Raw genomic sequence first — 144179 nt, forward strand, 5'->3', positions numbered from 1 at the left:
TGGAGAGTTCAGTGAAGAAAAACATGGCGGACGAGTAAAAGCTCTTCTTGATGCATTTTTGCAAAGAGAGATATTTTCCCCCTAGAAAATATGCAGAATATGCGCTTCATGGCGGCCAAACTGCATAGAGTATAAATGTTACAAAAATTCTGTTAGCCTGGTTCCTCACATCAATTTTCCACTTCAATTGTTTTCACCACAAAGTGCATCTATATTCATGAACCCTTTGTAAAATGGATATAAAATGTAAAAGAAAAAAAGCTAATGCACCATCCTTATTAGATTGTATAAATCATCTTAGTTCAAAAAGTTAACCATTTTTCTTTGAAACCACACTTCTTGGCATTACAACTTACACCACTGAAAATTCTGTTTATTTCCTTTTTGCTGGTCAAACACTGCTGTGGGATGGCATCCCATTCTTCCACTATGACAGGTTGCGTTGGCACAAACAGCAAGCCCCACAACAACTCACTGCCAACTTTGGCAAGCTTATTATGCATCCAACACAAACCTGCATCTTACCCTACAGTTGCATGTTTAGGTGCTAATTATTTAAAACAATTAGTGCTTTTAAATAATATTTTCTGGTCATAATGGCAAAAATAATTAAAAGTTTTTTTAAGTGTGACTACCCTGTGGTGGTCTTCGAACTTCCTTGAAGTTAATAAAGTAAATAATAACTTATTTACTTTATTAGTAAATCATTTCAAGTGTTCCAGTTGAGTGAAAACAACAAGCTGTGTCACCACAACTTTAAAGAAGGAAAACAAAAGGGGGGCAAACGAAGGATATTTCTTGACTCCAGCTGTTCAGACATAGCCAGAAACCTCTCCTGAAGTCGCTGCATCGTAGTTTCCATCTGAAGAGACAGAAGAAGTAAAAACCTGCCCTTGAAATACAAAGTTAAACATGTTTAACTGAAACTGAAGTTAAGGAATGTTTTCAGAAGATTTATGAGTTCCGGTGAGCAACTTACCGCCTCTGTCATCTCTTGTGCAGCTTTACAGTCTGTTTTGGACATTTTATTTTCTCCAAGCCGCACAGTCGCGTTTTAACTCAACTGAAACGAGTCAATGTGTAAGCATTTAGCTAAACGGAGAGGGTAGCACGACGTTAGAAATGGGTTTCGCCCCTGTAAGGTTGGCAGTGGCTCCCTTAACTTTGCGGCATATCAGCTGGAGCGACTACAACTCTGACTTCCGTTTGTTGCTATCACTACTTCAAAATAAAAGTTGTTCCCTTATTTAAATAATCTGTTTAACCGAAAGCGGACTCCATTTAATGGTCCGAGCTCAACGGACGGATATCATTTTTACGACGTCGTTTTAGGGCCATTTAAAAAAATAAAAAACACCCATTTGTGAGGACGAAAATCCCTAGTTGAAATCGGAAGGTCAATGAGATGATAAAGAAAACAGTATAAGACAAATCTCTGTGTTTCTACTTTTGTAATGTCTGCAAAGTTATATAGGGTTCTAAAACGTTTTAGAATACAGTGTTTTTTTAAAATAATTTCCAAACGATCCATATAAATATATATATATATATATATATATATATATATATATATATATATATATATATACTAAAAGTTTGGACACACCTTTTAATTCAATGAGTTTCCTTTATTTTCATGAGTATTGACATTGTAGATTCACACTGAAGGCATCAAAGCTATGAATAACACATGTGGAAATATGCACTAAACAAAAAAGTGTAAAACAACTGAAAATACCCCTTATATTCTAGTTTCTTCAAAGTAGCAACCTTTTGCTGTGATTACTGCTTTGTACACAGTCTGCATTTTCTTGATGAGCTTCAAGAGGTAGTCACCTGAAATGGTTTTCACTTCATAGGTGTGCCCTGTCAGGTTAATAAGTGGGATTTCTTGCCTTATAAGTAGTCATGAAAATAAAGAAAACCCATTGAATTAGAAGGTGTGTCCAAACTTTTGGTCTGTACTGTATATATATATATATATATATATATATATATATATATATATATATATAATAATAATAAAATTCCCTTCTCACCCACCGCGGGTGGTTCTTATCCTCTGAGCTCGGGTCCTCTACCAGAGGCCTGGGAGCTTGAGGGTTCTGCGCAGTATCTTGGCTGTGCCAAGGACTGCACATTTCTGGACTGAGATGTCTGATGTTGTTCCTGGGATCTGTTGTAGCCATTGGTCCAGTTTGGGGGTGACTGCCCCGAGGGCCCCGATGACCACAGGCACCACTGTGGTCTTCACCTTCCAGGCCCTCTCCAGTTCCTCCCTGAGGCCCTGGTATTTCTCTAGTTTCTCGTGCTCCTTTTTCCTGATGTTGCAGTCGCTTGGTATTGCTACATCTATCACAACGGCTTTCCTCTGTTGTTTATCCACTACGACAATGTCTGGTTGGTTCGCCATTACCATTTTGTCTGTCTGGATCTGGAAGTCCCACAGGATCTTAGCTCTGGCGTTCTCCGCCACCTTTGGGGGTGTTTCCCACTTTGATCTCGGGGTTTCCAGTCCATATTCTGATGTTGGAACACTGAGCTACTAGTTGTTTAGCGCTTAGTGTTGACTGGGGATGTCGAAGTAACCATTCCTTCACCAGTCTTTGCATGTAACCTCTCTGATTAGGGTTACTTGAGTAGTAGCATTCCAACAGATCCACATTTTCATCTCTCGCCCATTTCCGTCTTGTTCCAGTAGCCCATTTGTCATCAAGGTGCTCTGGTTCCCCAACACCTGACGCAGACCTTGTTTGGCCGGGCGACGTCTGAGCCGGCATGTTATGCATTTTTGTGTCTCTCATGGTATGAGGTAGGCAGTAGCTTGAAGGGTCTTGCCTAAGGACCCAGACTGGATTCGAACCCTGCCCTCTCGGGTGATATACTGATGCCTTATCTATTGAGCTATCCAGCCAGCTATATAATATATATATATATATATATATTAATTTGAACAAATAATTATTTTTTGCCTTTATTTTGAAGTTAGATGTTCTCTCATTTCCCGTTTCATATAGTTTGAGTCTTCCTGGTTTGACTTTGACATCCACAGTGATTTGTGTACATGGGGGACAAAAAAAATGCATTTTATTAACTGTTTGTGAACCGATGCAGTGAGATAGATCAGGTCATGGGGGCTTTTTAAAAAATGTATTTATTTATGTCTTGATCCGTCAGAGCTGTAAAAACTGCTCCTCTCTGTCACTTTGGTTTTTATATAAGACTTTGCCCTCCTTACTCTCACAGATCAAATGTAGTGAACAGACTGCAAACAGGGTTATGTAATTTTCGTTAAACCCTATAAAGCTTCATAATCCAGACTTTGCGTGTCTTTCATCTCCGTTGCTCAATGGGATGAATTTATAATGAGAACCTAAAATAGAAAGAGCAGTGGAAGTGTACTGGAGCTCTGAGTATAAATCGAGACGACATGATATGACGAAGAACTACAAAGGAACTAAAATAAACCCTGAAAGATGAATTATTGACGTTACCTCTGCGTTCCATGCTCTTCAATAAAATATTTCTGGTTCTGCTGCAGGGCTGCATAAAAAGTTTCAGGAGACCCAAGGTGAATTCAGGGGTCCTACCTAAATATTTGGTTTCCTTGCCATCAAAATTTGTGCCTATAAGTAACACCACCAATATTTAACCATTTTTTGTTATTATTACTATTAATTAAAATAAACAGAAATCTGTTTTTAAGAAATTTAAGTTTTCAAGACCTGTGGAAAATGACCTGTTTTAAGAGAAGCATACACTGTCTGTTGCTGTTTTAAAAAACCTGGTGGGCAACAAATCAAAGCAGCGTGTTATGGATTTCAGAGTTTCTACATGGCAGCAAATCATGAGGTGTCTTAATTTATTCCTCACCAGAAACTGTATTCTTTTTACTACATTTGACTCTGTGGTGGCATCAGACTTCTTTTATGGTGTTGTCTGTTGGAGCATCTAAGGTGCACAAAGGAGCGTTACCATAGATTCTTGATTCTTCCTTCCAGCAGATGTTGTTTTTTCTTATGTTGTGATAAATTTGCCTTTGCTGTACACATGAATTTCCCCAATGTGGGGCAAATCTATTCTAAGAAAGGCACGTAATTATTATAAGAATTTTTTTTCGCATGTTTTTTTCTTTATTGAAGGACTTGTCAGACAACAAGGCAGCAATACAAATAAGTATTCAAATACAGATAAGAAATTAGAGGCATGGGTGCAAAACCACAAAGGAAAAGAATGAAAACAACAAATAAATAAAAAAAACTAAAAACACGCTTTCGGGGCACAAAACAACTAAATTATGTTCTACAACAATGTTGAAAAATTTATTAGCTTTAAGATTCACCATTGCTTTAAAGACTTTTACATAGCATAGAAACACTCTGAAGAAAAACACAAAACATAGGCGACATTTTCTTCGGTGGTAATGCTTACCTAAGCTTTTTTTTGCCAATCGCCAATAAAAAATAAGGTAGAAGACCTTTTCCAGCATTTTTATAATGAGATAGAAGTTCTTTTCTTTTCACAGCGAGAAAAGCGCATCATCAATTTGGCGAGTGAACCATCTTGACTGAGTTCACCATCTTCGTTCGAGTTTGTGACGTTTCAGGAAGTGCAGAAAGAAGGAATAAACTGACTAACCGGTTGAGCTGCACAGCGGAGGAATGCTCGCTATGTCAATGCTGTACTTTTCTCTTTTTTACAGTTAATTTTTAAGATTATTTCACTGGGTTTTTAAAAACCTAGGTTTATCATCATAATTATTTAAATACCGTAACTCTGACTGACCTCTTGCTAGCATCAATACGACAACAAATCACTCCGCTAATCAGATCCTCGCTGATTTCCAATGCTGTAACACAACCTTCCGGTTTATCATATCGATGTCGTGGCAGTAGAGGTTCCATTGTTTGTACATCCTGTGCGAAAGAGCAACCACAACACGGATGTTACTCCTCGCGCACACTCCCGAGGCATCATCATCATCATCATCATCATCATCACCAACAACTGTCAGCCCCTAGGAGCTTTGCCAGCCGGCTGGCTTCACTTCAGAACCGCAACTGAACATGGAGGATGAGGTGTTCCAGCATGTTGTGTCCGTGTTCAGCTCGCTGGTGTCGTGGGTCGCCGCGGGTGCCATCATGTTCGGCGGGGTGGTGCCCTACATCCCGCAGTACAGAGACATCCACCGGACCCAGAACGCGGAGGGCTTCTCCACCTACGTGTGCCTGGTGCTGCTGGTGGCCAACATCCTGAGAATCCTGTTCAGGTACGGCTGGGTCCTCCACAGATCTGTGGTCATGTTTTCTGCCTGTTGAACCTTTTTTACTCTCAAAACTTCAGTATCAAATGGAAGGGAATTATTATTATTATTATTATTAGAAATTCGTTTCTATTTGTGTTTTTCTATTTCCTAAAAAAAAGTTTGAATGTTTTTTATTTTCAATTATTTAATTTCATGCATTTAAGTTTAGCCCAAAATCTGAAAAGTGTGGTGTTCATTTACATATAAGCCCAAACTCTGAAAAGTGTGGCCTGCATTTATGCTGAATTCAAAATCTGAAAAGTGTGAAATGCTTTTATGTTTAGTCCAAAATCTGAAAAGAGCAGACATAACACCAGGCGTCCCCTACCATGGGAACAGTTTAGATCAAGGCATACATGTGTACTAGAATGGCCCAGTCAAAGTCTAGACCTAAATCCAGTTGATCATACAATACCCTAAAACAATACACAGAAATCCAGGGATGTAATGTGACGAAATGTAAGAGACAAATTTAGGTCACTGTGTGCTTCATCTTCTCTTCTCCATTTTTCCTTTCCAGATTCGGTCGCTATTACGATGATGCGCTGCTGTGGCAGAGCATCATCATGATCTGCACCATGCTGGTCATGCTCAACCTGTGCACCAACGTCCGTATGGCCGCCGAACTCAGCACCAAGAGGCGCTCCTTCTTAGGTCAGAGGCATTTAGATAACTCAAATACTGTGTGTGTGAGAGAGAAAAAGAAACTGGAACCCAAAGAGAAGGTTCTTCAAATGGATTATAGGCATTCAGAGAGGAAACAAACCTTTACAACAAACCTCAATGCCAAGCATTACACTGGCGCTATTACACTTCTGCAACAACCAGTCGACATTTAATCCTCCATGTTGTCCTAAAGGTGTGTGAAAGTTATGGCTGCATATTAGAGACATTGTGGGGGTGGGGGTTGTAAATTTCCACCAAAAAAAAAAGAAAAAAAACTCAGAACAAAAACTTGGAAATTTCTGAGCTCGAGAAGTCAAAAAGTTGCTAGAAAATCCCCCCAGAAATTTTCTTGAAAAAAATATAGAAATTTCTGAGGTTCAGAAGTCAAAAACTTTCAAATTTGGGAGACTCAACCTTTGAGTTTCAAAGGTTGAAAATTTCAACAAAAGAAATTTCTAGAAAATTTCTGAGAATAATCTCAAAATTTCTAAGTTTTTTTCTAACAATTTGTTAACTTTTGAAAATCAGAAATTTCCAAGATTTTCCTAGAAAATCTCAGATTAATCTAAGTTTCTGAGTTTACTTGGTGGAAATGTACTCCTTTTTTTTTTTGCTGTCTACAATTGTCCTAACACGCTGTCGTAGACAGTTACTCAAGACGTATAGAAAACAGAATTTCATATTTTGCTCCTTTTCAACCACAAATTCCAGAGTCTTTAGTTCTGTTTGTGTTGAATTTTTTCTAATAGCAATAAACCCTAAATTCCCTTCAGCAGTGATCAGCTTCACTATTTCTGCTCAAGAAAAGCATCACCACACTACACTGTGATGCTGCCACTACCATGTTTCACCATGTGTGAAGTTTTCAGGCCGATGTTCGGTGTTAGGTTTCCACCATACATACCATCATTTTTACCAATTTAGGGATTAAAAAAACTTTAACTTTGTTGCGTTTGCTATCCCTACCTGGCTAACTGCTAGCAACACCTCACATGGCTTTCTTCTTCACACTCTACCATTAAGGCCGTAGAAACGTTCCCTTAAATTTGTGATTTTAAGGCAACAAAATGTGGAAAAGTTCAAAGAGAATTAAAAGCTTTTGCTACACATCCTGATGTAAAAAATTACTTGGTGACAAAATAACTAAGGCACTCTGACTTTGTCCTGGTAAATAGAGATAAAAGGCCATAAATCTCCCAGTTGTAACAGGACATAATAGGAGCTGCCTTGAGTTTGTCTGATAAGAACTGCCGCCTATTTACATTCAGCCTTATCTACATTCAACCTCTCATATTACATTCAATAGTGTCTGACTATTAGACACTATTATGTGTCTTATAGTAACTCTACCTTACTTTTAGCTTACTTTCAAAGGGCCTCTCGGTGACACACGCAACTTAACGATCTTGGACATATGTCCACCATTAGACAATCTTTAAATTGATGGCGTTATTCTGCTCTTCTAGAACCATAATCACTTCAGATCAGTTATAAACGGGCAGCTTATCAGAACAGCTTCACATCGATATGCATTGCATCTGGATATGATTTACAATTGCAGGATGAAACAGTATTTTGAACTTTTTAACAGTCTTGGTCATAGTGTGATGCGTCTGTAAAAAGGTCACATTTCGGAGCCTTTTTGTTCCTACAGAAGTTCAGATAAACTGTATGACTACATCTAACCGTGTATTTTACACATTTGACAGCCTTGTTGGTTTTTGCAGAGATTTTTTTTATTGATACCTCCAACTTCATTGTGTGCTCCAGTTGGTTTCTTCAAGTTGGGTCCATTACACCAACAGATAAATGGTACCTTCTACTCAATGTGGCTCAGATGAACCTGAAATACCATATGTAATAACAAAAATGCTAGCTTTTCTTTGTTCAGATAAATCTATTTTCATAAATGGCCAGTGCATAAAATTAAAAATATTTTATTTCATGAAGACTTTCCTTATGGTCCAGACCATCAAACTGCCAAAACAATTGCTTCCATGCAGGTAGTCACACTTGCTCAATAATCAAGTGTTGTAATTAGTAGCACCTAGTTGGTAACTAAAGTCACCCTTGAGGAATGGCAACTTTTTTATCTGTAATCCTTTAGAGTTTTAGTTTTCTACAGACAGAAATCTTTGTTTGTTCTTCACTTGACTGTGTGTTCCAGTTGATTTCTCCAATGTCGGGTCCTTTCCTACGAGCACCTAGCAGTGTGGCTGGACTCGGCTCTGCTCTACTTTACACAGTTTGGGCGGTTTCCCGTTAGAGTTGAGTAACGACTCCCGTGGGTGTCGTCGTCCTTTAGTCGGCGGCGAAAAGTAGCTCAATGTGGTCCATACGCAACAAAAACACGACAAAACAACGGCGGGAGCTATGTCGAACCTTCTGCTCAGTCTGAGTTTTGTCAGACTTGGTCGCTTTTGGAAGTTGTTGGGTTATTGCATCTTTCACAACATTTCTAAAATATGCTTAGTGTTTAGGTTCATTTCTGAACCTGAAGGCCCCAGACTTGCATCTTTGTGACCCCACGTGGGTCGCTGACCCCAACTACTGATCTAGAAAGATTCAGTGATTACTTGTATAATTGGAAAAAGACATTGGTCATAAATTAGGAACACTAATCTTCACCCTGTGTGTACACAGAGTTCACATAGTTATATACTTGGAGAACCAGTTCAGCACAAATGTTACAGGCATTGTATGGCTTCTGTCTTTCTTAAATCCTCTAAAAGCAACAAGGGTGTCCTTTGCTTTTGCACTGCTTTTCTGTTGGTCCCTCATCTTTGCTTTGAAAATAGTGAAAAGGTGGCATGTGGCATGTTTGATGACTTTATACTTGTAAGGTTGTGTTTAAAAATTTAAGTAAGTTTATTCTTTTCTTAACGTGTGAGTTTCTGATTTAAAGGAAAACAATGTTGCCTTTTTTTTCCCCAACACATCATCACAATAATTAATGCTACTTGTTTTGTGTTTTTAATTCCAGGAAGTTACAGTTAACAAAAAAACACTGATAAAATCTCAAGTCAAATTTGCGTACAAGACCGACTGCATTGAGTTTACAGCATTGACACAATGTCTTAAAAAAAAAAAAAAAAAGTCATATAAGCAGGAAAGGTTGACCCGATAGGTTAGGCTGCAAATAATAACAGGATGTCGCATTTTCAATTTAATGAAACAAAGCGAAACCAAATACGTTTTAACTTTGTTTTGTGAAATTTAGTGTCAACACCCAAAAATGCTACAACATCGTACCCGGTTTGGACTCCACTCGGGCAGGGCTAAAACGTAGTCGAGCAGCCGGGAGCTCCGCTGGTCATCTGTTAGTGTTGATGTAAAGACGCACAGAAAACCAAGCTGTTTCTTCTTCTTGTCCCTCTCTTTCCGTTTTGCCCTTAGTGACAGACAGTAAGGACGAGGAGGTCAGAATCCCTAAGAGGCTCTTTCTGGGTACGTACCTTGAAACGTCCGTTGTAGTTCATCCACCTCCTCTCTGTCTCCACCCCCCCCCCCCCCACTCCTCCACCTCCATGTTTCTCATGCATGACGGCAACCCGGCTAACACTCACCGCTCCCCTTCCCCTCGACTAACAGCAACTCTCTCACCTGCTTGGAGTTGCGTCTGTTTCCTGCGACGGACAATTATGGCCATTGTAGATTGAGGGAAAAAACCCCAAAAAAACAAAGAATAAATTTCCGCCAAAAAAACTCACAAATCTTGAGATTAACCTCTGAAGTTTTCTAGAAAAGACGAGAAAAGCTCAGAGATTTTCAGATCAATCTCACAAATGTTCTAGAAAAAAAACTTTGAAAGTTTTTGACTTTTTGGGAACTTTCAGAGTTTCAAAAGTTGAAAATTTGCGACTGTTCAAACTTAGAAATATCCAAGATTTTTTGTTGAATATTTGGGAATTTTCTTGCTGGAAATTTACTCATTTTTGTTTTTCTTCCTATCTACAATGGCCGTAAAACGTTGTCGTAGTTTCCGGCTTTGAACGGTGGAAGATGCTCGCGCATGTCCACCACTGCTGCTGCGTCACTGCATGTTACTGTATACGCCTTCGTTGCAGTGAAATTATTCTTAAACCAGCTGTGTGGGATTTGCATGTTCTGTTCATGTCAGTATTTCACATGGATTCACAATAGAATTTGATGCAGAAACGCAAGCGTAGACTGTAGGCTTTGCTGCATGTTTATCTTGTCATGATCCGCTAGGTGAATGTGACGCACATTCTTTCTAAAAACTGTTGTGTTTTTTTGTAAGCTTAACTTCTGACATGCTTTGAACTACACAGAGTTTCAGCGTAATTAGTCTGTGGGACGGGATTCGAAACATTTAGCCTGCCCTGAAAGAAATGCAATGAAATCTATAGATCTATGAGATTAGAGGGTGATTTTGTGAATAAAGTACAGGTATGTCTCTACAGTGGCTTAGGAAGTATGTGTACCTCTACCTTTTTCTACATTAAGTCTTTTGCAATTAGCAGAAATCGACAATTTGTTTCATTCTAATGCATAATTGTGAGTTTATTGCAAATTTTCCACAAAAACATTGGGGTTAAGTGACCGCCACCTCCAAGTACGTCATTTATTAATTGGTTAATCCAAAAAAAAAAATCAACAGATCGGCCCTACGCTGTATTGATTTTAGCTGAAGCAGAAAGAGCTGAGCTTTTACAAACAACGAAGCGTACACTAATGGAATGTTGTTATTGAATATTTTCTTATTGTACTTAGTTTATTTGCATCTTCTACTATACTTCTGATATTGTATAAAAGTTAGTTTACTACTGGGAAAGCAAAGTCTGATCATGCAGAACATACGTCCCCAAAAACACATAAAATTCATAAAACTGATCTCTAAGGAAGGAAAAGTTTAAGGTTTCATGTGTTGGGCTGTGCCTTTCAAACATTTGATCTGCAGTCTAGCAATTTCTTGTATGTTTGTTTATTATTATTATTACTATTAATTATTAGATTAAGCATTTTTAAAGATGAGGCTATTGTGCAGCTTCTGCGCTGTGCTCCCAGATATGAACACTAGATGGCGGTAGGAAACAGTAAACAATTAGATTCCATACCCAGAAAAGTCCCAGCGCTCAGTGAACCCCGGTGTAAAACCAAGCAGATTTGGTGTCACAGCTGTTTTATACTCCTTCCGTTGGATTATATATATATATATATATTTTTTTTTTTCATGTAAATCAGAAAAAACAGCAGAGTTTTTTCATCTCTGCTGTAATTCACTGCCTTCAGGGCCCTGGTATGGTCCTTCTTGCTTAGTCTGCCTTCACATCAGGGGTAGCGTTGTTTGGCCGGTGGTTTCAGCCATCGATTAGCTTGCTCTGCCGAGCATCATTAGACCTGCTGGACATCATGTACTTGGAGTACAGCGTTGCACCTGTCCATTGATCTACTCTCACGCAGAGAAATCAAGCTTTAGAGACCACGAATCGATGGCATAAAGTTCAAAAGGAAGGTCTGCGCTAAACTAGCCAGCTCTGGCTTCCCGCAGTCTTGTTGATGATATAGCCATCTTTGATCTCCAGACCTCACTTGTTTGTTCTCATAACAGTGTCATTGTCACACCGGGCCACTCCATCTAACAGCTGGACATTTGTACTTTGAGAGAAAAACACAATCACTAACAATTTGACTTCTTTAGACGGCCAAAAAAAACATCTTTGTAAGAGATACGACTGACTGAACGACTTTCTCAAGAAAGCCAGCGGTATTTTGGTTTTTAATCTCTCCTCTCTTGAAATGGTCCGACAACGGCTCGGTTCGGTAGGATTTATGTGGAAAACCGCCTGCCGCAGTCCTTTATAAGGAGATTAAAAGATCTGATCGTTCAGCGGTATCGGAAACGGCAGCGTTGGTGATCAGTCACGTGCAGGTAAAGGGATTTGGGGGGGAAAAGATGAGATGAAATATCTCTTAGGAAAAAAAAAGTTATGAAATTGTCACTGGCAAACTCTCCAATTGTTTGAGTGGTGAAAAGTTAGGACCTTAAGGCAAAAAGTGATTGGATTTTTTTTTTTTCAGGATCTCCAGCAGTATAAAAAATGAATTAGTGTCAGCGAGCAAACCATAAGGCAAGGCTGCACTGTGGAAACTATACTGGCTCTACATTGTTTGCCCATGTTGTCCCACTGAGCTGCAACTCAAATATTTCTAAACCTCATTCTTATTGGGATTTTTTTAGATTGCTGTGATGGATATTATGTTGTTTTTGTGGATTGGATCACTACGAATCTGTCTGAAGAGAAAATATATTTCATTAAGTCACCTAAAAAGGTGAAAATCATATTTAGATTGATTATATGCTACACAGATTCATATTTTGGATGTTTATTTCCATTATCGTTGATAAAAATCCAAACTTCAAATTAAACTCAAATTAAAAAATTCTGTATTTATCCCAAAAGGAAATCAAATTAAATATTCAGCTTAAATTCTGATTCTTTGATAATTGTAAATAAATGTAAAAAATAACAAGCGAATACATTTTTTATTATAAATACATTAGAAATAATATTCTACCCATCCAAAATCGGGTCGTGGGTCTGACTCCGGCCACCCTACGTGAACGAATTTTATTTCAGGGCCGCTTGTCTCCGGGATCTCATTTTTTCAGCCATGAAATTAAATCACATTTAAATAGAGCTTTTCATCCGTTTGCTGCTGAATTGCAGCCACAGTTGATTTTCAGTAAAATATTTTTTGTTGCGATCCAGCTGCACTTTTAAGCTGGTTTTATAGTTGAACCGGGCGCAAGAGGGCACGTGCCAAACACGACGTCATCGCCCGGGCGCATTGGCCTCGGACGGTGCTCTTGCAGAGCAGGTTCACCTGCACTGCCATTTATATAAACCCTCTATTAGTCTATTGTTATCCCTAACCCTTAATGGAAACTTAATTCGCACCGTACCTCTACTAGTAAAGCGCAGTGGATTTTCATTAAAAAAAAGTGGGGACTGGGAATAGGTCCATAAATGACCTCGATTTATTGGTAAAAACTGTGAAAGTGGTTCTCAATATGTAGTTTACACAAGTACACACACACAAATTAGAGCAAAAATAGTCCCCGCTGTGTTTCTATCAACATATAGTACATTGTTCCAGGTGAGTCTAACTTTAACACATGACATCCCAGCTGAGGCCTGTAGAGTCTACAGTACAATTTATCTCTCAGGCTTTGGTCTAACTTTTCCAATTGCCAGTGATGAAGTTAACACACCTGTGATGAAGTCTGAGAAGTAGATGTAATCACATTTGCTGAATGATAGTTTTTCTTTCACACTCTGGATTTGATATTTTTGATTTACCATTTACCATTTATTTGTTTGGTCTGCCATCAAACCTTTCCTGATTGTGTCCTCACAAGTATGACATAAACCTTCACCCAATCCTATCAAATAAAGATTGAATAAAGATGTAAAGACGCAGCTCTTAGATTTTTACACAGATTCACCATGAAAAGTATCAACCTAATGACATCACAGCGGCGCAGGACATGGGGAGACTTTCATTACCTTTAGTCTGGGGAAAAAATGTCTGGGCTCATTTTTTCCCCACATAGTTCTGCTACAGTCACACCAGCCTTAGCCTTAGCGGCTGAGAATAGGTCACCTCACCCTGTAGGTGCAGTTATTCTTTCATTAAAGGGCTGGTGGGGATCTAACCCTTCCACAGACATGAGGATTATTATACATAGGAGTTGCACTCATTTGAGCTGTTCCAACAGTCTCTCATAATAATCTTCTGGCTCTTACGTTTCCTCTTGTGTGACGGGAAGCCATCATTTCAACCCACCAGAGGCTTGTTGAGAAACAAGTAACTGAAATCCCGAACTTGGACCTAGCTGACACAACTCTCACAGCCTCGTGGGACTTTAAACCTCTGAAGCTGACCGACCGCAGGGAGGCGGTTTACTGTTCCACTCCGTTGTCTTCCCCGAATATGGCAGCCGTAGATGCCGTTACCATGCAGTGCGAGGACGAAAGAAGAGGAGCGTCGATCTGGACACTCTGGTGCACAGCAAGAGAGGGTTTTACGGCGAGGTGAACCACTGTGATAAACATCACTTAGGAGTCAGTGTGAAATAATGACACACTGTTTTTAGTCAAAAAGCTTTTTAGGTTAGCTTGTGCCCAGTTCCCAAAACTGATATGTTGCTATATAGCCCAAGGATTTCCTGTGTCATCTTCTTTTTTTTTCTACTAATGTTTTTCAGAATTGTCAGATAAAGTTGCAGCATGAAGGAAAAACATGCTGCACAGTGGCTATGTTCTTTTTATTAGTTATATGTGGGGGAGTACAAAGGAAAGCCCTACAGATAAAACTTGTGTGGTCTGTAATTAGTTCTCACATAAAGAGGAGCTAGAAATATAATTAAAAAGTTGAGTGAATGATTTCCCAAAAACCTCCAGTGAATGTAATGGGAAAACTTCTTTGATGTGTTCTGCTTAGGTGATGATAAACAATATTCAGTTCATTTTAACAAGATGGGACAAGGTTTTACAAATTACAAACAGTGTTTTACAAAAATCTGTATTCAGTATGAAATATTCTAGTCCATATTTTTTTGGTGTCTAATTCTTAGATTGTCCTAGTGCCAAAACAGCATTAAAATTCTCCCTTTATGTATTTTCACAAATGCAATTAAAGTTCCATAAATCTCATGCTGTTTTTAAAGATGTGTTCTGGGTTTGTAGAACAATCCAGTTCAGGTTTTAGCTATCTTAACACTGTTAGCAGTTAGCTTCTCTAAATTGTTCATATTTTATCTTGTGTGTCTGGTAGCGAAAAATACAATCTGTCTTGTTGGGGAAACAAAAACTGTTTTGACGCACCTCCTGTTGTACCTAGTTGACTTACTAACATTCCTATTCAAGTCAATGAGCAAGTTAGCAAAGCCAATTGAAGTCAGTGTTTTGACACTTCCTGGCTAAGTAAATATCTACACATTCCAATTATGTGGCAGAATATCGCATGGCATACCTCTGCTACTTTTTAGCAGAGTTGCTATCTTTAACTCGCAATTTTATTTTTAATACGTCAAGCTAGTTTTATGGCTAGTTTGTTGGTGATGTATAAGCTGTTTTTTTTACAGTCTGACTCAATTCTTCCACAACTGCTGCTAGCTTACTTGCCAAGAGGCTAGCAAAGCAAAACAATACAAACATCTAAGTGGAGTTTTTTCCCCCCACTGCAGCTGTAAAGTACACGTCAATTAGGTGCCACAGTATGATCTGACTTGAAGGTCCTAGATGATGTATTATCTTTTGTCAGTAGGATTTTTCAGAATGCCTTTAGCGCCCAGATTGGCTCTAAACACAACTCAATGATAGCCCCCCACTGTGCTGGACTGTTATCAGGCTGCACCAGCATAGTGGTAAGCTGGCTTACCCTGCCGTTCTCTGGCTCTGCCGCAAACATGGCTCCACGACCACGTCAAGCATGTGTACCTGCAGGATAAACAGTGGTTAGCATACATTACACAGCCCACAGAGGATTTTTGATGGCATTTCGAACAGTTACTGTCCCCAGTGCCCCCTCGTTCAACTGCCTGTTGTTCTCCATGTTTGCCTTATGTTGCATATTTCATTTGCTTGTAAGATTTTGCTTTGTGAATAGCATGTGGCAGCTTGACAGGAGGATGCGACCTGGTTTGGATGGCTCCTTGAGATTCATTCGATTAAATTTATGGGATTTGTTTAGCCCGTCTTTCATAGAGGAACAATATGATTGGCTCAGTTTTTGTAAGGCCACTTTTTCTTCAGCTCATGCATGGCTGCCATGCGTATTCATTTAGAAATGCCACCTGAATGTCAAAATCACTCAGCAATAATTCTTGAAAGAAAAAAGAAAGATTTCCCTCCTCATGTCCTCAAGTCTTATAAACATTTATTGGGTGGGGTTTATTTGATTTTATTAGGATTTGATTGATAGGTTTATTCCGTTGAAGTGTTTTATTTTAGTAGATACGCTAAGACAAACAGCAGCTGCTGTTCTGCTGTTTTCATTGTGTTTTTATTGGATGGATGTCACTGGAGATGTGTACAGCGAGCCTGCATGGCACGCTTTCTGCAGAGGTTTCTTTTACTGCATAAGATAAACTTCATTTCAACTTTTACTAGACTCTTCTTCTCTATTATGTTTGTGGACTAAACAAATTCTTTAAAATACATTCGGTGCAGCAGTGCTCTTTTGCTTACAGCCATCATTTTATTTTTAATGTTAACCTTATTGACTCTTGGTAACGTAAAGCCAGCCTTTACAGTCTTCCAGCATAAGCCGCGTCTGCTTTCCTGTGAAGACGACGCACACAAGAAACGATGAGTCAGATAAGAGACAATGCGCTCCCACAAATGTTTTTACAACATTTAATCTTCCTTAAAACCACTGTAAAACAAACATTGCTGTCCTAAAAGAACGTTAAAGGGAACAACAAAGATTTGCTGCGGTGACATGTCGTTTGTGTGTTTGTGGGATGGGGGTGGTCTGAGTATAAAAAGAGGTTTGTGGGAGTCATGTGAAAATCCTCAGCTTGGTTGTGAATATTGGGTAACATTCTAACAGGGAAATTGGAGCATTCATCTGATTAAATGACTTGCTTTTACAACTATTCCTGTGTCAGTGTTAACCTACCACCCTCACAGGTAACACCACACTTCTGAGTGAGGCTGACTACTAGTTCAACTGCAATACTTTACTGCTATAATTCTTTAAAACTATCAAAATATTTGGAGCACAGATATCTACAATTAATTAATCTCAAATTTTTTGTAACATTAACCCTCCTGTTATGTTCCGGGTCAAATTGACCCGTTTTAAAATTTACAAATTAAAAAAAAAAAATAGAAGCATTTTTTTTTTTGCATGAAACGTTTTCTATTTGTCTTAATAGGTGCACTCTAGACATAAGTTGAAAATTTATTCATGTTACACATTTGTACCAAACCCTAGGTCTACTTTTTACATCGATACTGTTCGGGTCAATTTGACCCGGCAGTCAGGTTAAAGTGCAAAAAAAGATTTTAAAATGTCCAATTCTATATGTTTCCTTGCAGTTATGAACCATATTTCACCACACACACACTCACACACAAACACACGCAACCACACACACACAAGCCCACTTTCTCACTATTCTCTTTACTTCACTAGGAAACTGCGAGAAAGCAGGTGTTCACACAACCTTTGACGGGAATCTTTTCTGTTCCTGTGGACAAACTCCACCCACTCTGAGTGACACTCAGCAGAAGTGGATGAAAACATAAATACTCTCTGCATGACTCATTTATCTTGATTTTAATCAGCGGGTCAATTTGACCCAGAACAGTATGTGTGTCTCAAGTTCAATTATAAAGATCACCCTTTGGTAAAAAAAAAAAAGTATAATATAAAATAATTTACCAAAGGTCAACTTCAAGGAAATTATTGTTTTTTTGTGTCTAGGTTTTTTTCAGTGGACATTAAAAATCTAAATTCCATTTTTTATGTCCAAATGAGTAAATGAGCAGGTTGTCGTCATTGATCCTTAATTTGTGAGAAATAATAAAACATCATTGCACAAATATTGATTGAAATGGTTAGTATTGGAGTTAATAATCAGATACAAAAATGTTTTGGAGGAATTTTTTGGTTTCTGACACTATTGCATGATTAAACACTCCCTGGGTCAAATTGACCCACGAACATTTTTGCTGTACCCTAGAAACGAACATAACAGGAGGGTTAAGGGAATAATGTCTTCTCTAGTGTGACAACTAGTGGCTGCATTCGAGAGAGCAGTCGTCTTAATTCAAAAAAAGCTTTTTACCATATTTATTATAACAGTCGCCATGTTGTGACGGTAAAGTATGCAGTAGATAGATTAGGACCTTCCCGAATGGCTCTTAATAACTTTGGCTGATTCTAAGAGGATAAAAAACAACTAGTACTTTCAAATATAGTTTTAAAAACAAATGCAGCTTTTAGCAGTTTACAGTTTTTTCTTTGAATAATTTAGTTGAATTTCCACAACAGGATGACACTACAAGTACCAATAACATTTTGAAAAAAATTGGTTTTCCTTTGCCAATATCAACATCCCATGTAAGAATTCTATCTATCTTGTTTTGCTAACATCTTTTGTTTTTCTGCATATTAAAACCTTAAAATAGAAATAAAATGGTGGTTCTTTAAAAATAACATTTCCTGTAGTAGATCAAACATAAAAAATGTTTATCAAAAGGTCATGTAACACTTGTGGCTCTAAATAGATTTTATGTATCTGGACTGGGGGCAAATATGGTTCTTTGAATTGTAAAGATTGCAGATCCCTGGTCAAAAGCAACCAATCAGAGCCTGGATGAGCATCTTAGTGCTGTTGATCAACCTTATGTATGCTGCTCAATGTGCTAATGGTGTAAAAGAAACAAAAAAGTTTATCCACCATTTTCAGTGGTTATGCTAACTAGCGTTGGCGATTGGCTATGTTGTGAGGAACCAGCTGTAGCTTGAGCAAGCGGGAGAGGGTGAGCACAAGCGTGATTGACAGCGCTAAAACCCACCTCCTCGATCTGATCGGTTGTTTTTGACTGAATGTTGTATTTCTGCAGTTGGCACTGGGAGAAGGCAAAGGAGCTTGATTTTTATTTCTTTATTTTTTAATTATACTCTCAGGACATAATGATAATTTGAACAAATATGTAAAAAAAACATTTTTTAAAAATAAAAGTTAAAATCTGCAGTTTTAATAAAGAAATAAAACAATGATAGCTAATGGGTCAAATAGTTTTAACCGTAACCTTGCTTAACACCCCATCAATACCAAGTTATCTTTTTTCTTTTGATCTCCCTCTTGACTTTCTGACTGTCTGTGTGCGCGTAGACTTTGACTGGACCTACTTCTGGTCCTGGAGTCGCTTCGTGGACTACCTTCAGTGCGTGCTGGCCTTCACGCTGGTGGCGGCCTACATCACCTACCTCTTCCTGGACTCGGTGCTGTTCGTGGAGACCCTCGGCTTCCTGGCGGTGTTCACCGAGGCAATGCTGGGAACGCCGCAGCTCTACTGCAACTACCAGAACAAATCCACAGATGGCATGAGGTAGGGACTCAAAAAAAAAAAAAAATCAATACACAACTCAGTTTTGAAATGTAGGATAGGAAATAAAAGCTGTGTGGCGTGGAGAAAAATGGAAAGCATTTCTATGTCACATGGCTTGTTACAGTTCCACAATGCTTTCTTAGAGCAAACAAATCACAATGTAAGTGTTTTTTCCCTTTTTCTGTTAGAATTTTTTTATGATGAGCTGAAACTGTGGACATTTCAGTTTAAAAAGAAGGTATCCTGGAAGAAGAAACGTAGCGTGAGGGATAACCGTCTTCCTGTGGCGATGTAAAGAGCTCGTGAATAAATTTGTGTCAGCGTTTAGTCTGAGGCGTCTGAGATTGTCGGACGCTGATTTCTTGTTCCCGTTTGAAAGATTTACTCCATCAAAATCCCAAAACCCCACACTGGGAAGTCAGAGCACCAAAAGTGAACAGTGAGATTCAAACCTTTGCTTTTTCTTCCCAGGTTTTGGCAGATATTTGTTGTTGTGTGGACTAAATCCTCCTCAGCATTGCTTATAACCAGTTTTTTTGCTAATCCGTGGAGAGATGGAAGTATGGACAGACGAAGAGATGCTTTTTTTTCTGCTGGAGGTGTTCTGCTGATCCACAGTTCTTTTTAAAGCATCCCTAAGGTGGTTATTAGATTTCTGTCCGGCAATATGCGGGCAGCTTTTGTAGGATAGAAATTTTTATGGTGGAGGTCATCAGCCAAACTTGTTTAAACAAACGCTCAAACGTCTTTCTCGATTCTCTAATTCAAAGTATTTTAAACTTTGGGACAAAATGATCAAAACAGGCAAAAAAATAAACTTAAATTATTAAAAAATACCTGTTAAATGATAAACCAAACTTGTAGTGTTTTAATTTAAGAAATAATGCTTTGATGGGCTTCACTGCCCGTTTGACACCTCAAAAAACAAACACACCGCTGACTTCACCACCGCTTCTGTACTTCGACTAAAAACCCCACAATTCATCACGATCACTGTCACATGACCAACCTCTTAAACATCAAGCCACATCACACATACAAATATGCTTGGATGTGCTTGATGTGGCTTCAAAATGAGCTGAGGATCAAAAACAAGTGATTACTAGTGATTACTCTGTCTAGTAATCTAATGATTACTAGACAGAGGAATGCAGACATTTTTGCTGCTTCCATGCCTTTATCTCCCGTAAACTGTAGGAGGAGAGAATAATGAGGTCGCAGATACATTGCTACCCCAACAGCTGAGTATCATCAGCCTAGCAATGAAATTACGTCCCATAGCTGCTTATAAAGGTGCCATATATAAATGAAAAAGAAGCAGTACCAGAACTGATCCTTGGGGCACTCCACAGGAGACAACATGGGTCAGTGATCTGGTATGTCCAATGGAGACAAGTTCACATCTGATCATCAGGTATGACTGGAACCCAATAGGGAAGTGACACTTTTGAATTTTTGGAAAGGGTTGAATTTTCTCCTACTTACTTGTTTTGCCCTATTAAATTGCGCCAAATTGCAACTAATCATTTTTTTACTTTAACTATAAATAACCCCATTGGCTTCAAAAAACATATCAAGTATGGTATTTAGTATTTTTCTTAGCATCAAGTTTGAATTTTTAGCATTGTGACAACCCTGGTAGAAAACAATTAGCGATGATCACAGGTCTTGATTTCTTGACAGGCACGGGACAGAAGACTATTTGACTGTCATTGGATTTTTCTTCCAATGTTCAGAGTTGCAGGCCAATCTGAGGCACAACTAAACAACATCAGCTCTGTCTGTGATTACTGATGAAGTCATCCGGCTGATGAGAAAATGTTTTATTTATGAATACAACTTCCAGTACCGGCAGCTCTTTGGGGTTTTGTGCTGTCACTCCCACTGAGCAGTGCCTTGCTAATGAGTATATTGTCTTTCAATTGATCATTAACACCGACGCGTGTTATTGAGCTTAGTGGAGCCTGGTGATCTAGAAGTAAGACAGGGAACCCTTACGATTTGGCAGGCTTTTGTAAATTGGACCTCTTAATGGTATTCCCTAAGACTAATGCTTCATTTAGGCTTCTTAAGTTTCAGGCTGTAATTAGCTGCTTTGATGTACCCTTGATTTTATTTATTATTTTTTAAAAGCATGTGGGTATATTTGTACAATCTACAGTAATGACTCCTGGAGACGTTTGAAACTTTGAATGTGGCGCACTTTCAAATCATCGGTGAAAACTCATTATAATTATCGGATTCAAAGACTGTTATTAAACCCAATCTGATTTAAATGTTGAGTTTAAATCAGATTGAAATTGACTTGATCAAAGAGACGATGTTTGAACTTCCCTATGAGCTCACTGCCCTAATGAAAAGCTTTCTTTTTTTTTTTTTTGCTCTACATGAATGCCTCGCGCCCTTTTCCCGCCTCTCTGCTGGTTGGCTTTCAGGATCAGACGGATTACTGGGCTCCAGCAGGGCTGCCTGTCCACTTAATGGGCCACGACGGCTCCCACGTTGGGCCTATCCATGCTCTCTCTGTCCTCAGCCTGATTTTTCGTCTTCGTCTTGCATCTACAGCGCCCAGCAAAGCCCTCTGAAATCTGCTCATCCTTGGTTTCTCAAACTCCAAAAACTGTAGCTGTTATATACAATCTGAAATGAAAATATTAGTCTCTTAGCTCATCTATAGCACACAGTGCAGTCGCAGCCCCAGGCCTGGCAGGCCTAGATCTGGGTGCCGGTGGCACCGTAATAGTGTTCTAAAAACAAATGTTCTGCGACTCGCCCTGAGAAACTGAAAACTATTCCTGCAGACATGAATTTGTCGATGTTCCGCTAATTAAAAAAAAAAAACTACACACACACAATATATTGCAATTACGGTGTTTCCATTAAATAAGAAATACAGTTAAAATCATGTCAATAAGTCATTAAGAAACATTCCACGCCATGATCTGCCTACCACTTCCTGTTGTTGTCTTCGTCTTTGTTGCCGGTAGTAACAGCCGGTTGTTCATCACTTGAGTCGTGTGATTGCTTTGAAAATCTAAGTGCATGCAACATTTTTCTTCTCATACTTTCTTAGTTACAAAATTGACTTTGTAATGTTTTTTTTAATCTTTTCTTTTTTGAAATAAACGCGTCACAATTTACTATTTCAATCAATTGTTAAGCCTTCCAGCCATGAAAAGCCCATCTAGAAAAAAAAAAACATCAATGAGATGATCCAAATCTCACACAAAAACCTCAAACATTACTTAGGTTAATTAAAAGACCTTTTTTATATCGAACAAATGGTTGAAATGAAAGCAATCAAACAAAACAAATAATCTCTCTGGTGCATTGGTACTTTAAAGCCATTGTTGTGTTGAAAGGGTAAACATACAATCATTTGTACAATTCATCATTTCAACTGTTTATGTGAAAGTTATATTGATTTGAGAAGTCTTTTTATGTTTATTGTTTTTATTAAAGTAGGATTTAGTAAAGGGGAAATAATATGCAGAATGTTTCTGAATTGTGGCGTCACACACTGAATACCAAATCCAGACAACTTTATGAGCCAAAAAGAAGCCAATGTTAGCGATTCATTCTGATTTTATAAGGTCAATATTTTTAATGATTTGTTCAGCAAGGAGGTAAAGTCAGGAGAAAGGTGAATAGAGACTTAAAGGACTGACATTATCAAAGTATGTAAAAAGAGTGTATGGTCGTCCTTCAATTAGCCAGAGAGGTGACTGACTATTTGGGACAAAAATTGTCATTTAAAAATCAAGACTGCTGTTCAGAAAGAGCAGGAGTTTCTTAAAGAGACGGCGGCCCAATTTCAAGGCGTTAAATTATGAAGTGAAATTTCTTTTTTGGTCATATTTGATATATATACAGCATTTTTATAACAACTATAATAACATGGATACTTGATTATAAATGTCACTGTGTGCCTGGAAAATACATAATACTGCCTCCTTAACTAGGATATGTCAGCATGCATATATGAAAGTAGCTTTAAGGTTTAAAGAGACTTCAAGGTTTCCCCCAGAAAATTTGCTAAGCCCGGTGGTTGGGTGCTAGGGCAGTCATTCATTGTGTTTTTGATTCAAAAAATGTTTTTGATTGACAGGAAATTTTAAAATATCACTTGATGATGCATTATTGAAAGACTGGAGGATTAATACCTGAACACCAACTATAAAGTCTTAAAAAATGCAAACATTTTAAAAAGACTTAAATAATTAAGCAACGCTTAGTCTGGTGGGGGCACTGGTGGCCCGCCAGGCTTATAGCACACTGGGGGAAATTCTGGACTTAAACTTTTTCAATCAGAAAACTTCCTTTGGAAATTACTTGAAAGGCAGGTTGTGATTTATCGGTTTCAAATCTCCAATGTTTTTAGCATTTCTATTTTTTTTTTTAAATAGGATAATATTAACTCTTTAAGCCTTTATGCATTATTACTGTCATCGTTATGTTCTGCATGGCCCAATTCAAGACAACTTAAAACGATCCTGTGAAAGCCGCCCAGCTAGAGGCCTGAAGTAGAGTGCTTGTTATACTCTGTTCCCCGCTGTTCTCTCCTTCCAGCCATCAGCTGCTGCAGCCGCACAAGGCGTACTGCAGGACACTGTCATTTCCACTTCTGTTTGTTGTTTGTGTGCGCGCAACCTGTTGAGTCTGACAGGCTGTTGCTAGGTTACTTTACCTCGCCATTATGTTCCAAGCGTCTGAGAAAGAATGTGAAAAAACCTACAAAGCGAGGATGTTTTTACCTTCCTATTACATATCCTTTTTATTATTTAAAGGTTAGAACAGTAGTTGGGAGTTAAGACTAGGCTTGTTTTGCGTTCCAGCTACGATGAAGGTAGATTAGTTCAAAGCAAGAGGTGAGTTCCAAAGAAATAATAAGCAGGTTGAGTTTTTGAGCAAAAGTGCAGATGGATTTGTGCAGAAGCAAAACAGAAATGTGAGGAAAGCGAAACAAAAATGACAAGAATAAATCATTTTTCTCTTCGCTGTCCTTATGCAGGAAATGAATGATATAAGTAAGTTTCAATATGTCACTTTCTTAATAAAAACAGATGGACAGTTCTAAAAATAAGATTGGTTTCACATCCAAGTACCGGACAATCACCCATAATTAAGAAAATTGGGGCCGGTTTACCCCTGAAATAAATCGTTCCTAAGTCATAATTGCAAGATCAGACCGTTGTCATGGTTTAATCTGTGGAATGAGAGATTGTTTTGGGTCAACTTGTAATGACAAAGGCATTTTAGAAATGTGACACACGAGTGTGCATATGCAAGCAAATGTCAGATTTGGAAGGTTTGATGTCGCTACCCTGGAGAGACATTTCACGTGTTCATCATCGTTCCAGTGTTTGTATCTTTTTGGAAGCTTTTCCACTTTCCCGGTGGAAGGGAATGAAGTCCAGGGAGGACAGGAGTAAGAATGACTTATGCTGGACGTCGGCAGTGTGTACACGCTCTGGTGCTTCGCCATAACACCTTGTCAGACAGTCAACAAACAGAGCTGTTTTTAATCATGAAATATGAGTTTGTTTCAGGTGGGAGGGTGATGGGTCCTGCTCTGTCCCTGGAGCTTGGCGCCGGAGGCATTTGGTATTTATCTGAAATTAATTCACAAGCCACAGGTTCTCTGTTCTTCTCAATGTTTGACAACGGTGACTTCTCTGTTACCGTAACGGGTCCTTAGAGGTTTGCAGTGATGCCACTCATGCATTGTGTATGTGGGGACAGCATCTATACTCTGGTAACCCCCAGGGCTGTTACCCCAGTCTCCTTTCATTGTTTGGATGGTTCTGTTTGTCTCAGTTCAGTCTCCTGCTGAATAAGACTGAGGTAGACTTCAACTACAGTCTGGATCTTTCTACCTGTGCAGTCTGTGCTTAGTTGCTATGTGTTTCTAATTTGGTCATTGCTGGCCTTTCTTCTTAGCTAAAGCTAACTTTCAACTGATAGCAGTTTGACATGCATATACAATTGAAACATATGTCTTGTTAGCTGGCAGAATGAATGGAATGTTTGCTGAGTTCATTGAATAACCTCAACTTCTCACTATGATAATGGTGCAGAACGGTGTTTAGCTAGTTAGTTAGTCTCTACATATTTGTTAAAACTGTCACAGTGTCGTGGGGCGTGCTGTGGTGGCGTAGGGGATAGCGCGACCCACGTTTGGAGGCCTTGAGTCCTCGACGCGGCCGTCACGGGTTCGATTCCCGGACCCGGCAACATTTGCCGCATGAAAAAAAAAAAAAAAAAAAAAACTTGTTGTGACAGTATGTTATGAGACAGATGATCTATGAAAACGTGGATCTCCTCCAACTCCTCCCCGAGCTGCTATTGCCGTCTGGAGAAATGCACCGACCAGAATCAACCAATCAGAGCCAGGAGGAGGGTCTTAGCGCTGTCAATCAGCCTCATGTACCTTCTGCTAAATGTACTAATGGTTAAGAAACAACTCACTGTTTATCTGTAGTCATCAGTGGTCACACTAAGTACTCAACAGGATCTGCTAGCTGCAGTGTAGCAGGGGGGAGTGGAGTGGAGTGGGGATGAGCAGCGTCACAGGAGATTGTGACTGACAGCACTAAGACCTCTGAGCTCTGATTGGTTGTTTCTGATTGGTTGTTACATAATGCAGTTAGAGCTGCATTATTTAACATTTCTGACCTTTTTTTTTTTTTTTTACATATAGTTAACATTATCATTATGTTGTGACAGTATAACATAAGACTGATAATCAGCACATACATGAGGTTGATTGACAGCGCTAAGACCCTCCTCCTGGCTCTGATTGGTTGTTTTTGACCAGGTGCATTTCTTCATGGTAATAGAAGCTCAAGGAGATACAATTTTTTCATAGACTATCTGTCTCCTAATATAATATCGCTACATGGAAGTAATTTTAACAAATGAGAAAAAAAAACATATTTGTGTAAAAGTTACATCCTGCAGCTTTAATCAGTTTTTAATGCATGAACTACTTTCCCTATGCCTGGCTCTTTATCCCTTGTTACTCAATTAAAAGAAATCCTTTCTGACCGAGTTGGAGAACTTAATGATCATGCATTATTCAACAAAGTAAAATACAATATAAGAGCTCAGTGGTGCCACTCAGCTTTTTTGTAACATGCTCCTTTGCTTACAGCAATTATCAAAATCTTAATTAGCAATTAATTTTGAGCTCCTAATAAGTTCCCTTAAGGCCGCGCCCAAACACCGGCTTTTTTTGTCATGAGGGATGAACAGCGTTCAGGAGTTGTCATCAGTCTCTTGAAGCTCAGGAGTGCACATAAAGCCAAAGCGAGACTATCTGAGCCAGCGCTCCAGTAAATATTTGTGAAGGCTGATGTTTTATGGGCGACAATAGGTCAGGTGGAGGGTTGCTTGTACGGCTTTGCTGGGATGTGGTCATGTTTTCAAGCTGCTGCTATAATTACCTGGTCCCGACACACCGAGATGGGCCATAAATAAAACACGACCCACACTGGCACACGAACACAACACGGAGAGCCAGCCGGGACGTCCAGCGAGCCAGCCGCAGCCTTATAAGGACCACGGTGTTGAGCCGCATCCCAGGTTTACCAGATAACAGAGCCAGAGCCTTATTTAGGCCCGCAGGCTGCTCTCCTCCACACACAGCAATGTACTGCAATAGATGTGAATTGACTGGCATTGCTGTCGGCCAGTAGCTCCCACTCCCTGCTTTCCAACCAAATGACCCGGTCTGCGGCGAAGCCCTGCAGTTCTGCGCGAAGAAACTCTTCAGATAATCTGTCCAACCCATCATCCCTCCATCTGTTCTGATCACTCATGGCTCTGACGGATGAAAGGGAAAGTTGCTTCTGTTCCTTCGGGGGTGAAAGTCCAGCTGGGCGAAGCAGCAACAAAGTCCAAAGTCATTTGCGAGGGAAGGAGAAAACACAGCCATGTGATAACAAGTCGCAGCTGTGATTGTTTCATATTTCAGAACAAAAATTAATCTCGTAACTCGCCTAAATTATTAAAGATTGGCGACAAATATTCCGGTCTCTTTTTTTTTCTAGCGGCCTGTTCCCTGTTTAATATGCACAAGAAAAGTTCCAGCTTCAATGTGCTTGAACTGTTGCTGCTGTTAAAGCTACAGAGGACTAGCATGAAAGGATGTCACTTAAACTCTACAACTGGAAATGGGATTTGTCAGCAATTTGCTACTTCTTCAGCCAACATATTTTGCTTACAGGGTCAGTATGATGTATTTTCCTGGTACATAGTGCCATTTTATCAAATAATCAAGTAACTTGAAATTGGGCCTCTGCCTCTTTAAGAAACCCCTGCTCTTTCTGAAACTCCGACTTCAGGAAGTCAACCCAACATGGCTCCTCTATTAACCCTTTCACAACGTTTTTACCAGCGTTACACTGAGAAGTAGCTCGTATAGTGATCTCTGCACATGTTCACTTTCACCAATTTTTGCTAGTTGTTCCTGGCTAGTCTGAAGGAGCTGAGTGGGGAAATCATGGGGGAGGGCTGTTCTGTGAAACTGCAGCTCCGACAACGCTCAGTCCCACGCAGGCGTTTTGCACAGCTGAATGGTTGCCATGGAGATTAAAGGATTTCTTTAACATGCATGAAAGAATCAAAGCAACACTCCAGGTGTGTTTTTGATGAGGGAATAACATTATAACATGATGTAAAGGTCAAAAAAGCCGATTTTACATTATACTGCCCCTTTAAAAAGCTACCCGACACCCTCCACTAAAAGTCCTAGCACTCTCTCTGTTAATACTAGTATTTTACGCATCAAAAAAATTTTAAAAATCTAATCCCAAGTACAAAAGTAATTCACTTTAATTGATAATTGTCAGGTCTAAATACCTATTAGAGACAATTTAAACAAATACAGGAAAGACAAGAGAGTTAGATTCTGTTATACTCGCGAGGAGAGCAGACAGAGATGTGCTTTTAGTCACAAATCTCCAACCACTCTGCCAGACATCTGTCTGTTCCTCTCTTTTATTGATCTTTAGGAACCCTGCCACAAGGGGCGCTGCAACTCTAAAAGGGTGGAGTCAAAGCATTCATCACATGGTTGCAGCACTAAATAACATTCACTTCTAGACACATGTTATCTATACTCTAAATCTTTCTTTCTCCAGGCACGGCGTTGAATAAGACACGTTGCATAGCTTCAAAGCAACGGCTTTGTATCACAAAGAAGCACAGAGCAGAGTTTATTGTCAGGCATGTAAAACTCTGCTGGGAGCAATTAACACCTCTGTCTTGTAGGAAATCCTGCAGGGCAATAGCTGCTGAGAGTAGCTGTCACCCCTATTTCCCAGGGAAGTCTCAGGATAGAATCAAAGTTATTTAACACACAGAAACATTATCTAAATGTAACTACAAGGCTACATGATACAACAAATATTTGATAATTACTAATACAATTTACCTAACAATAATGCAGAAAACATGTAACACCATTGATTGAGATTGCAACAAAAAGTAACTATAGAAGTCTTTGGTTTTACAGTGGGTGGTGTTGAGCCACCCAGCAACGACAACATACCACTCACAAAATATTTCACTCACCAGATGTCAGACGGGAAACTGCGCAAAACCTCTCGAGACCAAACAGGCATGGCCGACGAGGAAGAAGAAACGATGATGGTTTGTGGAAAAGAGAAAAAAAAAAAAACACCAGCGTCCGCCGAACGTCCCGGTGCACCGTGCGTGCTGTATTTCTGTCTCCTCGCTTTCCGACTGGCTAAACGTCACATTAAACGGGCTGCATTCTCCTTCGTTTTTTGGAAAGACCACACACACTGCAATTTTGGGCCAAGACAACTCACCAAATATTAGATCTGACCAGTCCCGATGTGCTTCTGAGAAGACTATATCACTCCTAGCACACCACACACAGAAGATCTCATAAGATTATCTTTAGAGCCACCACAATAATCGGAGGGAGAAGGGAAAATCGTTTCAAAAATCTACATAAATATCTTGATGTGTGAATTAGACATAAGTCGGCCTCTGAGCATAATACAGAACATAATGTGGCAAATAAGTAGCCAGACATGAATTGATCAAATGCCAAACCAAACAGCAGGTACACGACGCCATAACTGAGAGAGCAGGCACTAGGGAGCAGTGGGTGGGGGGATGTAGGTGCTGTTTCCACGGAGCTAACAAGCTCCATACCGAGAGACGGGAGCATGAGGGAGGTAGCTTAGGTAGGCAGAGGGAAAGAAAGAAGAAAAAGCAAGCAGGAATGAAGAGGCGGGTTGAATGGATGGAAGGGAAGGGAGACATGCTGTGGAGAGTAGGCTCATGATGAAAGGCCAGGCAAAAAAAAACAACAACTCCAGGATAGATTGCCAGTGAGAAAAGAGTTGGAGAGAAATGAGTGAGTCTGAAGAAAGTGGCAAGATTGGCAGAGGCAGACGGTTGGGGTTACAGTCAGTCCAACTGTGAGGAGAGACGCTAGATTACTTCTTATCCCTCCTCCGGATATGCTAAGAAGCTTATAGGAAGGCAGGGAATTTCCTGACACAAAGCTTACCTTTTTTATTATTATTATTATCATCAGCAGTGGTTGGGATCAGAACTTCCCTCCTGACTTATTTATTTCAGGGCTTTCTGTTAGACCAGTGGTTCTTAACCTGGGTTCGATCGAACCCCAGGGGTTCGATGAGTCGGTCTCAGGGGTTCGGCGGAGCGTCTGCCGCGGAGGTAAAGACACACTTGTGTAAAGTCGTGATGACACGCCCCGCTTGGCCATCACTTGCTGCAGAGGATCATGTTACATTGCTCGGCCAATCAGTACTGCGGGAAATTTAGTGCGCGCAGTATCAGCGGCTGTTGTAGTTGTATGTCGCGTGGTTTCTTTCTTAATATTTTAATCTATACTAAATATGTCGAGCAAAAAAAGAAGAAAATGAACAGACTTTGCTCTGAAGATGCACTTGCTAAGGTGAAGCCACGCCTATCTGAACTGGTCTCCCAAAAACAACAGCAGAAGTCACACTGATTTGCAGGTATGTCATTTGTGCAATACTTTATTCTGGCCCAAAAAAGTATTTTGTGGATTCAAAACAACAAAAAACAAATTACATTTAAAATAAAAACAATTAAGTTATTAAAAAAAATGTAATTCTTTGAAAAAAATCCAAATTTATTTTTAATTAGTAAAATAGTAAAAAAATATTTTTGGGGGCTGAAATTCTTTTATGGGGCCGAAATATTTTTGGGGGGCCAGAATAAAGTAATACTGTAACTTGCTGTGAGTTCATGGTTTTGTTCTTTGAGCAAAGGTGACGTTCATGCACGGCTCATTTTGTGCACCAGCAAAAAAACATATACCCATGTCTTGAATTTGGAAAAAATATATATTTTATTTATCACTAAAGAAGGGTTCGGTGACTGCGCATATGAAACTGATGGGTTCGGTACCTCAAAAAAGGTTAAGAACCACTGTGTTAGACAATTAAAGGAAATCAGGGCAACACAGAAATTTTTGTGACTTTGTGTACAATCTGATCAAAGGTTTTGACCTTACTACAGGATTTAATGTTCATTTGCAACATTCAGGAAACAGCTGAAGAAAAAACCCCTGCTGTCTGACCACATGAGTTTTCACAGGACTTTCAAGGCCAACGTACTAAATTTTGTATAAAACGGACCAAACAGCAGCGGTGTGAATGCATCCCAAAATTGATCATCTAGGGTGGATTCACGCCAGCCCTGTTTATCCATCCATCCATCCATCCATCCATCTTCTTCCGCTTATCCGGGGTCGGGTTGCGGGGGTAGCAGCTTCAGAAGGGAGGCCCAGACTTCCCTCTCCCCGGCCACTTCTTCCAGCTCTTCCGGGGGAATCCCGAGGCGTTCCCAGGCCAGCCGAGAGACATAGTCCCTCCAGCGTGTCCTGGGTCTTCCCCGGGGCCTCCTCCTGGTGGGACGTGCCCGGAACACCTCACCAGGGAGGTGTCCAGGAGGCATCCTGACCAGATGCCCGAGCCACCTCAACTGGCTCCTCTCGATGTGAAGGAGCAGCGGCTCTACTCTGAGTCCCTCCCGGATGACTGAGCTACTCACCCTATCTCTAAGGGAGAGCCCAGCCACCCTACGGAGAAAACCCATTTCGGCCGCTTGTATCCGCGATCTCGTTCTTTCGGTCATGACCCAAAGCTCATGACCATAGATGAGGGTGGGAACGTAGATCGACCGGTAAATCGAGAGCTTCGCTTTTTGGCTCAGCTCTCTCTTCACCACGACGGACCGGTACAGCGCCCGCTTAACGGCAGACGCTGCGCCAATCCTCCTGTCGACCTCCCGCTCCCTTCTTCCCCCATTCTTGAACAAGATCCCGAGATACTTGAACTCCTCCACCTGGGGCAGGACACCCCCCTTGACCCGGAGAAGGCACTCTACCCTTTTCCGGCTCAAGACCATGGCCTCGGATTTGGAGGCACTGATCCCCATCCCAGCCGCTTCACACTCGGCTGCGAACCGCTCCAGCGAGAGCTGCAGATCACGACCTGATGAAGCCAGAAGGACCACATCGTCTGCAAAAAGCAGAGATGAGATCCTAAGGCCACCAACACTCCCCTCAACACCTTGGCTGCGCCTAGAAATTCTGTCCATGAAAGTGATGAACAGAATCGGTGACAAAGGGCAGCCCTGGCAGAGTCCAACTCTCACCGGGAACGAGCCCGACTTACTGCCGGCACTGCGGACCAGACTCTGACACCGGTCATACAGGGACCTGACAGCCCGTATCAAAGGGCCCGGTACCCCATACTCCCGGAGAACCCCCCACAGGGCTCCCCGAGGGACACGGTCGAACGCCTTCACTAAGTCCACAAAACACATGTAGACTGGTTGGGCGAACTCCCATGCACCCTCCAGGACCCTGCCGAGGGTGTAGAGCTGGTCCAGTGTTCCACGACCAGGACGAAAATCACACTGCTCTTCCTGAATCCGAGGTTCGCCTATCCGACGGACCCTCCTCTCCAGGACCCCTGAATAGACCTTGCCAGGGAGGCTTAAGAGTGTGACCCCTCTATAATTGGAGCACACCCTCCGGTCCCCCTTTTTGAACAGGGGGACCACCACCCCAGTCTGCCAATCCAGGGGAACTGCCCCCGATGTCCATGCGATATTGCAGAGTCGCGTAAGCCAACACAACCCTACAACATCCAGAGCCTTAAGGAACTCCGGGCAGATCTCGTCCACCCCCGGGGCCCTGCCACCGAGGAGCTTTTTAACCACCTCGGCGACCTCGTCCCCAGAGATTGGAGAGCCCAACCCAGAGTCCCCAGGCTCAGCTTCCTCAATGGAAGGCATGTTGGTGGGATTGAGGAGGTCTTCGAAGTACTCTGCCCACCGGCCCACAACGTCCCAAGTAGAGGTCAGCAGCACACCATCCCCACTATAAACAGTGTTGGTGCTGCACTGCTTCCCCGCCCTGAGACACCGGATGGTGGACCAGAATCGCCTCGAAGCCGTACGGGAGTCTTTCTCCATGGGCTCTCCAAACTCCTCCTACGCCCGAATTTTTGCCTCAGCAACCACCCGAGCCGCATGTCGCTTCGCCCGCCGGTACCCATCAGCTGCTTCCGGAGTCCCACAGGCCAAAAAGGCCCGATAGGACTCCTTCTTCAGCCTGACGGCATCCTTCACCAAAGGTGTCCACCAACGGGTTCGAGGGTTGCCGCCGCGACAGGCACCGACAACCTTGCGGCCACAGCTCCGATCGGCCGCCTCGACAATGGAGGCACGGAACATGGTCCACTCAGACTCCATGTCCCCCACCTCCCCCGGGACGTGTTCGAAGTTTTGCCAGAGATGGGAGTTAAAGCTCCGTCTCACAGGGGATTCCGCCAGACGTTCCCAGCAGACCCTCACAACACGTTTGCGCCTGCCAGGTCTGATCGGCTTCCTCCCCCACCACCGGAGCCAACTCACCACCAGGTAGTGGTCAGTGGACAGCTCCACACCTCTCTTCACCCGAGTGTCCAAGACATACGGCCACAGATCCAATGAAACGATGGCAAAGTCGATCATCGAACTGCGGCCTAGGGTGTCCTGGTGCCAAGTCCACATATGGACACCCTTATGCTTGAACATGGTGTTCGTTATGGACAATCCATGACGAGCACAGAAGTCCAACAACAGAACACCGCTCGAGTTCAGATCAGGCGGACCGTTCCTCCCAACCATGCCCCTCCAGGTCTCACTGTCATTGCCCACGTGAGCGTTGAAGTCCCCCAGCAGTTTAGCTGTTTAGTCTGCTTTAATCAAGCTAGTTTATTTGTCTAGAACAGTGGTGGGGAATCCCAGTGCTAGTGGTCCGGTGTCCTGCATCTCTTAGATGTCTCCCTGATTCAGCACACTTCAACCAAATGGCTGAATCACTGCCTAAGTGAAGTTAAGTTCTCCAAAGTCCTGCTATTGACCTCACTATTTGAGTCAGGTGTGTTGAAGTAGAGACACAACTAAAAGTTGCAGAACACTGCCTCTCGAGGCCTGGAGTTGCCCAACCCTGGTCTAGAAAGTGCTGTTCATTTTGGGACGTGTGAACGCGTAATCGAACTCTGATCCGGACCAAAAAAGTCAAACTCTGTTCTGCCTATAAACCACAAACCCACCAGAGTTGACTGACTTTCTGGAAATGTGAATCACGAAGGTCTACCAATACATTAAGTTTGCGGGACAAGAGAATACACAATGTTGGGTTCAAAATAAAGTTACTGGATGGCATTTTAGAAAGATGTTTGCAAAACTTTGTCAAGTAATCATAAAATAATCCAGTCCAGGTTCTTCTAAAACAAAAAACAAAACTGTGAAATGGATCTTTATTGCAGCTCAAAATGAAACTGTAAAACAAATGCGAACAAGATGCCTCTAACAGTCTCTAAGACTGAAAACAGGGTAACTCGGGAACTTCTTCCTTTTTGTACAGCATTATCTGAGCCCAGCAGGATCTATTGACGTTTTCTTTGGATTTGGTCAACATAATCTCCATTTATCCGCCTGATGGTTCTTTAAGTAAGTTTCCACAGGTTGGAAAGCGACAGGAGCTTAGGAATTGTGGAGTCGGGTAATTGTTTAAACCTTTAATCGGTGCTGGTACTGAGAGGGGATCTGTCAGGCTCTGTCTGATTCAACTCAGTAGGGGACATTGATTGAGCGACCACGCTGTGCGCTCACTCCGCAGTAATCACCCGCTGCAATTTGTAACCTCAAGAAAGTGAGAGATGCTACAAGCAGAGGAGACAAACGACACAATCAGCCGCGGGGAGGTGCTGAGCTGGAGGGCCGATATCGAGGCTAAATTAGGTTTCTAATCACTGGACACGAGTTTTAGCCAAGAGTATACGTCAAGTTGTAGTTTAATCACAGCTCTCTCTGCCGGGCTACCCAGGCTCTCCGGAGACTCAGGAGTCTGAGGCAGATATCTTTGGATCTGAGCAAATAAAGCTGGATCACGGGGGGATAAACCAAGCCATTAAATTCCCACTCTGTGACACAAAAAGTGTCCCAGCAAAGCTCATTCAAATAGCGCTGACCAAGCAAAGCGACAGGGCCCGGGCGAAGAGCTTTGAAATGCCTCAGCGTGAGTTCGTATTGTCGCAGGCAGGTTGCTTTAGGAAACACATCTGAGGACCGCAGACAATGATGACTTAGTCCTGCCTTTGTCAGCATGCAGCCATGACTCAAACTGAAGTGTCTTTTCAAAGCACTTTAGACAAACAGCGGAACACAAGTGAGTTCAGCAGAACTTTCAGATTGGTTCTGCAATATCTAGAGCTCACTTCCACAGAAAGTCCATTAAATGTGTCCTTCTGTCGGCACAATATGGTGAAATTTAGATCAAATGTCCAAAATACTTTGTTCAAATACAATAGCATTGCAGCACCAGAGCTCTTATGTACTCAGTCTTCAAAGCTACTGTCTTTAAAGAGAATTATAAGTGACTGTATTCACCAAATCCTCAGTGACCAGTTTATCTCTCAAGTCCTGCAGTCATGTTCAAACATGTTTTGTTTTACAAAACTAGATATTGCAGTACTTTTGTAGTTTCTGCGATACATAAGAGAACCACTAAAACAGGGCATGCTGAAGAATAAAAATGTAACATCACAGTTGCTGGTTGCTGTTTATACCGTTATTGACACCAGCTTTTTTACTCTTCTTCACTGGCACCATTTCTCTCTCCGCATCAATAGACCCCATTGCATTTCTGATGGGGAATACTGTAGTAGACGCTTGCATGAACTCTGTCCCACCAAATTACACGACTGTTCTGTTCTTCTGTAACAGTAAAAGTTTGTATTTTGCCTATAAACATGACCTCCAGTTGCGTACATGGCTGTCAGTGTGTACTGAAAGCTCCTTTATGAGCTTTATAGTCACAAATGTGCCACAGGATGTGGAGCTAATAGCCAACCAGAGCTCTGAGTATTACAATCATTATTTCAATTTCCTATCGTTTTTACTTTGCTCCAGTTGCTATTTCCTTCATGGCTGAACTAATAACTTTCCTCTGACCACCCATTCTCACTGTAATAAGCATTCATTCTCTGTTGCTAAATTGAATTTGGACAAAACGAATCGAACACCGTAGAAAAACCTGAACAGGAAAATAAACTCAGCTAGGGTTTCATTAAAAAGAAAAATGGAAAAAAAAATATTTTGCGGGTGAAATTAAAACTGTTTTACCAAACATTTTTGTTCTGAAGTCAAAAGCAAATATTTGCAAGTGAACTACTTGGTGAATAATTTTATATTACACAATGCATGGTGAAAAAATATTCATAGTTTATAGTTGTAAACTGTGCATGATTATGAAGTGGAAGGACACTAACATTTAACATTTTAGCTAGTGAGAGTTTCTGCTTTAATAATAAATTTTTTCACCTCCGCGTCTAAGTTCTTTCACATTTTAGAACAGGACGTTAAGAGGGAAACAACTTTTGGAACACATCCTGCAGGCTAATCATAGTCAGTAGATTAAAAACCTGCTTTTAAATGGGCAGTATTATGTAAACACAAGTTTTTTGAGCTTTCCATCATGTTATAATGTTATTCACTCTTGAATAACATACCTGGAGTGTTGCTTTGATTCTTTTATGCACTTTTAAGAAATCCTTTAATCTCCATGGCAACCATTCAGTTGTAGAACTGCTGATTATACGAGCTACTTCTCAGTGTAAAGCGGGTAAAAACATTGTTAAACGCCGCTAAACAAAGAGGAGCGATATTGTGATGACTTCCTGAAGGCGGAGTTTCAGAAAGAGCAAGAGCTTCTTAAAGAGACAGAGGCCCAATTTCAAGGCATTAGATTAAAAAGTCAAACTTCTTTTAAGTAATAATTGATGTATACAGCAACTGAATGTACTTTATTGTGCTTTATTGTCAGCTCTTTTAGATGAAGGATTTCTACTACAATACCTGCCATATTTGACCACACCTTCTCTTTGTCTTCCCTTTAAGCATCAAGATGGTGCTGATGTGGACCAGCGGCGACACCTTCAAAACAGGCTACTTTCTTCTCACGGAGGCCCCCATGCAGTTCTGGACGTGCGGATTGCTGCAGGTTTTTGTGGACGTCGCCATCCTGTTCCAGGTCTACTACTACAGCCGCTACCCGCAGAAACCCGTGTCCCACACCGTCTCCCACACCACCAGTGCCAAAGCTCTCTGAGGTGTTGCCACGTGTCCCAAGGAAACTCCGAAAGGCGAGCGGCGAGGAAGGAGGGGGGGGACGCCCAAAAACACGCACCAAAGGAGTTGCTGCTTCTGCACCTCGGCGGTCGCAGCAATACCTTGAGGAACGCTCAACAATCATGAAGACTTCTTTCTTTCCCGGCACTGAAAATGCACGCATCGTGCAATCGCACCCCACTCAACAAATCAGCATGTGGAGGATTTTTTTTTTTAAATTCTATATGCGTATATTTTTTGTTGCAAGAGCAAAAATGCAACATATGAGAATTATAGATATGTTCGGAGCTCAGAGGAAGGTGGATGAGTTTTTGGCGTCCACACATACTGATGAATGTTGCACGGAACCTCTGCCTTAAGACTCGTAATCAAACACGGCTCAACGCATTGCCAGCAATCCGAGTGGTGTGTTCAAAACCCGTAGAAATCCACGTTACTGAATGTGCAAACAGGCATGTCTGGTCTAGTTGGACAGAAGTTCAAAATCATTGTTTTGTTTTCTTTTGGGTTTTTTTTTTTTTTTTACATAAGACCACATCAGGAAGGAATTCTCTGAGAATTTTTTCTCTGACTCTCCAGCAACACTGGCCTGAAAATGCATTTAGAAAAAATAATATTAGTGGCCTTGAGACAAGAAGACTCAAGAGATAAGACAAGAAGAGATAAGAAACTCAAGTTCCCTATGGCAACATATGTTTTCTATCTGCCGTTGATAAAAAATTTTCTATGATTGTTATTTTTATTATTACTCTGATGCCACAGATTTCAGCCTAAGCTTTGCTTTTTTTTCCTCCACTCGACTGCTGGGTTGTGTCATCAGAAGCTGGGCTGATTCATTGAAGCACATGGGTTTTATAATTTGGGTTACTGATATTGTGTTCATTGTTGATGCTAAAAAGTGTCTTGTATATGTAAAAAAAAAAAATAAAAAATACAGCGCAGTTTTAGGACGCCCTCCTAACAGAGCTGGTCAGATTTTCTGCATATTCAGACTTTGTTCCCGATTCATTGCTGTGGACCGATTGCAAAAATGTAACCAAATTAATGTATTATTTAATAATCCACATGTGACATTGTCCATATTTTCTGGGTGATACGATGTATCTCTGTTTCTTCTGTTCTATTTCTTCCCCTCAAATTTAAATCTTTCAAATCGTCAAACAAATTTTAATACAAAACTTCCAAGATTTAATTTATGAAAAGGACAAAAAGTGACCAGACCAGCCTGGTTCTGTGTGAAAATGACATGAACACCAGCCGGACCCATGTCCGATTGGTCCTTATGTAGAACCTGCTTGACAACATGAAGTAGGCTAAAAGATCTCAAAAATCATATTTGAAATCAAATCGGAATAAATGTAATTATATTTATCAGGTTGGAAACAAACCCCTTTAGAAGTTTGTTTTCAGATTTTACACTAGAGTACACAGGTACAAAACACAACAAGTCCACCTCTGAAAGGTTTTAGGGTGGTGTAGTCAAAGTCTTGACTTCAAGATGCCATTATATGACAGGCATTTCATGCTCTTAGACCCTCCTAAGTGACCGTATTGATTGTACAAAGAGTGGGTTAAAAATTCTCTGTAGTAAAATACTTATTTCCAGTTACTGATTGTTTACATTTTCACATGGGGTCAGTTTGGTTTGGATATCATTTTTCGTTGTTGTGTCGCCTTTTGCATTCATTTTTATTTGGTTGTGTTTAGTTGCGTGTTTGATAAACTGAAACAAAAGCCAAAAACAGAAGAAATCTGTAAATGGACAAATCCTTAATGCCACAGACCGTTTTTTTTTTTTTTTAAGTATTGCAAAATTTCATTCGCACTGAATTATTTAATCCAGTTCAGGTCTTTCTCAGCATTCAGTTACCCTGGGAATTTAGATTGACAAATCTTAAACGGACAAAACCCCTTTTGTCAATTTAAGAACTGTTGTTCTTTTCTTTCCTGGATTCATTTGTAATTTCTCTTTTACAAACTTTGCGTTCTGTATTACTCTGTCCTAAAAGCCATGTAACAGACTGAAAGCGCTTTGTTTTGAAAACGGTGTTGTGCAAGTCTAAATGTGAGAAAACGAACCGCATATTTTGTTGTGTACAGACTGGGTCCAGTCAAATGAAAGGTATAAAATTCAAACTGTGCTATTGTGTCAGAATGGGGTATGTTACTCTGGCCATTGTGTCACTGACTTTATTTTTATTTTTTTTACTGTTTTCCCCAATATTATTATATTATCAACCAAGTATTTGGTCTTGAAAGGTTAACGCTGAGAACCTTAAGAGATCAAACTGTGTTTTCTGCCTGATCAACTAGAAAAGTAGGTTCGGCTGCTGTCAGTTGAGTCGCTCCATGTATTTTGTATTAAAACCTGAGGGAATCTTCATCGGCGCAGACAGAGAATCTGCATAAAGTCTTATGAGATTAGGTAATTTTTATATTAGGTCATTGGTGCAGTTTGTAATTTTTCAGCTCGTCCTCTTTCATTTCTGTTGCTCACAGCATCAACAACTAAGGGATAATTAGAACTACATTTTCTCACCTAGCTGTTAGCCATTGCCTGTGCATCAGCGCCCAAAATATCTCCTCAATGTGAGCTAGCCTTTAGGAGTAATGGCTAGCTCACCTCAAACATGGATGTTGGGGTGATGTCAAGCTGACACCATTTTCAGTTGTAATTTTGAAAGCCAATTGGATTTGCCAAGTTTTAAAAATAAAGGTTTACAAAGCCTACTGACCAAACCTGCTGCTTTAGTCAATGCAAGTTGAAAATGGTGTGTTTATCAGCATTTTCTACATACAATGAGAGGTTAAAAAATAATAAGCATTTTGTTACCAAAGCTGTAGCTATGATATGATATTGGATTTTGAAGTTGGGGCTTGTTAGAAAACTTTGACTCCTCACACTCATGACTTGAAGAGACATTCCAGTTGATATTCTACAACCTGGAACTTGGAAATTCAAAATCTACCAACTTATTGGACGGGTTTGACATTCCGAAGGTAATAGAACCACGATTAAAAATACCACTATCTCAGTAATAACACAAATCTAAAGCAACAATGTGTAGTATGATTTCACTGCTGTTATTAAAACAGCCTTCCAACAAGCTCAGTTTGCCAACTTTAGTTTTAAAATGCCATCGTCTTACCAAAGTGTTTTTCTTTGCAACTTGAAATACTTCCTAACAGTTTTTTGTTGTTGTTGTTTGGTTTGTAAATGAACTAAGTTAAGCGTAGAAAACCATTTTCCCAGTTGGCTGGCCAACAATGCTTAGCAACAGGTCAATACTGCATGTTCCACTTTTTTGTGGCATTTCATGGACAATAAACAGCAGAAATAACAACAATAAGAAAAATGTGGTTGATTTCAACATAATTTTTTACTGGATGAAGTCTGTTTACACAGCACTCTTCTAGTAAAGACATTATGTAGCTGTTTCTCTAACCAGCTAGCAACATATTGGCTACTTTCTGTCTTACAGTTCTGCCTTTGTGCTCTGAAGTTGGATTTATTTCTTTATCTTTTTGAGGTACAAGGCAGAAATACAATTAGAATTAAAACTGAAAAAAAGCTTGACTAGCAGCTTTAAGTTTGCTTTCCAAGCCTACTGACCAAACCTGCTCAATGCAGTAAAATGCAGTGAAGATGGCTGATGCTAAGCTATTTATTAGCGCTTCTGTTCCTTATGTGTTTTAACTCTCAAATAAAGAGACAAACATTATTCATTACCGTACAGCTAGTAGTAGTTTTCAATACAACAATTAGCACATCCCTTGTTTTCTTACTAGCTAGATTAATTTTTTCTAATTAGAAAAACTGGTTTTCTAGTAGAAGCTAGCTTTTAGCCTTAGTAGCTAGGAGCTAGTAAGAAAACAACAGAATACTTCTAACTTGGGAGACATGTCTAATCAAGCTAACGTCTTAGCTAGAAAATTGGCATTGGCTTTGTAGCTCTGTTAGCATAACTGCGCTTTAGTAACCTGCTGTAAAGATTGATGACTTTGTCCTTTTTTGATGTTGATACATATTACATCGTAACAGATCTTGCAGAAGATGACTTTATTCATAGCGTAAATTTCACAGGAATAAAAAAAAATATTGAAAAGCAAAGTGGTTAAAATCATAATTATATAAACATTAGTATGAAAAGAAGAATTCTTTCGGATTAAAAAGCGTATTAATAAAAAAATAATATGGCCTGTTGGCAGATTAGAGCTACCACTCTCCAGCTTTATAGTGGCATGTTAATGATTATAAGGGCACAAAGGAGTATGACTCCTGTAATACTGCTTGGCAATGATAACATCACATTGGTCATGTTAGGCTACAGAGATTCAGATTCCATGTTTCAAAAATACAATTATTTATGATAAATGATTACCAAAGCTTGAGTTGTTATAAAATGTAACTATTTTTGTATTATGTCAACCTTCAATATGTTCAACAAAAACTTCATGTTTTCCTCTGTCAGTGAACAGCACTATTGCTTACTTCAAATCTATTATATCCTCCTCCATGGCTCCATAGTGCAGCATATTGCTGTGCTCATCGTTGGCCAAATGAAAATAATTTCCTTTTTAGGGACTGACTGGAGAGCACTGATTTTAAGTTTGTATTTTGGAGGAGGAGCACAGGCTGTCAGGCCTTCAGTGAGACCTGATTCTGTCCTCTTTTGCAGCAGAAACGTCTCTTTGTTTCCACACGGACCGGCAAAACGCTGCTCTGAATATTTTTAGGAGGTAGAAGAAGAAAAAAGAAAAAAAATAGATCCTCCTTGAGTGACTCTGTGGCAAGAGCTGAAGTGTACATTTTGTTTACGACTATTTTATTACATGCTTTTTGTACTATCTTTTAATGCCAATGTAAAGCGGTGAACGGCTGTTATTTAAAGTCTGTTGTCTGGATCAGATCAAGTTGAGCTCAGAGTGGGACTGTTTTTGACTGTTTCAATGCATCACCTTTTTTCTGTTTTCTCTCTAAACCTAGAAACCATTGGCTTTTTTTTCTTTTTCTTTTTGTATGTACCAAAAATATCAGTACCAACTGTTTGTTTTTATTGATCCTCCTTGCTTCGTTTTTCCATGAAACTCTCGGTCCAGTTCGACGGCTCACGGACACTCTGGGCTGTTTACAGAGTGTTATCAAATGCATTACCACCCAATAAAGAAGACACTGCTGAACCTTGACTTTATTTTTTCCCCTCAACATGACGGAGATGCTTTTATTGTTTGTTTGTTTGTTTTCTACCAGACATGCACAGTTACTCTGGGAACCATCAGCTGTCAAAGGTCGGAAGGAGCCCACCAGCTTTGGGCATCTGAAGCAGTGAGCAGCACAGAGATTAAAACGAACACAGCGGAGACGATAACAGGAAAATAACACAGCAGACATAAAAGGGTTTTGAAAGGACGTTTTCCAAATAGAGAGACAATTTTTTCATATACTGAATTCTTTTCAAAACTTTCAGGGCTCCATTTACCGAGATGCATTGGCTCTTTATGCGAGCACACATTAACTACTCAGTCTGAGTTGGTTGTTGACTCCATTATTCTGTCAGTTATTTAATGTAAAAAAAACAACAAAAAAAGAAGTGTCAGTCAAAAACTGTCTATGACTGACAAAAGTGGAGGAGAAACTAAATTACAGGCTGAGGGGAAAATTCATAAAAAAATGTAATTCATAAAATAGTTCTGATCTATCTGCTCTTCAGTGCCATGTTTGTGATAAAAAAACACCTCTTCTGTCCCATTACTAATTTGTAGAGCTGAAACGATTAACCCAACTGTGATTAATCGCTATATTTTGATTATTGAATTCATTGTCAACTAATATAATCGATTAATCGTTTGTGACAAAGCGTTTTTTGCCTTATTTAAAACAGAAATTGAGTTATTTATTGGTGTCGTTTAATTTATTTCTAGTGTTGCTTAAAAAAAGTTGAGTGGTTAATTGAAAAATCAGTAGAATGTCAAAAGACATTATTTGATTAATCATCAAAATAATTACTAAAGAGAACATTAGCTACAGTTCTACTGTTTTGTCTTTTTTTTTTTTTTGCCCCCTGATTCTTAAAAGGATGCTTTGTTTTTTGGAAACTTTGTGTTGTTTCTCTTGTTTGTTTTTTTGGATTGGTTTTCTCTCAGGCTGTCAGCTGGCAGCTTTTATTTACTGAAGTCATAAAATCACTATTCCTTACAGTGGAGGTCGAGTAGGAAATGGAAATTACTTTAAATCTCCGTCTGTCAGAGCAGCAGGTACAAACTGGACCTGCACACGGTCGGTATAAACGGTCTCCTGACGTTTGGCTCTTTCTTTCTCAATCAGTTACAAAATGACCTGAACCCCTTTGTGAGGTGTTTCTCAAATGAGGTGGTTCTGATGTTAACTCTGACTTGGATTGCTTCAGATATTTAAGACTCAGCCTGGGTCCATGTGGTTGAATTATTTAGAAGCTGCATGTGAGAGTTTGCTCCGATGTTCACATGCCACCAACATCCTGTCAGGAGAAAATGAACAACCCAATCCTGGAAGTACACAAGATTTTCTTATTTTCTATTTTAATAAGTATAATTCATTATTCTCCTTCCACTTCAACCACTTTGTGTTGGTCTGTCACATAAAATCCTAATCGAATTTATTGAAGTAAGGGTGCACTGATCGCAGTTTTCTGGAAAACCGCTGATTACCAATCTTTAAAAACCTGACCTGCTGGTACCACTTTTTGTCTGAAATGTTGCTAACTATAAAGAAAGTCACTGAGTTGGTAGCAGTGGAGTGACTATTGTTAACTGCTAATGTCCAGACATGACCTGGTGGGCCGGTCTGTCAGTCAAACCTCTCTCACTGGAGAGCAGAAGAAGACAGTGGTTGATTTTTAGACCTTTGCTGAGGTAGAAAAGATCGGCTTCACATGTATCTGTCGATCACCGATCTCCCAAAGTTAGGTAAATTAGCCCCGATAAATTGTCGGGCCGATAAATCGGTGCACTCCTCGTATGAAGACCTTCATGGGACAGGATTAGCAAGAAAATATATTTAATAAACCAGACGCTCTGAAAACGTCTTCAAACGACTCGGACCACGTAGCCCCGTGTTTATGTAGCTTAATAAAACGAAAACTTTTTATCTGCTACATCTGTGATGCCGGATGATCAAATTTACTCCCGGCAACTTTTCACATGAAACGCTGCGACCGCAGAGACTCTTTATGAGACAGCAGCGATTTGCTGGTAGCAAATGAGAGGAATTCACTGGACCCCGTTCGGTGCCCTGGTGAACAGGAGTTCACCAGGATGAGGACATCCCCGTCGTCCTCTGAACTGTTGAGACGTTTCTGACAGAACGGAGCACGGAGGTCTCCCTCTGCTTGGAAAGTCGTGCAATAATCCTGTCGCTGTTATTTTTTATGACTTATAAAAATCCAGGAGACAGAATTTATTCATTATTGATGACATTCGCTTTAAAAGAAGCATGAAGCTTGTGCCGATTTCAGAAGCTCATAATGGAGAAGTACGGCGCGTAATCTCCTGACAGTTTGAGTGCATCCTTGTGTATAATACATTGCTAAATCAAAGCCCCATTCACACAGGAATGTGTTTATTATAGTCTTTATTACATTTTCCAATAGAAGAAAAAAAAAAAAAACGCACACAACTGTTCCTCAGGCTGGTGGATTTATGATGCAAACTGCAAATTCATTTCAGTTTAATGTTCGTTCCAACACCTCCTCATCAGCTTAAAACGTTTCATGTTGTACAGAACAGTTTCTGGAGGGTAATGTGTTCAAGCTATTTTCTCTTTGGTCCTGCATTTAATCCAGAGATTCAGTCTGCAAGTGCAACATGTTGGGGGTTTTGTTCCCCCCCCCTCCCCCCCCAACAGCCTGCAAAGTGGTGCTTTGGACGGTTTCACCATCAACAGTTTTTGGAGAGCTTTCGATTCTGTTATGCATTCGCTCGAAGTTGAAGACGCTGGAGAACGAGATTTATGTGAAGATTCTGGGAATTACTTTGAATCTTTGAGATCGTTTTAGAGAGTAGAGCACTTTGATTCACAGGCTGCAGTATAAACTGTCAGCCGCTTGCAAAGCAAAACATTTACAAGACAAGATTTTGTTTGTCTGACTGATGTCATTTATGTACTTATAAAAATCTAATATAGATAAAACCTCACCTATAAACGGGTTAAAAACATAAAGAAAAGTTACCATAATAGAAAAGCTATATTATTATTATTGCTATTATTGTTATTATTATTTTATTATTTATTATTATTATTATCGGGGGAGGAAATCAAAGATTTAGACAAATGAGTTTTCTGGTCTCAACCAGGAAAGAGCACCCCTGGTGGGCAGGACAGTTACTGCAAGACAAGAGGTGAAGTTTGTTTTTTTTAGTGGGTTGTCAGCAGATCAGAAGTAGTCAGTATGTTACTCTTTTACCATAATAACTTTGATAAAATACAATTCATTTTCTGTCTTTTCTATGTGAATGCCAAGGTTTTACCACTAATGTCACTGTTTGATTAAATTATTTTGTTGTGATCTGTTGTCTCACAGTAAGTAAGTGTGAATTATGTCTGGTGTCCCAAGTTGCGTTTGCATGATCCACCTGTTCAGGTGTGGGTTCAAAAACAAAGCGTCAAGAAAAATCCAAACTATCCCTCTGAGGGAATCAACAAATAAATATTTCTTATAAACAGATCTGTAAGTCATTGCTGTTCAAATTCAAGTAAATATTAAAGAGAATTATTTATATCTATTTTTGGTGAACTTTGATATTTTCTATGTAGCCCATCTGATGCAGAATTGGACAAAAAGGATCAATGAAAGTCATAGCTGATAATATCATGTCTTCTTAGTCTAAAAACGAGTTACCAGGAAGAATCTGTTGAGATAGAGGTTTTTTCTTCCTTTCGGTTGTTTTCTCCCATTGTAAAAATGTCTGCATTACAACAGGTTGTCTAGTCCACCGCTCTGTTTTATTTAAATGAGTAAATGAGTAAAAATTGTGTAAAACAAAAACCTATTGGTGAGCATTTCCAAAATGCTGCAAAATTAGCTGTTTATATTATACGTTAGCATGTTGTTAAAGGGTATCGCATTCTTAAAATATTTATGCTGCTGCTTTTTTTTTTTTTTAAAGGAAGATACCTCTATTTGTTTTTATTACCATCCCATAATTTCTAGTGCTCTACTTGCTATCTGCTGGACAGCTAAACCCATGCGACATAAAAATTGTAATGAGCAAAATCTAGACTCTCTGTGTTCATCCAAGTGCAGCCCAGACTTTTGGTCACAAAATGGTGGCTGTGTACCAGCAGGGACAATGTTACTCCGAATCAACCGGTGGCAACAAACAAACAGCAGTTACAGCAAAAACAGTCGAATATTAAGCCCTTTGAACTTCATGTTTGAGATCTGATTATGCTAAATTAAAAAGTAGTAGGTGGGTTTATACTCATGTCTTCAAAGAATATTTGTGCTCTTAGTGCGAACAGTCTAAACTTTCATTATATTAAATTTGATCTTCCTTCAGCCATACTCAAATTTGTTTAGACGTCATACTTTAAACCCATTCTGGAAGATGCTAACAGCTCCTCTGATATTTAGCTAGGTGCTACCATGCTATGAAATATTTTGTTGTGAATTTTGTACCAGTAGAGGAAACTAGTTAGTTGTTAGGTCAGAGCTCAGTGCAGTTTTCTCCACATGAAAACAATATTGTACCAAGAAGGTTTGACATGCCATAGAGGAGCAGCAACGTGGCTAATCAATGTTAGCATAAATATTCTCAGTGATGTAACAGGGTTTGGTGAAACATGAAATAGGCACAAGTTGATTTAGAGGAAATGTGCTGGATACATTAAACATCATGCAGCTGGAGAGGTAAAAACCTGGAATAAAGTCCCATCAAGTTTTCAGCTTAGCTTTGAGTTTTTTAAGGGTTACCACCGCTCAACTGTAAGGCCACTGTTATTTTAACTCTAAAACTGAACAATGTTGAAATTAAATTAGGCACACAGATGAACAACTTCAGGCTGAGTTTTACGGTCTGACAGTAAGTTTATCGGAAAGGTCAGAATTTGTTATTTTTTTTGCAATTTCACGAAATCCAGTTTTCCAAAAATAAAAGTTTTCCCTTTCATAAAAAAAAAAGTCGACTACCTGCAATATATAGATGGTTAAAAACATGATGAAAAAAGTCTACTTGATTTTAAAATTATAACAACAAACTGCACTGTATTTTATTGGAGTTTTAAGAGACGGAGGACGAACACAAACAGGTGCAAAATTGGGAAGCTGTAGGAAGTTTAAACCTCTGGAAAGAGGAGCATTGATTGTAATCACCCCCCTTCAACAGACTGAGATCTTCAGGTTTTTAGTGATGCTCTCAAACCTCAACAGCTGGATTTAAAGTAAAATTAAAGCAAGCAGAAACCGACTCGGGTTTACCAAGTAGATGATTTCTAAAAGCGTCTAGAAGCTGCATTTTATTCAGGAGCGTCAAAATGAAGAGAACGCAATAGGACTTACACTTATTTATGTAGAATTTTCCTTCTGCTTATTAATAATGCACTACATTTTGTGTGTCGGTCACATAAAATCCCCAAAAAATGCATCACAGTTTGCATTTTGTAACGAGCTTACAGAGTAAAGTTCAAGGGGTGTAAATATTTTTGGAAACTCTTAACTGTATTTTTTTAAATGATTATTTTAATACACACCCTCACACTGATTAATGTAATAAAATATCATTTGGTTTATCTGTCGAGTCTCAATTTTGAAAATGTCACGTTTGCAGATTTGTCTGCTTGGTGGTTGGGATGTAATTAACTCATTCAGTCAGAACTTTATGAGAACACTGCAGTGGATCTGACCTCATTTCTGTGCCTAATAAACAATGGCTGTTTTAGCTACGATGTATTTAAGGGAACAGGAAAGTGGCATATTTAAAAAGGGTCTGCATGAGGTTCAGTCATCCCATCGTTCTCTATAATAAATTAAATTTTTTAACACCACTTTTCAGATGTAAATTGTGTTTCTTTGTTTTACGTGCGCATGATTTATTCCAACCTCGCCTCTAACAACTGGTTTAGTCAAAGACCAAAATGAAAATGTGAAGTCGAAACCAGATATTTACATGCACTCTATGTATGACATCAAATCAAACAAAATATTTCTATTTTCTCTATGCCAGAATTATGAGAGGATTGTTTTAGACAATCATTTTCTTTAAAGCTGCCTCTCCATACTTCATATTTGGTATAATTTTTTTCTTTGAAAGCTTCCCTCTTTTTCCCAAATGTCCTGAATATGGCCAAACATACAGAAAATTTAAGAAGACATTGGAATGTCTTATTCCAATGTCTTCGTCTATTTGGACATAGACCAAATACGAAGGTCTATGTCGATTTCATTGCATTTGTAGACTTTTTTTTTTTTTTTTGGCTTCTTCCATGTCAACTGGTCAGAATCTTTCCCTTTGCCTTTGGTGTCGATACACATTTAGCAGCAAAACACATGAATCTCTGGTATACATCCATCCATAAGTGTGTATCCAGGTAACTCAAATGGGTTACAATCAGATGGCATTATCATCTAAGGCTTTCTAATACTGTTCAAAGGATGTTAGTGGAGATTTCAGTAATTCTAACTCAGTGGTTCCCAAACTTTTTCTTGTCAGGGCGCCCCAAACAGCGTTAGCTTCTAGGTGGTGAACCTCTATAAGCTAACGCTACAGGAAATGCTACAAAATATTTAAAGAAGCATCACCTTTTAGAATGTTTTTTCTCACATTTATTCTTCATAACAGGGTGTTTCTTCTGTCTAGGTTTTATTCAGAATCTACTAGACTACCAGTCTGGTAGATTCTGAATCTACCAGACTGGTAGCTTTGTCAAGCTGCTTAAGGACCAAAGCAGCTTGACAAATTTGACTGGCAGCAAATCAGAAAGATACACATGGAAAATAACATTTCAATAAAATATTTTAATTTATATTTTATAATAACAAAAAACTATGTTATGGTTTTAAAAAAGTGATTAAAAATTTTATTTTAAAAAAATAGATTTTTTTTTTTTTCAGTTTCGGTTTTCTGAAGATTCTCAGCCGCCACCTGGTGGCCCCCACTTTAAACAACACTCTGCCAACTGACATAAAACTGGAAACGTTTGTCTAAGAAATAGATGTATGTACATATCTGGTTTCTGCTGTATGCATCTTCACATAATGCACGACTGACAAATGAGCAAACACCTTCATTTCAGAATAAAAACACCGTGTGCGTTTCAGTCCAGGTTCTGAAGAACAGAATGTGATGCTGTGGTGTTAGATTCCCTTTTCACAAGCTTCCCGGCCATCAGTCTTATGTTGCTAAAGGTGTTTCATCTATCATATTGTGCTGTTTCTGAAATGTTGAAGTAAGATTTGTGCAAAGAAAAAAAAAGATTTCTGGCGACCCGCAGATATAATCTGATGCACAGGGACGTCCTGCAGTCAAAGCAGGGAAATCTCCCCCTTCTCTTCAGCTTGTCGTCTTTGAATTCTCATGACGGGTGTCACAGCTTCCACAGAATAGTCACTCAACCGTCGGCGTCTAAGTGTTCATGGACGCTCTAATCTCGGCTGCCCTCTGAGCAGCCATGGACTTCCTCCTGTGCGCCGCCGCCGCAGTGGCCTCCGCCATGCCACGGTAGCTGTCCGTCTCCTGCGAGTCCTCGCTGTTCTGCGACTTGGTGCTGTCCTGCGAGTCGGGCTTCTGCCTCAGAGCCCGGTTCTGCTCCTCTTTCAGCTCCACGTAGGAGCGGGAGAAGGTGTGAAAGATGGAGGTGACGGGGAAGGCCATGAGCAGGATGCCGCTCAGGATGCTGCTGAGCGCCACCACCTGCCCTGGGATGCTCCTGGGGACCATGTCGCCGTAGCCGACGGTGGTCATGGAGATGACGGCCCACCAGTAGCTGCCGGGGATGCTGGTGAACTCCTGTTTGGCGCCCATCTCGCTCTCGGCGAGGAACACCAGCGGCGCGAAGAGGGCCATGGCCACGCAGAGGAAGAGCAGCAGCAGGCCGAACTCGCGCGTGCACCTCTTCACCGTCAGGCCCAGCGTCTGCAGGCCCAGCGAGTGGCGGGCCAGCCTCATCACGTAGAAGATCCGCAGGGCCCGCAGGACCCGGAGGACCAAGCCCACCTTCTCCAGATAGTTGTTCCCCGAGCCCGCGGGCTTGTCCCCCACAGACAGAGAGTCCACGATCAGGGTGATGTAGTAGGGGAGGATGGCCACCACGTCGATGACGTTGAGCGGCGTGCGCAGGAACGTGCACTTGCTCTGAGTCTGAATGAAGCGCAGCAGGAACTCCAGGGAGAACCAGGCGACGCAGACCGTTTCCAGGACGAAGATGTTGTAGCACCTCTGGAAGCACTCACCCTGCAGACGGAGAGAGCAAAAGAAGACCAATGTTAGGGTTCGACGTAAGGACGTACACCGCTTTGCTAAAGTAGAGAGAAGAAACAGAAGAAAGTAGGCTGGTCCAAGAACAGACTAATGGTAAATGGGCTATACTTGAATGGGCACTTTATCAATCCAGAGGACTCCAAAGCACTTCACTCGTTCACGCACACATTCCCATGCAGATGGCTGTTAGCTACCATAAATAACACATTTCCTAAAGCAGACATTATTCAAAAATGAGACGTTGTCTTTTTCAATAGAAAAAGTTTTTTTTTGTTTTTTTTTTACTGAAATGAAGGGAAAATGGCTCTTTGGACTGTAACAGTTCCAGACCCTTGACATAACATGACAAGAGTCATGTTATGTTATTTGCTATATTACTATATTATTTCCTTCTAAATTCACCAACAAGTGGTACAACAATAAATTCTTTCCATTGTCATCTGTAAAGGACAAATTTAGAGAATGCGACATATTTCATAGCAGAAGCCAGATTTAAACGCCTCCACAGTTTTCTGCTGGTGTTCATGATGCTGTTAGTTCACTAATGTGCTCTAACAACCTATGAGGCCTTCCCAGTACAGATGGATTTGTACAGACAGGTGTTCTTATTAAGAAAGTGACTTCTAAAAACGAGCTGCTAAACTGGATTTTATTTAAGGGGAGTGCAGTAAAGAACATGCCACTTTTTTTTTATTTTCCTTTAGAAAAACCTGACCATGTACAGTACAGACCAAACGTTTGGACACAACTGTGTGTCCAAACGTTTGGACACAACTGTGTGTCCAAACTTTTGGTCTGTACTCAGTTCAGACCAAAAGTTTGGACACACCTTCTCATTGAATTCAATGAGAAAGTGTGTCCAGACATTTGGTCTGTACTGTATATTCCTTTGTGCTCTATCACATAATCCACATCAGATACACTTCCCGGTTGCACCATGACAAACGGGGGAAAAGGAACCACAAGGCGTTTCCAAGCTTTTGATCCGATTCTTGAATTCATTCGTAGACAAAGAAGATTAGACGTCGCAACAAAGACGGGGAGCCGGTTCTCTCGTGCACAACAAAACGCGACGCAGAAGGTGCTGAAAGATTCATGAAATGTAAAAGCAAAAGGCTTTGATTGCCAAGTCTTGAAACCCGGCCTGACCCAGACATCAAAACCCGGGTGATCAAGAGGTGAGAGCTGGGAAAGGTGTAAGATGTGCAGATGTTGGAAGTTAACTGTCAAATGAGGACAAGCACTGCTTCCCCCCGCCCCCTTAACGCTCTCTCCTCTTTGCAGCGACTGACACAGACGGCAACAAGATGGAAATAATAGAATAGAATAGAATTCAACTTTATTGTCATTGCACTGTCACAAGTACAAGCAACGAGATGTAGTTTGCATCTATCCAGAAGTGCTCTACGAGATATGTATGTATGGACATACATAGTATGTCCATACATACTATGTATGTATGGACATACATACATAGTCCATACATACTATGGACTATGTAATATGGTTACATAGTCCATATTACTGTAATATGTAATATGTATGGTTATAGCAAAGAGATAAACATAGATATTGTGTATAAATATAAATATGGGAGCTATATGCACAGATTATACAGAATATACAGAATATACAAGAATGTTAGGGAATGGATTATATATGTATATAATATAATACAAGATAAATAATGGCAGATAAAATTTACAGGTTGTATGTGTGTGTGAAGAAAACAGTCCGTGATGTGTGTGTGTGTGTGAGGATAGTCCATGTGTTATTGTTGTATGAGAGGATAATAAAATAAAGTTCAGTTATTGATTTCTGTCCAGTTTAATCTTTCGGGCTGATACCGATATATTAAAAAAATGACTAATATCGGCCGATAGCGATGCTAGCGTGCATGCCTACGATGTGGTATTATGGCTATGCTGAGAAAAATAAAAAATAAAAATTAGAAGAATATAGTCTACTACTTTCTTCTCTAAATATTATGACTTTATTCACATATTAGTTTGACTTTATTTTTGTAATTTAATGACTTTATTCTCATCATTTTGTTTTCTTTTATCTTTTAGTAAGAAGTGTGGCACCTATGAAGGAACAGATGCTTCCAGGGACTTACTTTTTGGGGGAGGACAAAAAAACAACAAAAAAACATTAGCCACTGACAAACTCAAGATGGTCGTCCAGTAAAGTGTATTTTTGCACAAAATTTGCCAATATTTATCACAGCTGACTCCTTCTAGTGTCAAATCATACACAATTGGAACCACAGAAATCATATTTACTAATAAGTTTTCGATTGTTCTAGATGGCTTGTACTTGTGACAGTGCAATGACAATAAAGTTGAATTCTATTCTATTCTATTCTATGGCGACTGTGGTTGTCATGGACAATTTATTTTTTGAGCTAAAATCGCCAGTTAGATGAACTGGTGGTGTTTGCTGCGTATCATGAGCCGTAGAAATCACATAGATTTTCTTGATCTTGTGCTTCCCTTTTGGTGGACTTTTTTTTTTTTAAATACAGAATATACAGTATGTGTGCAGTGAAATTGGCTGTGGTTGCTGCTGGTGGTGGGCACAGAATAGTTGGTGCGGCTAAGAGGAGCTGGCCTCAGACAAACAGGAGGTCAATTCAAGTTAAAAAAAGAGATAGAAACAAAAATACTTGCTTTCTGAAAAATGAGTAGTTTAAACAAAACGTGTGGCACCCATTTAGGTTCTTTCACTGAAATATTTAATTATCTGCTGCACTATATTGGTTTAAACCAACACATCAACGCAATTGGTTTGCACAAAACAGCGTACCAACATCAATTCTTGCACATAAACCGTTTTCTCATGAACTTGCTCAGTCAGCCTCATGCAGTTTTCAAAAGCAGACACTCAGCTCAGCATATGGCATGTGTTCCTTTTTCTCTTTTTTTGCCCCCAGAGACCTGGAACTTGCAAAACCCATTAAGGAGCATGTAAATGAGTGATCGGCAGAGCCAGAGCTGCAGTTTTCTCCTGCAGTCACAGCGGCGGCAATAAACTACTTAAGTGACAAGTTCGCACCAAAAGTAAGACGAGGCAGTAATTGAGTTGAATTTAGAGAAATGAGGGAGTAGCAGCTCTAATAAAACATGGCACAGGCTAATTTATCAAACGGCGGATATTCCGCCTCAACCGAAAACGTCCAGGTTTCAATATTTGGATGGATATTAGCTGGAATCGTCCGACTGGAGGAGGTAATTTCACGCCCTCACTTGTAGTCTTAGGAAGTCTGCCTAATGTTGCTTCTGACACAAGATGGACGAAAACACAATAAAATGTGGCACTTTTCATTCAGCCTGGATACATTAGCATCACACTCCCACTTTTCTTTGAAAACTTAATGGCCTTTCAAGCCAAAATTGTCGACTGCAGGCGCAGAAATAACATATTTAATTGAGATCTGCATCGCATTAAGTTTTGGCAATTGAATCGCGGCTGTCGCGCGTCGAGCTGAGTGCAGAACAGTGGCAGTAAACGCCGGCGACTTTGTGAACGTTTCCTTCTGCTTTTCCTGCCGACATTGTTCAGCTGTCAAACGAGGCAGCCCTGATGATATGGAGCATCCGTCTTTGTGTTCTCTACACCCGTTAACAGTCTGAATCCTGTCCCAGCAGGTGATGTACGCCCTGGACAGGCAGTCGGTCCATCACAAAGCTAACACAAACCCTTCACTGGTAAGGGCAATCAGGAGGAAGCAACCAGGCCAACAGGCAACAAGAATCCCTGGAAGAAAGTCACTAATGTAGAGATCAAGCAGAGAGGCTTTGGCAGAGATCTGAACCCTTGACCCACAGCAGACTTCACAGAGAAAGCTACAATGCCAAGATGTCAGTATCTGGTAAAACGAAGAAATGTTAGAAACCTGAAAGGCCTTCCACCGTGTTAGCCACGTGGTTCTGTGGGTGGCAGAAAAATCTCAAAAGAGGGTTAGTCCTTCAAATGTACAATTATATAAAAATACTTATTTTCTCTCACTGGCTGACAAATTTGATCTTCTAAGTGCCAGGAAGATGAAAGAGAGAAAGATAAGATGATTTTTAAAATTCATTTTCCCTTTAGAGTTTGTTTGTTTCCAGATCCTCTCCATTTAAAAAAATAACAAAAAATAAAAACTATTTCTAAACACCATACTTTCACAAGTCACTGTATGCCGTCAGCGTTTGCTTCCCTTTCATTACACAGCGCAGACAAAAGAAACTGCGACTTCTGCAGAGACGCTCATGGATGTCCCTGAATAAATGCACACTGTTGAGTCATAAACACGGGTTGCACAGAGGAGTCAAGGTGCAGGCTTTTAAACGTCTGAGCCGGTGATGGAACATCCCCACTGCGGCTGTAAAGGTTGCACGAAAGCTGAAAAGCAACTTTAGCAAAACATGGAAATAGTTCTCTCCAGATGTAGACCCTACATTAGAGCTAAAAGATGTGCAAACCCTGAACTTGGAAAACAGATTTGACGGGAATTCAAGCAACAAACTCTCACTCCAAAAGTCAACAGATAACGTTGCCTCCGAGGCCAGAGAGTCTATATTTAGATGCTTGACTGTAAATCAGAAAGGTCCTGCACAGTGACACCACATCACAGAAGGCAGAGCATTTTATCACCCATTAGTCAGCTTTACCACAGACTATCTACTGGCCAAAATCCACACTTGAATTAAAATGACCAGTCCTGTGCAGCTGCTGGCAGGCTGCAGGCTCGGCTCTCTCGTGTACAAATGTGGGGAAGCTCTGTTACTACGAGGTTAAAAGCAAACGATCTGCTTTATTCGGAGGGAATGTTCTGCCAAATTGGATCAGAAATCTCAAAACAAAAAGCAATCTTTGTTCACGCTCCCGCTACTGAGAAACATTTGGACACCTTACAAATTCCAAAAACTCCAGCAACATAAATACACTCTCTCTCTCTCTCAAAAAAAAGTTAAACACCCAGAAGGAGGAGTGTAATTTGGATATTATTTGGTGAAAAACATGCAGTAATTCATGCAAGAGGAGACATGACCAAGCAATCACAATCAGAATCAATCTTCTACAGAAGCACGACGACTTTCGTTTCAGTGCAGCCCTTCCTCGGAAAACAGAAACAATCAACATGAGACGTGTCGACAGGTGCCTCTCTTCATCTCACCCCACAAGTTTACTATCGACTTTAGGTCTGGTGGTTGAATGTTTGTTTGCTGAATTATTTCCATGTTGAAATATACAATCAGACTGAAAGAACCACTTTTGAATGTTGCTTTCTGAGCCCCCCGCAGCACAGATCCACCACCATCCTTGACAGAGTCCTTTTTCATTTGTTCTATGATTTGGTGTCACACCAAATCATAGAAATCTCAGTATTAGTCCCACATAAAACACATAGGGGCTGATCTGCTGTTCACTGACCGAAATTAAACTGAAGGTCGAGCAAAATTATGCAAAGGAAGATTTTTGCCCTAGTTAAAGTCCGAACCCAAATCAGATGTTGTTGCGTGACCTTAATGAAACAATTCTTGCTCGAAACCCTTCAGGGTGGCTGAGTAAAAGAGACGGATTTAAATTAGTTTGATGATCTGAGACATTTAAGTGTGACAAACAAGGAAATACATAAGAAGTCACAACATATCAGGTTTTATTAGTGGGATGTAAATATCACAAAGAAGTGCTCAGATTGCAATAAATTATTATTATGTAAATGATATGCTATATGGGTTCTATGACTACAATAAACCCAAAGCCGGCCGACAGTAACACTGTTAGTCGAACTGTTTGCTGAGGGAGGTATTAATCGTATTTATTTATCATTTATTGTGATACGTTTCTTATAAGAGTTTTGATTTATTTGTCACATAAAATTCCAATGAATGACGTTTAAAACTCCTCTAAAACTGTGTAATTTATCAGGATTTTGCTGTTTTCTACACTGTTTGTTCAATGAAAGCATGAATAGTTACCAATAAGATTGAAAATACGGTTACCATGGGCAGGTTAGTGATACCAGTCTGTGATCACATTACAAGTAGGAATGTTTTTCAGAGGAATGCCTTTGAAAAACATTCCAGGTATTTGTGTCTGTGGGGCTATAATTGTTGTGCCACATAGTCACAGTCATAAAGTTACCTAAAAATATTTGTTATTGTCACATTTATCGTTATCACAACAGTATTGCCAAATATTGTGATACAACTTGAAGTCCATATCCCTCACCCCTACTGTTTTCCTATTCATTTTAAATCATGTTGTCAATAAGAAACATTCATCAACGAAAATATCCCCTTTCTGGCATATTTTCCAAGTATAGGCAACATTTGCACCTTTTCTATACACTGCCTGCAAATGTTGACTAATAAGCCATTTAAATAACATTTCAATAGCTTCATGTGGCGTTTAAAGCTAAATAATTCAAATTTAAGGTCCATCCTCTATCCACATGCTGCCATTTCAGATCCAAAATAATACAAGTCTGGCGCCGAAACAAGTTCAAGTTCTGAACGAATTCCCCGGTCTTCACACTCCGAGCAGTATGCTTCACACTTCCTCTGTTACCGGCCGTCCTCCAGGGAATCTGTCTGTTTGTAACACAAACGCAACTCGTAGCGTCCCCGCCTTTCATCCACTCTGACCGGAGTATTTGTTTTTGTTGGGTTTTTTTGTTTTCTGGCTGAGTGCGTTCCCCCTCGCTCCCTTTAGTATGCACATTTACCACAGAGGATCAAATTAAAAACGCGCAATGGAGGGACTCTGACCCCGTCACGATGGAAGACAAGCGTGGAAAACAAACAGTCCAGGAAGGGAAACGCCCCTTTCTCCGATTCAACAAGTGGCGAGCTGTTTGTGACTTTGGCACACCCATGCTTTTAATGGATCTTTATGTTTATTCACCCCATTGAGCTTCGCTGAGTGTGTGTGTCTGTGGGCGTGCGTGTGTGTGTGTGTGTATTTGCTCAGGCCCTCAGATTGAGTTTTCACTTTCCACTGCTCTTCCAGGAACAGTCTTAATAAGCTTTTTCACAAATCAAATCTCAGGCCAGAAGGATTTTATGACTGCGTACAAACAAACAAATAAACAAAAAAAACCAACCAAAACATTTTTGGCTGCTTGTTTCTTACTCCTTTTGTGACGAACAACCAAAGCTCAGAACAACACTGGAGGATTTTGAATGCAAAAAAATATACTTGGAGGATGAAAAGTATAAATAAGCTTGTTTGTTATTGATCACTGTTTCCAGCATAAGTTACAACACAAAGAAATGTCTCGTTAAAGTAAAGTAGGGCTGCAACTAACGATTATTTTAGTCATCAATTAATCAATCCCTTGATGTGACAATTAATCAATTAATTGGATTTTTAAAAATTGGCACATTCTGCAAAATTTTCACTTAACCACATTAGCCTTTTTAATATAAAATATTAGAAATACATTCAAAGATGCAAGTGAACAAATAATTCAATTCCTTTTTTCAAAAAAGGAAAATGAACATTTTATTGTGTAAAATGCAATTACAGCATTCCTTCGTGAACCTTTCATCATTTATAGTAAAGGATGTATCTGCAGCTAAGAAATACTTAACATCAAAACGGGAAAAGCTCTGCTTTTTCTGACCGACTTAACGTCAATACAGCGTAGGCAGGATAATCTGTTGATTATTTTTCGATCAACCGATCAATAATTAGACAGCATAACGTAATTAATAAAGAGATTTTTTTTTTTAAATGAAATTTGAACCAGGTGAAACTAAACCTATACCACTTGAGGAGTTCTGGGTAGAACAAGCTCAGAGAAGAAAACACTTTACATTTGTTTATCTCAAATGCAAAATGTTTACTTTTTTTGTACAGTTTTAGCTTAATTGCTGCTCTGACTGTGTTGTTCTTTCAGCAGATGGCCTCTTTTTTTAAGTCTGTATAGTCCAAGTAATGATTAATCGGTTGCTTAATTAGTTGTCGATTATTTCAGTAATCGATCAATCACCCAGTTTCTTTATGACTTTGTCTGATAAAGTAACTTAACCCTTGAAAATGGCCAACTGGACCACCATGCAGGACCCTGTTCTGAACCAGCTAGATGTTTATTGGGCATCAAAACCAAACATAGCATTCAGCATTCAGATTCTATGCACCACAAATCTGGAACAAACTTCCAGAAAACTGCAAAGCAGCTGAAACGCGGAGTGTCTTTACATCTAGACTAAAAACCTGCCTGTTAAGAGCTTCTTTTGAAACATATTCATCAGTCTGATGTCTTTGTATTTTTGTGTTTTTATGATGTAAAGCATCTTGAAATGCCTTGTTACTTAAAGTTGCTCTACAAATAAACTTTGATTTGATTTGATTTTGTTTTCTCTTTCCGACATCTAACTCTTAGATCGGTTTTCATTCAGATTTCCCAGTTTAAAATCTGATCACAAACTCATAACTGCTGCCGGCGCGTCAGGGAACAAACACTGCATATTTATTTCCTTCGTAAGCTGAGCTGTGGATGCCAATCCGGGTGGGATGTGAACAACATGACACGAAGAGTGGAATATTTTCATTTGTCTGTTTTTAGTTTTGACTGACAACCTGACCAACTGCACTTTCAGTGTGTTCTGGCGAGAGGCCCTGCCGTGCTGCACTGGGAAAATGTGTCACCATGTAACAAACATCAGCGCTCATTTAATCTGCTACATCTCCCTGACACAGAAGCCATCTGTATATTGTGACAGTCGGTTGTGAGGATACGTTTTTTTTTATAACCTCATCTCTATTCCTCCACAACCTATAAACAACTTTCATGTCACTGAGTGCACAGTTTGAGATTATTGCTGGTAACCAGGTTGGCTGAAGAGCTGCAGGCAGAAATTGAGAAGCTGGATGATACGAAAGCATCTGCTCACACTGCAGAAACACGACGTCTTACCAAGAGTTTTTGGTTTCTAGTTTCTAGTTCAAATATCTGGAATAGACTTGAAATCAGACAAAACTAACTTACAAGCAACTTTTCAGGACAACATAGGAGCTTGTTTATGGCAATTTCTTTAAGGGGCAGTATTATGTGTTTTCCAGGTACAATCAAGTAACTGTTACCTTCAGTTGTTAAATAAAAATCTATATGATATATATATATATATATATATATATATATATATATATATATATATATATATATATATATATATATATATAAATATATATATATAATATGACTTAAAAGAATTTTGACTTTGTAATTTAACACTTTGAAATTGGGTCACTGTCTATTTAAGAAGCTTCTGCTCATTCTGAAACTCCTGATAACTTCAGGAAGTCATCACAACATGGTTCCTCTATTAACCCTTTAACAACGTTTTTAATCAGCACTGCACTGAGAAGTAGCTCCTATAATGAGATCAGCTGATTCACAGTTCCACCAGGTGTTTGTTAATTTCCACTGACTAGCAGTGGTGGGAAGTAACGAAGTACAAGTACTTCCTTACTGTACTTAAGTACAATTTTCATGTATCTGTACTTTACTTAAGTAGATTTAATCATGGATACTTTCTACTTTTACTCCACTACATTTTACAGTAGTTGTCATTGAATTCAATGAGAAGGTGTGTCCAAACTTTTGGTCTGAACTGAGTACAGACCAAAAGTTTGGACACACAGTTGTGTCCAAACTTTTGGTCTGTACTGTATTTGTCTGTGTATTTGTACTTTTTCTTAAGTACATTGTTTGAGTACTTTCTCCATCACTGCTGACTAGTCTGGAGGAGATGATTGGGGGAGTCAAAGGAGAGAATGAAAGAATTCAAAACAACAGTCCAGGTATGTTTTTGACAAGCAAATAACATAACATGATACAAAGATCAAAAAAGATAATTTTACATGATACTGCCCCTTTAATATTGATGGAAAAGTTCTCGATATAAATGAATTAATCTGTCCATGGAACAAGATGCTTTAACTTACAAGGGGAAAAAGTCTTGTTACTTGGACAGATTATTGTACTTATAAGTACTAAGTAATTATTTAATTACAGAAGCTCCTATATTTTGCTTAAAAGTTGCTTGTAAGACATTTGTCTTATTTTAAGTGTATTCATGATATCTGCACTATGTTTTTGCAATGCAATGCTCTTATTGTAATAAGTAAATTTACATCTACCGTGTTTCCCCAAGCTGTTAACCTACTGTATGTTTAATATGATCTCACACTGACTAAATATTAATGTGTCGTCCGTCATTTCCGCTCTTCTCCCCCCACAAGGCAAAACCAAATATGTTTTGGTTTGGCTCAGTTCCTCAATTGTTTTGATTTTCAATTTGTAAAGCAATTACTCAGACTGAACTCATATCCAGTAATAACAGAATTTGGATTGCACTGCCATAATCTTTTTCAATGTTTTTAAATGTGTGGAACCAAGCCCAGCGACGTCACAAGTAAATTAGTTTTTCATCGCCTGAAACACTAAAAATCATGTCTTGGCTCTGCATCGCAAAGCGAACACTGCCACTTTACTAATAGGATGTAAATCTCACTTGATATTTATGAGGGTTGATTCTGTCCTAGAACAACAAATGAAATCTTGATTAAAATTATATTTCCTCTTTACACCCTAAATAGTGGCTCACTTTATGTTAGTTTTAAGCTAATTACATCCCCTGTAATATCACCTACTTGGACCTACAGGGTGAATGATATGCACTTCAAGTTTTATCAAAATATTTATTATGATAAGGAGAAAAGTGATGATAGCTGCTATTTATTACCTCTTTTTTAGGTAACTGTTTTGCTGTGACTGAATGATATGACACACCGATCCCACAAACACAAATCCTGCTCTTGAAAAACATATATGTAATACGGTTCTTTAGCTCTACAGTAACATAAAGAAGTGTGATTTGTGTCACTAAGCAGCACACGGTAACTGTATTTAATCATATTTTCAAATTCCATGACATGTATTCATACTTTTATTGAATAAACAGTGAAAATAAAACGGTAAAGCCAACAATGCGGACAATTTTAAGGGATTTTAAACATCATTAATTGGAATTTATTGTGACAATAGTAAACAAACAATTCTTATAATAAATTTATTGCGATATGATAAATGCCCAACTGTGCAGTAAACACTTTATACATTTAAACCAAATTTGTCCCTATTGGGTATTATGTTCTTTTAAGGAAAAGCTAATTAAGTCCATTAGAGAATAAAAGTGGAACAAAACAAAATGTAAATGGTGTATTTACTCTGTGCAGCTAATGCTAGCAGCTAGCAATAAGTCTTTGCACTTGCACACATCAAGCCACTCGTTCTTATTTACATCGGCTTAAGGGTTAGCTAAATGGCTGTCCATCTGCTTCAGTCTGCAGCAATAAGTGGACTGTGTCTACCGTCCACTGCAGTGTGCACAGTCCAAGTGCACACTGCATGCACTTGGACTGTTATTTATATGTTTATCTGCTGCTGGAACAAACTTAATTCCCTATGAGGATCATTATGGTTACATCTAATCTACCCTAACCTGATGGAGGTTTCCAATCAAATTCTCCGCCATCACTGATGGGCTAAAAACACAGGAAATCAAGCAATAAAAAAGGCATACAGGCTTTACTTTACTATATTTTGAAAGTTGTGCACTTTTTTTTTTTTTTTACATACTTTACTCATGTGTACACAGAGTGATACAGAGTACCATGAGGGGCTAGAACAGGCATGTCCAAAGTCCGGCCCGAGGGCCAATCACGGCCCGCGGTCAGATTTCATACGGCCCGCAGCTTCGGTCTTATAATGTATTATTTATAGCCTGCCTGCAATGTCAAACAGAATAAATAAATCATAAAACTTGAAACTGTAATTCCTCCTTTCACCAAATGGTGGCAGCACCACTTTAATACTATCAGTCTGCCTTCGTGCAGCGAACTCCTCTCCGCTCATTTCTGCCATGGCCACTGCAAAGAAAACAAGTTTACAGTGAGGGCCGCCGCTTTCAAGAGAGATGGGAATTACAATACTTCTTCACTGAAAATCAAGGCAATTGTGCTTGTCTAATTTGTAATGAGACGGTTGCCTTGTTTTAAGGATTTCAACGTAAAGAGACACTACCAGAGTAAACATGCTAACACATACAACAAGCTAACAGGGAGTGACAGTGCTGAAAAAGTGAAGCAGCTCCAAGCTGCACTGGCATGACAACAGCGATTCTTCACGCAGGCCGGAGTCAAAAGAAAATACCACCAAAGCAAGCTACAAAGTGGCCATGTTAATAGCTAAACATGGCAAACCTTTTACTGAAGGTACATTTATCAAAGACTGTGTTATGAAAATGGTGGAGAATATTTTGCCCTGAGAAGAAGCAAGAATTTGCGAATGTTTGCCTGGCACGTAACAGTGTGGCACGGAGAGTTGAGGACATGAAATTGAGTATTTTGAACGGTAACGTCTGTCACTATCAGCAGTGAAAAGCCAATCGAACATTTATGCACCTGGATTTATGGCACTTATTTTTATTAAACTCTTGAGTAAGATTTGGTTATTACTGTTGATGTTATGAACCTGTAGATGTGACACAAACTATTACTTTCTGAAAGATATTGTAAATGACGAGCAAAATTCACTTGTTTTAAGATTTAATAACAGACAACTTTGCATTACTTATAACTCCTGTTTAAAATGTTCTTGAGGCAAAGATATTTTTAAACTCATGTAAATTTAAGGTATTTCATACAGTTTGTTTAATGTTATCTGACTCTCCAGATATGAATGAAAGGCAGAATTTGGGTTTTTAGAGTTGTTCTCATCTGCCTGAGTGGCTTATATTTGGTTATTTTGTCATTTGAAAAATAAAGATAATTGTGACAATGAAAATTGTTTTATAACAGTGTGTATTTGCATGAAACTTTTGTAGTTAAAAAATGTCCGAACAAATTATTGGCCCCGGGCATCTTCACTTTATCAAATCTGGCCCTATTTGCAAAAAGTTTGGACACCCCTGGGCTAGAATAATGTAAAGAAACATTGGTGTGTTGTATGGTCTAGAGGTCCTAATGCCACATTGGTGACACCATCAATGGTGGTGGAGAATGACATGCCAAAGATCCCGTAGGGCAGGGGTGGGCAACTCCAGGCCTCGAGGGCCGGTCTCCTGCAACTTTTAGATGTATCCCTACTTCAACACACCTGAGTCAAATAATGAGGTCATTAGCAGGACTCTGGAGAACTTGACTCCACATAGGAGGTGATTCAGCTGTTGGATTCAAGTGTGTTGGACCAGGGAGACATCTAAGAGTTGCAGGACACCGGCCCTCGAGGACTGGGATTCCCCACCCCTGCTGTAGGGTGAACCAAATCGATAGAAAGTACACGACTAGCCACTGTGGTTTTGGACAAACTCAAATTGGCAGAAGTAATACAGATAATGATCCCAACTCTTAAAAACATCAAGAAGGAAGAAGACGGAAAAGTGAAGAAATTCCAAGGATAAAAGAGGAAATGTAGAAATCCTGGAAAATCTAGGCAAACATTTTGGACTGTGACTCCTAAATTTGGGGGAAAGGCTGCAGCAGATTTCAGGAATAAAATTGAAATATAAGAAAACACCAATTTCAACAGCATTAAACACTGATGGGGTTTGGCCGTATTTTCTTACACTGCTTACACCAGTGATCTCAAACTGCATTCCTCAAGATCCAGAGTCCTGCAACTTTTAGATGTGTCCCTTGTCCTACACAATTGATCAGATAGCAAAACTGCCTCACCAGCAAACAGTCAAGCTCTACCGAGCTCTGCTAATGAGCTAATAAAAGAGCCAGGTGTGACATAGCAGACAAGTATCTAAAGCCCTTGAGGGCTGCATTTTGAGACCACTGGCCTACACTGTGCAATGGAAATGGGATTCGACTCCCTTCTGACCAGACTGAATCCATGGTCTGGGACACAGCCTGGATATCACACTCTGGAATAATCAGTCAATGGCCAGGCAGCAAAGTGTTTCCTTTATGGGAAACAGCAGATAAGACCACTTTACCTGAAAGTGTTTACAAAAGCAAAAGCTTCTATGGTAACAGCAGAAGCATTTTGACAACACTTAACAAAGTCAATGGCTTTTCTGGCACAAGCGTAGAGAGACTGTTCAGCCGGGCATGCTTGAAGCTCCGCAGGGAAGAGCAATTAAAGAGACGCGCAGCTGGAGAATCCGCATCGCAAAATGTAACCAAAGGAGAAGATAACTATATTTTTTTCCTTCCTTCTGTTTGGTCCTGTTGCTTCCCGAATTCAAATGACGAATGCCCGGTTGGATGAAGGTATGGACTGTTTTTAGGCTACAAGTAACAAAAGATGCTTGCTTACCCAGTTAAAACAGTCTGACAAAGCTCCATGTTGGTGATGGAGTGAGACTCACCAGGCGCAGTGGGTGAAAAGAGTGGAGCGCCTCCTTGATTAAAATGCTCATTTTAACCAACACGGCCAATAAAACCCATCATGAAAAATACAGGGAGTTTACCAGATTCTACCATGATTCCTGAACACAAAGATACATGAAATGATCCTGCATAACATTATGACCACCAGTCTTGTGTGTTTGTCCCCCTTTTGCAGTCAAACCAGCAATGACACATCCAGGGATAAACTTCCATTACACCACTGAAGATATGCAGAGGTACCAGATACCAAGAAATTACAGATCCTCTAAGTCGGTGGTGTCCGATTTCTTTTTTTTTTTTTGCACCAAGGGCTAAAATCCCAAAGTTGAATGCCCATAAGGCCAAAATGTCCTTTTCTTCCCCAATTAAAAATGCAACAATGTAATTATTGTGAAAGGCAAAGAAAATGTGAGTACTCAATGTTGCTTTTGCTGTCAGACGGGTCAGCGTCTGAACTCTCCTCAGTTACGTAGCAGATTCAGATCACTTCTTAGTGGTCATAATATTATGCCTGATTTGTGTATAATAATAACAAAGATGCATCTGAACACAACATTCTGCAGCCTACAGTGGCATGATTTGCTGAAGAAAGTTCTAAAAAAAAACTTTTCAGTTAAGCAAAAATTATTTGCCATCCCGTCTATGATGGATCGTACGTTTCTCCAAGCTGGAACAGCAGTACGTCTAACTCACAGTCAGCAGGAATGAGTAATGCCTTCCTCCGTTATCCAGCTTTTGACTAAAGCCAAAGAAGAAAAAAAAAAAGAAATCTGTTTTCCTGCAGCAGTTCCACACATTCCCACTCTCTATGCAGTCCAACCGTGAGCTGCCCGCTCCCCGGTAATATGTGGCCCTGGTAAGAGTGCGCTTTAAAGTGCCACGGATTTACATCACAATGAGGGCATGAGGGGCATGAGCGGAGTCACTGAAAGGTAAGATTCACAGCCAGGACTCTCACTGGAGAAACAGGTGTTTTTAAAGATGCTTTATGAGAATAGTCAGAAAAACTGAAAGAAATCTTTTTGTGTGATGGTTCAAACACAATCCATCGGCTACTGATGTCTTAATCCAATCCCAGCCGTCTACAGTGGTAATTCTCTAATTAATTTCCAAAAATGTGCTCAATTTGTAGGTGAAAGAAAGATTATACTGTATTTTGCAGGGATGAATTTGGATCATTTTGTGCAAAAAATAGCTGCAACAATTTTCTATTAAGGAGAGCTTAATGACGGTGTGTGGGTGTGTGTGTGTTCTGGTTTTCACACAGTCTTAGGAACGTCAATCCGTTTACACACTCATGTCATGAGGACCTCTTGTGTGTGTGTGTGTGTGTGTGTGTGTGTGTAGGGGTGTGCGCGCGCGTGTGTGGGGGGGGTGCATGTGTGTGTATTTGGCTCAGCTGTGACAAACACACACACTTTACCAGCTTTGTGGGGACCTGATGTTGATTCTTATTCCCTCACTTTAAACAAAATAAATCCTTAAGCTTTGCTTTCAAACACAAGAATATTAATTTATGACTAATGTCCTAACCATCAAAACTAAAAGATAATGTTTTTGTTAATGAGTATGAGATACAGCAGAGATGAGCTGAAAAAGGTCCAGCTTAAAACCTCAGTTATGTTTTCTCAGTAGCCAAAATAACAGCAAAGATATTGTGCTTAAAACTCAGATTGTCCCGGTATGACAATTGTTGATAATTGTTGACATCTTCAACCTGACGTTTTAGATGGAAAAAATGGTCGAGGAACAAGAACTACTGTAGTTTAGATCTTTAAAATTATGGTGCGTTCCATTTGTAGTTGAAACTCGATCTGCCCCCAAAGACAGAATACAAAATGAAATTTAGCTTTCTGCTGGAACGCTACTACTTAATGCTTCAGGCCTATTTGTCTGGAGGATTTTTGAGGATGAAGTTCAATCTAGAGCTACTGAAATTTATCTCAAAGCTTTAGTGAGAATTTCTTTTTTTTTTATGGTTCCAGGAGGGGGTAGTTGCTTTCAAACATGCACTAATTGATTTGTCTGACTGCGAAGTTGGAATTTCCCAATTCCGACTACAAAAGACAGTGTTTGTAAAATGGACTTTTTTGAGCTTTACGTCACGCTATAATGTCATCAAAAACATAACCCTAACCCCTGCCCCACTACTCACCCTCCCAGTTCCTTCAGACTAGCCAGCAGCAATTAGCAAACACCTGGTGGAACTGTTCATCAGCTGAGCCCATCATAGGAGCTACTGCTCAGTGAAACGTTGGTAAAAACGTTGCTAAAGGGTTGATAGAGGAGCCATGTTGTGGTGACTTTCTGAAGGTGGAGTTTTTTTTAAGAGCAAGAGCTTTTAAAGAAACAGAGGCCCAATTTCGAGGCGTTAAATTGCTAAGTCAAATATCTTTTAAGACATATTTGTTATTTATAGCTATGAAGTTAACATAATTACTTGATTGTGACATAAAATGGCACAATGTGCCTGGAACACACACAATACTGCCTCTTTAAGGAGCTGGGAAATGCAGTGCAGCAAAAATGTCTCTTAGTGAGGCGATTGTGTTCATGCTCACAGCTTCCACATATAAAAAGAAAATGTTGACCTAAACACATTTTGGTGGAAGAAGGAGTGGGGAAGAAGTAAATGTGTGACTTTTGAAGCTAACAAATACAAGGAGTCTGTGTCACAGATTAAATTAGCAGATGAAAGAGAGCTGATGGTTAGCAAAAAAACAATGGGCCGAGATATTAGAACTCGTTGAAAAATACTTAGTGAGTGAATACTTCCCTGATTGTTGCTGTGAATAAAAATTAAGCGGGAACAAACACACTGAATAATGACGGACACGCAGGTCAGTTTGAAACTTTTACAAACAAGAAAGGTCTGTTTGACCTATAACCCTCATTTCTGGGTTATAGGTCATTTATTTAATATTGTGGTCACCATCAGATGTGTGTAGCCCAACAAAGATCATTGGACATCAGCTCAATTCAAATCACTGTCGTTACTTATCACTGCCATAAAGTAGCAGGGGTTTCTGAATGTTTTCAATGTTTGCCTGGTTCAATAACCCTAAATCAAATGAAAATGTAATTACCAGACCTCTGCAGAACGTGTTGTGATGTTGACAGGGTAATTCAACCATTAATTCAGTTTTAATTTGTTCTACAACTCTGGTGTAGATAATTCATCCATATTTTTAAAGCCAAGACGATAGAAGTTTGAGTTAGGCACCAAGGCTACATAGCCATTCTCCCCAACGTTTCATGAAGTCATGAGCTCATCTCAGACCCTGAGCATGTCTTCCACATGTCAGGAACTAAGGAGAGGGTCTCTGACCTGGGAGTCCACGGGGGAGGACGGGGTGGCAGAGGGGCAGAAGAGAACAAAACAGAAGCTGGAAGCAGTGCCAGGAGGCTGACTGCTCACACCTCTATACACTATATGCCACGCTTGAAATATTTGGCAGAGTGTGAGAACAATCACATAGAAATAAGTTTGAACAAGTTTGTTTTTATGCGCTTAATACATGCTTCCACTCAACTCCTCTTCTGCTGCCATTATTATTGTTAAGTACGATTGCTCTCTCAATACAGACATCTTGAGTTTAATTAAGTGACTGTACTAACTATGGGAGCATTCAAACCAGCCCTGTTTAGTCCGCTTTAATCTAGTTCATTTGTCTATTAAATCCGGTTTGTTTGGGGAGGTGTGAACGAACAATCGAACTGTGATTCGAACCAAAAAAGCAAACTCTGCTCCATCTAAAAACGTAAAATTGGGTTTTATTGAAGTGAACTCTGGTGCAGTTTAAATCCATATGCAAACGGCGAGAGGACTGGAGACCGCTCCTAAAGCAGGAAGTGGATTACAGCGTAGGGCATTCGGGGTAAATACAACCACCGCTAGCGGGAGAAATGCCTCGTTGTCTTTTAACAAAGACAAAAGAGAAGCTCGTTGTCTTTGTGTCGTTTCCTTTAACGGTTCTTGATCCACCTCAGACAAAGGGGGTAACCAGGTTATTCAAATGGTTTGCTTCGTTTGACACAGTGCAGTGTGAAAGCAAACCGCAGCGGATGAAAATGTAACAAATGTTAGAATTTTGATCCCCAATCGAACCGAGTCTACTGGACTATTTCCCAGCCACTCTTCCATGTTGATGCTATAATTTGCCACTGCTCTACAGTAAAGCACAACAGTATTCTAACAATAACCTGCATATTTTTGGTGAAAATGAAAGAAAGTTGATTTAATTGACAAGTATATGTTGTTGGATTTACAGCCCTTACAAAGTGAAGAGCAGAAGGAAACGGCTCTACATAAAAACACAGCAAACATAAACAGGAAGCATCTGGCAGGTGAATACTTTAATGGCAGCAGAAGGACAAAGAACAAGAATGACAAGATGTTGGTGAGTGTAAGTGTACTATCACTTTATGACTTTCTTTTTTTTCAGTGCTTATCTATCTAGCTATTGTTTTTTATTTGCTAAAAAAAAACAGTTATTTTTTTCTTTAGTCTAAGAAAGTAATATTAAAATTTATCAAAAGCCTAGGAGGAATGTAACAGAAAGCCCTAAGGATGTTAAAACAGATGTGACATAACTCGATTAATGACTTGAAAGGCTGTGATTTCAATATTTTCTAGTGTCGTTAACAGCTACAAATACGTGAAAAGAAGGCCACCTCATTATTCTACTAACACTTTCCTTTTTGGTTTGATTTCCACCTCTGGTTTCCAGTCCTAATGACCCGCTGCCATAATTCACACAGCGGAAGATCTGGAGCTCTCACCGATCTTTGGGAGGCTAATTGGCACTTCAGTGAAATAAGACTGGCCGTCTTTGCATTTGAAATATGAATTTTCCAAATTAAATATTGCTATCTTTGGAGGGGTTGTTGCTGCCACATTGGGAGAGGTAATGTTTAGTTGTAGGTAAAACAGAAAACATCTTCATCACTGTCTGTATTTTTATTTCCTCCCTCGACTTCATCAATTTCTCTTTTTTGAAGCTAACACTCTTCAAGCTCGCTGATGAAAACCGTAACTTTGACAGAGGGAGGAACTGCAGGGTTCTGCTGTGATTATACTCCAGTCCACTGATGCCAATCAAAAGATGAATTAGAGTGATACATGCACACCCTGCAGCCAGATCTCTGAGGCTTTCTGAAACCTTGTGGGCCGAGGCGGAACATGAAAAGTCTCAGGAATGAAACATTCCAAGCTTTAAAGTGTCTTTTTGCTGTTCTTGTCATGGGCAACCGCAACACAACTAGTTAGTTGGAACAAAAACCCGAGATTGCAATGCTTCTCTTTCTGCGAGATGAAAGCCAAACTCGGCAACAAGTGGATGTGGTTCTGCTGTGACTTTCAGGCCTAATTAAAGAGCAGAGTGTGATAGATGTGAGCGTCACAAAACCTGAGCCTGGCAGAATCCAACCTTTGATTATTATCAGCTGAGGATTGTTTTAAACATTTTCCTAATTACCTCTTAGACGTCACAGAGGAACCAACAGATTATGGGATCACTCTTTCGACAGGGAGTAGACCTTTCTGCAATTTGAATTGTTAAAACCTTTGTCGTAAAATAAATAAGAAATGAAGAGATGGGCTGTGGTTGTTTTGTGTACTATACAAATACATTGCAATATACTATAGTTGAATGGTTCATTAGAAAACTAATTCAGAAAACTAGTTCAGCACAAGCGCACAATAACAAGTTGCCAGTTAGAGCCGGAGTCTTCCAGCTAGGAAAAGTTAGAAAGACAGAACAACAGAGGTCCAGAAGTAGAGGATAAACCAGAACCAGCAGTATCACTGCCATCTTTCAATAGCACTTTGAGCTATAATTGGTAAATAGCTGTGGTAAATTGGTGGGTGTTGATCATTTGAGAAAATCCAGGCATTTTTGACTTGTAAAAGCTAGGTTTGTAACTTCAGTACACTAACAAGGTGTATCATTTTTCGTCAAGGTAAATTCCATATCTGAAGATGAGTGCTTGAAGCACTTAATAAATAAAGATGTTCTTGAATTGTTGTTTTGTGTTGCTTAAAAAAAAGCTAATTTGCAAGTACTATACGTTTCTACATTCTTAAGGTAAAAAAAATTCCTTTATTTTTAAGTTTTCGTCTGTTTTACTGTTTTGTTTAGTAATGTCTGCCACTTAGCGCAACATTTTGATTTGCTAGTTATGATTGGTTGTCTAGTTGTCTGATTGGATGAAAAAGAGCTGTCTGTGATTGGCTGGTGGTGTGGCTCACTGACCAAGAGTCTGGCAAAGACGCAGAACAAAAAGCTTGCCTGAACGCACACCGAGCGAGCGTGTGTGAGATGGAAATGGACACGCCATATATTATTCTTTGTTCAGGATATATGCGCTCACATCAGTCTCACTGAACGCCAACCTTCTGTGTATATAACGTCATGCACAGAGGGTTGCTTTTACGACGTACTAACATCTATGATAGCTAGCTTTATCTTTATACGTGACTCGTCCCTTTATTTGATGAAGGCGTTAGCTTGTAGACAGGCAGAGGTTATGGATTTTTGGCAATAAACAACAATAACAAAAAACACCAGACTTCAAACTCTTTATGCCTGACCTGGCAGCCTGCCAGGCTAATAATGCGCTGAGGGAAACCCTGCTGATGTCTTAATAATCCCTTCAAGGGTTATTAAGAGGAACATTAACCTCATTGTGCTGTCAAAGTGATCCTGATTACAAACATAACCTTCATATACTGCTTTTTAGTGTAAGAGCAAACTCTATGTCTCCATGTGCCTGCAATGAAAGCAGCTTTTTCTGGGTCTATGGCCGTACAACATACAGTTTATGTGAGCAAAGAGAAAAGAAGAGAATTAAAGACGATACAGCGCAATGACATCCTTGACACGCTAATTAATGAATGACATCATGACCCATAAGTTGATGAATTAATGAGAACTACTGCATGTCGGAGCTCAGAACTTCATATTGAATGTTTGGGTAGTGAACTATGAACATAAATTATTTCCACTAAAGATGGATGGACTGAATTTAGAAGTAGTGAACTGGCACAGCAACTGGCAAATATGGGCAATATATAGACAGATGAATTTGGGTCCTCTGGCATCCCTGGAGATTAGGTTATTTATGATAAAGGTTAAAATTCACAACATAACAATGGTGGCTTATTGTTCATCCAAGGCACGTTTTTACATGATTGACATGAAGTAATAGCTTGATGGGGGGATTAGTGTGGAAGTCCCAAAGCAATTAATTAAGAAATACTTACTCATAGCTTCATTTTTAGTGGTCATCTGCTTTTGGGAGGATTTGCATAAACAAGCTTTTACATGGTTATAATTTTTATAATCACACAGTTACATAATTATAATGAGCTCACTCTGTATTTCATCGCAGTTTTTATTATTTTCATTTGTGAAAGCAGGTCAAGTAAAATGTGCGGTATGTGAAACATATCTGAGGCTTTTTTGCAAAGACAGCGTACAAAACCAATTCCACCCGTCGTTTAAAGCTGTGGGGAAAACATAGCTGGTGTTTGCTGTCCTCAATCTCATGTATGGAGGAAAAAGCAAAAACAAAAAAAGTTGGAATTTGTGTTGCTGCAGAAGACAGACTGCAGAAACAGGAGGAAGTGTCGCACAATAATCTGGCACTCAAGTGAAGGGTGAGTAGGCCTGTTGTTCCTGAGCCGTCGCCTTGGTTTATTTCACAGTGATTTACAATAAAGCCCGGAAAGTCTCTGTATGTGGGCCGCTGCATCAACATATTCTGAATGCCTGCTGTAGATACTCCACTGCACACACAGCCCAAAGGCGATGAGAAAGAAATAAAAAACAGAAGGAGGCCTGAGAACGGATTCCCTGTCCCCTCTGTGAGCTGTTTAAAGGCCATCATGGTGTTCCCTCTGAACGTCTGTTTTGTATTTAACTCTTCAAATACACAAGTGAGGCCATTTATAAGACGCAATACTGTTTTTTATGCACAAAAAATAATATGAGTATCCACAAAATGGGATTACTGTCTGCTTCCATACTTCACTGAAATTAGAAAATCAATGTGCTCTAATCTAATTTCTATTTGAGAAATCTCAGGTTGTGTTGGAACGCCAAGGGCTGGGGGAAAAAGAAAGTTATTTTAAATAACTGTATGCATAGGAAGCGTAAAAGAAGCTTAAATCTTCTGAGGAAAACTTCAGTGGCATAGAGCGCCTCATAAAAGTAATTATACTTTGAAGTCTTGCTTATTTTGTTACACCACGACCACAGTCTTAAAAGTATTCAAATTGGATTTGGTGTGATACGCCGACACAAAACAAAGAATGTTGGTGAAGTGAAATGAAGAGAAATGGTTTTCAAAACAGTTCTGAAAATATGAAAAGTATGATTATTAGTTGTTTCTATGTGAGTCAACTTTTGTTGTAATTCCAGAAGCAAATCTTTTTTATGTCTCAGTTGCTGTGATTCACTTTCACACTGAACTGTGTCAAACGAAGCAAACACTTTAAAAAACCTGCTCCCCGCCACAAAACCTGAGCAGGTTTGTGGCGCCACCAGTGCGCCACAAACCCGCTCCCCACTGAAGGAAATAACAGAAACATCTGAAGAAAACGCTTCAGATGTTTCTTCAGGAAAATGTTAACAAAAATGGAGTAGAATCAGATTTTAGCGGTAGTAGGATTTCCTCTTTTGTCTTTGGTAAAAGATTACGAGCCATTTCTCCTGCTAGAATTAGACAAGCCTTTGGTTAGGTCGGTTTTACCCAGAATGCCCTACGCTATAGTCCGTTTTTCCTGCAGACCGACTTTGCGTTCACATATTCAATCAAACTGCATCGGAGTTCGCTTTAACCAAACTGAGACCTATGTTTGTAGGCGGACCAGTTAACTTTTTTGTTTTGCATCAGAGTTAAATTGCATGTTCACACTCCCTCAAATGAACCAGACTTTTAGAGCAATTCAACAACAGTTTGATGAAAGCAGACTAAACAGGGTTAGTGTCACTCAAAGACATTTGCCCCTATCCTATCAGAGACAAGTAGCATCTCTGAACATCCATTTTCAACAGGTTCTCAGTTGGATTCGGGTCTGAACTTTGGCTGGGTCACCACTTAAATCGTGGTTCTATAGGTTTATGGCTGAACCTCTGCCCTAGTCTCTAATCGTTTGCAGCCTCCAACATATTTCTTCCAGGACTTGCTCTGTGTTTAACGTCATCGATCTAAGTCTGAATAAATCTATAGGGAACCAGTTCTTTTCTTGTTGTGTCTCACAGGTGCTAAATTAATTTAGAACTAGAATCTGTGGAAAAAAATCGTGTGGACGTGAACTCACCCTCTCCTCCTCCTCTCTGAGGTCCGGCATGGTGCTGACGCACAGTGTCACCGCGGTGATGGCTACAAACAGCACAGACAGGCAAGCGAAGATCTTGCCAGGAAGGCCCGAGTGCGGGTTCTCCACCATGTCCCTGAGCCTCCGCATGCAGCCCCCCGAGAAGGTCTCCTCCGGCCCGCTCGGAGGCTGCTGGCTCTCCTCGCAGGACTGCGGGGAGGTGAGCTCGGCCTCCTCCTCCTCCAGCCTTTGCAGCTCCTTGTACTCCTCCTGCCTGAGGCGCAGCTTGCGGAGGCAGCACCACTCCAGGTTGTCATCCTCCAGGCCCCAGTAGAGCAGCTCCTCCTGGAAGGAAAGGGCGCACATCTCCCTCAGCAGCCTCAGCTTCCCCGCCGCCAGGAAGGTCACTATGATGCGGAAGGCAGACGGGTTCCGGTCGAAAAAGTACTCGTTGCGGCTGACGTCGTAGTCGTCGCACACGTCCATGATCTCGGCCTCGTTGCTGCAGCTGCGCAGCTTGCCCAGTCGGGTCAGCGGGAACTCATCCAGCGTGGACCAGGGGATGTGATACTTGATCCCCCCGACGTTGATAATGGCCGCTCTGTCGGCCACGCCCGCCTCGTCTCTGTCCTGCTGGTTCGGCTGAGGCTGGAGCAGAACCTGGGCTCTCTTGTAGAACAAGCCCTTCTTGGATGTGACTTCCTGTGGATTTTCCACACGGTTAAAGCGGAAAGGGGTGAACTGGTGGTCAGTGTTGCCTGCCAAGAAGGCCACCTCCTGGTACATCACTGCAACCCGGCTGGGGGAACCTGTCCTGCACAATGCGTCGAGTGTATGAAGCGACTGGAAGCTCGTCACCCATTCAGCAACAAAGATCACATCTGTGGAATAATAATAATAAAACAAAACAAAGTAAATAGTTTTCTTTAAACAAACTTATTTAAAAAAAATTTTATGAAAATCCCTTAAAATGTTTGCTATTGCTAATCTTTAAACCCTTTAAAGCATCACCGGTCCAAGAATGGAACCCTGGGGAACTCCACCAGAGATAAGGGCAAAAAAGGATACAGAAAGAAGGAAAGCAACAAAGCACGGTCTTAACCGACGGGGTCGCACTGACCCAGAGTGCGCTTTTATGGGGGGGGGCTGTGTGTGTGTGTGTGTGTTTGCGGTTTGATGGTCTGATAGGACATCCATATCACTTCCCCGATGTCCGACCGTGACGTCTGATGCGCTCCTTCTGAGCGTCGTGCTAAGACCATGAGAGGGTTAAAGCTTCTCTTAAAGCGTTAAGATCTGAATTGCCCTGTTGACAAACTTAGAATATCCACATTGCCTCAGATGGGCAATCAGAATATTGTGGTCTACAGTATAAAAAGCAACCATGAGGTCAAAATCACAAAGAATGGCAGAATATGAAGCTAAAACCATATCATTCTTTGTGTTTTTTGTCTGACTAAGAGCTTTACAACCAGACTGAAAGACTTAAAAATTAAAATGTTAACTAACAAAGGATTGGAACGTTACCATTCTAATATTTAAAGTTTTAAAATACACCATTGGTACGAACAAAATACAGCCTTTTTTCTAATTGAGTTTACATATGAGGAGGTAATAAAAATGATTTGTTCTTTGTATCAGGTTCTCAAATTATTCAAATCTGACTTCAAATGTACATAAACACACACATTGCTGCCGTCTATCAATGTGTAAATGGTTATCAGATCTTTTCCAATCTGTTTGACGTTCATCATTTTGTGGTGAAAAGAGAAAAAACACTGCCAGCTTTCACAGGAATGAAAATCCAAGCAAATTCAACACAACTTTCAATAATAACAATATTAATGATATTGAAAAGCTCTATGGTTCTTCTTAGAATAGAATAGAATAGAATAGAATAGAATAGAATAGAATAGAATAGAATAGAATAGAAGTACTTTATTCATCCCAGCAGGGAAATTACTTCGCAGTTACAGCATAGAGACAAGACACAATAACAACTACCACTGAGTAGTAGTTGTAGATAAAATAAAAAATAAAATATAAAATGCTATAAATTGTAAAAATATAAAATGCTGTTAATATAAAAAGCAACTTAAGAGCAGTCCTTGCAAAGATTCAAAAAATGCAGATATGTATATGTAAATATATGTTCAGCAAGTGTGCCACAGTGCAGTTGTGCAAAATCGGACTGATTAGTGCAGAACAATGATTTAGCTTTTATTGTACAGTGAGATGGCATGTGGCAGGAAGGATTTCCTGTATCTGTCCCTACAACAGCGGAGCTGGAGCAGTCTATGTGAGAAGGTGCTTGTCCATAATAGACAGAACCTTCTTCAGTGTCCTCCTCTCCACCACAGTTTCCAGGGACTCCAGCCTTAGTCCCAGTACAGAGCCAGCTTTCCTGATGATTTTGTCCAGTCTATTAGAGTCGCTGGCTCTGATGCTGCTTCCCCAACACACAGCAGCAAAGAAGATGGCACCGGCAACAACACTGTGATAAAAGGTCTCCAACATCTTGCTGCACACTTTGAAGGATCTCAGCTTCCTTAAAAAATAGAGTCTGCTCATCCCCTTCTTGCACACAGCGTCAGTGTTAGATGCCCAGTCCAGTCTGTTGCCGATTACAACTCCCAGGTATTTGTAGTCCTCCACCTCCTCCACCACTTCCCCTTTGATCTTCAGTGGCCGTGAAGATGTCTTCTTCCTTCTGAAGTCAATCACCATCTCTCTGGTCTTACAAATGTTGAGCCTCAGGTGATTCTGCTCAGACCACTCCACAAAGCTGTCCACCAGTGTCCTGTACTCCCCCTCCCCTCCATCCCCTATACACCCGACAACCGCTGAGTCATCAGAAAACTTCTGTAGGTGACATGACTCAGAGTTGTACTGGAAATCAGTGGTGTACAGGGTGAAGAGAAAGGGAGAAAGCACAGTTCCCTGTGGAGCTCCTACGTCACTGACCACCACATCAGACAGGACACTGCCCAGACGGACAAACTGTGGCCTGCCTGTCAAGTAGTCAGTAACCCAGGAGATCACTGAGTCGTCGACACCCATCCTCCGCAGCTTCTCACCCAGTAGCAGGGGCTGGATGGTGTTGAAGGCACTGGAGAAATCAAAGAATGTGATTCTCACAGTGTCTCCTCCACCATCAAGGTGCGAAAGTGCTCGTTGCAGCAGGAAGATGACGGCATCGTCCACTCCTAAGTGGGGCTGGTAGGCAAATTGCAGGGGGTCTAGAAACGTCCTCACCCTAGGCCTCAGCTGGGCCAGGACCAGTCTCTCCATGACCTTCATCACATGAGATGTGAGAGCAACTGGTCTGTAGTCCTCTGGGTCGGATGGCTTTGGCTTCTTGGGAACAGGAACCACATGTGATGTCTTCCACCGCAGCGGGACTCTCTCCAGCCTCAAGCTCAGGTTGCACATGTGTGCCAGTACAGGGGACAGCTGGCCGGAGCAGGTCTTCAGGATCCGTGGTGTAATGCCATCAGGTCCTGCAGCCTTCCCCTGGTGTAATCGCTCCAACTGTCTCTTAACCTGGCCTGTAGTCACCGTTAGCTGGGGGTAGGTGTTGTTGTCTGCAGTGGAGATGGGGGAGGAGAGGGGAATGGGGGGCTGAAGGAGAGGTGGTGTGCAGGAGAATGCCGGTAGGTGGTTTGAACAACTTGGGGCAGTGTGGATGTGTGGGGGGATGGTGGTGGTAGGGGAGTAGCAGGAGGTGAGCTAAACCTGTTGAAAAACTGGTTAAACTGGTTTGCTCTATCCAGGCTCCCAGATGTCTGTGTGTCCTTCCCCTTCAACCCAGCGATTTGCTTCAATCCTTTCCACACATCTTTCACACTGTTCTGCTCGAGTTTGGACTCAAGCTTCCTCCTGTAGTTGTCCTTGCATGTCCTCAGTGTCTCTCTGAGTTCACGCTGGACTCTCCTCTGCTCCTCCTTATCTCCAGACCTGAAAGCCATCTTCTTTTTGCTTAGAAGTGCCTTCAGGTCACTGGTAATCCAGGGTTTGTTGTTGGAGAAGCAGCGCACGGTCCGGGCTGGCATGACAGTGTCCTCACAGAATCTGATGTAGTCCGTGATGCAGTCAGACATGTTGTCGATGTCCTCCCCATGAGGCCCACAGAGCACATCCCAGTCTGTCGACCCAAAGCAGTCCTGCAGTGCCTCAGCAGCCTCCTGTGTCCACCTCCTCACCGTCCTGATGCGCACAGGCTGCCTACTCACTCGAGGGACATACTTGGGAGTCATCCTTACCAAGATGTGGTCCGACCTGCCAAGGGGGGGCAGGGCTGTGGCGCTGTATGCATCTTTGGCATTAGCATACAGGAGATCCAGCATTTTGTTTTCCCTGGTGGGACAGTCAACATACTGCTGGAAGTTGTGTAGAGTTTTGTCCAATGAGGCATGGTTAAAGTCACCTGTGATGACCATGAAGGCGTCCGGGTGTTGAGTCTGGAGTTTGGCTGCGGTAGAGGAGTGAAGTGAACAGACATGAGAGCCAAGGTAAAACTGTATATTCATCCATCCATCCGTTTTCTGTTCACCCTTGTCCCTAATGGGGTCGGGAGGGTTGCCGGTGTCTATCTCCAGCTACGTTCTGGGCGAGAGGCGGGGTCACCCTGGACAGGTCGCCAGTCTGTCGCAGGGCAACACAAGAGACATACAGGACAAACAACCATTCACACACACTCACACCTAGGGAGAATTTTAGATAGACCAATTAACCTAACAGTCATGTTTTTGGACTGTGGGAGGAAGCCAGAGAGAACCCACGCATGCACAGGGAGAACATGAAAACTCCATGCAGAAAATCCCCGGGCCGGGAATCGAACCCAGGACCTTCTTGCTGCAAGGCAACAGTGCTACCAACTGTCAAAAAAAATCCAGTTAGCATGTTAACTCAATGTTCATCAATAAAAATTGGATCGATGAGCTGGAAGCAGACATGTTTACCCACAACCCACAGCAAATTAAAACCTATAATGTCAGCGCAAACATTCATCACTAACCGCCAAACACGATCATACGATGGTAGAGTGATGATTTGTGCTTTTATTGTTGCAGCCATTCCATAAGCTCCTGATTTATGGGTTGTACTTAGTTTTTTATACTCTTTTTTTTTTTTTTGCCTGATTTGTGTTCATTCAACAATGACACATTGCCTCTTATTGTGTTTCTTGATGTGAGACCTTAAAAGGCTTTTTTTTTTTAAAGTTGGACCAACCTGTGCTATTTTGAAAAGCCATTTGATCTTAACTTATGTAAGACATAGTCTGACTCATCAGCTGACATGTATATTTCAGACTCTGAATGTCTGACTTTCCCCCCCATGCTGTGACAGGAAAGTGTGCAATCCTACTATGTTTCTTTCTCGACAGAAAAAAAGAAGAGCAAAGTTTTGTTTTAAGACGACATGATGACTTTTCTTTTTACATCCAAAAAGAGCATGTTTCCTGCGCTTAAATTGCAACAACGCCTCAAAGCGCAGCATGCGGACGCCATGCTGCGCTTTGAACTCACTCGGCTTTAATTAAATTTGTTGCTTTTCCATTTTACCGCATCGACGGCCTGTTCTGTTGAACATACCGCAGGAAATGCACTTCATCGCGTCGACCTCGCCGCCGCACACCGAGGCGAATGTGAAAACAAAAGAGCCTCTGCTGCCGCGTTTAACAAATAATGCTTGAACACTGGATGCTCAATGTTTAATCTTGTGCAGCAGGGGTTTATGCATTTTTTAGAATTACACTGATCACAATCTATGATTTGATGCTGACTTTTTTCTGTGATTAACAGTAACTTGTGTAGATGCGGTTTTTCTGAAATGACGTAGGCATTTCACAAGGTATAAACAATGTATGTTTATAATGACACGTAGATCTGGGAGCCATATCCTTATCTGATACCTGGAAAAAAAAGGATGGGAACTTTGTTTCAAGTCGTAAAAAGAGTTTTAGGCACAAAAGGAACTTGGGGAGGGGGAGTAAAAAATAGAAGAATTAACTGCACAAAATCACAAACAAGCTCTTCAAAATGATTTTGGCCCAATATATATTTAAAGAGAGTGCCAAGACTATTTTTTTCATGGACACACACAATGAGTTCTTTGTCTTTCTGAGTGGAAAATTACTTTTGATCTTCCAAAACATTTGTAAGAAAGGCAGATTTTATTTTGAAAGTCTATTTTCAGTGCTTTAATTGAGAAATGTTAAAGTGTTTTCCACGCACATATTGCCTTTTAGTAGCAAAATCAAGTGTGTGTCACCTTCAGACACTTGACTTAAAAGAAACTTTACTTTGCTTTGAAAAAATATCAACAAAAAAAAAAAGAAGTAAGAAGTAAAAGAATTAATGGCACAAAATCACAGTAACAACACAAACCAGAGCAAGCCTCTTTTTAAAAATGATTTTCCCTCATATGTATCTCATGTACAGTATATTTAAAAGCAGTGCCAGGGCTATTTTGTTCATGAGTAACAAAATGAGTTGTTTGTCTCTGATTGGAAATATTACCTGTGACCTTCCAAAACATTTGTAAAGAAAGGTGGATTTTCTTTCAAAGTATGATTGTCTGCCTCTGCAAGGTTTTAACAGAGAAATGTTAATCTCTAACTTCCTCTTCCTCAATGCTCTCGCTGAATCTCACTGCTGGCATCTATCGCTGACTACATGCCACACATCTTATCTCCTCAAAAAGGATGCTTTAGAATCTAATTAAACATTTTGGAGGACGCCAGCGCACTTTTTGTGTGTGTGTGTGTGTGTGTGTGTGTAATCTTTACAAGTCGTACCACAATCTAGATTAGATCAGCAAAAAGGCTGAAGGACTGGGTGTTAACCTGAGGCAGCGGAGGGTTGGGTGGACGGATTTAACAAGGCTCCACACATCATCGCAACAAATGAAGACAGAAACCTCCTCCTCCTCAGAGTTTGCTCCTCTGTCATGAGGCCGATAGTTTGGAAACGGCTCGTTTTGCTCCGGGGTAGAGGGTCAGAGGGTCAGAGAGCGCCACCTTTACAGCAAGTCTGCAAAATGCTTCTGACAGGAGCGGCTTATTGAGCATGACGTACAACCCTGGGGGGGGGGAATAAACTGAATCCAACCCAAAACAGAGAAATGAAGAGTCATGGAGGGCTTGTTAGGTCATGGGAATATCTGTTTTTTTAAACGACTTAGAGTGTTTATAGAAAGATTATGTTTTATCTACAGTTAGATCCAAAATGAATCACAGATTTAGATTTTTTGTTTTCAATCAACCATGAAACTTGAAACGAGAAAGTTTTGTTGTGAAAAATGAGTAATGATTTTTTTTTTTATCTGTCTTTGTGTATTTACTCGCCTTTTTTCATTCACCACTTAGTGCATTCAAAACAAACAATGCAGACAGGTATTGATCTACAAAATAACCAATTTGATAAGCAAAGAGGACAAACAACAATAACAGAGTATACATTTTTTAAACAGGTTTTTTTTTGAGTAAATAATTCCTTAATATGGATTTTTAAAAAGTACTACTTAAATTGGTAGATTATTTCACTACTTATAACATGGGAAAAGGGTCATAGACATATAAGGATTTCAGCCAGGCTAAATTAAAAATTTTAAAAAATATGTATATCCATTGCAATTATTAAAACATTTGAAAAGTTGTGCAAACAAAAATCATAATTTAAAATTAAAATGAGACCTTTTCAGAAGTTTTCTATGAATATGTGTGGGTGTGGTCTTAAAAAATGCCATGTGGTGCGACTGTGATTTATCTTAAAATAAGATATTTCACATGATGAACTAAACATTATTTTCATAAGTTTTCCATTTATTTATTTTCCATTTATTTATTGTGTTTAGAAGTTTTTTAATTTGTATGTAACTGTCTGACAGCTTTCCTCCCCCCACAAAAAATGAACCAGTTCCATTTATAATTGTCTTGTATTTTTCTTCACCATTTCATCAAACTGATAAACACCAGTCACTTGATGATACCAACAACCAGACATTTTTAAATGTCTGGTTGTCTTATTTCATGTGTACTAAGACATTACGACATTAGCACCAGAAACTAGACCAAAACTAAAGGGTGAGATTTTGTGTTTTTGCGGCGTAGAGACTGAGGTCATACGTCTTTTTATTATCCACTGAAACTCTGCCTGTCTTTACTGGTTTACACACCAACAACAAAGACAACAAAATGACAAGTCATGGAAAAATGGTCAACAAATTTTGGATGCTTTAATTAGGACGAAATAACTGAAGTGCAAAATTGTACTTTTTATGTTTGCCTTTTGTAAAACTTTACAGTTGGTGTTAAGGTATTGTTTAGAATGTCTTCCAATAATACATAATTACTTAGTCAAAGTTTTAAATTTACTGTAATTCTTTTATGTCAGAAAATCTCAGGATGTGTCTTTTCAACATGCAAACTGGTTCTGATTATAGAAATTTGCACAAGTTGCCTATAAGTTACATAGCTACTCATTGTTTTTACGTTTCCAATTGACTTGTGTGTTTGGTTTATGTGGAACTACGTGGCGACAGAGTCAGATAGAATATAAAACCCAAAGTTTCCCTCTTTTTCTTTTTCTCTACTTTATTATACATGACCCTGTACCTGCAGCTCAGGGGACACTTTAAATGCAGGATTGTTCTTTTGCCACCAGTTGCTCATGCAAACCAAATTTGCATGACTCTTTGCATAAATCAGCAATCTGCAAACCACTGATGCCCTCCCACATCCACTCCATCTTCATCTCTGCAAGAGGCCTGAAGGACTCGTACAACGAGAGCTTAAATGACACTGAACCATTACCTTTCTGACTGGTCACTTCAGGCCGTTCCTTTTTATTCATACTCCACTCCACATATATTAGGGCATTTAAGTCCTTTGCCTTCAAAACCATGGCAGGAAATGAGACAATAGAAATGTGTCTTGTAATCTAGAAAGATTGAAAATGTCATAGTATGAATTAACAGAGTATGTTTCACAGAATAATGATGCTTAATATGTACGGCTTATCCGCATTGGGAAATGACAGAGGCTCGCCGTTTCATAATGAGTCACAGAGGCTGATGGTAATGTTCAGAAAGTAGCTCGATTATTGATTCGACATCCAATGTTCGTAGCTGGAAATGGAAAAGCAGCACAGCCGGCTTTTCTCGTATAAATTATAAATGTGCCGAATGGGTTGACGGTCTTTAACCCAATGCTCGTTATTAATGGACTCTGAAAGCCCAACAATGCGGCAGCACTTCTGTGCAGAGTGGAGCCGTCGAACAGAACGAAGACTTGGAGCGTGTCCAGCAATGTGTCCGAGCGGGACGGCTTTCTGCAGGAACAAAGAGCCTGGAGAGGGTGAGGAGTTTCAGTAATACGTGTGGTTACTTCCACAGAGGAGCTGTAAGGCCAGGGAAGTTTTATGGGACGAGTTCCAAGGCTGATGTGCAGTTTCTCTTCTCTTACGGTGTCTTCACACCTGATTGTAAAGTAGACTCGGCTTGATTGGGGACCAAAATTGCAACATCCATTATATTTTCAGCTGGTGCCACTCGCTGCTCTGTGTCAAACAAACCGAAACCTTTGACAAAGTTGTTTACCTCCTCGCCTGTGGGGGCGCTGCGCCAAGAACCACTGAAGGAAACGACACAAAAACCTCTGAAGAAGACATGAATGCAACGGAATGTCAGCAAAAATGGGTGTAGCGTCAGATTTCAGTTATAGGATTTCTATTTTGTCTTTGGTAAAGGACCACAAGCCACTTCTACTACTAGCGCTAGACTCTCACGTTTGTTTTGGTTGTATTTACCCAGAATTCCCTGCGCTACAGTTCGCAGAGCATCCACATATGCATTCACACCACACCAGAGTTCACGTCAAAAGAACCAAGAGCTATGTTTTTAAGCGTACCAGAGTTCACTTTTTGGTTCGCATCAAAGTTTGATTATGAATTCACACCTCCCCAAACAAACCGGACTTTCTAGGCAAACAAACTAGAGAAGTGTGGACTTGGAATGGAGATTAATCGACTTTACACTCAATCCGACTCATGACCTCACTTGGACTAGAGCCGTTTGACTTCTATCTTCTAACACCAAAAATAAAGTGTGTGACAGCAGAACTGTGCCTGCTGAACAATCCAGCCCACTGTGTGCCTCTGGCTATTTGCCAATGTTTCCTCCTCATGTTGCTGCAACAAGCACAATGACTCTCCCGTGTTGTTTACCTGCTTTTTCTTCTGCTTCCTCCAATGAAAGCAAAACATAGCCGACAGAGGGGGAGAGGAGCTGTCATCTGCTGCCATCAAAAAGGAGCACAAAGTTGAGAAAAGAAGGAAGAAAGCCGTGCCTGGTATCACCCAGGATGCAACGCAACATCAGTCTGATCAACTGTAACGGTAAGACACTGGTGGGAACATTTTCAATCCAGCAAGCGAGTGTCTCAGGATGGATTCTTAATTGCGAGACTGGAGACTCATGCTGCTGAGTCATGAGTAAAGGTGATACGTCATGTTTTGAGCGGCTTTAGAGGCATTTTGCACTGTATGTTCTATTATTCCTGCATTGTATGCATCTCCAGCCCTCTTTCTGCTTTGACTTCTTCTAATCTGAGACAAAATGTGCAACGTTAAACTTTTCCTTCAGGCCAAGGCTCCTGGGAAACAACTCTGCATGAACTGAGCCATTTGCTTCTATCTTTTTTTTTCTTTCCAGTGCATTTATGCCACTGTATATGTCCTTCACTTTATGGCAGCTCCCTTGTGATCTCTGTGTCTGACTCTCTCTCTGCAGGCGTGTTTGTATCCAAGGCTGTCTGTCTCAGTCCTGCTGCTGATCATCTCACCGACCTGTTTGTGTTTTTCATTCCCTTCTTGTTTCCGGTCGTTTTAGAGAGGCACCAATCAAGATGTTTTTGTTTTTATCAATTTCAGATTTACGATTTTTGCAACCCCCTGCTCTGCCAATATTGATTTTAGCCAATTCTCTTTAAGATTTGTCAATAAAAGAATTCAAAATAGATTGTAGCTTTGCTGGCTTTGGGGTCAGTAGGAGCAGAGGCGACGTCACACTGTGTGTGACAGAACAGGAAAAACTCAGAATTGCAAGACTACATTTTAATGTTCTGAATAAAAAGAAACAAATCATTACAGTGACACTTTAAACATTAGCATAGTTAGCATTCCTAACTGTAAACAGAAGTGTCTATGTATAATCACTAGAGAATGTAGATCCTAACCTACAGCCCCATATTTTTCTGCATATTCTACTACTAACAAGTGAAACAATTATTTTTGCGGCAACAGTTCAACCTGCCTGTTATCTCCTGCAGCATGAAGCATTTAAATATCATTTTACATATTTTATGTGTAAGAAATGTTTTCAGTAATACTGAAAGCCAATCTGGGGTCATCTTTCCTCAGTAACCATGACCACACTGAAGAGTGTTGCTGTTAGCGCTCTCTGATAGCACTAAAGATGGGGACGGGGTTTGATGTTTGAGTTTCTGACCCACCAGTGCCCAGTAAGGGCTGGTCAAATTAAAAGTTTCTGATTCTAAATTGACCACTGCGTTTCTCCTTTCTTTAAGGACAAGGGCACCTTACCCGATTAATCGATTAATCGGATGAAAAAAATCTCCCATGTTCTGCAGATTCTTTTCATTTAACCACTTAAGATTTTTTTATATAATATTAGAAATACATTAAAAGATGGAAATCAATTATTCAATTCCTTTCTTAAATAAGGAAATAAATATTTTATTGCTTAAAATGCAGTAACACAGCATCCCTTTAGTGAGGGCTTGGTCATTTGTACTGCAGGATGAATCTGGAGTTTTAAAAAAATCCTTCTGACATCAGCATGTGAAAAACTCAGCCCTTTCTGCTTAACTGAGCATCAGTGGGATAGGGAAGATACTGTATGCTGACTATTAATAACTGAATTGCAAAAAGTGCTTAATAGGAGCTTTTTTCCCTTTTAACATAATTTGAACCAGGTGGAGCTAAAATAAGGCAACTTGATGAGTTTTGGGCAACATATTTACATAAAAAGAAGGTTTTTCATCATGTAAATGTAAAATTATTTGCACAGTTCTAGCTTAATAACTGTATGCTCCAGTTAATTCACATGCGACTAAATTAATTGCTGATTAATTCACTAATCGATTCATCACGATCAATCATTTCAGTCCCACTTTCGTCACGCCATGGCTTCCGTTCGGTAATGTGACACTGTGGAAAAATGCAACATTTAGAAATAAACTCACTCGACTTCCCTAACTTCCTATTTTAGCAGTTCCACCATAAACTCATTGTGAACTTTTTAGAGTAACAGCTTCCACACAAAGTCAGCCCACTCCCCCGAGGAAAAGACTTTCTTAACTTCACCCTCTGTCTCTCTCAACGCCTCGCATCATTAGGGCTCTTCTGAAGTTTCCTGAGCTCTATGACAATCCGTAATTGAAAATTAAACCTGCGCTCCGACTCTGACGCTACGTGTCAATCAGAGCAGAGAGGGAGCCAGGCAGGAGGAGGAAATGGACCGAATAAAATGCCTGTTTAGTGTCAGAAATGGAGGAGGACGGACTTAATTGAACGGTAATGTAGGAGTGATAGATAGCGTTACAGAGGAGAGTTTTAGAAAGCTCTTTATGTTTAAAACCATATCCGAATTCAAGCGTACATTTGTTCACGCTTGGGCTCTTAGAATTTCTGAAGCCTCCTTTAGATTTTTAAACCCTACAGAACTCACAATATGCAGTAGTAAAACTAAACATTTAAAATCTAAACAGACCAAGACTACAGAGATGCATTGTGAGTCTCCAAAAATGCAGAAAAACAAACCAGATATGTTCCTTGTCTCCTTCCGCTAAAGGCTTCCAAATACTCACTAAACGAGCAACAAAGTTGCTAAGCAGGCAGCAGTGTGCAACATTCACACTCTGCCCAGCAACTAGTCCAAAAGACAATATTTTAAATATAATATGTTATATTTATTTAAATGTTTCCTTGCAAATTCACTTACAGTATCTGTTCATCAGACTTTAGGTTCTTTGATTGATTTGCATTTCTAATGCTTTTAATATTTGTTATTTTCTTTTAATATTATATTTTCTTCTCATCGAGTTGCTGAATGGACAAGAAGTCCATGTTTCATCTTTGTCTATTTGACTTATGTTCATAGTGATTGTATTGGTTCAGAATGTCAGCTTTTTAATGTCTTTATGCTGTTCATATCTGTCTGTGCCGTTTCCTCACTTAATTCCACATTTTTTTATGTTTTATTCTGGATATTAATCTAAGCATTTGGCCACATATTTGTTCAAGTTTTTTTTTTGTCAGTTCACTGCCTGGTCATTGCTGAAACTTCTATAAACCATAAAAGAATAAAGAATAAAACTTTGTCTTGGATTTGAAAGCCTGGAAAATCATCTATTAACAGAAGCGTTCTATTTCAGATCAATATAGACAGCAAGTCATACAGTGTCATGAATTGAATCTGATTGAGGTTTGTCGTGTTTTCAAATCATTTTTGATGTAGAATTAAACCCAAAATGAATATTATTCAGTAGGTTTTTTTTCTCAAATATTAATAGTTTAGTTCTTTTCTTCCCTCTTTGGTTGTCTTACCAACAGCCATTAAATACTTCAACCATTTTTGGGGGGAGAGTTAAAAACCTAACGGACTCAAAACTCAACTCTGCCCATTTCTGCCTCTAGTTCAGCTAAATAAAACTCATGCAGAGCTGAAAATGTTACCTTTTGAACAAAAGTCAACTTATAATTTTTGATTATAATTTTTGAAATGGAGAATTTGTTGTCTTTTTTTTTTTTTAAAGAAGCACAATATTATCTCTTTCTCAATTTTAGGTTTGAAAATAAAGCAAAATAGAAAACTTTTGAATTTTTTAAATTTTATTTAATTTTATTTTAAAAATTTCAGGAAATTTGTGAAAATCGCGCAGTTTCCAACCTAATGGCGAGAAAACTCGACCAAAAAATGTTAAGAGTTATTCTGTAATGGAATTTCTATTCATTAAAACACTGTTTATTGTTTTAGACTAACAAGAGCCGCGGGTTGCAAACCTCTGCTCTACTGGAACATACATGGCAAAACAAAAAGAAGAGAAACAATGTAATAAATTTTGACAAAGCACTAAATGGACAGACGGACACAACAGAGAGGAAGATGGCTGTTACAAAGAGCGGCACCTCTGGGAACTTTTTGTCATATTGCGAATAACTATATATTCAAATATAGACTATCTTATGATTCCAAACTCTTTCGACAGTTCTGCTGGGTCTAAGCCAACAAGACTCACCAGGTGTGCTGCGGGGCGGGAGTCCATCTGCTCCGGCTTGCTCGCACGAACGCGTCCCTCGCCACGCAGCATGCCTTTAAGTTTTCCACGCAGACGGTGCGGGACATCGTAGCGAAGATTTCACGCGGAGCTCTCCGGACTTCCTGCTCTTCCTGAAAGTCCCGCTTTCAGCAGAAGCCGATTGATCAATCTGGAAGTCCGCTTCAGTGACGACCCGCCGGGGGGGTTTCGGCCCCTCTCTCCATCGGAGGCGACGTGGCAGATGTTCCACGAGAGGGTGTGCGCGTGTGTGTGTGTGTGTGTGTGTGTGTGTGTGTGTGCGTGAGAGAGAGAGAGAGAGAGAGACCGTCGTGGTGGTCACACTGCTTCGCGCGAACCGCTCAGGTGCGTCCGGAGCTGCGCGCGCTCCGCTGCGCTCTGACAAACACAGGCTGATCTCAGAGCAGTTTGAGCGCGTCAGAGGGAGGGTCTGTCATCCTCCGCTGCACGCCGAGCTGCGACTTTTGATTCTGACTGAGTGGACCGTCGATGGATGCCCGGGTGAGGATTAGGACCACTGAGAGAAAGATGAAAGAAAGAGAAAGAAAAAGAGAAAGAATTCGGACTTTTTGACAAAAAGTCAAAATTCTGAGAAAAAATTTTAGAATTCTGAAAAAAGTCAGAATTCTGAGTATTTGTTTTCTTTTCAGTGGTCCTAATCCTATTATCTTGCAATGGTAAGCCAAAAATATTTACACCAATTTAACTTTTCTGCCTTTTATCACTTCACATGCACAAACTTATGTGAATTTTATTGGCATCTTTTACTCCCAATAAAATTTGCAAGATGTCAGATGCAAAGTTACATGTATTTTATGTTTTGTTTGATACGTGCAGCATTTTCTTGACAACTGAAAGGAACAGAGTTACTTGACTGTACTATGCAATTGCACTGTGTGCCTGATAAATACACTATATCAACCCATTCCTGGGTACATAAGGACTGGATAGGCAACAAATTCATTTCGGGGCATTCATTTCTCTCTTCATTTTTGAAATCATTCCTCTTAAAACCTTGGAAACCCTTTATGGAGCGACCAGCAGTGTGTTCTCCGTCATATTTGCATTGCGGTTGAGCTTCTCATTAGGCAACAGACACACCCAGACTCCCACCACAGAAAGCAGCCATCTGCCAGCGCAGACTCACAGCTAGTTGGGGGTTTATCATCTGAGACAACAGCCTCCAGACCCTGATGACTGCTAAAGTAAAACAAGTGATGATGGCAGCAGAAGCATCCATCATGCCTTGTTAAACGCCCGCTAGCAGCGCAGGGATAAAACTACTGATACAACGAGTTCCACCAAGAACCACACTGAAGGAAAAGACACAAAAACCTCCTAACGAGACACAGAGCGCAACTTCCTCCTTCACAAAATGTAAACAAATGCAATAGCATCAGCTTTTAGCAGTTGTAAAAATCCTACAGAGACCGTGAGTCATTTCGACTGCTAGACACAAGGGTTTGTTTCGGTTGTATTCGCCCAGAATGCCCTGCGTTGCAGTCCACTTCCTGCTTTTGGAGCGATCTCTGGTCCACTTGGCGTCCACGTAGGTATTAGAAACACACCAGAGTTCACTTCAGCCAAACCGAACCGAGGCGGACCAGATAATACCAGAGATCAATTCAAACCTCGCCAAAGTCGGAACCGTTCCTGCATTACACCAAGGTGCTTCCGAGGTTTGATGAGGTCAGAGTCAACTGATTGTGTGCTTCGTCTTGTACAACCACCTATTACCTATTGGAGTAAGAACAGATGACATGACAAAGATCTGACAGCAGCCAGCCTGCTGACCCTCACTGATGCCATAAGTCTATTATTGATCCCTCTTGTGCCTCATCTGTTTGCTTCCTCGGTTGTCACTCTCAGTACATCTCTCGGTGTCATATTTAAATACTCTGCCTCTGGTATCTTTATTTATTCATTCTAACAGCTTCAGGTTGTAAATTTTATTCAGTGGTTGTTGTATTCTGTTAGTGACTCTAAAAGTTTTCTCTCTGTAGGGCTGGGAGGTGTGGAGATGATAAATGTGAAATTTTTGCCTCCCCGGAAAAAAGGGACAACCAAACAGTTGAGAATAAATTGAGAGATAAAATAACAACAGCAGCAACAAAATTGGACTGGAATAGTCTGTCATTAATCTGTCAGACAGGCAATGCATTCAATTTTACAATTTTAGCAGCTATTATTTGAGCTGTCCATCACAATCAGTGTTTCAGCTTTGATTCCTTTTGGACCATTTCAATTTCTTTTATGACAAAAAGAGAAATCTTGGTTTTAGCTCATTTTTATTTGCTTATTTAACTGAGTCAAATTTCTTATTTGTTTTGTTGCTGTGTTGTATTTTATTGTTATTATAATTATAATTTGGTTTTGTTTAAACGGGTCACTTCTGTAACTGAAATCTTAAACTGCACTTTCTTGTGGAGTACCTCAAAGTTCTATCCTCAGTCCTATTCTGTTTTTGTTGTAAAAATGCTGCGACTCGGTCAAATCGTCATATTTCAATAACATTTTTTCATTTGCATGATTTTCACCCCGTATGATTTTGTGAAAAACAAATCAGAGAGCCAAAGTATTCCACTAATTTTGTTGTCAGTGGTCCTGGATCCACAGATGCACTAGACTAACATTTTGGATTGGTTGCACCAGTGTCCCTGACTTTTTTTTTTGTAGGTGCCCACGTAAAAAAAATTCTGTAAAGCACATTTGATTCTGCCGTTTGGCTGTTTGAAATCTTTTCTTTGTTTTAGTTGTTTTTGGGTGATACTGTCAACAGAACCTCAAAATATTGATTGCCAGACTTTAAAGAAGAGTGTAGTTATTGCAACGGAGTTGCTTGTGGGAAACAATTTACTGGGTCTCAGGCAACTTCTACCACATCTTAGCACAAATACCCATCAACTAAACTATAACCATCTGCTAAGCCAGAATTTTTACAGTGCGAAGTAGAAATATATACTCAGAAATAATGAGATCAAACAATTTTATAGTCACATAATTGTGTGACAAACGTAATATTGGCCTTTAAAAAGCTTCTTACCTATTCTGTGTTCTGCGACACGCAATGAAATGCAACATCATGCAACAGCTTCCACCCTGTACCTTCCCTGCTGAATAATTCCAACATCTTTAAGTCGTCGTGTTTTGAGAAGCAGCATTCCGATTTTCATATGCAGTCAAAACTTGTAGTGGGCTGACACCAAACTATTAAAATTCATGAGGAGTTCCACAGATTTTACAGCCTGGCCTCCATGTTGGCGCAGCTGCTTAATTCAATTCAAAAAGGCTTTATTTATCCCATAGGAACAGTGAATGTTGTTGTAACTCATATTGTACAAGTTTGTTCAAAGAGTTGTTGCAGATGCTGATGTGTATGGGCTATTTTAGTGGTTTTTAAAACTAATAGTGTTGTTATATGAGGGTGCTGAGGGTTATTAATTATATTCATTGTTTTATGAATCTCCAGGTGTTCCAAAAGAGTCTCCAAATCAGAACCAGCCTTCTTTATCAGGTTGTTTAGCTCTTTAAAGTCAGTTAGAGAGGATATGCTGCATCTTGCTTCAAACACTGAAAGACCTGCAGAGTATTTCTGTAGATGCAGACGTCTGTATTGGGCCTGAAGTTAGAGGAATACAGAATGAAATAAATTGGTGCGAATACAGTACCCTGTGGTTACTGTATTCGCACAGTATACAGTGATACACTGATTAGACACACAGTCCTTCAGTCTCACTAACAAGAGTCTGTTTGACAGGTAGTCATTGATTCAGGTGACTGTTGACTGTCTTCTGGTGTTTCTGACATTAATAAATCACACTGAATTGTGTAAAATGTACTGGAGAAATCAAAGAACATGACCCTCACAGAGCTTCCATTACAAGGGATTATGGGCTAAAAATGTATGATGAGACATGATGTTACATGGATTAAATCAAGTTAACAGCGACAGAATCAACACTTGCGCTGATGATCTCTTGCCTTTTTGACATTTCCTCTCAATCTCAGTCAGATTAGAAAGATTTTTTAACTCTTTCTCTGGAATATTGACCTGATTTTGGGATCTTTAAGGTTCCTCTGGAAGGTAAAGCTCTAGCAACTAGCATTTTTGTCTTCCATATTTACTCAGATACAGGTTTTCAATTGAATTATGATACTACAGTTGCCCGGTTTGCAGTAAAAATGGCATGTGCTGTAAATACGGTGGTGTACAGTAATGTGTAGTATCCATTGTCTCCATTTGGCCTTATCTGACTTAAATGTCCCATTTTTTGTTTAGCTTGTTTTTTTTTGGGGGGGGGGGGTTAACGTTTGTATTTACTCAAGATGTCTTAGTCTGATATTTTGAACTTGGTATCTTGTGGCTGACTCTATGTGAACTCCTTGATGTTCAAACACATTTTTAATTGCAGTGCGTTTATGTTTAGACAGGGAAGCCTTCTGATTTGCTTTGCTCTTAGAAAAAATAACAAGGTTTACTTTAAAATGAACTCATTAAAGCAACTGCGTTAACCTTTGAGGTCAAGAGCTTTTCTCTAAACTTCTGTTGTTTTGCCACTTTTCTAAGCTCATGCTACTTGTGAGCTAGCTTGAGGATAAAATAATTTACAGTGTAGTAATAGTAAAAAAAACTCAACTCTGGGGCGTGCCGTGGTGGCGTAGGGGTTAGCGCGACCCATATTTGGAGGCCTTGAGTCCTCGATGCGGCCGTCGCGGGTTCGACTCCCGGACCCGACGACATTTGCCGCATGTCTTCCCCCCTCTCCTTCCCTGTTTCCTGTCAGCCTACTATCATATAAGGGACACTAGAGCCCACAAAAGACCCCCTGGAGGGGTAAAAAAGAAAAAACTCAACTCTGCAAACAGAGTGCTAATTTAGAAAGTGATTTTACATATGATGGACATTCATATCTGCAGATTTAGCGAGATTATGTCACTTAACAGGGCACATACCGGTGGATTTGGTCCTACACCTGCAGAACTTAAGCAGCAAATGACAGCAAAGTAAAAATAATTGTTGGGATGAGTTGATTCTACAGTGGGCCCTAATAATACCAAATCATGTATCTCTAATCTCTTCCTGCTCCCTCTATGGGAGGATGAAGTGACTTTGCTAGATATGGCAAGCTGTTAAACCTGTAATTATGGTCCCAACATGTTTCCTAGGTTGCATCCTCAACATGAAAGGAGCAGAGAAAACACAAAGCCTTGCTTACTCCTGATAAAGTGAGAAAATATGTATACGTGTTCTGAATTGATGGGAATTTGTTTCATTTGTTGAACGGCCAAAGCTGTACCAGAATGTACTCCCACTGAAGATGCTGCTGAAGCTGATAGGACGGAGTAATCATCCCCATGGGAAATTGTCCTGGACCGACATGGTGCTGAAAAGCCGCTCAGCGAGGAGGAAGCCATTACTCCAGAAGCACAAACCCACACCGGGACAAAGAACTTCATTTTTGAAGATGAAACCAAAGCAGAACTGTTTGGCCATAATGACCATCGTTACAGGAGGGATGGACCGAAATTCCAGCAATCTCTTGTTGGAAAAGTGTGGAATGATTCCCAAAATGTTTGGTCCAAATTATAAAGTTTAAAGGTAATGCTACAAAGTACTGAGGAAATGTATGTAAACTTCTGACTGGGAAGACATTAATCAATCATGACACACTCTTTATTTTTTATTATTGTGGCTTTTAGCAAACTAAATACATTTAGAACTTCTAACTAAACTAAAACGTAAGAAGTTTGCTCTGATTTAACTTCAGACAGTGACAGAAAATGGTGCGTCTCTTTTTGTTTGATGTAAGTAAATTTCTGGATTCACCCGTCTCTAATGACGACATCTAATGATGCCTTTTTTTTTTCAATTAAGAATTAATTCAACGGTAAATCACGGTCATCCTGGAGACGTTGATTCATTTCTTCAACGTGAGCATATGCAGCCTCTAACAATGTAAATTATGAATCAGATAACACCAGTTTGGCCTTGAGATTATGCCCTGCTGACAAAACGCGATGCTCACCTTCTGCAAGACGCCGTCGTGATGCAAGACCTGCACAGGGTTTCAATATTAATGACACACACACAACCTGATGTGTTTCATCCCATCAGGTCCACTGGGGCTCTGCATGCAGCTGCTCTTCACATGTGATCAAACCCCCTATCAGATGTTACTTCTGCTTCAATGGAAACACTTTGAAGTAATGCTACTCTTACTTTAGTGCAGTTTTTTTAAATGTTTTTTTTTGGGGGGGGGACTGCTCTAGTTTAAAATTTTTATGGGGGAATTTTTCTGCCATAATTCGAGAGAGCACATTTTCAGTCTGAAAGCAGGAATTCATCGTCCCCATGGGAAGTGTCCTGGACCGACATGGTTGTTCTCAAAACTTTTAATACTTGCGCTTACATTTTGAGTTTGAAAGCAGGACTTTGTGTCTTTCTTCTGAAAATTGTAATGCTCGTACTCAAAATTTCTGCTCTCTTTTAAACATCGTCCAAATGTGGTTCAGAGGTTGCCAGGCTACTACACTTTTTTATTTCAAGCACAAAATGATTCACAAGCGAGCAGAGAGGTTAGCGAGCGGAGATTTGATCCGGGCAGGGACAAATTTTGAGTGCGGGGAGAAAGGTTTGAGAAAGCATAGTGAATAATTGAAAGACAGCAGAAGTTTTGAGTACAAGCATTACAAGTTCTGAGGAGAAAGACATGAAGTCCTGCTTTCAAACTCAAAATGTGTGCTCTCGGATTATGGCAGAAAAATTCCCCCATATTTTAACTCTTAACTTTTATATGTAAATCAAAGGAAGCAGATAAGATACAAAGGAAGTCTTTAATTTGATCAAATTGATGTTTTTAGATTATATTAAAATTAGTTGAAGCAGAAACATAACTAAGAGTTGCAGGATATCAGGTCTTGTGTCCTGGAGTTGAAGACTCCTGATCAAGTGAATGAAAAACGTCATGGAAGTCAAGAAAGAGAATAAAACTACTTTCTGATATTAAATCTGAGTAGTAAGACAAGTGTTATACTATCAATTATATGGCTTCCAACCATAAAATCATGTTGAGTTTCCTGAAAAACATGATGAAGCTCTCTGCAAAATGGAGGAAGAGGAAGGTTAGCTATGAAATTATATTCACCTGTTTTTTTTGTTTTGGTGATCAATTTAAAGTTAGTACAATTGCTTTATGGTCTGTTAAGGGTGTTGGCATAATTTCTGTTTGGCAATGCTCCGATTGTCCAAGACCTGCAGCCACGGATCAGATGGGACCACAAAAAGGTCAGTCATCCAACTGCAGCCTGGGGTGTCCTGTTGTCAAGAGCACATATGACATTATGTTCAATGCTTATGATTGAACATGATGTTTGTCACAGATAATTTATGATGAGCACAGAAGTCCAGAACACCACTAGGGTTTAGATCGTCCCTTCATCCTTTCATCCCCTTCAAACATGACAAACAATCATGCAAACACACTCACACACACAGACCTAAGGAGAATTTAGAGAGACCAATTAACCTGACACTCATGTTTGTGGACTGTGGGAGGAAGCCGGAGTACCCGGAGAGAACCCACACCTGCACAGGGAGAACATGTAAACTCCATGCAGAAAAAAGGCCTTTAATTGAACCCAGAACCTTCTTGCTACAAGGCAGCAGTGCTACCAACTGCGCCACTGTGCATCATGCCTTCTTTTATAATTCTTTAAACTTATATCTTCGTGGTCTGTGCTGGTGAAATGAAGTCAATATGTTAACTTAAGTTCAGGAGCAGGGCCACATCCAGACCACACCTCTAATTATATGTATTTATCTAATTTCATCTCTTTGTCCCATCCATTCATTTTCTTACACCCTTATCCCATTGAGATCTGTGCTGGTGCCCATCTCCAGTGGTCAACGGGCGAGAGGCAGTGTACACTCTGGACAGGTCGCCAGTCCATCACAGAGATAAACAATCATATACACACAAACACAGACCTAAGGAGAATTTAGAGAGACCAATTAACCTGACACTTATGTTTTTGGAGGAAGCCGGAGTACCCGGAGAGAACGCCTGCACAGGGAGAACATGCAAACTCCAACGTTGGCGTATGCAGTGAGCCAAAAAAAGGATTGAATGAACTTCTCGTGGAAAATAAAGCCCTCCAAAAACTCCTTGCCAAGCTTGAAAATATTATTAATCTATTAACACAGGTGGAAATGTTACAGGAAGAGCTGGAAATAGAAAAAACTGCTAACACTCTAACAAATACACACAAGAATTTTTTTAAGATCCTGAAAGGTGACGACACAGCTCAGGGATGAGCACAGAAATAAAGAAGGCCATGGCAGAGCTGAGGAAGACGTCTGCAGAGAAGGAGAGGCATCTAAAGGAAGAGCTGAAAAAGATGACAGAGTCCTACCAGGAATTACAATGCAACTATCAAACTTCTGTTAAAGTCCTGGGACAACAAGCGGAGTCGTTACAGAAGAAGCTTAGTGACGACGAAGAAGCTCATGCTGAGATGTTGAAAATGAACCGGATACTTTATGCAGACTTAGAAGCAGAGAATGAGGCTTTATGTCAACAATTGTCATCTCTGCAAAACGCCACTAGAGAGACAGAGACATGTCTCCAGAGTGAGTTGGACCAAATCAAAGCGGCAAACCTGGAAATGACCAACAAATTCAAAACAGATGTTTTAATCCTTAAAAAACGGGTGTGTTCACTGGAGCGGGAGCTGAAGGACAACAAAGAGTCTCATGCTGAGATGGCGAAAATTAACAAAATGGTTTACGCAGAGCTACAAGCTGAAAATGAAACGCTTTGTCAAAAAATGGCTTCAATGCAAGACGCTTCCAGAGAGGCAGAGAGATGCATCCAGAAAGAGCTGAACCAAGTCAAAGAAGCGAATCTAGAAATGGTCCAGAAATATGAAGTATTTTAGCCCTTAGAGAGGAAATACGAACAATGGAGCAGGAACACAGAGGTGAACGATATCGTCATGCGGAGGTAGAGATACGCAACGGTAAGAGAGCCAAATTCCTGAAAAGAACCTGCTACAGAAGGAACTGGAGGAAGATAAGCGGAAGCTCTTTTTAAATGAGATAAAATATAAAGAAGAGCTGGATCCATCAACTGCTGAAATTGAACGGCAACGTGCACACAATCGTAAGATCTCTGAGTTTCGCGTTGTGTAGTTCCTCTTGAAAGTCATTTGCTCTCTGGTTTTCCTTGTTGAATTTAGCTCTTTCTGCATCCAACAGAGTCTTTAGTCTGATAACTTCCTCCTCAAAAGAATTACCGCTTTGGGTATCTTTCCCTTGGATCCAGACATCCAAGGTTTTAGAACACCAAGTACTCATACGCCGTAAAAATGTACCTTTGCTTTGGTGGACGTTGAGTTGGAGGTGGACAGGTTGACTTCTGAAGGCAATTTGCTCAATCATGCAGCACTTCTTCTGTTAATTAACAATTACAAATGGAAAGCTTGCCATGATCGATACTGTAACACCCCCTTTTACCTTTATCCAAGGTGAACAAAATATTTGACTGTCCCCTATGTTCACACTTTTTACCCTTTTTTAGCACTTATATTAATGCACTCTTGAATAAATTTCTGACCTACCTTCAGTAGGTCTGAAGATCATGGCCTCTGGAAAAAAACAACAACCTCATTGTACTTAATTTCTCTGACTCAATCAGCAACTGAGTCGTTTAGATCGGTACAATGCAGCACAGCAGGAAACAAACACTCCTGTAGTCATGCAGATATAATATTTCAGACATAATAAAACTGTTTTGTTCTGACATGTCTTCTTTTAGAAAGCCGTGATGAGGCACTGAGGTGATATTTGAGGGGGGGAAAAAGAGGTAAGTGAAGTCTCAGTAGAGCTCATTTTCAGTCGTCTTCCAGCCTACATTCCACGTAATGTGGGCTGATCGGCCCGTCAGACGTCCACCTCGCCGATATCCTGTCATCGTTCCGAGCTAATGAGGCCTAATGGTCAAATCAGCAGAACAAGAAAAAGCACTTTAGAGCTGAAACTATTGCATAAATGCATTTCATTTTGATCGCTTCCCCCTCTTTTTTTTTTTACCAGCTTTTTATTTCAAATCTTAAATGTCACTCGGCCGTCACAGCAGGTAGGAGCGAGAAGTACTAATCAACAGCAGACGTAATGGCAGAGAGAACACTGAAAGTCTACAGCCGCACATTTCATGGTGGTTGTTATCAGCATTTATATTCAAACTATTTACAGCTGCAACAATCAATATTCAGATTTCAGGTCAACCTGTTTGGTGGCACAATAAAAATCAATCAAATACGCGCAATTTATGATGATCAGAGGATTTCATACACCAGTTCAGGTTGACCTTGTTTTCTACCCGTGGTTGTTGGTGTGTGTTTCTCTCAGCAGCAGTACCGGCCATAGCTGTCTCCACTTCGCTTTGCCTCTCAGGTGCAGAGAGTATGAGCTGAGCGATTAGTTGAAAGCAGCATCATTTGGCAGCAAAGAGGCATCTGATTTCCCCCCCCCCCTCAATGTTACCTCCTCTGTGCAACGTTCTAACCGTACAGATTTACAGTGGATGTTTACCACTGACTGATGATGTCATCTATGACACGGTACTGAGGAATATCATCTCTGCTGGCGGTTGATGCAGATGGAGATCTTTGTGTTGTTGTTTTATTGACAAATTGAAATCTTCCTAAAACAGAAAACGTTAGGTACAACACAAAGTATTCATCCTTTAACAACCGTTAGTGCTACTTTCTTCTGTCTTTTAACTCATAAGTAAACAGGGCTGCAAACATCCAGTGTCTTTTCATCACAAACAGACATGGGTGCACACAAATCTGTAGGCTGGTCCATATCTCCATCTGTCATTGGGCGAGACATGGGGGCACACACCCTGGATGGGTTGCTAGCATACCTATCAAATTTTGGACTTGAGAATATGGAAAATGTCGCCGTCCGGTGTTACTGTACCGTACTGATACTAGGTATATACTACCATAAGAGCAAGGAGGGAGAGAAACTAAGGGGAGGAACGGGGGTACAATACAGGATATTTATGGGAAAAATAATAATACGGGAGCATGGCGGGAAAGGGGGGTGAAAATCGGTAGTCTCCCAGCCAGGGAGACTTGTCAGGTATGGTCGCTAGGTCATCTCAGGCCAACACGGAGACACACAGAACAAACAAGCATTGTCACACACTCCAATCAAAGAGACAAATTAACCTAAAAGTTATTTTTTCAAACTGTGGAAGGAATTTGCTGTACCTGGAAGGGCAGCAAGAAAATCCTCAGCTTTTATTTTTCAGCTATGATAAAATAAAATAATTTTTTTTTTTTTACATGTCGTCACCTTTGATTGTTGTTACTTAAACTGTAACTGTTTCAATATGAGATTTGTTTTTTGAAAGTGGAAAAAGTTTGGATTCACTCGGAAGGCTAAGTTTTTGGGGGGTTTTTTGGGGGGGGAGGGAGGGGGTCACTTCAGAGCTGCCAGAACATCTGTTCTCAGTCTCCTCCTCGCTGGCACACCAGCGCTGCCACACACAAGCAGCAGCAGCAGCAGCAGTGTGCTGGACAGATTCATGGGATGGCACTTCCTGCCACATTTGTTACTCCTGTCACCAGCAGCAGGAGATATTCCCGTGATAGCAGTGGGCTGTGGTTGTCAGAGGACGTGAGTCTTGTCAAACAGTGATATTCAGGAGGGCAGAGGGGGGGAGGAGAGGGTCTGCTGGTGCCAACACCCACCTGCATTCCTTCTATCTACACTGATTCTTTCACTACTTAGCGGTGGCACTAAGCAGCAATACGTCCAACAAGATGATTTAGAAACTCTTTTTTGGCTTTAGTGGCCTTTATTTGAAAGTGCTGACAGGAAAGAAGGTAAAGAGAGAGAGGGAAAACATGCGGCAAAGGTAATCAGGCCAGGAATCAAACCTACAACAGCAGCATCAAAGACTGAGGCCTGCTTATGTGGGTTGTGCTTAACCGCTACACCACCACGGCACCCCAGAAATTCTGAAGGGTAAACAAAAGTTTCCACACTCCTTCTGCTTTTCCATAACCCTCAGTGTACTTTAGAGGATTTTGTGCGACAGAGCAACACAAAACACCTTAAAATGGTGAAGCTGAAGGAAAAAAGACAACATTCAAAAGTCTGCACAAATAAATGTCCAGAAAGCCCTAAATAAAATACAGAGCAACAAAATGTCTTCAGAGGGGAAGGAGTGAAGGAACACGGCAGAAAGAGAAGAGAAGTTTAAAGCAGGGTTTGTGATAAGACAATAAAAAAGCCTCTAGTTTCTCATGGAGAAGTGTCCAATAAAAGAGCAGGACGTACCTGCACATTCCTACAAAATCTGACAAAGCAGATTAGAAGATATTTGCTTCTACTGCAAATATCCTAGTACACTTAAAGTAAGAAAAAAATAACTTCTAAGTAAGTTTTCAGCAAAATATAGGAGCTTGTTTTAATATTGATTAAAAAAAAGTTCCACTGAGATTATTTCATTTATAATACGAGAAAATGTCTTGGAATATGTGGAACTAGTACTTCTTAAAATTATTAATGATTTTTTTTTACTTATACCAAAATCCTATATCTTGTCTTGTTTCAAATGTACTAAGAAGTTTGAACGATAATATAAAAAAAATACTTGGTAAGATTTCATGTTTTTGTAGTGCGCCAAGACATGGCCATTTTTCTAAAGGAGCGACAGAGATCCTCTGCTCAGGTAGGAGAGTCTATTAGTTTTACTCTTCCCAAATCACGTCCAAATAAATCAAAATGTTTCTTAAACGAGTAACTCAATACAATCATATGTTTGCGTCTGGTATTGCACTATTCAGCCGGTAAGAGGAAAAACATGCTAATTTGACATCTGCCTGTGACTCAGCAGACAGTTGTTGTTAATGGCGATGAACATCGACTTCCTCTGGACTCTTCAGAATCCACACAAAGTACGTTCCAACTCCACCCGACACTCCTCTACTTTTACACAGCTGTTGATTTTTCAATGTCCGTCCTGTTGGCTCTTTTCAGGAAGCCGTCCGTAACCTTTTGGGGGAAACCACGACCGTTGAACAGCACCCACCTTACACCTGTGTGACTCCCGGTGGTGATGTCACGAATCAGACTGAATACTTTCCGAGCGCACAGTGGCTAAATGTGTTTCCAGAAAGAGAAACGAAATAAGAAAAAGAGCTCATCGAGACAACTTATGTGTGATGAGTCTGTTTTTGTCTGGACGGTCTGTTGCTGCTGCTTTAACTAGACGTAAAATGCTTTTTCACAGCAAACCAATAACCCCTGCTGGCGCTGAAGCAGCCAGGTTTAAGCACCGGGCATGACTTGAATTGATGAAGTAATCATAACCTTGTAAAGATCTGCTCCGACTCCGATAAACACACTTCCAAATTCAAGAATCCCAGCCTCTGTAGCGTTCTATATTTGGCCGCGACGCAGGGTGGCCTCTGCGTGGCTCCCTCTGAAGCCCGGGGCCGCCGCTTTTTATTAGCTCTGTAAATCAAAGTGGCGCGGGGACTGCATACGAGAGACCCAAGAATTACAAGTTTCCATTAACGTAGCAGAAGAAAAGAACGAATCCCCACTGCAAGAGAGCAATGAATAGCGCTTAAAATTCACTAATGGTAATGATGCAAATAATACAATTATCCCCGTAATCAAGGTTGGCACCCCAGCTGTGGTCTGAAATCACGATTCGCATTTTCTATACTCCCTGCAATATAATTATCTCATTAAGTACAAGCTAAATAATCAAGTAATAATGCTCGTGTTGTCATGGGAAGAATGGTTAACTAGTAACCATGAAAATAAAAAGTTCTGTTGTGATTTAAACTCGACGGACCCAAAGCGTGTGAGCACACGAACAGGAAACCAGCCACACAGAATAATCAGAGTTTACTTTTTTTATTCTTTTTTAGCGCTAGAAAAGAGAGACGCTTACCCTCCCAGGCTAATTTGTTGTGAAGTGAATATAACCGAAATTATACAGCATCTGATCAAAAACGGACGATCCATTCCCTATATCTAAGACACACCTATTGGTCACCTGATGTGTTACGTCAGGTTAAGTTTCCATTTCTACAGAGGCCTTTGTGTGAAAGTGAAACATGCCAGGTGTGTAAAAGCTTATGAGTGTGTGTCCTTGATAAGCGTCTCAACAGTTCTTATGTAAATCTAAGTTCTGTTGTCTTTATTGCGAGTCTTTCGGTTGTAGCTTTCACTTACATTCTTTATTTGAGAGAGCAATCGGTGTGGACTTTTGGTTTATTGGAGTGGATATCACCCAGAAGACTGCTGATACCTGTAATGAAAGTTTTGGACCTAAAGATCACAAGGAAACGTGTAGAGGGCTGAGATGATACGGGATGAGTCTCATATCCGCTCGACAACAAGATCACGGGAGATAACGCCGCGCTGGTCATAAAGCTGCTAACAGAGCGCTTTGTCTACAGCAACGGACACGATGACATTTCACCACCAGACACACATCCCATAAAACATCCTGCACCCAGCGCTTCCGTTTTGGCTGAATGGGTTTAGGAGCGTTGTGCTCGGCTCCGTCTGCTGCAGGAAATATCAAGATGGGGTTGATGTGGAATGTATACAGTTTGCCATTGCAAAACTGCCGGGTCAGTTCTTCAACCCAAATGTTGTATTTATGCTTGTGCCGCAGAAACTGACCAATCATTGGGTCGCAAAATCGTGTCCCAGTTTGTTTGGGTAGAGAAGCCGGCGCCGTAATTCTTCATAAATCATCAGATTGAAATGCATGACACCCTGATCTTCACAGAACTTCTTCCAAATGGTGAGATGGTGACTGTTTGTGTAGAATAACAGGCCAGAACCAAACCTGATCAATGGCCATAACTAGTTTCTCTTTACAGGAGATGCCTTGAAGCTGCCATCACCTACAAAGGGCTTTGTATGAACCATTAAATAAATTTTAGTAAACGTGTTCAGTCATTCCCCTCCCCCCGTTTCTTCCCACATAACCTATGAATATCTGGGCTCTGATTTGTTGAATCGGGTCTGTTGTCACCGACATTTAGAGAGTTTAATGCAAACTGCATCTTTACTCAGAATCCTCCTTCTCACTCTCAAGAACAAGAGAGAGACATCTTTTGAGTAAAATAAATAACTGGTTCATCTCAGGACAAGTAGTCAAGCTGAGGTGGATGTTTTTGCTCTGTAAGCGGTTTATTTCAGGTTTGGGCTAAACTCTGGTAATCTCTCATAAACCCTACTTAAAGAGAAAAAAGATGGAAAAGGGATTAGCTAAAGGTTCTGCTGTTCTGAAGTGAGTGGTTGTTAAAAACACCTTTTAAAGACAAACTGCGTCATAAAGACACATAGATTTAGAAGGAATTCACCCAAAAAGATGTCCAAATCAGCATATTACCGACGATGTTGGAAAACTTGAGAGACCCCAACAGAACCTTGGCCTAGAAAAGAGCCATACCCCACTGAGGAACAACGAGTTAGTTTCCTCACACCGAAGTGGAAGGGGAAAAGGGGGAAAAAAGGGGGGAAAAAAGCCTGAAACAAAGAACAAACCATGGCAACAAAAAGAACTACAAAGCAAAAACGTTCCTGAAAATTCCCTCCAGTTCTTTAACAAAATAAACCTTGCTACCGTTTTCATGGACAAGATTGTTTGAACGTCTCGGTCGTGTTCGGAAACAAATCTGAGCGTACCACCTGAAGGTCTCCTTCAGCTTGGTGCAGGACCAATCAGGCAGCTTTTTTTTTTATTTGTGATTCTTATCCAGACAAATGTCCCACAAAAGCAGCGCCGTATTGTTTTTTCTGTAATGATTTACAAGAAGATCAATAAAAGTCTCAAGGAGAAAATGTGAAGCTGGTACATCCAGTCAAGCATGAAAATTAGTAATCTGGCATATTGATTAGCTTCCCTGATGCCCATTTTTTTAATATAGAAATCTCAAATTTATGTCATTTCTGATTAATACTTCTTATGTTTGTCAGTGATGATAAATAAATCATTTTCTGTAGAGATGTGGATTTTTTTTTTTTTTTTTTGCTGCTTCTACATTTTCCCTGATCCTGTTTTTCCTTTATTATTATTATTACAACCTGACCCTGTAGAGGTTACCTCTGACCCATGACTAACACCGCTTACCTCTCATATATGAATATTACATTACAGATGTGAACCTAAATTAACCTCTTTGCGTTTTAGACTTATGCATTTCATCTAATAAGGTGTCATTTAAACACCTTACCCCTTAACACCGAGACCTGTCAAGAAAGCTCATAACATCCATTAGCCATGATTTCACTTCCTGTCTTGTGAGGTAAAATGAACAATCCAGTTATTTTTTTTTTCTGTCAGATTAAGTTGGTTTCACATTTCTCTAAAATGTGTTGTGAATATTCGAATTTCTTGAAATCATTTTGAAACTGAACAATTCCTGAAGGCTTAAAATTGTGTGTTTTCTATCTCCTTATGCATTACATAATTCACTGGACTTCATTTAACTTGTGCCTTCATTGCCGAAGCAACCTTCCGGGGGAGATTTTACCTGCTTCGTTAAATTGTTCGTCCTGAGTTAATCCAGAGCAGAATGGATAAATATCCTCTCATATTTAAAGCCCTTAACAGTGAAGCTCCATCATACACCAGCAATCTGATTGGTCTAAATGTTCCTAACAAAGCGTTTTGCTCTCATACTTCGGGTTTACTGCTGGGCCCTAGAATCTCTAAAAGTAAAATGGGAGGCTCAAAGTGACTCAAAGTCCAATCATCTGTCGGAATGATTGGATTTTGGATTGGATTTTTTATTTCTGTCTATAAAACTGGATATTTATTTTGTAAAATGGCTTTAGACTATGTTTTATGGCTATTTTCATTTTGTTGCTTTTCAAAGTGTAGCAGTTTGTACAGTACTGTGTTACTGTGTCAATTAATCTATTTAACTTTGATGTAAGTTAGAAAAGGAGGCCACTCAAACTGTGAGTGAAGGCAAAGAAGAGCGAAACATTTTAGGAGTGGTAAGAGCTTTTTTTTTCTTTTTCAAAATATTAAAAATAGGTAGGCAAGATATAAAGTCTCTTGATGTAACTCTTCCAACAGTTCATTTCAAACTGAAGCAATGGCTGCTAATAATCTACCTTCTAATAACCTTATTAATACTTTCAGTTACTTAATATTTGCAACTTCTGATAGATTTACAGCCTCTTCCACTCTAGAGGTTTGGATAGGAGCCATTTGTTTTTTTTGTACTTTTATGACATTCATTTGGAAGTTGAAACCTCCATGTTGCTGAGAATAGGAAGCACAGCACTAAATGATGTAAAAGCTAACCAGATAGCCTGGAGATCCTCGCGTTTTACATCCAGGCCTTTTGTTCTGTTCTGTACTTTAATTGCTGTCTCTTTCATCTAAAGGGGTTGAAGCTCTGAACAGCCTCTGATGTAAACCTTGTTTTTTTGTCTTTGGCCTGTTTCACCTCTGGAGGTTCACTTACACGACTCGGGATGGAGAAACTCACAAAAAGTGACATCGGGGGGTTCACCGACGGATGAAAGGAAATGGAGCTCTTGAACCCTTCAGACGTTTAAATGTAGGAAAATCTGTGTCTTCCGATGCATTTTAGATCGGGCATAAAAAGAGGTGCGAGCTAGGATTATAATCCATATAAATACAAAAATACAAAAGCAAGTACGAGAAAAGCTTGTTTTGTTTTTTTTACATTACCTCGCTGTTCTTTGGGTTTTGTCTATCTGTTAAATCCATGTGAGGAATGCATTAGTCGATATTAAACTGATATGTATTAAACTGTAAGACAGCAGCTCTGTGAATATGAAAGCTCGACCTATCACTGTCCGTTTGCTGAGGCTTTTCAGAAAGCCAATCACGAGGCGTTCAAGAGAGAAAGAAAACCCATCGAAGTCCATCAGGAGCCATGTGCTTTGACTAGACTTTACGTCTGTCATTTTTCCTGCCGTGTAACCAACATCTCACCTGAGGACCCGTTACCTCGGCTGGATGACGAGATGACAGAGTAATGTCACCGACGGCTCTGTGGCCCCCAGTGGAGCTGACATTTTCACGCCACAAGGAAGACGTTTCGGGAACGGTTTTGCTTTCATGCACCAGCGACTCCATCGCTCCTCTCCGCATGTCCAACTGCAAATTGAGGAGTTCTGAAGCAATAACCAGGGTAACATTAGGGAAATGTGTAGACACAAGCTAACCGAACATGGATGAAGCCTAAGGGAAGGTGGCCTCATACGCATCAGGATTTTACTGCCTGAAGCTGAAATCTCTTATGTCAGAATGATTTTGTAGGTTTTGCAGCCATATCAAACTCTTTCCTAATTCTAATATTGTATTGAAATGAGCTGTTGGTGTAGCAACTAATAACCTAACACCTACTTTAAACTTCTCTGATTCGTCTGCAGTGGTCTTTGACCGTCGTGATGGAAATCGGTTCCAGTCCGTTTTATTTCTAAATGTCCGAGTAAAGGGGGTCGAGTAAAAATGCACACCAAAACTTTCCAGGCAGTACTTTGTGTTGGTCTGTTACATAAAACCTCAAAAAAACCTTGTACAGGGCCTACGGTCAGGAGAAGGGGATGCTATGACACGTTTGGCAGATCCCACACATCCTGGACATAGACAGTTTAAGTCCTTACCTTTGGCTCGGCGCTCCAGAGACAGTTTCTTCCCCCCAGGTTGTTTCTCTGATGGACACAATGGACACTTTACAGCCAACATAGTCAACTACTTCCCTGTGAAACAAAAGCATATGTGCACAGTCACATTTTTTCTTTCCTTTTACAAGACATTTTATCCCATAAGTGAAATAATCTGCCAAAGGAGCTGGTACGTTTTCATAAATATTAACAAATTATTGACTTAAAACAAGCTCCTATATCTGGCTGAAAATTTACTTGTGTACTAAGAGATTTGCACAAGAAACTCCACAAAAAAAAAAATGCTTGATAAGATTTAGTGGTTATAAAGAGTAAGCTTGAAAACTAAATTCCTTGTTGGGGCTCAGAATAAAGCGGATTCTGATCCTGAAAATACATTGAAGTCTACGCGAGTCAGTTTCAAACAAAGGCAAATACATTCCTTCAGAAATATCTTTATTTAATGAAAGCATCTCTTTCAAGTAGGAAATAGACTTTACAAGTACCTTACATGATATCTGTTTGATGTGGTGAAAACCTATTGATAAAAACCACAAGCAGAGAGCACAGAAACACAGTGAAAGAGGAAATAAAAGGAGAACGTGTGGGAGTTAGCAGGGGAGGGAAAAAAAAAGAAAGAATCTGATGGCAAAACAGTCGCTGAACACAAATCACGCTGAGACGTCAGCCTTCAGACAATAATTACAGTGATTTAGCTCCGCAGCTCAAACAGAAAAGATGCCGAGTTCAAGACGAGAATGAAAAGAAACACAGGAGGAAAAGCAGAGCTGTGGGTTTCAGTATGAGCAGACGGAACCAGAGGTAAACATCAGCCACCGTTAGCGCTTTGCGTCACGGATGAAATCCGCAGCAGCAAAGCTGGGTGATGCCACTACAGGTGAAGAAGTGCTGGTGAAATCCTCTACTCAGTTCTGGGAGCTCACGTTTAAAGCTTCCCGTGAGAAGAGCAGGAGCAAAACTGAAAAATTTGATTTGATAAGCAAAAATCAGCTTTTTGTAGAAATATCGCAACGATGCAAATTCAAGTATTCCGCCAAGAGCTCTGAGGTTAGTTGCCCCCCCGCCCCTCACCCTACCCATCTCCAAGATAATACAAACACAACACAAGTGGAGAATAAAACATGACTAACCGAACTGTTTCCTAGAAATCACATTAATCCAACCATTCAAGAGGGAGACTGGAGACACTCTGGTTACATATCCGAAGCTCGTCGTGGAGAGGAAGCGGCCGCAGACTTGGGCTCTAAAAGCCCACGTTGTGCGGGGTGTGGATGTTTCAGGTGAACTATTCCAGCTCTCCGTTAATCATCTGCAGATGGTTTCTCTTTTCACCAAGAAAATTCAGAGTAAATCCACTTTTTAAAATGATTTTTTACATGTTTTTTACCCCGAGAAATGCTGTGCTAATCCCGAGCACTTCGGCTAGCTAGTTAGCTTATCACGAAGCCTGTAAACGGGGCCAGACTTGGTCTGGTGAACATAAGTGGAAGAAAACCCTTCAAGGAGCAACTCTATTATTTAGAATTAAATGTATCAAGTCGTTTTATATGCAGAAAGAGGATCCACAACTGGCATTCTGAAATAGGGACGCACGGCATATCGGCACCAGTATGGGCTGATATTAGTCTTTTGTTATGTTTTTTGTATATTGATATCACCCAATAAATAAAACAGAGCAGATATTAACAACCGATATTTATTTCCATATTCCATCCTAAAATCTCAGTAAAATAAAATCTGATTTTACTCAAAATAATAATAGTAATAAAACGTTGAAAAAATATAGTCTGCAAAATATCAAAAAGGAAAAAAAACAAAAACGCTATAAAAATAAATATTTGTGATTTTGTGTCTAGAAATTTTAATCCAACACAAACAAGTATGCAGCATGGTGCAGTTTTAGAGAAACTGTACTGTACAGTTTTTTTGGGTCATCAAGACAGTAGAGAAAAATAAATATCTGCAAATATTGGTTATCGACCAAAACAGCAATATTAATATCGGATGTAAATATTAGCCTAGAATTTTATATCGGTGCATCCCTACTTTGAAGCAAAAAAAAATTTCCAAGGGCTGCTTCAATTGGTTGTCGTTAGCTACAAGTCGGCTAAAATAAAATTTGACAATTTTACTTCAAACTGACATTTTTTTTATGTCCCTCCAGCTTTAATCCTAGATAAGAATGCAACATATATAGAATAGTGGGATATAAATTATTAAGCTGCTCTGAAATCTGAAGGGCACAGAACAGGCAAAAGACAGTTTGACTCTTCAGATGAAAACTGCTAATTTAAAACACAAACCATGAAAATGAAAGATTTTGCCTAAAGACTCAATATTCCTTTTGATCAGCTCTGATTGATATGTGGGGCACATTCTGAAAATTGTTTTTTTTCCCTGCACTCATCAAAACTTAAGATTCCCACCAGTTTTGTTTTATAAATGCATCAACCAACTCATACTTTCCTACTTTTTTTTATTTGATAAAAAAAAATGAACCCAGTTAATTCTGAAATGTTTTCATCAATTTGATGTGGTGCATTTTTATCTTTTGTGTGATGCAGTTATGAGCAAAAAAAACCAAACAAAAAAAAATCAGTCAAAATGGAGATTGGTATCGTCCAGAAATTGTGCATTTGTAGTTAAAAAAGAAATTACTTGTGATTTACTCATTTACTTGCCTTGCTTTTACTCATCATAGTTCCCCGATCAGTTCCAGATAATAAGAGAAATTGGTGGGTTGGTTTGTAAAAATTTTTGTTTCAAGTTGCACTAATCTAAAGAATAGTTCAGGAATGTGTAAACCGCAGCACAGGCAAAACAAAATTCAACAACTAACACGACCAACTTTCCCATTAGTTCACATCAGATAGCGGTTTTGGACAATCTTATAATCCCTTTATTTTCAGTTGAACTCAAAATGTCTGCCCCCATACAATCTGTTTTCTTTCCTGTGTTCTGATTCCCGCCAACAGGAAGTCATCATTGGCAGAGTCAGATCCGCTTCCTGTTACTGGGATGTTAACTTTTATTCGTCATTAACAAAAGATCTTCTGTTAGCACACAAAATGTTTACAAAATATACAAATAACAAAAAAACTAATGGAAGAAACACATTCGAATGTCTGGATAAACTAGTTGACCCTAACAACCTGCTGCGATCAAAGAATAATTATAAAAATAATAAAAAAAAAATCTTAAAATGTGGAAGTTGGGATTTAAAATATTTTTTTAGCTGCACAACTTGGCAAACCTATTTCAAAACTCTTTGGCAAGAACCATCAGCAAAATATACACTGATGTTTTTTTTTAATTCATCTTTTCAACAATATAAAAATCCAAATAGAAAAACAACAAAAGTATCAAATTTCATCAGTCCAAGAGCTTTCCTCACAATAAAATGTTAACGTCAAAGGATTTATGCCACAAAAAGGCGATTTATATTTATATCCATTTATATTTATATATATATATTTATATATAGCAGTGCTACAAAAGTCCAAGCCTTCATTTCCGCAGAAAGGCGCTGGTTCTGTACAGGACATTCAGGTTTTTATTACGACACACATTCATCGCTCCCCACGCCATAACCACGGCCACTCCGGATTACGGGGGCGGGAGAGCGATGTGTGGGTACCGTGTGTGACGTCGGTAAGGGCTGGCTTTCAGTCGGTTTTTTTCAACTCTCACATAAAGTCGTTTAGCTCTGCCTCCAGGGCGGCGGCCATCTCGTCTGCCTCCGAGCTGCTGCCCTCCTCTTCCTCGTTGGAGTCTTTAAACGACTCGTCGGCGGAGTCCCGCCCTTCCTGCTTGCTCTCCACGTCAGCATCCTCCTCATCCTCTCCGGCGTCATCGTACTTCCGTTTTTGACCCCTGGACAAAAAAAAAAACAAAAAAAAAAAAAACAGAACTTGAAGATTGCTTTCCATATGCTAAATCATTAGAGTCTTAAGGTTTTGAGCTTGCTGATTGGACAGCAAACTGCAGCCCAGCAGGTTTTCGGTTTTTAGTCCTCGTTTCCCCAAGAGGTGGACGGATAGGTAAAGTCTATTCAAGCATCTTCAAGGTACATTTTCAAACTTTTCCATCGTCACACTTTGGAGATTAAAAACAATACAAATGAACTAAAGAGGAAGTTTCAATTCACAGTTTTATTTAATTTATTGCTGTTATTAATTGTAACTTTTGATAGTATTCTGCATTTGCCAGAACAGGTACACTAAAATATTATATAATGTCTATAACTGTTTCCCTAACACACCCTGAATGGTTCAGGAAAGTAGAGAAAGAAAAAAAAAACTTCACCGTAAGAGCTGTGCTGCAGGCACCATTGTGACTGGTTTGTTGTATAAAATAACACCTTTTATATCGTGAGTGATTTTGACGGAACAGCCAATTTCTGTTTGTTCAAAATATCTGAATAAATTATAAAATAAAATATTTCTATACTTAAAAAAAAGTTAAACTGAGGGTAGACGTCAACGTAAAACTAATCCATGACATATGAGAATGATTTACATTTTGTTGTGTTTAAAATCAACCTGAAAGCCCAAATTTAAGACAAAATGTGAATATTTAGTTTTTTAGAAATAAACTATTTTGCAAATTCTCTCTTTACTTTTCTCCTGCACTCATCAATAATCCACAAGACAAAAAAGGGGAAATGACAACTTCTGTTTTCATTAAACATAACTGAAGGGGAAAAAAACTTTCAATAAAGTGCAAGTTGGCTAAACAGAGAATGAATTATGAGGTTAGCTTCATGTCGAGTTGACAGCCAGAGAGACACCTACACTGTAATGAGTGGAGACAAATATTTAACATTTTATGTCCATAAAAGATTTTAATTCTTGAGATTTGAACTTTTACATATTATTTTTGAGATATTATCAACTCCATGTTTGAGTAGAAATAGGCTAATAATTTGATAAAGTTCACATATGATGGGGTTTATATTGGGAAGAGTTGCTCTTACGCTAACTACACTGATAAAACCGCCAAAAAGGATTTTATGTCACTGAGAAACATTTAAAAGAAGCCATGAGCGATGTAGCTAATTCTTGCTAAAACCTTTACAGACTTTAGGATGATTTCCTCTAAGAATCTGACTTTGCTTTGTGAAGACAAAACATCCATCTGTTGGTATTAATAAATAAAAAAGCTTTCAGATAACCTGGAAAACTATTGATTGAGACCAAATAACAGTTTACAATAAAATATGACAGCTTAAGCTAGCTAGGTAGCTTAGCACAAAGGAAAATATGAAGTCCAGAAAATGAAGACTGGAGCTATAACCGCAAAGTGCTAATTTATTAAATACAACCAATTTCTACAGCAGTGAGATCTGAGTTGTAGTTACAATATCTGGGCATTCAGACACTATGAAATAAAACTTCCACATGCTATAGAAACCCTGCAAAACAAAACCATGTCTTCAAAATGCTTTTGTGGGCATGGATACGACATTGTAGCAAAGCTGTCCAAAATATGTACATTATTTAAAAACGTACATACGGCGAAACATATTGTACAACGAAAACAAGCGATGCCAGCTGTGTTGCTGCAAACCAGCCACTTATGGATAATGATGAAGCTGGAAGAGAGGAGGAAACAAAAAAAAAGGAAAACACACATTTGTAGGTGGCTGGAGAATCCTTTGATGTGCTCTGAGTGAACATGCCATCTCTCGCTCCACTCCAGCTTTCTCCGTGACATCCTCTGCCGAGCGGCTTGTTAGCGTCATGCTAATGAGGGTCTGCGTGGTTATTGTGGAGGTCAGACACAGAGCCCTCCCCCAACCCCCATCCCTCTCTCTCTCTCTCATTAGGCCTCGCTAACCTCCAGCGGTGGCGGCTAGGCTCCGGCTCTCTGTTCGTTAAAGGTCAGATGTCGACTAATATGAGCGAAGAGGGCAGGTGACATGCCAGTTACAGGTTACCGTGGGAGGAAAAGCTCAGCAGAAGAGCTACGCTGATCCTTCAAGCTAACGAGTTTTCATTTCTGAGGCTGAGCGGCTGCTGTGAGTCACGCTTCTAGTTTCGCTGCGACTTCCAAACAATTTTATTTATTTATTTATTTTTTGCAACCTGAGCCGGTTGGAGAGGCTGCTTGAGTGTGTGTACGCACATAACTCCATTCTTCTTCTTCTGTTTGCAAATATTAATAGTGGAGACAGCGGGGGTTTAGGGGTGAGTTCCCTCCTGCTGCTTTTAGCTTTGGATCATTTCATCCAATCTCTGTCCTCTGCTATTAATCCGACCCCCCACCGATGCACACACACACACACACACACACACTGCAGACGCTTCCCCCATGTTCATTCATGTCAACTGCTAACCAAGTTTCAGATGTAATCTACTTTTATGTGATTTCTGCTCTCTATTTCAGCTGTTAAACTACATTGTAATAAAGGTGGAATGTTGCCGTTTACAAAATTATTCAAATTTTAGGCATTTTACAAACATGAGACTCCTAGAGTGAGCTGCAAGTGATGGGCTAATCTCACAATTTGCTGCATTAAATGTTTTTGTTGCCAGGTGAAAATAAATAATGTTGAGGGAAATCAATCTTAACTTTTTTTTATACAAAGTTTTACACAATACATTTAGTTAGAGGGAGTAATAAACCCATCTGTTTTGGTGAGACTTTTTTAAAATTAATGGTTATATTTTAGCAACAGGTTCCTGCTCCTGACATGCACACTAATGATTCAGTAGCAGCAATTACACTTATAAATTGTCACTAGAAAACACTCTGAAAAGTTGTAACTGTTTCAAACTTTACAGTTATTATGCTAGCTAAAAAAAAAGAAGCTCCAAGCCATAGTTATTTTTTCACATGGTTACATTTAAACCAGAATGGAAGTTGCATATTACCACACTATTACTTTTATTCTAAAGAAGTTGGTACTTATTAAAGGTACCAACCTAGCATTCAACAAAAAACACTTGGCAAAATGGTGGGAGTCAACATGAAGCGAAAGCTTACTGGATGCTGCTAATTCTTTTCTTGTTTGACTGAATTCTGCAACCATTTCAGCTTCTTTGCGCCTCAAACCTGGAACAAACTTCCAGGAAAATGCAAATCAGTTTTTAGTTTCGAGTTCCGCTAGCAGGAAAACTTACTAAAGAGAAATCTTGTTTTACACTATTTGTAACATATATGCCACAAAAAAAGGTCAAGACTTGGAACAGAGTCTTTTCAGGCAGTTCAGATGGAAAAGTCAAAAAGAGTCTGGTATTAAATGAAGAGTTTTAGACTGAGCTGAACCAGAAAGGCTCCGTCAGCCTGAGACGTAATGACAAGAATTGTGGAAGGAGGTGTGCTTGGTGATGGAGAGGTAGCTCATTATTAGGTGTTAGATCTTGAAAAGTTAGCAAGAGTTCAGACAGTTTCGTCTTTGGATACAACCTCCTAAATTTCCTCATTACTGGATCCGTATGGTGCTGAGCAGTGGAGTGAAAGGCCACCAACTTCTTAAAACTCTTGTCGGCAAGAGAGAGATCTGAGTACATGGTGTGTGTGTGTGTTTACAATAATCTCTATAAAAATAAGTTTAACTGAAGGACTTTTGTGATTCATAATACTTAATTTAATCAAGAGTTATTACTACTTAGTTTAAGAGTAAGTATAACGATATAGGACGTAAGAAAACCTCTGAGGTTAGGTTTCCGGGTTAGTGGGCAGATTGCTGGAACAATCTTTCACTCGGTGATTTGGCATACAGAAATAGTTTTCTCATAAAAGTATGTCATCCACTTGAAAACACAAAATGGCCACCTTCTGTCAAGATGGCTGCCATCCAAAGCAGTTTTAAACAGTGTTCGAATTATATTCTGATTGAATAATCCTATTTTGATGGCCTATGCATCAAAAATATGTTTTTGAATCTGAGAAATCCAATTCTGTATTCTAAAAAATCTAAATGACTTAATATTATGATACAATGGTCATTACACTTAGTTGATATACAGGGTAGTGATAAATTTGATTTAGTTTTTTTAAGAATGTAACAATTTTGAGTATATTCTGAACAGTACCCTAAAAATCAATCGGCAAATGCAAAAGGGGAAAAGACACTGTAAAAAAAAACAAACAAGCATACATATACTCACAAGACAGGAATGTAGCAAGAAGATAATTTGACTAAGTAATCAAATGTGGAAACTACAAAATTTAAAAAGCAATGGAAGAATGCTCATTTTGAGTCACGTAAAGGCCGCCATCTTGAAAACAGGTGGCCATATTGGGATTCAACAAACACCATTTAATTTTTCCAGTCAGAATACACTCAGTTTAACATGAATTTACACATTTATGTTTATTCAGGTTCTACTACGGAAACCATTTCTTTGGATTTGACGAGGCAGCCATCTTGAACACTTGCGTCCATCTTGGATTTTCAACCAGATAATGTACTTTTCTTAAAAGGTACGTTGTAAAAATCATGCGGGCCCAATTTGTTGTTTGCATCACGACGTGAAAATTCCTTTTTCTCCTCAAAAGTCAATAATAAATAACTACACTTAATTTAAGAGATTTCACACATCTTTACAAAATGAAGCCACTTAATGTGGAGGTTGATGTAAATGTGAAAAAAATAAAATAAAATAAATTAACTTAGTTCTGATTTTAATGCCATAATTTGGGTCATAATTTGAAAGTGTGCAAAGAAATTGTCCAACGTAAAGACATTTTTTACAAACCTGACCTATGAATGAAACAAAAACAGTTGTGCATTCTCTTCAAATATGTCAGACTTTACAGCTAGGAGGGTCCAAGAAGTAACTCGGTGCAGTGTGTTGCTCCTCAGATGTAATGTTGAAGCCATTACTCGGCAATATCGTTATGTGTACATTTTATGGGAGTCTGATTGCATTAGGGGTGTCAGGAGAATGTACTACAGAGTGTCTGCTGGTAAACAAACAGCCTGCAGCTTCACAAGCCTCAGCACATCATTAGAGCTGCATTAGGGACCCACAATGACTGATGTAGGACAGGAAAAAAAGGATCTACTCCAAACTCAGACAGCAGGAATGTCGCCTAGGGGGAGCGTTGAGAGGGACATGGACTGGGAACGACTTCATAGACAGGGTACAAGAACTAATCGTCCTCTTATCTGGGTCCAAGACAACCAAGGCATCCGTTTGTAAAAATCCCTTCAAATGGTTTTCACAGCTCTGATCTCTGGAAGTAGAACAGATGAGGCGTGGCCATGCCACTGCCACCCCTGTGGCCCTGCCTGGCCACCCCACTAGAGCGGTCAATTTGTTCATATCTTACCACACAGAGATTAACTGCCACTAACAACTTTTTGTTGTTGATTGTTGTGTTGTCCTTAAGACATTCCTATAAATAAGTAAGTTCATAAGGTTGAATAAATAATTCTAAAAGTATTTCATTGTAATTAAAATGATTGCAAGTTGTTTAGACAAACAATTTATGCTTTATATAAGTTTTTATAAAGAATGCTTTATCGGTAAATTCTACTTCCGGTTCCGGTTACATACTTCCGGTTCCGGTTACGTACTTCCGGTATTCCGTTTTTGCTAAAAACAAAGGTTCACATGCAAGAGGCAGCATGGAAATGTTATCCGATGCCATCCACTCTGAATTATCATGCAGGAACGCCGTAAGTTACATCATATGGCAGTTTATACTGTTTAGTTGGATGTTATTGTTGATTTTCCTGTAATGTTATTTTAGCGAACTTGAACCACTTAATTTGGGCATATATCTCTTTACATGTTGAGATAGAGTATATTTTCTGTCATTTCAGTTTTCACCACATGTTCATGAAGACAATTAAACAAGCTGCAACTGAACTCCAGGGTCTTCATTTGTGGTTTAACTCGGTGTCACCAACAGCTACGTTGAAAACACTACAGTGAAAAGGCGGCAATTGATTATTCTCCACGATCAAAATGGCATCCAGCAACAACTCTGCATGCAGCCGTTCTTCTGGATCAGCAGTAAGTGCTACTTACGCTCGAGCTAAAGCAGAAGCTGCTAAGGTGAGAGCATCTTATGCAACCAAAGAAGCACAGTTAAAAGTTGAAAGAGCACAAAGTGAATTGGAAAAAGCTAAAATAGAGGCAACATTGGAAGTGATAACATTACAAAAGGAAGCTGATGCTGCTGTGGCTGAAGCCCAAGTGCTGGAGGAAGCTGAAGCAACACAAGAGGAGCACGACAGGAGAAAAGCTCTGTCAGAAAAGTCAATATTAGAACGTACAAGTGAATACGTACAATCTCAAATGGGCATAATACAATCTCCATGTCCTGAAAAAGCACCAACCACCTTTCGCCCACGAGTAAGCTCACTCGATACATTTGTATCATGGCATCCTCACGTTGAACACAGTGTAGAGCCACAACCCATCAGCTCTGAACAAAAGCTCACTAAGGACAATGTTGCTGCCCTAAATATGCCCAGTCAGACTATAAGTGAAATGAAACAAAACGCTCACTTCAACCCAACTTGCTCACCGTTCACGCCTCACCGCAACACCCCAGCCAGCATTTCATACCCAGTTGAGCCATTTGCACAATACATAGCAAGACGAGATCTGATCACTTCGGGCCTTTACCAGTTTGATGATAGGCCAGAGAATTATGGAGCATGGTACTCTTCATTTTGTAGTGCAACAGCGGATGTTCACCTAAGTCCCATTCAACAGCTAGATCTCATGACAAAATGGTTAGGGAAAGAGTCGAGTGATCAGGTAAAACGCATACGCTCAGTACATGTCAACAACCCTACATTGGCTCTACATAAAGCATGGGAGAGACTAAACGAATGTTATGCGGCTCCTGAAATAATCGAAAAGTCACTCTTCCAACGATTGGACAGTTTTCCAAGAATAACGGTCAAAGATAACATCAAACTGCGTGAACTAGGGGATCTACTACAAGAGATTGAAAGCGCCAAGGAAGATGGCTACCTCCCTGGCCTACAATATCTGGACACTTCTCGCGGAATTAGGCCTATTGTTGAAAAGCTCCCACACGGTCTTCAGGAAAGGTGGATGTCACATGGATCTCAATATAAAGAGGAAAATCGAGGCTGTTTCCCACCCTTTAAGTATTTCTGCCAATTCGTGTGCAAAGAGGCTAAGAGACGCAATGATCCAAGTTTCCACCAACAATACGGCCAAACACACTCAAGACCAGAAAAGGATTCAAAGAACTTTTTCTCTAGTAAACCTATTACTGTACACAAAACCAATATCTCTGTCCCCAACAACGACTTTAACAGGAACTGCCCACTGCATAATAAGCCACACCCACTCAAAAAATGCAGGACGTTTCGGAACAAACCACTCACTGAAAGGAAGGCCTTCCTCAAAGAGAAAGGAATATGCTTTAAATGCTGCTCTTCAGTCACTCATCTTGCAAAGGACTGTAAATCTGCAGTAACATGTTCTGAATGTGATAGCACAAGCCACGATACAATCATGCATCCTGGTTCTCCAGCCCAGATCAACAAGGCTCCCTCACTGGCACAAGAGAATGGCGGGGAGGGAGAAAACAGTCCTGACACAGTTGATGTCATAACAAGCTGCACAGATGTGTGCGGACCAGGTCAGTGGGGTCGTTCATGTTCTAAGATATGTCTTGCGTGGGTGTACCCTTTAGGTTGCAAGAACAGAGCAGTCAAAGCTTATGTAATATTAGATGATCAGAGCAATCGTTCCCTAGCCAGGCCAGAGTTTTTTGAACTTTTTGACATTAAAACTGAACCTTTCTCCTACAATCTCAGAACATGTTCTGGTGTGGTAGAAACATGGGGCAAAACGGCTCAAGGTTTCCAGATTGAGTCACTAGATGGGTCGGTAGTTATTCCTCTACCCCCGCTCATTGAGTGTCAGGACATTCCCAACAACAGAAGTGAAATCCCAACCCCTAGCGCAGTACTTCACCAGCCACATCTTCAATCCGTAGCAAAGTACCTCCCAGAACTAGACCCTAAGGCTGAAATACTCTTGTTACTTGGGCGAGATGTTTTACGGGTGCACAAGGTCAGGCAGAGGGTTAATGGCCCTCATAATGCTCCATTTGCCCAGCGTTTAGATCTAGGATGGGTTGTAGTAGGGGAGGTTTGTCTGGGTAATCTTCATAGGCCGACCGTCAGCACTCTAAAAACAGTTGTCTTAGAAAATGGTCGCCCAACAGTTTTTGAGCCATGCAACAGTCTTCTGCAACTCAAAGAAATGCCACACACGAATAGACTGAGTAAAGCACCTGAGCAAGCCTTGGGACAAACCGTTTTTAACCGGACGGAAAATGACAATAAACCAGCTCCTTCAATACAGGACGCCATGTTTATCAAAATAATGGACAATGCTATGTACAGAGATGAGGACAACAGTTGGGTCGCCCCACTTCCGTTTAAAGAACCTCGCCAGCGGCTGCCAAACAACAGAGAACAAGCACTCACAAGATTCTCATCCTTAAAACGCAACCTAAACAGAAAACCAAGAATGCAAGACCAATATGTGGCCTTCATGGGAAAGATCTTTTCTAATGGTCATGCTGAGTTGGCACCCCCACTGAAAAAGGATGAGGAATGTTGGTATCTTCCGACATTCGGAGTTTATCACCCACAAAAGCCAGATCAGATCAGAGTTGTTTTCGACTCTAGTGCTCAGTACCAGGGTGTCTCACTTAACAATGTCCTCCTTACTGGCCCTGATCTAAATAACACACTCCTTGGTGTTCTTCTCCGCTTCCGGACTGACAGCATTGCAATCATGGCAGATATACAGCAAATGTTTCACTGTTTTATGGTGCGTGAGGACCACCGTAACTTCCTCCGTTTTCTTTGGCATAAAGACAATGATTTAAACAAGGAAGTTATCGATTATCGCATGAAAGTCCATGTATTTGGCAACTCACCATCTCCTGCTGTTGCTGTTTACGGACTTCGCAAGGCCATCAGAGTAGGTGCAAAGGAATATGGTGCTGATACTGTCAAGTTTGTGGAGAGGCACTTTTACGTAGATGATGGCTTGGTTTCTGTTCCTTCTTCAGCTGAGGCAATAGACTTGCTTCAAAGAACACAAGCTTCACTCGCTGAATCTAATTTGCGCCTGCATAAGTTTGTTTCTAACTCACAGGCAGTTATGCAGGCCTTCTGCCCAGAAGACTGTGCAGCAGTCGTTAAAGACTTAAATTTAAGTGGGGAAGAAATACAGTCCCAGCGAAGCCTTGGTCTTATTTGGGAAATGACAACTGACACATTCACTTACTCAGTAGCCGACACAAACAGACCATTTACCCGACGTGGTGTTCTCTCATCCGTCAACAGTGTCTTTGATCCCCTGGGCCTATTGGCACCAGTCACAATCCAAGGAAGAGCTCTGCTCAGAGAACTCACTTCTGAATGTTCAGATTGGGACACACCCCTTCCAGAGGACAAACAAAGTAACTGGGAAACATGGAAGAATTCCCTTCAGGACCTAAAGGAACTACATGTCCCTAGAACTTTCACATCTACTTCTCTCAGTCAAGCGACGCATAAAGAACTGTGTTTATTCTCAGACGCATCAACCAAGGCCATAGGGGCCGTAAGCTATTTAAAGGCAACCCAAGCAGATGGCAAGGTTGAGGTTGGATTCATAATGGGCAAGGCAAAGCTAACTCCCCTGTCAGAACCAACCATACCAAGACTTGAACTCTGTGCAGCAGTCTTGGCAGTGGAAATGGCTGACCTCATTCAGGACGAGTTGGACTTACATTTTGATGCAATACACTTTTATACCGACAATAAGGTGGTGCTAGGCTACATCTGCAACGACTCTAGAAGATTCTATACATATGTCCACAACAGAACACAGCGCATTCGCCAGTCGTCAAAGCCAGAACAATGGCACTATGTGCGTACAGAGGAAAACCCAGCAGACCATGCGTCGAGGTCATTGTCAGCAGCTCAGCTAAAAAGGTCAACTTGGTTCACCGGACCATCCTTCATCCGCCATCCTCCTGCAGAGATACCACACGTGAGTGAAATCTTTGATTTAATCGAACCTGACAAAGATTCAGAGATTAGGCCAGAAATCAGAACTTATGTTACTCACCTCCGAGTACTCAACAGTGAACGTTTCGAGCGCTTTTCTACTTTCAAGTCCTTAGTCAGAGCTATAGCAAACCTTATCCACATCGCAAAATCTTTCAATGGGACTAATCCAAACAGCAAATGCAAAGGCTGGCACAAATGTCACCTCCCGCGAACTCCAGAGGAGATAGCTCAGGCAAAAACTGTCATCCTCAAAGAGACACAAAAGGCTCACTTTGAAAAAGAACTTTCTGCCCTTAATGCTGGTAAGCCAATCTCAAAGCAGAGCCCTCTACAAAAGCTCAGTCCAATCCTGCAGGATGGTCTCATCTCTGTCGGTGGCCGACTCAAACACTCAGAAATTGAGAACTTGGAAAAAAGTCCATTAATTCTCCCTAAACACAGTCACATCTCTCTCCTGCTCACTCGTCATCACCACGAGCTAGTGGAACATCAAGGCCGTCATCTGACGGAAGGAGCCATCAGGGCTGCAGGACTGTGGCTTTTAGGGTGCAAAACACTTGTCAACTCAGTGATCCACAAATGTGTAACCTGCCGCAAATTGCGTGGGAAAGTAGAACAACAACTCATGGCGGCTCTACCACCTGAACGCCTAAAGACTTGTTCTCCTTTTACTTATGTTGGCCTCGACGTTTTCGGGCCCTGGACTATTACTGCCAGACGCACCAGGGGCGGACTAGCTGAAAGTAAGAGATGGGCCATTATGTTTACCTGCATGAGTTCAAGGGCTGTCCATATTGAGGTAATCGAATCTCTAGACACCTCCAGCTGCGTAAATGCCCTCCGTCGCTTCTTTGCTCTAAGAGGTCCCGCCAAACAGTTGTTGTCAGATCGGGGCACCAATTTTGTTGGGGCTTCCAAGGAACTAGGAATGGACAAATCAATGCAGAAGTATCTAACAGAGCAAGGTTGCAGCTGGGAGTTCAATCCTCCACATGCGTCTCACATGGGAGGTTCTTGGGAGCGCATGATCGGAGTTGCCCGCAGAATCCTGGACTCCATGTTGCTGCGAAATAAGATACAGTTGACTCATGAGGTGCTATGCACACTCATGGCCGAAATAACAGCCATCATAAGCGCAAGGCCACTTGTCCCAGTGTCGTCGGATCCAGAGAACCCCTTTGTTCTATCCCCATCGATGCTCATTACACAGAAATCTTGCCTTCAACCTCCACCCGGAGACTTCTTGGATAAAGACCTTTACACCAAACAATGGAGACAAGTTCAAGCTCTTTCCAACCAGTTTTGGACACGCTGGAGGCATGAGTATTTGCCCACATTGCAACAAAGACAGAAATGGACTGTATCATGTAGAAACCTTCAAGTTGGTGACCTAGTTCTGCTAAAGGACGCGCAAGTTACACGCAACAGCTGGCCCATGGCAAAGGTTAATGCAACATTCCCAGGCAAAGACAGTCGAGTAAGAAAGATCGAGGTAAAGGGATGGAGTCAAGGTTGTGTAAAGACATTCATGCGACCAGTTACAGAAGTTATCCTTCTCATGCCAAAGGACTGAATGTTTAATGGATTGTTTAGTATAGTGGCCTCCTTAGTGTAGTGGCCAGGCGGGGAGTGTGTTGTCCTTAAGACATTCCTATAAATAAGTAAGTTCATAAGGTTGAATAAATAATTCTAAAAGTATTTCATTGTAATTAAAATGATTGCAAGTTGTTTAGACAAACAATTTATGCTTTATATAAGTTTTTATAAAGAATGCTTTATCGGTAAATTCTACTTCCGGTTCCGGTTACATACTTCCGGTTCCGGTTACGTACTTCCGGTATTCCGTTTTTGCTAAAAACAAAGGTTCACATGCAAGAGGCAGCATGGAAATGTTATCCGATGCCATCCACTCTGAATTATCATGCAGGAACGCCGTAAGTTACATCATATGGCAGTTTATACTGTTTAGTTGGATGTTATTGTTGATTTTCCTGTAATGTTATTTTAGCGAACTTGAACCACTTAATTTGGGCATATATCTCTTTACATGTTGAGATAGAGTATATTTTCTGTCATTTCAGTTTTCACCACATGTTCATGAAGACAATTAAACAAGCTGCAACTGAACTCCAGGGTCTTCATTTGTGGTTTAACTCGGTGTCACCAACAGCTACGTTGAAAACACTACAATTGTTTATTAATTAAAATTTACATGAAAGTACTTGAGATTATAACCCAGTGGCTAATTTCAACCTGTAGTCCCATTGACAAGTTGATGTACATCAGGGTTTCCCTGATATCAGTTTATTATAAGCCTGGAAAGCCACCAGGCTTTACTTGTGACCCACCAGGCTAAGCATTGCTTATTTATTTAAGTATTTTTAAAATGTTTGCATTTTTTAAGACTTTATAAATGCTCAGGTATTAACCTTCCAATCTTTCAATAACACATAAATATCAAGTGATATTTTCAAATTTTCTGTCAACTTTAAACTAATTAAATTTTTTTACTCAAAAATACGACGGACCGCTGGGTGAATGACTGCCCTAGCACCCAACCATTGTTCTCAATGTAATTTTAAAGATTAAAACGGTAAATACTAATTTACCAATGAAGCTTAAATACACAAATGGCAAAGACGACAAAACAGAATAACTCACCTCCACATCATAGTGCAGCAAATAAAGCCCCGTCCTCCACTCTTTTATTCAATGCCTTTTCTTACATCTTTTATCACTTAAAATAAGCTCACAAACTATCGCTATTGCTTCTACGTCGTCAGCCGTGTTTGTTTAGACTAAATTCACGTGTGATATATAGTGCGGTTATATACGGGATTTTCTGTCTGAAATCTGAATGTCGGTGAGAGAAATCGGTCCGTGTGTGGTGTGTTGCTCTTGCTGTGTGGGTGGACACACTGCACGGTCGAACCCAATCGAACCCGTTACACCTACGGTTTTTTGTCTGCTAGTGGGTCTCAGGTTTTAAGACCCGCGGATTCTAAAATCATGTAGTGTGAACTAAGGAAAGGAGGAAGGGAGGAGTTAGTAGAGAGCACCGGAGTTGAGCCTTTTTTCATCCAGTGTCATCAATAGAAAGAGAAAAAGGCCGGAAGAAACAATAAAGCCGATTGAAACTAGAAACTAGGTCGATAACTTTCATTTATGGGCGATTAATTGATTTATTGTTTATTGTGACAGGCCTAATAACAGAGTTATATTACTCCACTATATAACTGTGTTATACAGAGTTATATACAGTTAAGTTAGCATGGTTTTCCCACTTTGAACGGATCCATGTGTTTTGTTTGGTTAAATAAAAATTCTAAACACGTCCCTGAGAGGTGGAAGAGGCAAACAGAAAAAAAAAAATACAAAGGAAAGGAGACTGATGGCAAAAACAGGATAAAGTAATTAACTTTAATATTCACGCAACGTCTGTGACTGAAACCAATCCTGACAGGTTTCTTTAAGCAAAGAGTTAGATAAGACTTCCAACAAACTTGAACAAAGACAGGGAGAACTAAAGATCAAGATACCATCTTTCCTTGAACTCCAATCGCTTTGCTTTTTTCTTTTACTCAAACGGGCCGCTTCCGGGAGCTACAAAGGCTTCTTCAGCCTTCATTTAGTTACCATGACGCACACAACACAACAGACCTTCAACGTTAACAAGTCCCCGAAGGAGTCCAACGAGGGCAGGAGGGATAGTAGTCAGTCGTTTTGCTTCCCCTTCCTCCATTAATCCCTGCATCATCTACTGCATCCATGTTAACTACAGAGGCACTTATAGATTCCCCTCCTGCCTCGCAAGCTGAGAACTGATAGGCTGGAGGTAGACCCCTGTTTTCAGTTCAGAGGCAATGTGTCAGCTTTGTTTGGGGTTAATTGAAGAACAATGGCGCATGAAGGCAGTGGTGCGATGAAAAGAGAAATCCACTGGAAGAATAATGGCTCAACAACAAGCACTCAGAGAGTGACTGAGTCATCTCTGAAACCACAAACTTCTAAGCAACCCACTTGTGAAATATACATGGTGACAAGGATCCAGAGCAGGGAGCTCACAGTAGAGGAGTTCAGTATGCTTGGAGGCAGTTGTCAATCAACAAAGCAGAAATCTGTTAGTTCTCCTCTTTCTCAAGGGGTGTCAGAAAGGTTCAGACAACAGGATGGCAGATCTGCCTTTCAGTGCATGTTGTAGCTGTTTTTATTGGTATTGGTAGAACTGCATAAAAGAGGTGGCTTGATGTTTTGATTTATCTAGAAGAAGAATCTGCTTTTAGAAGTCAAATTGCTTTTTTATACTAAGATGATTATTGGCTGTCAGGAAAGTCCGACTGACATCCCTAACTGTTTTAACTCTTTTAAAAGCCAGTTCCGAGTAAATTCATAGATTCATTAACTGTGATCTTCGTTTTCTACCCATATACAAATCATTTCAAACTCATGTAGCTACCGATTGTAATTCTCATAGAAAAAAAGAATACTTTTTATGAATTATGAAGACAAGTCGTCAAAATGTTCAAACAGGTAAAATACATTATTGAAATGGGAAGTGTGAATAGCGTTTAAGCTTCTCTTTGAGGTTGCAATTTAATATTTGGTGCGGTTTTAGTATGAAATGAAGCATAGCACACCAGAAATGTCCCAAAGTGGGCTATTAATTATGCACAGTTGGTATGAAACGTTCCAATGAATTGTATGAAATGTCGACAAAGGGAGGAGGAATTAAGCAACGGTTGGTTTGAAATGCAGTGAACCCTCGTTTTTCGCGGGGGTTACGTTCCAAAAAGAACCCGTGATAGGCGAAATCCACGAAGTAGAAACCTTTACTTTTTTACAATTATTATACAATGAAATACTCCATAATACATTGAAACCAAAGAACAAAACCTTTTTACAGGTCCAAACATTTGTTTAACAAATAAAAAGTACTGTATAAATTTTTTTTTTTACAAATAACTACTGTACTGTAAAATAATACTTTTAATACGAACTGAAGGCGGATTCCCGTGCCCGAATTGCGGAGATCAGCAACCCCCCCACTGCGACCCGAGTCATTGGATTAGAACGGGAGAAAATAAAAAATGTGGCGGGGGTTTTTTTTTCTTCTAAAGCCTGCGGTGCAGGTGTGTTTTTTCGAGAGAAGAACATAGTTATCGGTAGCTGTTGTCGCTCTTTTTTCTTCTGGGCAAAAAGATTCTTATAAACCGACCTGCCACCATCGATTATGTTAAATTTGGCAAGCTGTTTTACATACATGTACATATTAAACCGCAAAGTTGTTGACACACAGGTAGAGAAGAAGCGGAGAGACTGTTAAGCCAATCAGAATGAAGAACACAATGCACGATGCAAATCCGTGAAGCAGCGAGACCGCGAAAGGTGAACCGCGATATAGCGAGGGTTCACTGTATTCACAAAGGGCATAAGAATTAACACAAGGTCGGTACAAACATCCTCAAAGTGGGGAACAAATTGGGTATAAATTGAGAAATGTTTGGTACACAGACGTCCCCAAGGGGTTTACAAATTGACGTAAAGTTGGTATGAAGAGTCCTGAAGGAGAGATTGCATTAAGAAAGTCGATACAGAAAGCAGTGCAGTTTGAATTCAGGCATGGTTGGTATAGAAAGTCCCTGGAGGAGCTAATCTGTGATGTGGATGTCAGTAAAAGTCTCTAAGGAGGTAGGAATGGTTGGTACGAGAAGACCACGAGGAAGTACAAATTCATACATGGTTTGTATGAAATATTCCCTAAGGTAGTATGAATATATGGTCTATATGAAATGTTCCCAAGGTGAGTCATATTTGGTCAGTACAAGTGTAAATTTAGGTTCCTTTAAGACAAGGTACGCTAAATGTCAGCATTGACATTGGGATATAAGCTTTGACAAATGTTTAAGTGTGATGTTTTTTCCATCTTTTTTTTCATGAGATTCTGACAGTTGTAACTTCTAGTCACAATAAATTGAACCCAGTTTTCATTCTGAATTTGGGTTTCTTCCCAACAGCAAACCAGAGATGAAGACAATAACCACAAACTGGTTTCTCTCTCTGTGAGAACATATCTGAGGTTTAAATTAATTTTCTCACTTGGAGTTACACACAAAATAGGTTTATAACTAACCCACCCTCTCCTTCTTCAAACCATCCTGGTTTGTGTTGTCATCCCTCTGGTGTTGCTCGAAGCAACAACACCATCTGTCTGGACACAAACGAGGAATTTTTTCGGGCAAGGATGACTTACTTCAGCAGATTACAATATACGTAATTTGTCAAGCGAACAGACTTTTTCAAATTTGCCTAAGTAAATTCTAAAAAAAAAAAAAACCCATCAAATTGTGTACATGTTTTGCAACATTAATGAGAAAAGCCACTGTTTTTTTTTTTTTTTTTTTAAGCAAACTTGTGGTACTAACTTCTTTTTATTTCAGCTGCATGGTGTGGCTCAAAAACAAGCAACAGGGGAGTCTATCATGCAACTTTAATCACCACAGCCATTTTTCTACATAGGCTTCACGCTTCTAGACTTTTATTGAACGTAATCAGTGGAACCTCACTACCTTTGGCCTTCTGTTTCTTGGTACAGAGTGTGCTTTCAAACATGCCTGTCAAGCACTCTTAATACACGGCTCCCTTGAGTTGTGTTTTTCTACACTTGGTGACCTTGGTAAATTAATACTGAAAATGAAAAGTGGAGAATTTATAGTTTTGTGCTCAAGGTAAAAACTTGTTGAAATATTATTTATGGCTGTGTACTTTCTTAAAATTGTACAGCTCCCTCTGGGTTGGTGGTTAGATTGTGCTTCAGGTAAAAGGAGTTCAAGTATCTTTATGCCTTGTTTATGGTAGAGAGGGAGATATCTGGGCCTATGGATACACTGCTCTATCCTATCATGATAGGAAAAAGGGCTAAACCCAAAAAGTAAAGCGCTTGGTTTACTGATGTATCAACTTGAACCCATCAGACTACCATCCCGACTCAATCGGTCAAAATTGAAATAATGAGATTCCCATTATTCCAGAGAATGTAGCCTTCTCTTGGACTTCTTTGAGATGCTGCTCCTCTGCGTCTAAAGGAATTCGCTGAGATGGATAGGGCATCTGAAGAAAGACCCCAAGAAAGTTGAGGGTGGACCAAGTATCCCCTTTGGACAGGGAAGTACTTGGCATCCTGCAGAAACAAGATCTATAATAATAGGGTCTAAATATCTTATCGATAATCCAGAGTTAAACCTAGTTAAGTTACTAGGCGTTGTGTTGGAAAGTGATTTATCATGAAAAGAGCATATCGATAAATTGGTGAGCCAATTGGGTAGAAGTTTGGCTGTGATAAAAGATGTTTGCAGTTTTGACAGAGAATAGTTTAGATTTAATTAAATCTCTTGCTTTGTCTCGGATTATTGTACGTTGGCAAAGAAACTACAAACAGTTCAAAATAAAGCAGCTCCGTTTACAATTGGCTTGGCTTGTTTTCAATATGTCCACCTTCTATAGCGACATGTTCACATGGAACACCTTACCAAAAAATACATTGGAGACACATCAGAAGAATCGGTTTCAAACAACTTTAATATATTGAAACCATTGTCCTTTTGTAGAATGTTTTTCATAATAAAAATCATTTGTTTTGGTCTTTGGCCTTTGCATTTGGATATTTTTTAGGCCTTTTTGGGGCTCCAAATAAAAGAAAAAAAAGAAATGAAGCTGTGTGTTGCTGTAGACACGGATGACCGTTTCGCTCATGAACCAGTTATCACAAAAAACCACATCTCAGACAGACTGACATATAGTTCCACTTTCTGACGATATTAAAGAAAACCGCTGGCATTCTCCCTCAGAAAAACGTCTCTAGACCCGACCAAAGGAAGTCTGACTGTAATGTCTAACTGTAACAAGTGTGACGGAGGTATGACTCTAGGAGTCAACTGCGCAATTCACTGACACTTATTTCACTGTCATTTATATCTCCCCAGTCACCGATGTCTGCATCACATCATCTTTCTCTCTGGCACAGCTACAGGCAGTGGAATCAGATTTAAGCCCTCAGGCATCTTTTCAGAAGTATTACTCACCCCCCTCCTCTCAGCCTGCAATGCTGCTGCTCAAGCTTTTGACAAGACTGCAAAGATCTTTTCACAGGAGCCTGAGATGGATTATCCTGCCCCTCGTGGGGCGGCGGATAGGGGCAAGCAGGTAAACATATGCGGGGAAAAATAGAAGCTTCGGGTTCAACGCTGTTCTTTATACATTTGTTGTTTTTCTAGCAGTGACTGTGTTTCACTTCGGTGTGTTTAAAAGCATTTGACTGTATAAGAAGGACACATTTAGACTTTATTATTATGCTTACATATCTGACTTTTCTCAAACTTAAAGTTCCTCCACTAGAGATGACTTTATGACAAATAGAGATGTGTTTTAAAGGGGCAGTGTTGCCAAAATTCTTTTTTTGGAGATTTGGATTTGTTATAAAGTTATTCTCTCATCAAAAACATATCTGGAGTGTTGCTTTGATTCTTTCATGCATGTTTGAGAAATCCATTAATCTCCCGTGGCAACCATTCAGTTGAATAAAACACCTGGTTGGACCTAGCTCCGCCTTCGAGGATGAAGCTCCTCCTCTAAGTTGCAGCTTCTGCCTCACAGAGCAGCTTTCCCCTGCGACTCTCCCACTCAGCTCCTTCAGACTAACCAACAGTAATTAGCAAACCCCTGGTGGAACTGCACATCTGCTGAACTCAGCTCATTCAGTGAAAAACCGGTAGAAATGTTGTTAAAGGGTTAATAGAAGAGCAATGTTGTGATGAGTTCAGAACAAAACTCCACCTTTGAAATTTTACCATTAATTTACTAAGTAAAATCTTTTTTAAGTAGTATTTGATATATATACAGCATTGTTACAACAAATGACGTTAAGAGTTAATTGATTGTGCTATAAAATGGCACCATGTGCCAGAGAACACTCAATACTGCCCCTTTAAGGCGAATCATGATAGTTTTCTGGACGAGATCAAGACAGAAACACAGCACAGAATGATTGCGTATACAATATAGGAGCTTAGTTTTTATTTTCTTTTAAATATAACTTAAGTTTGCAAACAAACCTTCATAACCTTTTACAGCTCTCAGTTCAAGTTGAAAGTGACAGCAACTAGGCTACAAAAGCTCTAGACTTCTTCAAAAGACGTCAGAACTGCGTTTTGACCCCCCCACCCCCAAGTCGTGCATGAGCTTTTCTTTAACTTCCTTGTAGAATGTCATCAAAAGGTTACATTAGTATTCTAAGCAGAGCATTGTGACTCAATTTGAGAGAATCGTTTACCTGATCCGTGTTCTGTTTTAGCGAGGACATATGACCTGGGACACAAATGTGGAAGCAACCAAGGAAAAACCTTGAGTTTGTGTAAAATATGAAAAAAACAACAAGAGAACAAAAACAAAAGTAATAATTAAAAAATATATATATTAGACAAAACTACAAACTGCAAGAATTTGGTTGCAGGTTTCAGCCAGCATTAGACATAAACAGTTGTATTATTAGGAATACCATATTTAGATTAAATACCATATTTAATCTAAACGTGTCGTTTATCCAAATGAGTGCAAAAGGCAGAACCACTGAATGAGCTCAGCAACAAGAACCAAACATTACTGTTAAAGCACAACAAATGTGTTTTCACTTAATATTTTAAATTCTTTTCCCAAACAGACAAACTAATAAATGAATCTATGCAAGCAGATTAAGTGAAAAACAAAAATACCTATCTATTTTTAGCAGATTCTGTTGTACAATTTGTTCATAAGAATATGGTAGATGAGAAAATAATGGAGGCTTCCTATGAAGCTCTGGTTCAAAAAATAGTTAAAATGAGATGAAAACATTTTTATTTTCAACACGGAGCTTCAATGAAAAATGTAGCATGAAAACAACAGAAAGACTCAGAGATGTAAGACCTTATAGAGGCTTACATCTTCCTGAGCATTCTGCTCTCACCTCTGTTTTACAGAGATGTGATGCTTAGATGAAATTATTTTAAAGCCATAATGTGTAGCGTTAATATGAATAAAAACAAAGAAATGTACTCTACAGCTGTAGAAAAGTATTCTTTTTCTCCTTAAGATTTAAAATCTAACTTGCTGAAAAGATGCAGTTTGATCACTTGCTCTGTTTTTTTTATTATTTTTGTTGGACAGGCATGCGAGTGTTACTAGAGCAGTTCTCCATGTTCTAAAAAATATTCTGCGTATGGCAATTTTCTTTACCATTAGCATGTTAACATATCACACAATAGGATTGTTACAACTCTGACAGATGAGTTTACGCACAGCAAAGTTTGACTTTCTGCTAAAGTGCCTTTATTTTATTTTATGAAAAGAAACAAAATTATGCTACCAACAGTAATTTATTTTTAAAAAATCCTACAAACTCCAGGTACGTCAGTCAACTCTGTGTCTTCTGTGTGTCTTTAGTGAAACTTTAACATTACAACTTTGTTTGGAACTCTGAACAAAATCCACAGCAGTCCTCTTCATAAAGTTATCAAACTGTGCGGCAAAGCCAGTGGTTTGTCCTTGGATCCACTCGCTGGTATCGACAACAAATGACCCAGCAGAGAGAAAAGACTTCAGACAGCGTCTGATCCCACATAGATAAACTCAACACTACAAGCTTCTTCCCTCTGGCTGCTACTGATCATCAGTATTAAGGACGATTGAAGCTTTGTTTACACCTCCGTTAGCCTTCCTAACACCAGAGTAAATTACTGATGGCTCAATCATATAATTGTATTTTAATTTACCAGTTTTATCTCGGGATAGTCGTAATCGTTTTAACCTTCTGGGCTGACTTTCGTTTGCTACTTTTTGCATCAGTTTCAATCTCATCTACTTGTTTGAATCTCTCTGATGTAAAATGAGGCTCTTAATTTTAAGATTACGTCCCTCTGACCACCTGCTTTCACATTTTTACAGTCTTCCCTACATGGCTTGTGGCAAACTGCAAGCAGAGCTTATTTTTAGGGCTGCACTGAAGGCAGTTTTTTGGTCGATCACTGATCTTTAAAAAGACGACTTTCGCCATTGCAGAATTTCTTTTGTCTGAAAAGTCAAACTCACAACAATAGGGTGACTACTGTTAACCGTGCATGTGTGGTTGACAAAAAGGGGACAGTGGCTGACTTTCAGAAATTTGCTGAGGTTTATAAGATCGGTTTCTCATGCAAGTATCGGCCGATCACCAATCTCCCAAAATTAAGGAAATCAGGGCCGATTTATCAGTGTATCCCTACTTCTTATGGCTTTCTTTCAACAATGGCTTCCTACGTCGGCCAGATATGTGGATGCACCGATCCACTTCCGATATTTGAGGATTAGTATCGACCGATATAGAAAAACGTCTGAACTGACTGAAAATATTTATTCATATCTAAACAGACATAAATGTACTGAATTACATATTCATTTGATAACTCTGCACCAGTACAGCACACTTGAATACTGCCAGTAGCTTCTCAAGGTTTGTCAAACATGTAAAAACAACTTTAATTTGTTAAGTCAGTTCAATTAGAATTAAAACAGCTGAAAACTGAAACTGATACACCTGTACTGTAAATTCAATGAAGAACTGAATAACTGATTTATGAATGTGTGTGTGGGTTATGATAAACAACGGATATCGCAACGCAAGCTGCTCCCTCAGAAACAGATCTTTGCTGAGTAGTGAAACCATTCTATAGCAAAATCACACACACAAAAAAAAACCTCTTCCTGCCCCATCAGCAACCAATAAAGAAACCAGGTCAGATTGTATTCTCTTTTTCCCCCCCTCCGTCTTCCTCTTCTCATATATGTGAAAAGCCTGAGTCAGCACTCATATTCCTCGAGGCCTGCCACCTCCTCTCACCCAGCTGAGCACGAGGATCACGCCGCCGTTTCTCATTGCCGCTGCGCTAACAGCACACACACTGACGAGTTAGTCGGACTCCAGAGGGGTGGAACGCTAACGGGGCTCTTTAAATCTGTATCATAATAGTAATCGTAATGTGGAAAATGCAAACATAAATCTGAAACATAATGTTAAATATGTAAAAGAGGCAAAATTTTAGGATTGGAGCATCCGCCGCCATAAAAGACGACATTGTCTACCATTTCTGGAACCAGGAACATAAATCTCAAGGATGTCGGGGTGTTTGCTCAGTAGGTTATTGAGATGTAGTTTGTGGGAAATTACTCCATCCCTCGGGACATCCGTTTTCTCCTCCTGCAAATCCCGATTAAACGGAAGCGAAATGTCAATGTTTAATCAACATCTCAGCAGAAGGCGCCGCTGGAGCACGTCGCGTTTGTGAGTCTCAGTGGGAACCTTTGGAGAGTACGAGCAGCGCTTTCTATCCGTCCCAAACCGCGTCTGTTGCTTTTTTCTGATGATTCATCAGCAAAACAATAACATTTTTACCTGAATCCAATTACGGACCAGGATAGCGGTCGTATCCTGTGGCCCCTCAATATTAATACATTTGTACACCATCATTCATTTTGTCATCATAATTAAATCCAAGCTGTTATTCAGAGGCATTTTAGGGGGGTTTAGAGAGGCAAGTAAAATGTTAAGAGTTATAAAAAGACATAAAAGAGTGAGATATGGCACTTGAAAGGTTTCTGTAAGTTGCACCAACTCAAATTTAAGAGTTTTGAAGACCTGTAACATGACAGAAGTGTACCCAAAAAATTACATTTCATGGGTTGACAATGAGCCAATGGTGAGAACAAACATCGGAATTGGAGCAAATTTTATCTGATAAAAGTTTGTCATATTTGTGGATACCAAAGGGAGAATTATGTAATGTTTTCTGTTGGATTAAAAAAAAACTGCCTGCAACCCATTTTTGCTTCTATGATTCATGTTTGTGGCATTTAAATTTTCAATGTAAATATTCACACATATGAGTTTGTATGCATTATAGTGTATGGGCTGATGGATGTTTTATAAATCAAAAAGGAGAACGTCTTTAAAAACACTAACATACCGGTGCATTATGCAGTCAAACCTAATCAAAATGTATGATGTTTCACCTTTTATTTCATATAGTAAATGCAGTAGAGCACTACCTTTAGAATCGACCTTTTCCTGGAGATATGAGGCATACATTTAGAGGAAAAATTCTGCCTCAAAAATAGCTTTTAAGAGGTCAGAGTCTGTCTGGCTGTCTTCTTAGAAATAAGCAAACCAGCTGAGGATTTATGGGAAAAGTCAGCATCTAAGAATGCAGAAAAGAGACGATCACATTATTAGCTTTTCTTGCTCACTGCTCTTAGATATAAAAGGGATTTTTGGAGTATTAAAGTGACTTAAAAAAAGTATTGATGCCCCTTGAAATCTGGGTTGCGAAAAATCAACACAAAGGAGAATGATGTACAATTGAAACCTAAAGTTTACATTCACTGAACTATTTTTCTTCCCTGTCTGAAGTTAAATTAGACCAAACTTTTCTTGACAAACTTTTCTCTTCTTTTATTATTTGACATAATACAAACATAGATCACCCTTTTCAGATTTATAGCATCCATTTTCTTACGCTTCACAATTAGGGATGCACCGATCTAAAAATCTGGGCCGATATCTGATATTAATATAACCATTATTGGCAGATAACTGATATATACCTTATCAAGACCTTGAAAAAAAATCAGTTGTTAATATCGGCTCAGTTTACAGTTTTAACTATCAGACTATGGACATTGAATTTCATTGCAATATTGTGCGGTAACATTGTGATAATGATACAAATTAAGATCAGAAAAAACTATGTATTACTTTTTTTTTAGGTAACTGTATGGCAATGAATGCATGGTACATCACTGATAGCATCACAAACGCTAACCAAATATTACCATTTGAAAAAGGCTTCTTCAAGACACCACTTTATTAAAGAAGGGTGATTTATATCACTAAAGGGCCCACAGTAATTCTGATAATATTGTAATTTTTTATTTATTTATTGTAATTCATTGGAATTTATCAAAACAATGATAAATCAAGATTCTTAGGGGAGATTTTTCATAATAAATGATAAGCGATACAATAAATGCCTACCTGTATATCAGACCAATACAAAAAAAAAAAAAAAAAATGACTATACTGATGTTAGTCCTTATTTACAATAATGCAATTCCAATAAAATACACTGAGGTTTGTATTTTTAACATTGAGGTTTTGCACTTTTTGTTACAGATCTGTAATGTGTCAGGCAAACAGAGACACTAAATCTCTCAGCTGCCTTCATGGCAACTGCAGCAAACTCCTTCACCTTTCTGACAGTGGCAGGAAAATAAAGCATTGTTCACTCAAACAAAGAGCGTTTGGATTCATTTGTTTCTATCTGACAGATCGTATTACCCGGGTCTCATCAAAAGGAAGGGACTCCGACCGCACGCAAAGGCAAAAAACAGTCCGCTTTGTGGAGCTGTGAAAAGAGCGAAACGGTTTGACGGAGAAAGGCTGACTTCGGTAAGGCTGTTTATTTGCTTTTTTGGCCCTGAACTGCAGAAAGCAACACACACGTTGCAGAGGTTTAATTAATCTGCAGCGGGTGGATAGCGCCGAGAGCTCCGCATCTTCGTCGGAGGAAAAGAGCGGGACGAGTACAGCAACAAAGCCGGGTCTATCATCTCAGAGGAAACATGTTCAGTAAGAACCGACAGTAATGTGAGCCCCGCGCTGGAGAAATACAGCGCCATTACTGCAGTCTTTGGGGTATCGGCCGCTCCTTGAAAACAATTATCCTCAATGGGACCCCCGGGGCTCAGACTTACTAATTGGAAAGCACTCTGAGCCAAACTTTCTATATACCAAGCAGATAACGGCCTTATCTTTCCCGTAACTTCCCCAATCTTCTTCTTCATTAGGAAATCGGGACTGAGCTGTTCAAACAGCAGCCAGTCGGACTGAAAGGAGACGACTTCACCCCCCCTCAGGTTTTACAGCGGCGCCAGAACGTTTACTCACTTTAACGGGGCGGATGTGCTGAACTGCTACACAGCAGTTCTGCTAGATTAAAGAGTGAACTGCTGACTTAAAGTAAACAATAAAAACAGGACTGTTCTACCTGCAGCCAGTCTCGGTTTTATGGGCTGTTAAATGGTAATTTGGGCAACTAAGAAAGAAAAGAATTTGGAAATGTATTGATTTTAACTGTGAAGATTAAATACTTTAATCGAAGTAAAATTCATTTTTTGTACCTTTTTCTTTATGTCCTTAGTAAGATTTTGGTTAAAAAGTGATCCAAAATTATTGTAGATTCAAAACCCAAAAAGGGCCTAGCACGGTTGAGTTATTAGAAAGTTGGCATACAGTTTTCAAATTTTTGATTATTTTCAGGTTTTGGGTTAGAAGAATCTTTTAATATAAGCTCAGCTACAACAACGGGACGTGGGTCGCTCTTTCTTTTGAAGTACTTACCGTATTAATCAGTAGGCGGGAGCAGCCAACCCTGCTTTTGTTTTAAGATTTTATTTGTCTGTACACAAAAATTAACTGAAGTTAAAGTGTTCCACTGCTATTTTATGGAGTACTTAGGCTGTGATAAAGTGAACGAGAGCAAGACTTTGAGCAGGAAACAAGTTAACTACAGCAACATTATTCTGTCATATCCTTTCAAGATTTCAGCCTCTGTCTGTTAAGGAACATGACGGATTTAGAAATGTTGACATTTTGTAAACCTGACTTAAGGTAAGTACTTGCATGGGTAGAATATAAAGACAATTTCAGCGCCAACATTAAGACTATTGCGCACCCAATGGTGTTTACTTCTATATTGCAGGAGGCTAAATCTATTCTGAATTAGCCACTGATGTGATTAGCAGCAGGCTGGCACCGGTAACTGAGTAGTTGGAGCTGGCGAATGCTATGGAGACTATTGACCTGTTGGTTTTACAGAGGCTGGTGACTAGCACATGTAGGATGGTCACCCACTCTGCTACCCCTTAGCATGGATAGGCTAGTCAGAATTCAATTTGTTGATGTTAGCCTCGGATATACTGGATACTTATTGGTCGCCTCGCACTTTCTTCTTTAAGAAAACTTTAACAAGAAGAACGGTTGGCATACAATATTTGTAAGCTACATACATTAGAAGTATTAGCGTGTTCTATTGTCTTCTTCATCTATTCATAGCCTATCCATGTCATTAGCATGGATAGGCTAGTGACACCATTGGATTTGCTAGCGTTAGCTTTGGAGATAGTAGAACCTAGCATGCCTGGGACGGTCACCTACTGGATTGCCTTCTTCCTCTGGTGGTTATTAGCATAGCTAGGCTAGTGTTAGCTGGCTTCAACCTTGGATAGGCTGGCAACTAACTGATCACCTTGCACTTTCTTTAACATTATCAAGAAAAATGGTAGGCATACAATATCTGTAAGCTACATAAGTTGCATAAACGTGTTCTTTTGACAGAGTTTATTGTAATCCAACTTCACACCATGTATAACCGTTATACAGAGCTGAAGTTGGGTTCCAATTGAGGTTTCCAATTCAGCAGATGGCTAAATATTATAATTACCATAACTTTATGTTCCCCTATTATAGCTCTTAAAAAGAAATAAATTGCCTCATATCTATGAATGGCAGTTCACAGCTTTACAAATACCGTGGGTTGAAAGAATAGCCAGACTATTCTGATAGGTGCGTCTAAAAAGCATCATATCCGAACTTCAAAAAGTAGTTGCTGCTACGTGTCTTTCGTTATTATTATGTTCACCAAATTAAGCCGTGTAGGACAGCGGTAAACAAGAGGAGCTGTAATTACATAATGACTCAGAAGGGATAAAGATTCACACTGAATTACCATTCAGAAACATGGAAGAACAGACCGCTGCTTAGAATCTGCGGCTCTCATTCAGTCAGGCAGAACAAACAGACCCAAATCACACAGAACCACAGCCTGGAGAAGTGGCGCAAAAAAAGGTAGCGAGGTGGGAGAGAAGGCAAGGCAAGACGGAGAGTTAGAGGAAGAAGGAGCGCAGTTAGGCCAATTCACCGGATGCCAAGAAATCCACTTTCATCTCCACTGAAGCAAACAGTGAACAAAAAGGCAGAAAAACACATGAGACCCACCAGCCTGACTAGGCTGTTTGTGGTTTTCTCCTATTTGAAGAGAAGGAAGATGACAGAATCGGCTTTGTCTGCAATGTAACATTTATTCTAGACGAACACAACAGGAGGGCCTTTTAAGGACAAGGACAACGTCCTGTTAAATATGTGATGTGATCAGGCAGAGATGTATAACCCAACCCTCTGCTGTAATTATGAACGTCTGAGTGCGTGCAGGAAGGGAAAATATGCCTTTCTGAGATGAATTCTCAAATAATGAATCTTGGCCTCTGAGTGCGGATTGCTCATTTAATCTTATGTACAAGTAGCACTTATGTACAGCCCACAACCAGAATCAGCCCCAGCAGTGGGCTCTGAGCTGTGAGGGGGCAGCTGCTCTGCAATTTGATAAGGTGATGAATGTCAAGTATGGTAATTTGGCCTGGCTGCACAATCTGTCTATTGAAGGAAAAGGAGCGCCGGTGAGCAACGGCACCAACTAAAGCAGCTATTATTTATTTAGGGAGGTTTGCGTTCTGGTGGGTGGTCAGGGTCCGCAGGAAACGACAAACACGCCGTCGTTGACGGACAGTTGGTGGGAACAACAATGTGGCTTGGAAGTGCTGACATCGGGTCGCTGACCCGACTCAGCGGACGGTTTATCTACACCCAGCCTGACGGGCAGACGGCCAGGATCCTTTAAATATTAGGCGCCGTCATCTGTCCAGAAGGTCCATTTGACTAATTCTGACAAAAACCTTACAGAGGGACAGCGCAGTGCTAATGAGTGCTAACCCACTCTAATGTAATATAAATCACCACTTAATGTTGCTTATTTAAAGCAGGTTCCTACAAAATTCAGATGTGGACATTTTTAGTTTCTAAAGATATAAATTTGCAGTTGTTACTTCTTTACATTCAGTTTTACAATGTAAAAAAAAAACTTTAGTTCACTGTGAATTTATGACATTTCTAGAGTGGATTGGTGTCAAATATCCTGGAAACAATATGAAGTGGAAGGCTGGGTGGAGAGAGAGAGACAGATGAAGAGAGAAAGGAAGAAATAAAATTGAAAGAGGGATGAGAGAGCAAGAAAGAGCAAAAGAACAAAGTCTGGATATAATGGCGTTTTCAAGAATATTCAGCATATTAGAAAACAGTGGATCAGAGCTAACTGTGAATGGCTGAAATCTGTAAATACTTTAGACTGGATGTCTAGTCTAAAAACGCATGTATCCGTCTATTTTAATTAATACACATAGTGGAAACCATCTTGATGTGAAGGTGGAAGCTAACATCTACAGCAGGGGGGGCCAAACTCCAGTCCTCAAGGGCCGCTGTCCTGCCTCTGCTGTTTTATAAATCAAAAAGGAGAACGTCTTTAAAAACACTAACATACCGGTGCATTATGCAGTCAAATCTAATCAAATTGTATGATGTTTCACCTTTCAAAAACAAAGAGGCAGAGCCGCTGTCCTGCGTCTGCTGCACCTCCTGCATAGAATAATTAGGCCATTAAGGCTATGGAGAACTGATCTACACAAGGAGGAGGTAATTAAGCCATTTCATTCCAGTGTTTTGTACCTGTGGCACATCTAAAAACTGGAGGACACCGGCCTTGAGGACTGGAGTTTGACACCTGTGAGTTACAGTCTTCCTCATCTCCTCTGTTGCAGGTACAGCCAATCAGCGCCAACGAAAATAAATGACCCTCCTGGATTGGCTGCTTAGGAAACACCAGCTGACAGCGTGTCAAGTAGTATCGCGCCGAGGTATTTCAGCTTCCTAAACTGTATTTAAATTTATGCAATGGGAAAATCTGCAAATAGGCAAGCTTTCCCTGAATAATTTGCAATTATATTCCACAAAAAGAGAGAAAAAAAAATCAATGAACATTGAGCCGTGTCTAGGAGGGAGTTAAGTTTATGGGTTCCAATGAAGCTCTTTGTCAGATTCAAAGTACCTTCTTAAAATAACCTTAAAGCAGGTATTAAATGCACTGTTGATTAAGTGTTCATGTATTTATGTATTAAAATGTTTTTTTTTTATTAATCTGATGTAATCTAATCTTAAATGTTGTGTTTTCATCATAATTAACAGGAATGATGACCTGATGTTATGTTTTTCATGGTTTTCAAAGTTCCTGAAATGTCAGTAAGTTCTCCTTAATCTGATATGTTTTTTTTGTTGTGCAGGAATACTCTTTTTTTTCATACTTAAATCAAATTCAGTACTTTTCCAGAATGCGTAGGATCCCTTTGAACAGGCCAGTTCAGGACTTTTCAAGTGAGACTCGATGAACAAAATAGAATTCACTTTTCTTTATAATGAGAGAGAGAGAAGAGAGTTACTCAGACGTTTCAGACGTGAACTCTTTAGGAAACAGTGTGGATTTCATCTTTCTAATTGTGACAAATTGTCCAACATTAGCAGCGGTTTTACACTAATGAATTCTACCTGTGAAGAAATGGAGACCACACTGAATGTTGATGGAAAGAATGGGGGCGGGGGTGACAAATGCATCTTGGGAAGAGGAAGAGAGCGGTTATTCTGGTTAAAGTCAGAGCAGAAATATTACTTCCACACTGAGTGCCGTTCATCAAGGTGAGCTGCGTTCCTCGCCATCATCTCCGTTTTCTCACTTCCACTGCAGTTTATTTATAAACCCAACAAAGTGCAAGCGTTGCACTTCTACCCGGAGTCCTGTTACGTTATAAAGCTTACGGAGCGGGTTTTATATAGGCCACAGTCCAGCGTTTATGACACTGTTCAAACATCACAACTTAAATGATTCATGCTTCATCGAGGAGCTACAGACTGTAATGATTTAGCGGAATTGGCAGTTTAATAAAGGGATTTCTAAAACAAAGCTGACAACACCTGAAAAAAAAAAATAGAAGTGGCGCTTAGTTGTTACTAAAACACTAAATACTAAAACAACAGAAAATTTATGAGTTCCACAAATGACACTATTAATCTGTTATGCTATTTATTATCCCAAATAAAAAAATGTTGGGGAAACATTGGCCATTGTTTTCTTGCTTTCATTTGCTGTCATCATAAGAAGAAAATCAAACATCCTGTGGATAAAGTATTTAATAGACTAACACTTTTTGGACCAACAAAATGGAAAACATTCCAGCCTAAATGTTGCAAATGTGTTGCTAAAGCAGCAGTATGAAACTTTAAAAAACATCTTTTTTTATACATTTCCTAAATCTAGTGATGCAAAGCTAATGCTTTTAGGATCCGCTTTCTAAAGACATTTACTCAAAGAAAAGTTTAAAAAGTTTTCCTTTAAAAATCTGAATCTTCCCCCAGATTATGTTTGCTAAGCTGAACTGAAGGAGAGACATATTTGAGTGGAGGAGGAAACCAGAAACGAATGGCTCAGTGCACTCGAGAAAATGAAAAGCCACAACTTGGAGTACAATCATCTACGTGGAAAACATTATGCATCTAGACACAACTTACCCAGAACTTAAATAGTGACTTTACTGTATTTGTAACACCACTTCCAGAACACCACGTTTAGATCGACTCGCGTTAATGTAGCCACTCAGATCGATGGTCGTTAAAAGTCTTCTGCAAAGAAAAACGGGCTTCCATAATAACGTGAAACTTCCAGAGTGGCTCTCACTGACGCGGTACTTAGGATCTGCTTCCTAAAGAAATGTACTCAAAGACACAGCAGCAACCTAAGTTTACAGAGCAGAATTAAATATTAATGTTAGAATAATTAAGTTTTGTTATCATTCTTACATAAGTAGTTACCAGTTTGCTTTACATTCATAGGTTTAGTATTCACACCCCAGAGAGGAGGAATTTGTTAAATTGTGTGAAAGACAAAACTTGCTTTTTCCCTAAACCTTGAAGGTGGAGCTGCTTCTTATCCTGTGATACTCCTTAAACTTCATGTGTGTAGAATGTAGTTCTTCCTTGTTTCAGAATAGCCATTCTTTGATTTATCACTCTCCCACATTTCACTCTCGACTCCCTTCTTTTCTCCTGCTTAATAAGAAGACAGGCTCTGCTGAAGGGAGTCAGAACGCATGGTAAACACCTTGGAGAAGTGGTTTGCTGTGTCTTCTCATTCTGCAGAAGCTTGGCTGAAAACTCATAAACGTTGTCTGTGGTTCTCTTTTTATGTAGGTTTGAGAAATACCTATCGATTAATAATGGCCATTACTGGGAAATAACTTCTCCGTTATAATCCAAACAAGTTTGGATTATATATATATATATATATATATATATATATATATATATATATATATATATATATATATATATATGTATATATATATATATATATATATATAAAAGGAGGATGTAAAAGCTACATGAAAGACTTTGTGCTGAAACTCTTCATTGTTACGTAAGGGACAGTGAATGGCTGACGGGTTGAAATGTATTACAAATGTCTCCTCTCATCTGCCATCACAGGTGACATACTACAGTACGTCGGCCCAAAATATACAATAAATATAACTTTGTCAATGTTTTGCTAATGTCAAAGAGACATACCTCTTCCTGTCGTCTTCTTTGTCGTTTCTGCCAGTAGTAGCAGAAACGACACTTTTGTGCGATGCGACAGAAGTGTTTCCGTCACGGTTCTGTGGAACACGCTATTTTCTATACGGCCAAAAAAAATCCCCCACATTGTCCCAGCGCCAAAACTTTTTTATCAAAAATGCTGTGTTTCCATTAAGCTCATTTATATTCATATTTCCTATTTGCACAATTACAGTATATGGTCAGCTAGTGAGAACATCAGCAGAAGCAAGCAAACCGCAGAGTCATTGTGCTCTTCTAAAGCAGAGAATGCATGTTTAATTATAGGAGGCCTTCAAAGAGGCTTAGCAAACATCCTGAAGGTCCGTCTGTGCGTTTGTAATGATCTACAGCTGAAATTATTCACTATAATAGATTCTTAACATCAGATTTACTAACAGATAAGTGCTGCAATGCTGATTCCAATATCTTCAAGCTAACATGAGAGCAAACAGAGGCCAGGAGGTGTTAAATAAGCTTTAAAATGTAAGAAAAGTAAGCTCCTTTGAGCTTCTTATCACTCAAAGGAGTCAAAACTCATTTCAGAAGACTTATCATCCACTGACATGCAACGAGATGAAATGTTTGATGAGAGAGAAAGCACACAGATTGGAGGGCAACACACCGAGGGAAAACGAACTTGATTCTTTGGTCTGAGGCGTTTTTGTTTTTAAACTTCTGTGTTTCATTCATGTTTAATCAGCTTTCCGACTGTAGTGACCCTTTGAAATCAGACAATGTGAGCACCCAGAGGGAAGACATGACTTAATGCTCCGCTGCACCTCTGCAGATCTGAGCTGTGATTAACGACGCAGGACGCCATTTAACCACTAAATTATCAATTTAACGATGACTGAACTTCATCTGAGGCTTACGCCGAGGTTGCACATTCAGATGGAGAGGATTAAATGTGCTAATTATGAGGATTCACATTAACACCTAAAGCGTTATAAATTCTGGCACTGGTCTATTGATTTCAGCACAAACAGTTCAAGTGAAACTAAGAGAGAATTACCGCATTGGTCTGTGTGCAAGCAAAACATAATGCTAATCCAAACACTGAAAAGTTCATACCAGCGCAGCATTAGCATTAGCATTAGCATGACTCTGGAGAACTTGACTGCAAACTAAAGAAGGCAATTCAGCCATTTACAGTTGACAGCAGAAGTTTACTTACAGCATATGAAAATGTTTTTTTTTTTCTTCTCACTGTCTGAAAATAATCACACAGCATTCTGGGGGATGTAGGCAGAGAAAAGGCTTTAAGTCTCCCATGGCCAGCTGAGCAAAGTTGATGTCATCAACCAACTCACTAGCTGGTTGATGACACCATCAACCAGCTAGCTTACCAACTTATTTTTTTAAGCTAGCAATTAGCACAGCACTCTAGTGTTTTGCTACCATGGCTTAAATTTTGTTAAAATGTAAAAAATGGCGGTGGGGAATGAAGGGAGAAAATGAGAGAAAACAGGA

At 40.0% G+C, this 144179-nt stretch overlaps 4 protein-coding genes across 6 annotated transcripts in view; 2 read left to right on the plus strand and 2 right to left on the minus strand.

Annotated features, from left to right (window-relative positions):
• Positions 1–4157: 4157 nt before the first annotated feature.
• Positions 4158–37306, plus strand: slc66a2 (solute carrier family 66 member 2). Of its 2 annotated transcripts, XM_032581159.1 has the most exons (5): positions 4158–5269; positions 5826–5959; positions 9368–9418; positions 18849–19065; positions 36553–37306. In XM_032581159.1, exons 1-5 carry the CDS (start codon positions 5067–5069, stop codon positions 36761–36763), a joined length of 816 nt encoding a protein of 271 aa, XP_032437050.1. In that variant the 5' UTR covers positions 4158–5066; the 3' UTR covers positions 36764–37306. The 2 variants fall into 2 exon arrangements, with proteins under 2 accessions (XP_032437050.1, XP_032437051.1); XM_032581160.1 differs by lacking the exon at positions 9368–9418 and having other exon boundaries at positions 4162–5269.
• Positions 37307–44375: 7069 nt separating this feature from the next.
• kcng2 (potassium voltage-gated channel, subfamily G, member 2) lies at positions 44376–88760 on the minus strand. Its single transcript, XM_032581158.1, has 3 exons — positions 88281–88760; positions 73964–74841; positions 44376–50208 (listed from the first exon to the last, which is right to left on the minus strand). The coding sequence occupies exons 2-3, from the start codon at positions 74744–74746 to the stop codon at positions 49381–49383; spliced, it is 1611 nt and encodes a 536-aa protein (XP_032437049.1). The 5' UTR covers positions 74747–74841; positions 88281–88760; the 3' UTR covers positions 44376–49380.
• Positions 88761–109916: 21156 nt separating this feature from the next.
• ctdp1 (CTD (carboxy-terminal domain, RNA polymerase II, polypeptide A) phosphatase, subunit 1) overlaps positions 109917–144179 on the minus strand; it is an 85729-nt gene continuing 51466 nt past the window's right edge. Inside the window, exon 13 of one of the 2 annotated variants that reach the window (XM_032580925.1) lies at positions 109917–110913. In XM_032580925.1, the coding sequence (XP_032436816.1) occupies positions 110727–110913 (187 nt within the window). In that variant the 3' untranslated portion in view covers positions 109917–110726. The remainder of the gene's footprint in view (positions 110914–144179) is intronic. The other variant, XM_032580926.1, reaches the window with a different exon arrangement.
• LOC116731258 (uncharacterized) lies at positions 120825–123245 on the plus strand. Its single transcript, XM_032580929.1, has 2 exons — positions 120825–122994; positions 123142–123245. The coding sequence occupies exon 1, from the start codon at positions 121686–121688 to the stop codon at positions 122631–122633; it is 948 nt and encodes a 315-aa protein (XP_032436820.1). The 5' UTR covers positions 120825–121685; the 3' UTR covers positions 122634–122994; positions 123142–123245.

This window comes from Xiphophorus hellerii, chromosome 13 (assembly GCF_003331165.1).
Source record: "Xiphophorus hellerii strain 12219 chromosome 13, Xiphophorus_hellerii-4.1, whole genome shotgun sequence".
Taxonomy (NCBI): Eukaryota; Metazoa; Chordata; class Actinopteri; order Cyprinodontiformes; family Poeciliidae; genus Xiphophorus; species Xiphophorus hellerii.

What these genes read in the sequence shown, in the direction of transcription:
- slc66a2 (XM_032581159.1), top strand. Translation starts at nt 5,067, where the DNA reads ATGGAGGATGAGGTGTTCCAGCATGTTGTGTCCGTGTTCAGCTCGCTG. An exon ending in ATCCTGAGAATCCTGTTCAG is followed by an intron (nt 5,270 to 5,825) that starts GTACGGCTGGGT and finishes TTTCCTTTCCAG; the next exon opens with ATTCGGTCGCTATTACGATG. An exon ending in CCCTAAGAGGCTCTTTCTGG is followed by an intron (nt 9,419 to 18,848) that starts GTACGTACCTTG and finishes GTGTGCGCGTAG; the next exon opens with ACTTTGACTGGACCTACTTC.
- kcng2 (XM_032581158.1), bottom strand. Translation starts at nt 74,746, where the DNA reads ATGTACCAGGAGGTGGCCTTCTTGGCAGGCAACACTGACCACCAGTTC. An exon ending in TCAGAGAGGAGGAGGAGAGG is followed by an intron (nt 50,209 to 73,963) that starts GTGAGTTCACGT and finishes CTCCGTCTGCAG; the next exon opens with GGTGAGTGCTTCCAGAGGTG.
- LOC116731258 (XM_032580929.1), top strand. Translation starts at nt 121,686, where the DNA reads ATGGCGGCTCTACCACCTGAACGCCTAAAGACTTGTTCTCCTTTTACT.